The sequence below is a fragment of the Lacerta agilis genome, chromosome 8 (genome assembly GCF_009819535.1).
Source record: "Lacerta agilis isolate rLacAgi1 chromosome 8, rLacAgi1.pri, whole genome shotgun sequence".
Lineage (NCBI taxonomy): Eukaryota > Metazoa > Chordata > Lepidosauria > Squamata > Lacertidae > Lacerta > Lacerta agilis.
Genome location: NC_046319.1, coordinates 17,520,070 through 17,625,059, shown reverse-complemented (window position 1 = coordinate 17,625,059; position 104,990 = coordinate 17,520,070). Strand labels below are relative to the sequence as shown.

At 41.5% G+C, this 104,990-nt stretch overlaps 1 protein-coding gene across 7 annotated transcripts; it reads left to right on the top strand.

Moving 5' to 3' along the window:
* Positions 1-26,098: 26,098 nt before the first annotated feature.
* Positions 26,099-101,392, top strand: GNB1 (G protein subunit beta 1). Of its 7 annotated transcripts, none has more exons than XM_033156372.1 (12): positions 26,099-26,336; positions 68,441-68,492; positions 75,761-75,868; positions 81,005-81,043; positions 84,086-84,192; positions 86,087-86,150; positions 90,621-90,783; positions 93,365-93,431; positions 94,575-94,776; positions 95,357-95,573; positions 98,563-98,674; positions 99,527-101,392. In XM_033156372.1, exons 3-11 carry the CDS (start codon positions 75,812-75,814, stop codon positions 98,667-98,669), a joined length of 1,023 nt encoding a protein of 340 aa, XP_033012263.1. In that variant the 5' UTR covers positions 26,099-26,336; positions 68,441-68,492; positions 75,761-75,811; the 3' UTR covers positions 98,670-98,674; positions 99,527-101,392. The 7 variants fall into 7 exon arrangements, with proteins under 7 accessions (XP_033012263.1, XP_033012259.1, XP_033012258.1 ...); XM_033156368.1 differs by having other exon boundaries at positions 99,407-101,392; XM_033156367.1 differs by having other exon boundaries at positions 99,402-101,392.
* Positions 101,393-104,990: the final 3,598 nt, after the last annotated feature.

Here is a 104,990-nt window from a genome sequence, read left to right as displayed (position 1 = left end):
TCCAAGTTGCACACGCCATATAAGGGGAGCGGTCAGAGGACAAGCATATTTTGAACACTAATAGCTATGGAAAGCCACTAAGTTTACTCCTGCTGCTGGGCCTGGGAGGGGAAATACTGCTGAGGAGGCCGACTTTGGGGGGTGGGGAGATGTTACCAGCTTAATGGGGTCACATTTGCTCAGAGGAACCTGGAGCCTCGGATCGGCTGATATTTTAAATGAAACTTCACTCTCCACAGCCCTAAATGCTGCTGGCTATGGAGTGAGACAAGTCACTTCTAGACAATCTGTTTATTGAGCATTTGTCACGATTCGTTAGAACAAAGTTTGAGATGAGGTTAGATGATGTTGGCTATTAACTGAGCATTCATTCTAATCTACAGCATGCCAGGCATCCTTTTCAATTGTGCATTCATGACTATTTGTGCTCATGGTGGTGTTGGGGTGATTATATGTGATCTGACTTTCCGTAGTGTTTGCAAAAATTCCAGGGTGCTTGTTTTCCAATTGGTGCACATACCAACATTTCCTGCTGAAGCCCTGTAATTTTAAATACCATAAATGTTCCGTTTGTTGGGTTGTTTCGTCCTGCTTTTGTTGCGCTGAGTTGCGCTCCAGACAGCGATGGTGCTGTAACATTGGGGTAGCATCACAGAATAATGCTGAATGGTGTGTGGATGGTCCAGCATAATTCCACCATTAATGCACTATTATTGTGTCAACTGCACCTTGCAGAATACACCTGTTTAAAAGCACCAATTTGGAGTGGGCCCTCTGATTTATGGGGAGGTTAAATTACATTGTGGGAAGCAAATGTTGCTCCCCCTTTTCCAAGCATTTCCCCATTGCTGTTATTATCCCAAAGAATTCAATTTGCAGAGTGGCAGGTTGTGAGATTGTTGTGCAAGAGCTCCAAAATCATCTTTGATTGTGCTCCCTGGTGCTGTTATGTCATTAAATCTGACCTCTGAAGCAGCGACAGTCTAGAAGCTCACATATAATATTTTCACTATGATATGCATTTTCAAGCACACTTTATCCTGCTTTTCAGGGGCATAAATTATATGTCAGGTCCAGACTGTGTGGACTACGTAGAAATAAGCAAGATATCAGTGTGCATTGAATGTAGAATATAATGTTGCTTGTATGCAGCTGTCTTTTTCAGAATGTGCTGGAAGCAGGTATTCCAGTGATCTAGGACCAAGGAATGATCTACTGTTTTATTTTTTAAAGGAATTGGAGAAAAACGGGGATGAGCCCAATCTGAGCCAGCCTCCTACTTTCCTGGCCTTGCACGCACATAGTCCATTTCTTCTGAGACACTGCAGTCACAACCCGGCCAGAGAACATGGAGTAACGGTGTGAAAGCTTTCCAACTGTACCCTTTGATTCATCAGTAACCTGCCTTGCAGTGATGCAAAAAGGTTGCTCCCCCCCCCCCTCTTTCTGCTGGAGCTGCACCTACCCATTAGCCAGAGAGGGATTGGGGGGGGGAGAGAGATATATATTTGATTCAGCATGCATTTAAAGGCAAATCTACTCAATTCACATTTTCTGGAACAATCTGAAAATCGAAATGCAGCCATCCTTCAAAGTCCAGGCTTCTCTGAATTTTGCAGTGCTGTTCTCCAACCACATAATATGTGTGAAAATGCTTACAGCAGGGTAAAGTGTGTAGAAAAATGCATCCATTGGTGAAAATAAGATACAAAACAACAACTACACTGCATTAAGGGTGATTGTGTTGCAAAATTGCGTATACATTAAAGGAAATGGCATACAATGGGGACCTTTTCATGAAAATCTGACGAATTTTCATGTGGGCTTTTGTTGTCGTTTAATTGCAAACTGACGTGGAAATGTGGAGAAGTGAACTTGAGAGCGGAAAAATGAGAAACTGAAATGGAAGGATTTGCCCATCCCTAACTGCAAAAAAATGCTGCAGCGTGGCTTGGTCCTGTTTTGATCTTCTGCTCAGTTCCACCTCCTTTCAGGAGATTCCATTTTGAGGCCCCTTCCTGATTTTCTGTTTCCTCCTCCCTCCCCCTCCAAATTACCAACAAATGCTCAGCATCCTGTGGTTCCTGAGCATGCTCAGTCCTCATTGGGCTGCCCCCACCCCCGCTCATTTCATGTCCTCCCCCAATATATTTCCCCAGCTTCTGCAAAAGTTGGGGTTTCCAAAGCCAAGCGCTTTATTTACCATCTTTGAACTATGTATGCAATCATACGTGGGGCTACCTTTCAAGGTGACCCGGAAACTGCAATTAATCCAGAATGCGGCAGCTAAACTGGTGACTGGGAGTGGCCGCCGGGACCACATAACACCGGTCCTGAGAGATCTGCATTGGCTCCCAGTACGTTTCCGAGCACAATTCAAAGTGTTGGTGTTGACCTTTAAAGCCCTAAACGGCCTCGGTTCTGTATACCTGAAGGAGCGTCTCCACCCCCATCATTCAGCCCGGACACTGAGATCCAGCACCGAGGGCCTTCTGGTGGTTCCCTCACCGCAAGAAGCAAAGCTACAGGGAACCAGACAGAGGGCCTTCTCGGTAGTGGCGCCCGCCCTGCGGAACGCCCTCCCATCAGGGGTCAGAGAGGTAAACAACTACCTGTCATTTAGAAAATACCTGAAGGCAGCCCTGTTTAGGGAAGTTTTTAATTTGTGACTTTGTATTGTATTTTGGTATTTGTTGGAGGCCTTGCCTTCCGCTAACATCCTCCATTGTATTGCCCTTTCCACCTCCTAGTCATGATGGCTATGTTTCTCTCCCTCCATTGTTCGTTGCAGTATGCCTCTGAATGCCAGATGCTGGGAAACACAGGTGGGGGAACAGTTGATGTTGCACTCAGGTCCTCCTTGTGGGTTTTCCTATGGAAATCTAGTTGGCTGATGAGAGTAGGATGCTGGACTAGATTAGATGGGCTTTTGGCCTGATCCATCAACCAGACTTTTCTTCTGTTTTTTCCCCATCACTCTTTCCAGCAGGCAGGCTGTGCATGCACTTGGAACACTAAAATGAAAAAAATGAGAAATTTTTGAAAGAATTTGATTTTTTTTAAAAAGCACTGAAGTAGTCATCATGGAGAAAATTAGAACTTGGTTAGACTTCTTACATTCCACTTCCAACTTTCTCCCCCCTTTTTTGTTATTTTTTTATTCCTTATCCCCACCAAGACCGTGTGTGTGTCCCCCTTACTAATGTAAACTGAAGTAATGCAAGGAAATCAGATCCTGTCATGTGTTGCACATGACACACATGCATGCACATTTCAGCATACATGTAAGTTTTGGTTTAGTACTGCTTTTATTTTGAATAATATATTGGGGGGCTTTCATAGGTGCCATCCCACACTGAAGATTGTGGGTGCCCGCAATGAAGGGCTTCAACTTTGCCCATTGACTTTGGGGGCCCCCAGCCCTCACAAATATATTATTGTGGGTGCCAAAGCACCCGTGACCCCCTGGAGTTGGCTCCAGTGGGGGCTTATAATACTTTCAGTGCCCAGGGATTGGAAAGGTCTTAATCAACATTGAATATTAGACAGAAACCCTCTCTATGGCCTTCTCAGCTGAATCTCTTTCTCTTCAAACCAGCCTTTTAAGCAGAGATCTTTCCCAGCCCGCGTCTTTTTAGATATTTAGATCTTTTTAAATTGTTCTTGTCATTGCTGTGTTTGCCACCCTGGGCTCCTTTGGGGCGGAAGGGCAGGATATAAATAAATAATGGTGGGTGGTGTTTTTAAATTGCAATCAATTGTCCCACCCACTTCTGCTCCTTGCTTCGCCGACTGCTGGCATGTGGCCCTTGGCAGGTTGTTAAGAAGGGCCAGTGGCCCATGGGATGAAACAGGCTCCCTCCCCACCCTGTTCTAGCTGAGGATGCCAGGGATTGAAACTGGAAGATTCTGTATGCAAAGCACAGGCTCTGCCAATGAGCTGCTGCTGCTCCCAAGTTGTGCATTAGCATTTCCGTTTGTGCATTTAGAAGCATATGCAAGAGAGACCTCTTGGTCCCTCCCCATTAAAATGGATCTCTAAGAGACCCGCAGGAGAAGGTTGAAAGCTGAGTGCTACTCTCAATTCATTATTTTTGGAAAGATAATGCCCTATATCTCCCCAAGAGGGAAAATAGGATCAGTGATTTGGCTGAGACAGTGTCACATAAGAATGCAACAAGAGCTTAGTTGCTGAAACAAGCCTAAAACCTCCTTGTAGGTCAACTTCATCTGAAGGGCCACAGGTTCCCTGGTTCACTGCCTAGGGAGATGTGCCACATTGTGCCAGCCTGCAGTTGTGTTGTGCTGTACTCCACACAGGACAGGCTAGTATAAGTGAGGATGGGTCCTACTTTTAGCCTCAGCAGATTGCGACAGATGCTCAGAAAGCATGCAAGATATATTTCCTTTCCACTTACCCAACACTGCTCATATATTTCCCCCCAGAAATGTGAGGGCCGGGTAGAGGCAAGTGCAAACAGTTTGTAAGAACACAAAAAGAGGCTGTCTGTTGCATCAGGCCGAATGCCCATTGTGTCTCCCACTGGGTGATCAGATGTCCCAATGATAAGTCCACAAGCAGGACCTAAGCACAAAAGCAGCTCTCCCTGTCTGTGACCATAGCTGTCAAGTTTCGGATTTGAAAATAAGGGATCAGCAGTCTCACCCATCAGCAGTCTCACTGACAGTCACATGTCAGTGGTGGGCGGAGCCAGAAGCAAAAGTGGGCGGAGCAGCCGGGAAAAGCAAGCGGGCTCGGGGCGGAGCAAAGAGGAGGGCAGCCACGTGCTCCGCACGATGGAGCCCCATCGTCTTCTTGTCTGATCCCATCAAAACAGGACAGGAAGCAACAGCTGCTCAAAGGCAGCCAGGCTCTGCCCGCCAACTAACCCTATTGGCCGGCTGAGAGGCCCGGCGGCAACGGATAGGGGCTGATGCAGGGGGAGGAATACACCCCCCTGTAAGAGCAGGAAACGTCTCCCACTTGCTTTGAGGGCTGAGGCTTTTCTCTCCAAGTAGGCGAGGTCTTCCCACCCAGTCCCTCGCCAGCAGGGGAGGAGCTGCTTCCATTAAAAATGGGAAATTTAAGGGAAATTAAAAATAAGGGAGAGCAGTGGGAAACTGCTTGAAATAAGGGAGAATCCCGGGGAAAACGGGATACTTGACAGCACTGTCTGTGACTGCCAGTGACCTAGTATTCAGAGGCATATTGCCTCCGACAGTGGAGGGAGAAAACCGAGCCATTGTGGCTAGTAGCCAATGGTAGCCTTCTCCTATATGAATTTGCCTGACCCTCATTTAAAGTCATTGAAGAGGCAGCACCAGTCCTGAGAAATGGTACTATCCTTGGAAAATTCAAATGACCCTTGAGGCGCATACATTTCCTGCCCTTTCCTTTCCCAATTTTTTTTTTGGGGGGGGGGATGTTTGTGCTTGGCAACATACATGAACATTCCTTTAAATTTTCTTAAACCAAGGAGAAATACCATTATTGCTTTTCAGTATGATGTCAGAAATAGAAACTGCTAAGCACTGGAGTTTGTGTGTGTGTGTGTGTGTGTGTGTGTGTGTGTAAGAGAGTGCGCGTCCTTGCCCACTCTTGGTCTGGTTTGTTGCATTACATTTGCTCTTGTGAGCTGGTGTTATTTGGCTCCTGCAGTTTATTTTAATTGCTTTGGAGACCCAGCCTCCAGCTCAGCTCTCTAGCTGCCTGCTGCTAGCAAACGCTCCTCCAAACCCCAAGCATCCCCCAGCTGTACTTTCGCCTGCCAAGAGAGGTGTCTGAATAAAATTGTGTTGTGTGCGGAGAAATGGGTGATGCGTGTACACACAGAGACGCATGCCCCCTACTCGCCGGCTGGCTAAAAATAGCTCTCTCTCGCTCTCTCTTGTACATAGATTTTCTGCTGCTCTAGGTTCCACTCCTCTCTCCAGGTTCGGCTTAGTTGGAGATGTGTGCGCTCATTAGGGCTTTTAAGAAGGATCGAGATGCAAGCGCTTTCCAAATGCCCTGGAGAAGCACCGTCCCCTCCCCAAATGTGCTGCTGCATCTCCAGGTGTGTTTTGTGTCTTATAACAAGAAAAAAATCTGAATCACATAGGAGGTTGCCTGACAAAGTCAGACAATTGCTCCATCTAGCATTGTTTTGTCTACATGGACTGGTAACGACTTTCCAGAGATTTTCAGAAGGGGGACATTCCCAGCCCTGCTAGGGATTGAACCCGGAACCTTCTGCATGCCAACCATATGCTCTACCACAGTGCTACAGGACTTCGCCTTAACACATGAAGATGTCTTGTACTGAGCTGGTCCATTGGTCCAGTATTGTCTGCACTGAGTGGCAGGGTTTTTCAGACAGAGGGCATTCCCAGCCCTGCCTGGAGGTTCCAGGAATTGTACCTGGGACTTCCTGCATGCAAGGCAGATGCTCTACCACTGAGCTATAGCCCTTCCCAGAACCAATTCCCTAGCACAGGGTGGTGGGCTCCCCAATCACTGGAGTTCTTCACGCACAGCCTAGGAATTCATCTGTTGGGGATTTCCTGCATCAAGCCAGGGGTTGCTTTACCCACCACGTTTGTCTTCTCTATGTGACCTTTTGTTTCCCTTTCTACCTTGAAGGGTGGGATATGCATAACCATCCAACTGTGCAAACAAATCCTTTACGTGCTACTCTTGCTGTGTCGTTAATCTTCCACAAGATGGCACCCAGAGGTACCAAGTTTACTACCCTGGATTTAATGAAGGATGTAAATTCCAACTACAACAGAGAATGGTTCCATCTTCAGATGATGCACATTCCCTTCTCCAACTTGAGGAAATAAATGTGATAGGATGACTAGGACTTCCATACTCCAGATAGCTAGTATTCTTATAATTAGATCACTTAACCAGGTGAGTCTCTCAGCACCTCAAAATTTATTGTTCATTGGATAGACCTCTCTGAGAGGAGATGAAATTCCCTTCCCCCAGATTCTGAACTGGGAGCAGCAGCTCAGAGCTTTTTTGAGAGAAAGAAGGCTAAATCGGCTCACAAATCACTCTTTTCTCGAGATTTCCTTGCAGTTTGTGCAACCCAAGGCCATTCAATGGTGCCACAGTGCCTGGCTGTTTAAATTATTTACACTCTCATCAGAGAGGTGGGCTCTCATGGTGAGAGTCACCAGGCCGTTCTTGGAGATATAAAGGCTTGATGAGTTCTGCATTTTAAAGCCTTGTACTGTTTCAAACGCCAGTATATACTAATACTGGGTTGTATCAAAGGTTAATTCTACTAAGATTGAAAGTGGTGGACATGTTTAACTTAGGTTTATTAATTTCAATGGATATACTTTGACTAGAACTTAGTTGGGGTTCAACCCATTGTTATTTATTGCTGTTGTGCCCATGGGCATCTGGTTGGCCATTGTGAGTAGAGAATGCTGGACTAGATGCAGCAGCCAATATATTCTTATGCGTAATAGAGAGAGAGTGTTGTTGCCTTCATGCCCTGCCTGTACTCTTCCTGCAGCCATCTGATTGGCCACTGTGAGGACAGGAGACTGGACTTGGTGGGACTTTGATCTGATCCTGCGGACACCTATGGCTGGGAATGTATCTTGTCCAAAATTCTGGGGACTCACTGTCAGCCAGTGTAGACAATACTGAGAAGGATGGAGCAATAGCCTGAGTCAGCACAGGTCTGCTTGCCATGTTCCTAAAGTGCCCTGTGGCGTAATGGAGCCACTCCTGGAGTTTTTAAAATCTTGCACAAAGCTTCCTTTTTCCCTTTGCTGGCTTGAAAGGGATCTTTATGCTGCTATGTCTCTGCTAGCTTTTAGGGGGACTTCTCTTATGCTTGTTTTATATTTGCTTATAACTGGTTTTATTGTTTTAAATTTATTGTATTAAAAAAAATATTAGTGAGCCACCCAGGTGTATATAAATGCAAGAAATAAATAAATGCAAGAAATAAATAACCCTCTGTAACGCGTAAACAACACCTTTGGGAATCCTTCCTATCCCATCTTTGGGTCTGATGCAGTGGGGGGGACGACCACATTTGCGCAGAGTGCAGCAGAATAATATAAGACTGCCATGTGCAGCCGCCTCCAGGGAATGTGGCATTGAGGGAGGGGGAATAATAAATCATACTGTTTATTTTTAGAAATGCTTCTGGTAAGCTTTCGGGCATTGCTGCCTATGCAGGATCTCCTATGCACTCACACATCCCTCCATTGCACCACTTAGTTCATCATTGCGTCATCTTGCAACAGTGATTCTTTGGCATGCACGAGTATTGTGTGATACTGGCTGGGTGTGCTTGCTTGCTCAGGTCCCTGTGGTGGGAGAACTGGCTAGAAGAAGCCGACAAGAGGAGGCAGTGGCACATGGGGGGGGGTGTCTGTCAGTGTACACGGCAGGAGCAAAAAGACGCAATTCTCCTCTTAATTTAAAAAAAAAAACTAAAATAAAATCAGAATCGGGTGGATAGATCCTGCATGAGATGTGCTACATGGGCAAGCCCTGTGTCTTATGATCACCTTCTATTGCATTTAACTTTGCTGTAAAGATTTATTCAGCGTTGTGTCTTTTATCATGTTCCTCTGCTAGTGCATGTCTGAGAAACTAAAGTGAGGGATGGTGGTCCTGTTAGGTGATTTTTTAGACTAACAGTCTTCCAGGGGGGCTTTTGGGATGGCAATATGTCATACTTCTGAATTTAATGATCTAACGGAAACTTCCTCTTTTACATGGTAATGTATATTCCTTCATCAAAAAATGTACCAAGCCAGCCCACTCATTCTGTTGAGTAGACCCCTGGATAACTGCTCCAAAGACCGGTCTTGACCGTGCAGCTGGTAAGGAAGGTGGAATTAACAGGGAGGGCAGGGTGTAACATCTCTACCCTCTTGTTATTCCCTTAGAAAACCAAGCTGCTTCCCATTAGCTGGTGTTATAAGCACGTTTGCAGCTTCCGATGGGGGAAATTACAGCAGGTGGGGAAGAGTTTAAGGTTGCATCCCCAAGAGATCAAATTGTGTTTACACATAAAGAAAGCCCTGAACAACTTGGGACGAAGATACCATGAGGACTACCTGATTCCTTATATCCCAGGTTGATCAATGAGAGCACCTGGATGGGCACCATTCGCTGCAGAAACCTGACTAGCCCCAACCAGTTGGTGTTGCCAGATCCATGCTTTAACTTTCAGGGATCTCTTGAAGACTTTGTTATGCCAACAAGTCTCTGAAGTTGTTTAAAATTTTCTTGAGTATCCAGCCATTTTAATTATTGTCCAGATTTTTTTTAATTAAAAAAGGTTTAAAAATGTTTTTATAGTGTTGTCCACTGCCCTGGTGTTTTATGAGAGGGTGGCATATAAATAGTGTTAATAAAAATAAATGGTGGCATCTGTGGGGAGTCTCAATCCAATAGGGCCAGGAGTGAATAACACAGTCTAGGGCAGGCAAGACTCAGAATAGACCCATTGATATTGGCAGGCATAACTAACTTAGGTCAATGGGTCTACTCTGAGAAGAACTTAGTTGGAGACAACCCTGAAATTCCACATGCAAGAAGCTACAGGCTTACGGGATCTCCTTTCCTTTCCTCTAGCATCTCAAGGTCCACTAACCCATATGTCTTCAATCAGTAGGTCACGAGGCTACACCAGGTGGGTCTCAGCAAGTTAGCATATGCAACTTTTATGCAAACCCTGTGCCCTTTCTGGTCCTTTTCCTCATCTGGTGATGCATTTCCTCCTGTGTGGTGATGCATAAGTGGACACTCAAGCACATTTCCTTGCCAAAGACATCCTTTCCAGCTGCTTCTCCTTCTAGAGCCCAAGTCTCCCCACTTAATTCCATTAAGCTTTTCCCTCTTTTTAATGATAAGCTCCTAGGAAAAAAACCCCACCAATACAACCCTTAGGTAAAGGGACCCCTGACCATTAGGTCCAGTTGCGGACGACTCTGGGGTTGTGGCGCTCATCTTGCTTTACTGGCCAAGGGAGCCGGCGTACAGCTTCCGGGTCATGTGGCCAGCATGACTAAGCCGCTTCTGGCAAACCAGAGCAGTGCACGGAAACGCTGTTTACCTTCCCGCTGGAAAGGTACCTATTTATCTACTTGCACTTTGACGTGCTTTTGAACTGCTAGGTTGGCAGGAGCAGGGACTGAGCAATGGGAGCTCACCCCGTTGCGGGGATTTGAACCGCCGACCTTCTGATGAACAAGCCCTAGGCTCTGTGGTTTAACCCACAGCGCCACTCGCATCTCTTAATACAACCCTTAATCCCTTACAATCTCCTTCCACGTGGCCAGGTGCTTGTTTATATTTGTGGAATTTATACCCCACCCTTTACCACAGAGATGGGAGACCTTTGGCTCTTCAGATGTTACTGAACTACAACTCCCATCAGCCCCAGCAATCATAACCAATGGCCTGGGATGGTGGGAGCTATACTTCAGCAGCACCTGGAGGGCCAAAGGTTCCCTGTGCCTGCTTTACCAGTTGATCCTAGGGTGGGAGTACATCTATCAGAGATGGGGAACCTGTGGTCTTCAAGATGTTGTTGGCATCTAATGGCCATCAGCCCCAGCCACCATGGCCAATGGTCAGCCATAAGTGGGAGTTGTAGCCCAGCAACATTTGGAGCACCCAATTCCCCCACTCTTAACATGCATCAGAAAAACAACACATATAAGTAACCCAAAATGTATATGTGACTCTCGGTCAGTGCTTTTCCCCCAGCAACATTTGGAGCACCCAATTCCCCCACTCTTAACATGCATCAGGAAAACAACATATATAAGTAACCCAAAATGTATATGTGACTCTTGGTGAGTGCTTTTCCCCCTAGAAAAATAGGTGCCGGTACTCACCATGAAGTTGTTGCAGTAAGTGCCACACTTTTTAACAACAACAAAATTAGAGGTGCCGTTACTGCGTACCATTGAGTACCCTCTGGGGGACGCACTGCTCTCAATCCTCTCAGTAAATTAGGGACCCAGCAAAGGGACCATTACTGTACCCTGCAACCATACCTGCCTATGCCCCTGTTGAACTCTTCAGAGGATCAGGGACAACCTATGTTCACTCAATGACTCCTGCACTAAGCCATAAGAACCTACTGGATCAGGCCAAAGGCCCATTTGGTCCAGCAATCTCATCTCACAGTGGACAACCAATGGGAAATTCACAAGCAGGACCTGAGTGCAACAGCAACTATACCCACTTGTGATCCACAGCAAACTGGTATTTGGAGACATCCTGCCTCCAACAATAGAGGTAGAACGTAGCTATTGGGCTGTCTCCAGTGTTAGTCCTACTCAGAGTAAACCCATTGAAAGTGATAGGCAGAACTCACTTAGTACCATTAGTTTCAATGGGTTTAGTCTAAGACTTAGTTGCATGCAGCCCACCATAGCTTAGTAGCCACAGCAATGCTTCCAAATACCAGTTGCTGGAGACCACAGGAGGGGAGCGTGCTTGGTGCTGCTCAGATCCTCCTTGAGTTTCCTACAGCCATCTGGTTGTCCATTGTGAGAAAACAATGTTGGATTAGATGGGCCATTGGCTTGATCCAGCAGGGGTCTTCTTACGTTCTTGGCCATAGGTGGTCTCAATCGAAGGTTGCCTCCAACTACCGGTAAGTTTCACCCAGAGTAGACCCATGGAAGTTAATGGACCTAAGTTAGCAATGTCCATTAATTTCAACGGCTCTACTTTCTGTAGGGCTAACACTGTATACAACCCATAGTTTTTTTATGCTGGTATTCGGCACCCGAAACCACATCAATGCATTTATCACTGCTGGCTATAACAGAATGACTAACATCTAATGAGCACATTTATGGACATCTGTTCTCCAAATTCATAAAATGAAGAAAACTGGCCAGCTATTTTTAAAATACAAAGGTGGAAGGGGTTGCAAGTATGCGAATTAATGTAACTAAGAAACCACAGTGAGATCCACAGGGTAGCAGAGGCAGGGACCTACTAACAGATGCTTGATCTCCATTTCTTTTTCTTTCCTAAATTGGGTTGATAGCAATGAATGTAAAGCATTAGTAAGGAGATGAAAGCTTTTATAGGATTACTTAACACATAGAAGTTAAAAACGAATAAACAAGAAATAAAGGGGGGGGGGGAGAGAAGCGTGTTTTCCGCCCTTGCCATTTATGCATCCATGCCACCCACTCACGCAAAGAGACATAATAAATCACACACCTGCGTGCGCAAGGCCCCACTGAGCATGCTCCTGCTGCTAGGGCCTACTAAATAATAAATAGGATGACACAAGCAATAACAAATGTCAGGGAGCTCTGCCATGCCTCAGCACAGATCTGCCAGCTACTGCTTCTTGGCGGTTGGGAGATGCACAACAGGACAGGCCCCACTTCTGTGGGATCACCAGAAATATGTCCCACAGAATACTTGGACAGGCAGAAAGGCAAATTCCTGGATTTTCAGCTGTCTACAGATAACATAACATCAGGAGAGCCTCCTGGGTCAAGCCAAAGGCCCATCTAGTCCAGCATCCTATAAGGAAATGGCCAACTGGGTTACCTACAGGAAACTCACAAGTAGGACCTGAGTGCAACAACTCTCTCCAACTACAATTCCCAGCAACCGGCATTCAGAGTCCAACAACACCTGGAGGTCCAAACCTTCCCCACTGTTGCAGGATAACAAATTTTGGCTGGCCCACAGCCCTCCAGCTAGGAGCCGTTTGGCCCCAACAAATGGCTACTAACACTGGTGGCTATCTTCTACCTTCACTGTTGGAGGCAGTAATGCTTCTGAATACTCGTTGCTGGAAACTGCAGGAAGGGAGAGTGCTGTTGCACTCAAGCCATGCCTGAGTGGCCACCTGATTCACTGATTTTGATGTTGCATTTTTATCCTGTAACCCACCTTGGGACCTTGTGGTGAATGGCACACAAGAAATCCTATAAGAGGCAATATGTCTCTGGATGTCAGTTGCTGGGAATCACAAGTGGGAAGAGTGCTGTTGCACTCAGGTTCTGCTTTTGGGCTTCCTCTAATAGGCATCTGGTTGGCCACTGTGAGAACAGAATGCCAGACGACATGGGCCTTTGACTTGGTCCAGCAGGGCTCTCCTTATGTTCTTCTTAGGTTCGCACTACTGAGAATGCCTCCTGTCTGAAATCCTACAGAGTCACCGCGAGTCAGTGTGGACAACACTTGGTGGACCACTGGTTTGGCTCAGTATAGGGCAGCTTTCTGTGTTCAGCATCTAGTAAGCTCCTCTGTTTAGGAATGACAACATTTCAATTCTTTCTTGTGCTTTCCCCACAATTAGTAGTAAATGAACAGTAAGCAATAGCAATACCAGTAGAATAATAATTGAATTCTGGTGCTGGTACTACTAAAAGGGTATGTAGCTATGTTGCATTGAAAACCACAGAGGCATGCAAATGGCAGAGGCCAACAATCCACTGAGTTGTGTTTGCTGATGTGATATTAATGGAATGCAAATCCTGCCTGGCACCAGCACTGCAAAAAACTACTGAAGAAACAATAGTCTCTATGTTCTCCTTGATTTGCATGATGCACAGCCAGTCATGCTTCTAAATGGCTTGGTCTAATGCTACTGGGAGAACATGTTAGTTCAGTCATTGCACTTTTTAACAGCTGAATCATGGAATAGCCCACCTGATTCACACTAGTGCAAGTAGATAAATAGGTACTGCTGTGGCAGGAAGATAAACAGTGTTTCAGTGTGCTCTTGTTTCCGTCACGGTGTTCCGTTGCACCAGAAGTGGTTTAGTTGTGCTGGCCACATGACCAGGAAAGCTGTCTGCGGACAAACACAGGCTCCCTCAGCCTGAAAGCAAGATGAGTGCCGCAACCCTATAGTCGCCTTTGACTGGACTTAACCATCCAAGTTTCCTTTACCTTTTACCTTTTTATGATATGCATTAAAGCTCTTCATTTGCAAGTTTTGCCCACTCATCTAATAAGGGTGGCCACCGCTACACTGATGCAGTAAGCTATCCAGAAAGGTTTTGTTATGAGGTGGCATATAAATAAAGTAAATTAGCTGCACAAGATATAGTCTCCTTCACCACCACATTTGTTTAAGGAAAAAAGTGTAGGGTGGGTGGGTGCTTTTAAGAAGATGCCTTTACACAAGGACCAGACACTATATACGCTTACTTGCAAACGATATTGTTTCAGGGTTGCAATGCGCAATGTGCAGTAGGGAATTAACAAATCTGTCCATTTCAGTTTCTCAGTGTCCCAGTATTAAATTCAGTTCTTCGGGTCTCTGCAGCAAAAACAAAAAATCCTCATGAAAATTCATCAACATCCTGGTGTGAAATTCTCCGCAAATATACACATTTGGGTACGAAGCTGTGACACTTTTGCAAGCAACGTTCCCTAATACAATGCACAGAAGTTGTAAATCAAATTTATTCACCTTTAGATCTCCAATTGTATTTATATTTTCACTTGTATTGTGTTTTGATTCATCTCCCTCGCCCATGCTGTGCACACTGCCTTTCTTGGAAGCATTACAATAAGATGATAAAAAACGAAGGATCAGAGCTGGCCTGATCCTCTGTGAACAAAGTGAAAATATTGGTTGAGCAATAAATAGCAAGGAGAATGTGTAATTAACATAGGGAGATGGGTTGATAAAACATGCTCATTGCTCTTTCTCAGAAAATGGTGTGCCTTCCTAAGGAGAACCCTGTGAGGTAGGTTAGGCTGGAAGATAGTGGCTTAACTAAGGTCATCCAGTGTGCTTCATAGCTGAATAGGGACATGGGTGGTGCTGTGGTCTAAACCACCGAGCCTCTTGGGCTTGCTGATCGAAAGGTCGGCGGTTCCAATCCCTGCGACGGAGTGAGCTCCCGTTGCTCTGTATCAGCTCCTGCCAACCTAGCAGTTCGAAAACACGCCAGTGCAAGTAGATAAATAGGTTACAGTACTGTTATGGCAGGAAGGTAAACGGCATTTCCGTGCACTCTGGTTTCCATCACAGTGTTCTGTTGTGCCAGAAGCGGTTTAGTCATGCTGGCCACATGACCCAGAAAACTGTCTGTGGACAAACACTGGCTCCTTCGGCCTGAAAGCAAGATGAGCGCCACAACCCCATAGTCGCCATTGACTGGACTTAACAGTCCAGGGGTCCTTTTACCTTTACCTCATAGCTGAGTGGAGATTTGAAGAATCCTGTCTAAAGTCCACCACTAGCCACCACATAATTCTGTACATGCATTTTAGTGTATGTGCAAGTTTTTTTTTTTACTAGGTCCAAAGCAAATAAATTAAGGTATGTTTTTAAAGCCAAAAACATTCATCCATAGGCATCTGTGTATAATAGTCATCATTATCTTAGAAGGGGTATTCTGTGTGTGTATGAGAAAAAGGATAGTGCTTGCCATCTGCTTTATTACTTTATGTTGCACAGCTAGTTTCGATCTTAGTATAACGACAACTGAATTAATGCGATAAAGGGTAAGATCACATTATGAGACTCAAGAAATGGAGAATTTGAAAAACAGGAGGTTTTAAAGACAGCAGATTTTTAAAGCTGGGCTGTGTGTGCAAAAAAGAGATTTGCCTCATGGTATAAGACAGGGGTGGCCAACTCCCAAGAGACTGCGATCTACTCACAGAGCTAAAAACAGGCAGTGATCTACCCCCTTTTTGGGGTTCAGGTAAAAGTTGTTGAGCTTTTTTAGGGTTGGGGAAAAGCTGTTTTTTGGGAATGTAGGGCAAAAATGTTTAGCTTTTTTTAGGGCAGCCAAACTTGTTGAGCTTCTTTGGGGGGAGCCAGTGATCTACCACAGTCGTCCAGTGATCTACCAGTAGATCACGATCTACCTGTTGGACTTGCCTGGTATAAGACATTAAAATAGACGAGATGCAGTTCATAAGAACATAGGAAGCTGCCTAACCTTGTGTCAGACCATTGGTCCATCTAGCTCAGCATTGTCTACACTGACAGGCAGTCAGTGGGGTTTCAAATGGGTCTTTTCCAGTCCTACCTGGAGATGCAAGGGGATGAACCTGAGACCTTCTGCATTCCAAGTAACCAGTGAGCCATGGCCTGTTGGATCAGACCAAAGGGCTATCTACTCCAGTGTCCTGTTTTCACTGTGGCCAACCAGATGCCCTAATGGGAAGCCTGAAAGCAGGACCTGAGTGTAGCAGTGCTCTTCCCATTTGTGACTCCCAAAAAATGGAGTTCAGGGGCCTAATGCATTGGACAGTAGAGAGAGAGAAAACAGGCATCCTGGTTAGAAGCCACTGATGGCTACATCCATATTTATTTGTCCAAACCCCTTTTAAAGCAATCCAAGTTGGTGGTCATTGCTACATCTTGCGGTAGTGAATTCCATAGGTTAATCATGTGTGGTGTGAAGAAATACTTTCTTTACTCTTTCAACATTTCTGTTTCATTTGGTTAATCAGGTTTTTAGTACTATGAGGGTTTTTTTTTGGGGGGGGGGATATCTCTATTCACTTTTTCCATGCATAATTTTATACCCATGATGTCCCTACCCACCTTCTAAAAGCCATCTCAGCTAAGTGGGCCCCATGCATAATTTAATGGCAAAACTCTGCACCACTGCTATTTAAAGGTTACTCCTCTCCAAAGTGGAGAGTAGCTACCCTAATACTTGAACTATTTGTTTAACTTCTTTAAAAAAAAAAAGATACAACACTTTTACGTATGGTGTCTCAATCTAAATGTTCCTCTCCCCTAATAAGTGATCGTTTTAATGACTCCCACAGGAGTCTTGCTCATGCTTTTTGGCTAATGATCTTGCTTCACCATGCAACTGTTTGGTTGCCTGATCCCTGGAGTGGCAGCTTAGAAGAAGTTTTTGCTCCATGTATGCTCTGTTGCATGGAAACATCCATTTTACAAGTTCATTTGTGAAGTAACAGGTGCTGACTCGAGAGGCTGAACAGGGTTCCCTTGTTGACGAGAAGCTGGGCCTGTGCTGTAATTGGATCCTGGAGGACGAGGAGAGTGTGCAGAACATCTCATGCTGTTTGGGAGCATGGCCAGGGTGTGTATGTGTGTGTGGGGGGGGGGGAAGACACGTTCCCTCGAACAAAAACAAAGCTGAAACAAAGGTGTTATAGGCTGCTGCTGAAATAGCCTCAAAATATACAATATACTTTTAAAGGATATTTCTGAGGAGAGTTGGGAAAGGTTCATAAAAGGGCAACAAAAATCATCAAGGTGGTGAAGCAACTCCCCTATGGGGAAAGGATGCAGCATTTGTGATTTTTTTTTAGTTTAAAAACAAGCAAGAAAGAAGTGACATAATAGAAGTTTATAATGTTATGCATGGCATGGGGTAGGTAGATAGAAAAAAGTTTTCCTTTCTTTCTCCTAACACTAGAACTTTGGAGATCCAGTGAAGCTGAAGGTTGGAAGCTTCAGGACAGATAAAACAAATGACTTCTTCACACAACACATAGTCAAATTATGGGAGTCATTCCCACAGGAGACAGTGATGGCCACCAAGTTGGATTGCTTTAAAAGATGATTAGACAAATTCATGGAGGATAAGGGTATCAATGGCTAATAACCCTGATTACCAGGTTTTACTGCTACGGTCAGAGGCAAGTAATGCTTCTTAATACCAGTTGCTGGAAACCACAGGAGGGGACAGTGCTCTTTTGCTTGAATCCTGCTTGAGGGTTTCCCATAGGCCTCTGGTTCGCCACTATGGGAACAGGATGTTGGACTCGATGCCCATTGGCCTGATCCAGCAGACTCTTCATAGGCACTTATGCATACTCAGTTCAGTAACAGCACAGCAGCAGTATCATGCAAAGGCTTTTAAAAGCCCAGCCAGCCCCCATGTGAGGGTACCAATCTGGATCAGGCCCCCTGTGCTAGCAAGTTGCGAAGAAAAATAATTGTCCGCAAGGGAAAGATACATGACCTTAATTTAGCCCACAGCAGTGGTGACTGGTGCCCATTGCGACTGGTGAGACAGAAGGCAGGGAGCCCAACAGCAGGTGGAGCCAGAGCCACTGACAGGTGAAGCCAACCATTTCTGCTTTTTCCCTTCCTCTTCCTCCATGCTGGAGGGCATCACTGAGAATGAGGAAGATGACAGCTGGTTTCACCCCCTCTGCTGGTTGGAAGAAAGTAGGTAGGTAGGAAGGAGGGAGGGAACAGGTCAGGCTGAGGTTGGTGGGGCAGTGACCCATTTGCTCCAATGGACTAGTCTCCATTGGCCCACAACCTGAAGGTAAAAAATGTCTCCATCCCCCACAAAAGATGCAGCTGACTTGACAAGTGTCTTGTGTCTCAATATCAGAGATGGGGGAACCTGTGGACTTCCAGAAGTTGTTATAAAAATTAGCGATGGGGTCTGAAAAAAGGGCGTGGACATTTTGTGTGTGTGTGTGTGTGAACCAGTGACAAGAAACCCTCTAAAACAGCCCAATGAAGACTGCATTCAGTGGATGATGAGCATCAGTTGCAGACCAGGGTGAGAAGCAGAATAGAATGGAGTATCTTGGGGAAGGGTGTGGTTGCTTGGTTGGGATCCTGAACAAAAGCATGTCACACTGTAATTTTTTTGGCAGCTCCCACTTGTGCATTCTAATGGGATACCTGAAATTATGTGTTTTGAACACGGTACTTTAAAATTCCCTTGTGTTTATTAGATGGGTAACTAGAGGATCCTAGCAGGACAGGAACCATACATTTAAACCAAATGCCCCCCCCTATAATTATGGGAACTGTAGTTTGTTACAGGTGTTGTGAAAGGTAAACTACAATTCACAGGGTTCTTTGAAGGAGGGAGACATGAAGTGTTAGAATTGTGCTTTAAATGTATGGTGTGGATATGACTAAAATTATGGGGAGTGCATTAGAATTCAGGTGCTTTTAAGCTTCTTCAAAATATTCCATTACCCTCAGAAGCTCTTTCTCTGCACATCAGCTCTGAAGAACTTCTCATGATCAAGATTGTTGCTAATCTCTTAAATTATCTATTTTCAGAAGGTGTTTAAAATAACCTCTTTGTTGCATAAGAAACAGTCAAACTGAAAGGGGGGGAATGTAGACTTTAAGAATGTAACTAGGGAGACTGAATTAGTTACTCCCACCTTTTATCTTCCTCCTGTGCTAACTGAATATTGTTTAATGGATGAGAATTAGGCTTTTAATTTTTTTTGTTTGGTTTAAAAAACAAACAAACCCTAAAGTGCTAAGGATGTGCGCGCTGCAATCTGCCTTCTGAGCCCTTCCTAAAGCACGATGCATTTTGCCCAAAAGCAGGAGTTTATGGATTGTTTAAAAAGCTTAGTGCATGCCAGTGCTGAAAAGAGCTGGTTCCTTGCCCTGGAGCATGTAATACTTTCTTTCATAACCTTTTCCACTTAAGATGCTTCCATACTAGATGCTTACTGTGGGAATTGCAATTTGCTCACTCAGATTTCATGGGGAATCGACATTATGATGTCATCATCAAATGGCTGTTTTACTTAGGTGTCTACCCTGTTCCCCATCCCATGTTGCTTCCTGTCTTTTTCAGAAAATTTAGGGGGGGCAGGGAAACAGAACAGTAATGCAATCTCCAGTGGTATGGATCACCTTAGTACTACCCTTACATCTTTTTAGAAGAAACATGATTTCAACCGGCTCTGTGATATGGGCAGGGCTGGCCCCAATAGTGTATCCCCAGAAGTGTATCTGAAGAAGTGTGCATGCACACGAAAGCTCATACCAAGAACAAACTTAGTTGGTCTCTAAGGTGCTACTGGAAGGAATCTTTTATTTTTTTATTTTGTTTGGACTATGGCAGACCAACATAGCTACCTACCTGTAAAGCAGGAAGGAACATCAAAATCAGGACCTGCTACCCCAGTGGATCCTGCTGCCTGAGACAGTTGCCTCACCTTGCCTCATGGGTGGGCCAGCCCTGGATGTGGCCACATTTTGATGCTGTTCACATTTAAAGGTGAACCTACCTAATGTGCCCCATCATGAAGCAATACAAGAACTGAAACATGGCTGTCTTTTGATACATGCACTTTTCCAGATTTTGCAGTGAGCACAAAAATGCATGCAAGGAGGTACAATGTGCATATAAATGTATGTATTAATCAAAATAACCTACTAAATGCACTATATATGGGGAAACTGTTTTGTAAAAATTGATATATTAGGCAAAATTGCATACAAAAAATGCATGGTAGGGGAAATGCTGATGATGAACCTTCACAAATACTTTCTTTTCTTAAATTGCATACTGATGTGGAAATGTGGAGAACTGAACTACTTGAAAAATGAGAAACTGAAACATTTGCCCAGTGGCAGATTTTGGGCTTGCAAATTTCAGCGGCACCTTGTGCGACGCTAAAATCCCCCCCCCCCCCCCGCCTCTCGTCTTCCATTTGAAGTCATTATTGCAGCACCCCTTTGGCTTAGTGTCCATTGCAGGTGAACCGGTTGTGCTCCCTTAAATCCACCTGATTCACCCATCCCTAACTTGAATCTGGAGTGGCAAACAAAAGGGCTCCTTCCATTTAAGGAAATGACTAAGAGCCATCAATGCTGATGCAGGCAGCCATTTCCAACCCCTGTATAAAATCCTTTTACATACTGTACTACATACAATTAACCAGGAAACAACATGGGGCTACTTCCTGGAGTATTAAAAAAAAATATGCTTTTCTGCCTGGCAGAAAACTTTAATGTGTTACATAAGAATGAAAGCAGCCCTCTGATCACCTTCTAAGTGCAGTATCTACATTTGCTCCTGGAAATTCCCCCACCCCATATGGATTTTTTAGGATTTCCCCTAAAAATCTGCAGGGAATCAGGATGGGACAGACTTCTTTTGTACGTATGCAGGCATGGATGAAAATCAAATGAGGGTGTTCATCAATTCCTAGCACTGGTGCCTCATCTTTGGGTTAGACCTTGAAGTCTTTGATATATGAGGTCTAGCATTTATTTTCTCCTACCATACAGTTCACTTTTGATATCAGTCCTTCCAATTTACTCAGTGAGTCCCAAAATATCTGAAAGACAACTTCCTTTCCTACAGATACTCTCAGGTGGCAGAGGGGGCCTCCCACCTTGTAGTCTATTACAGTGGTACCTCGGGTTACATACACTTCAGGTTACATACGCTTCAGGTTACATACTCCACTAACCCAGAAATAACGCTTAAGGTTAAGAACTTTGCTTCAGGATAAGAACAGAAATCGTGCTCTGGCGGCACGGTGGCAGTGGGAGGTCCCATTAGCTAAAGTGGTGCTTCAGGTTAAGAACAGTTTCAGGTTAAGAACAGACGTCCGGAATGAATTAAGTACGTAACCAGAGGTACCACTGTACCTTTAAAATGCCCTATTGAAAAACACAGCTTCAGCTTAAAAATATAATCATTTCCCCCTGTATTCAGACTTACAGCGTGCTCCATCCTGGAAGATCTGAGGAACAGAACATAGGAATCTGCCTTATACTGAGTCAGACCATTGATCCATCTAGCTCAGTCCTGTCTACACTGACTGGCAACAGCTCTCTGGGGTTTCAGGCAGGGCTCTCTTCAGGGTAACAGTGCAGTAAAATCAAATACAGAGTCTAGTTCACCAAGAGGTGAGGTTGGGATTAAATTTATTTTAAAGAGGTTACCAATTGACATTAAAAACCCAAACTATACCAGCTTAATTTCATCCTGAAAAATAGCTTACAGGACTTCTGCAAGCTACTCAGAATTAGTCATATATGGCTGCTTGCTTCCTTGCTGCATTTCAGCTTCCCCAAATGGCGGGGTGTGTTTTTTCACACAAAATCATCTGTCAATAATTTATGTCATCGTTATGGTTGCTTCTGAGACACAAAAAGATCCAGACTTGTCCAGATGTAGCACCACCAAAAGAGAGGGGATGGGGAGAGATAAGCAATCCATTCTTTTTGAATTTAGGGGAACTATTAATAATTCAACATTGCTATTCATAACTTTTTATTATAAGGTGACTCATTTAAAAAGAAACAGCAACCAGATAAATAATTGCTCTGTTCTGTTCTCAAGATTTCATTATCAACATGTGACTGAAGAAAGCTATGTTATGACCCATGGCAGTGGGGCTAGATTCTATTGCTGATCACTCACTGAATTTATTTTAGTTTTGAATTTGGCACTTAGCCAATGCTGAAAATTATGAACCTCCCCACCCCACAGTAAATGTAGAGAAGATTTATGTGAGTACAAGAACACAGCCTCACCTTTTTATCTTGCATTTTGTTTTGATCTCTTGGCTGTATATATTCTTATTGAGCTCAAACCATTCTTAGCCATGCTTAGAGTGGACTAGAGGGCAGCGGTGTCAACAATGTTTTCTGAGTCTACTGCAATGTTTGTGGATTATTTCTCTACAACCTACTTGCAAAATAAGATAGACTTGCATAAGATTTGCATATGTTTTGTTCCTGTACCAATCAGGGATGCACAGATAATAAAAGTCTGATGGACAGAATGAACAAGTGAAGCTTTTCCCATAACTGTATTTTCATATTAGAAGAGGCTTGTGTAATAAACAAAAAATCTGGCCCTTTTTCCCTTATGGGTACAGAAGAGCCCTTGTAGAGTCCTCCATCGGTAGGAGAATATAACAGAGGCCAACCGGAGAAGATTGAGAAGCAAAGTCTTTATTGAACTGTTGCAACAGGGTCCTTCCTCTCACGCAGGAGAACAAAGAAGGAACCCAGCCACCCTTATATAGACATTTGAAATTTCCCCTGCTGGAGTTCAAGACCACCCCCAGAAACAGCATACAGTGGGACCTCGACTTACGAGCTCCTCGATGTAGGTTGTTTTCAACTTCCGAATGACTTCCAGAAGAAAAAAATGGCTGCCGCTTCCGAATTTTTCGACCTACGAAGGGAAAGCGGTGGTGCGATACCTTGACTTATGAGTTTTTTTAATGCGGTTTTCTCGACCTACGATTCCCCCCCCCCCCCGGAGATAGCGCCTTTCGAGTTACGAAAATTTCGACCTACGAGGGCGCCTTTGGAACGCATTAACGTAGTAAGTCGAGGTACCACTGTACATAGGTCACAGAAGAGGGGTGTTTCCCAGAACCACCTTCCCCAATACATCATGCCTACATCACAAAAAGGTGGTCTCCAACAAATTTCAACAGAAATCTGAGAAGTTTGTTTTTCTCCTGCCTGCCAATTTATATGATAATGTCTTATCTGATTGCCTTTCCTGGGTAGCCAGGCCATTCCTTTGGGATGGTGATTACTTAATTTCTGAGACAATGGGAAAGTTCCCTCACCCCCTTCCTCCTTGCAGAGAAACATTTGGTCAGTTTTGAGTCAAAATGGTGCCAGGACTGTCTGCCTCAGACATGTGGCCTTGTTTGCTTGGTACACTTATGAACATTTATTATATAGATATACCGGTATATAAGACCTTGATATTCTTACAACACTTTCATGATATTCTACCTGTGACAGTTGTTAAAGGCACAAGAACCCCATTTTCCCACAGTGCCAATCCTAAACTAAAGCCAAGGCAACTATTCCAACATACCCCAAAGTAAATCCCATTAAGCACAAAGAGACATACTTTTAAGTAGATATGCATAGCATTGTACTGTAAGTGAACTGTATACAGTGGATTCTTAATGAGTGTTATGGCTTTAGGTTCTGCACAACAAGAGGCATGCCTAAGACTCTTTGCAAAGTTTGTATTTGCTATTGGGAATTCTTTAACGTCCACCTGAACTTATTGTGTAGTAATCCTGGTTGCTAGGTGAAAAGGAAGGGCACTCTATAGAGATTTTAGAAAATGACAAATAGACTAGAAAACGATGTGCAAAAAATATATAGCAGCTCTTCATGACCCTGGTGTCCAAACGATTCACTCATCAATTCCACCTCTCATTTACTCATTGACTAAAAACACGGAAAGGTGGAAGCAGTCAGACTGGGTTATCTCACTAAAATCACTCCAAAGGTTAGCTGCATATTTTGCTTCATAACTTTCTTTTTAAGAGGACTAGAGACTTGGGATTTTGTTTTAAACTAAAGTTCAAAGTCTGGGGGCTCTGTTGGCTGTGGGGCCAGGTACAGCACTCTCAGAACCCCTGCTAATGGGTATAAGCATAACTAAATTTTGATTCAACCCAGCATATATTTAAAACTTTTTTTAAAAAAATCAGTTTAAAAATGAAATAATCTAGCCTGCTTTCATTGTTGACAATCTCTTTGTTTCTCTTAAAAGTCTTAGGGATGGATAGGTATAAAATGCGACTGGCCAAATCTATGTTAAAGACTGCACTCTTTAACCTTTTGCTACCGTAATTTCTCTATTTACCGTATTACTGTATTTCCCCCCTTTTATGCAATCTTTGCACGTCTTCCTTTCCACACATAGCCTGTCCTTTCGTTCACTCTCCCCAACATTATTTCATTTTTAATCTTTTTTTAACTATGTTTCAAATCATCATGAAGTGACTTAAATTTATCATCATCATCATCATCATTTTTTTTCTAAACACAAACCTCTACAGTCTGGATTCCTGTGAGAAAAGGGAGAGAGAACCAGTCATGTTTCAGGATCATCATGAAGTGACTTTTTAAAATTAAAAATACTTTTGTCATTAATAACAACAATGTTAAAAAGGGGGAAATTATTTCTCATACAAACCCCTAAAAAAACAAAACACCTCACATAGCTTGGTTTTTGGATTGAGGGCGGGCCAAAAGGAGAAAGAACCAGTTACATTAAGTAACTTTTAACTTTTACTACAATAACTTTCTCTCACACAAACGACTGCTCTCCCTCAAAAATAAACATAGCCTGGTTTTGTCCGTGAGAAAGATTGTAAGTACTGTACTGGGAACCCAAAAGGTAGGGTTGCCCTATTTTGAAGAAAAGAAAAAAAGAGGTCGCTATGACAGCCAATCAAAGCTAAAAAAGGCAAATTTCCTCAAATTTTACCCCACCCCAAAAGAGGACGTGTCCTGGAGAACAACATGGCAACCCTACAAAGACCACCCATGTTGCCTTCCTTCACCACCACGAAGGGGCTCCTTTTAACTTTCCCTCCCCCTTCCTTTCTAATCATGACGTTTTTATTTATTGGATACGACTTTGTTGTTGTTGTTGTTCAGTCGTTCAGTCGTGTCCGACTCTTCGTGACCCCATGGACCAGAGTACGCCAGGCACGCCTATCCTTCACTGCCTCTCGCAGTTTGGCCAATTGGATACGACTAGTATAACAAAATCGCCTCACACGCAGCCTGTGAGAAAGGCCGGCGGTTGGCATGACCCAAAAGGGAAAAAGGACCCCAAAGTGACTTATTTTAACTTTGATTATATTATCTTTGATTTTTTGTTTATTAAAAAAAAAATCACCTCAAACTGCCTGGTTTTCAGTTCCAGGAAGGAGGCGGCACGAGGCGGGGGGGGGAGGGGGTCGAGGAGCAAAAAAAAAAAAAAAAAAGAGAGAGAGAGAGAGAGAACACGAACCCAGGCAGGCCAAACGGCCGTGCTCGGGGTTTCCCAGCCGGGCCGCAAGGGCGGGGAAGCGAGCGAGCGGGAGGCAGAGAGAGAGAGAGAGAGAGAAGCAAGCAAGCGGGGAGTTGCCGCCTACCCTCGCCTGCCGCGCCCAACCCAGCCAGCCGAGACTCCGCTGCTTTCCCTATGGCCGCGAGCGGGAGCCGAGCGAGCGGCGGAGCCCACACCCACCCACAATAGCTTAAAAAAAAAAAAAACCCGAGGACCTCGAAGAGAAAGAAAAACCGAGAGGAGGAGGAAACGACCTCCCACACGTAACAAAACCTGCCCGCCCGAGCGACTCCCCCAGGGGACCCCTTGCCCGCCCGCCTCCTCTTGATTCGACGTTCCTGTTGGTGGTGCAGCCGCCGCCCTCCCTCTTTTTTCTCTCTCTCCCCCTCCTCCTCCGTGGTGCGTCTCTTCGTGAGGAAACGGAGCGGCTGCCAAGCGCAACGCGGGACGGACGGCGGCGGTGACGAGGCGGCGACAACAGCAGCAGGGGCTTCTTCTTCCTCCTCCTCCTCCCCCTCCCGGTTTATTTCTCTCTCTGTGTTCCCCCTCCATACCTCCCCCCCTCCCCCGGTTTCCTCCTCTTCCTCTTCCTCCTCCTCTCTGCTTCCTCCCTCGACGCTGCCTCCTGCCCCGCTGGCTGGACTGACGGACTGAATTGACTGGGAGGAGGAGGAAGGAGGAGAACCGGCGCCTCTCGGCGGGGGTCTTGCGAGGGGGTCGCCCGCCCAGCGGGGAGGGAGAAGGAAAGGAGGGCGTATTGGCTGGCGGCGGCGGCGGCGGCCGTGGATGAGCAACGACCGTCGAGGAAGGTGAGAGAAAGAGAGAGGAAAGCGTAGTATGTAGTATTTTTTTTTTTGGGGGGGGGGTGTTTCGAAATCTCCCTCGCAGGGATCCTAATCACGTCCCCCACCCCACCCTTTGCAGCTTGGCTTGCCGTCCTTATTACTGACCCAGCTCGTGTCCTCACCCTGAAAAAACAGGCCTTGTTCACCCCGTTCCTAAAAAAACCCAACAAAACCCCCGAGCCCCATGACAGCCCCTGTTCACATCCCCACCCTGAAAAAACAGGCCTTACTAACCCGATCCTGGGCGGGGGGACGGGACATGTCGTGTTCATACTCTTCCCACTCACCCCACAAAAAACTAGGCCTCATTCGGTTAATCCTGTAAAATCGGGAGACCTTGTTCATTTCCCCACGCCGAAAATCAGGCCTTATTCATCCCATCTAAAAAAAAACAAAAAACCAACCACCTCCAAATCACTGATCTTGTGCATGCAGCCCCATCAAATCACTCCCCGGAGACCCTATTCAACCCCCGCCCCATTACGATCTCTCCAGGCCCTCGTTAAGTCACCTTAAACCCTTGTCTTTTAATCAGTATTTTCTAAACGCTCAACATCAGCCAATCCTATTTCTCTCCCCACGGCCCTGTTTTTTAAGTGCTCCTAACCCTCCTTTCTTCCTCTGCCACCCCCGCAGAAGCCTCCATTACGCCCCTTCATATGCTCCTCCCTTTTTAAATCATTTTCTCCCCCCACCTTAAAATACTCTCTCTCTCACTTTTCCCATCTAGATACCTAGCCCCCCCCCCATATCATCACATTTTCTTTAAAAAAAATTGTTGGCAAAAAAGAAAGAAAAACATTTAAGTGTGTTTCAGTTATTGTGGACTGAGGAACCCTTTAATAAAATCCCCAACCCTGGATCCCTCCTGTTTTAGCCAAATCATGCTTCTCTTCCCTCTCTAGCCTTCTAAAAAGAGCAATGCAAAAGCTAAGAGGGAGGGAGGCTGCCCCTCCTTGAAATTTGAGTACTGTACTGATCAATTTTCCCCATACAATATTTTCTCTTTCCTTTCACCTCATACACTTTCATCTCCTTCCTACTTCATGACTTAAATCTTGCTCCTTTCTGCCCCACTTCTTTCTCTTTCACCCCTGTTTTTACCTCTCCCCGCAGAATTTCCCCCTCCCAGCTGCTTTTGACTGCCCTTCCCTATTACAGCTACTTCTGCTTTCCCCTCCCTTTTTAATACTCTCCATTGCTGTTTCAGATCCTTTCCCTATCTACTCCCCTCCATTTTGCGCTCTCTTTTCTCTCTCTCCCCTTCTCTATCCTGTCCTCTTCCCCCCATCCTACAATGCCATCCTTCCTGACTGGTGAGGTGCCCTGCCCTTTTTTGTTAGGGCTGCTGACACAGGAAATCAAGAAATAACCATTTCGGTTTTTTTGCTTTCATTGTCTCCATCACTGTCCCACCCATCTCAGAACATCAGGGAGGGGGAGTGTTTTTCTGTAGCTGCTGGCCAGAGATAGGAAAAGGGTGTGTGTGTGTATATGGGGTGTTGTTGTTGAAGAACTGATTCTTTTCTGCATGCGTTGAGGCTAGAAGTGGGGGGAGGGGAAGGAGGCAAGCAAGTCCACAGAGGATGCTTGGGAGAAAATATCAAGAGAGTGCTGTTTGTGTGTGGCTGGTACTGTAATGGTGGAAAATTGATTGGGTGGAGGAGAGGAAAACAGGGTGAGATTGCTTTAGGCAACCCCTGGCCAAGGAGAAGGCTAAGAAAATGGAATCTTGGTGGTTTTCTTCTTCCTACGGTAGGAAATGGTTTGAAGGTGGGGAGAGAATAAGAAATGCTTCTACTTTCACTGTCATAGCAGTGAGATTTATCTGCTTTTTTCGTTGCTTTTCTGCTTTAATAGGTGTTGTATAATTTTGCCATTAATGTCTGCTCAGGGTAGACGTTGGCTGCTGGAGAACCAGGGAGCGTGCAAACATGATTTGTGTGTGTGTGTTTTTTTAAAAAAAAAGCAATTTAAGGAAAATTGCTTTTGTAGTAAAAGTTTTTTTAAAAAAAAAACTAGTTGAATTTCTAAAACCACATAAGTGAAATGCTTGTGGAGACTATTGTGTGTCTTTAAATAATGAATTAATCCAGGGGATAAAGGATTTTATTTCATTTTTTAAATAATGTGTCAAGAAGAATATTAGAATGATATAGAGGTTATCAATTTGTCACTGTGATGAAGAACTAAAAATTTAATGAATGTCATTTTTTGTCATGATTGCCTTAGCAAAACCACTTATTTGAACACATTTTATGCAATATATATATATATAAGCCACTTTAAACAAGGCTAATGCTCTTTCCTTAAAAAAACGAAAGCTTGGAAATGGGGAAAGCTGCTTCTCACACCACCTATCCATGTGGATCTGGATGTGGTGAAAGAATAATACCAAAAATTGAAAGGAGGCTGCTGTCGCCATTTATGTACACAGTCTGAGGAGAGGTTTGTTGCACATTTTGAGGCTTTCCTTCTAAGCACAGGCTTGTAAATAAAGACAAACCGCTTTTGCTGGTTTTGTGAAATGCATGTTAGAAAACAAGAGATGAGGATGAGATCTTAATTAAACTTATATATTAAGCATTCTCTCTTTTGTAATTTTGGGAAGAGGGGATTGAATAGGTCAATTGTTTTAGTGGTTGCAGATTATGGAGGGTGTGCTTGTTCTCCCCCCCCCATTTTTTTCGGGGAATGAATGGATCTTTTTGTGTTGGGCCCGGTAACTGCAACAAGATGGCGTTTGCAGGAAGGCAACTCTTCGTTTTCAACTAAACACAGCTTCACCAAACCAAATCATGTTTAAATTCCTCTTCTGACTTTGATAAGCTTTTTTTTTTTAATTAACAGATTTGTTTTTTTGGGGCAAGGGATTGGCAGATGTTCTAGGTTTTTAATCTTTTGATGCTTTTCAGTCTCCAAATAAAGCCGGGTGGGTGGAGTAAATAGTTTTATTGAAAATTTTACATTGTGGCATAAATACATGGGATAAAGTGATGGGATCATTTTAACTTCTCAGAGCCTCCTCATAAGAGTTTTAAACTCTTTCCCCCCTAGAATGTTGCCACCAATTTTCTTCTACAGCAGAGCTTACATAAATCTTATACAAGCATTATTTGTAGAACTGTGTAATCTGTCAGTGTGATCACATGTGACCTCTTTGTGATGGAAAGGAAATGCAGTTACGGTATGCTCCTTTGCCAAAAATATGATAGCTTCTGCAACAGTATTTGACCTGAAATTCTTCAGTGAAATATATATACAGTATATAAATAAAAAGTGGCGTGAAGCAGAAGCTTGCTTGATTAGTTTCCCTAATCTTTTATATTTTTATACAAGTTTATACATATTTTTAAGTGCTTACTGGAGTAACGTGTACAGTTGAATGAGATTTTAAAAGTTGGTAACATTCTTCATTAAGAAACCAATAGCTAATTTTAATTCACATTCCAACTGGGTTAAAGTACTGCAGACTTCAAACTGACCCAAAGCAGATTAATTTGGAAGTGAGCAGAACATATTTCACAGTATGTATGTTTGGAATTATACCTGCATTTGCAGAAACATTTGGAATTACTCTATTTGGATGTCAGATGGCATCAAATTATTGTTAATTGCTTTAAAATAATCCTATCAAATTTTATTAGTTTAATTTTTATCTTACATCTGAAAGCTCTCCAGGGCAGAGTAAATGACATTTATGTATTTAGTACACATATCTTGCAGTTAGTAAAATGCATAGTATATCTTGAGTTTAAAAGTAACCTCCAACACTTTATTACGGGTTGTAATTTTTGGCTCATATCAGTGTTCTTTGCATTTGGCATCAGGTTTATTTTTCTGGGGGTTGGGTCTGTATTGTGTTTCTGCTTTGGTACAGTACATTGTAGTTGAGGCCCACATAAAGAATAGATATTTGGATAAATGTGCAAGATATTGATTGACAGTTACTTGTCATTATTGTGTTTTCATGTGCACACCACTGGAATTTTGATCATGTTTTATATTTTCCTTTCTTTGCCCTTTGCTCTATTAGCAGGTGTTAAAATTACCTAAGGGCCTAGGTTCACTAGGGTTTGTCCCTATTTATTCCTTGCAGCTGCTAAGTCAGTGTGGCAGTAGGCATTGTGTCATGATACTTTATGTGTCTGGCATTGAGAAATTCATTGTTAATCCACTTACTTGGAAAAGTTTGAACTTGGAAGTTAACCATATCATTGTATGGGGACACTGGTTGATGTTACAATACCTAGGCATTATGTGTGGTGGGGGGATGGATGGATGGATGAGGAAGTCTGAAATATGTTCTATTAAACTAAATTAAAAGCATAAATTAGAGGCTGCTTGCCCTCTTTTTCAGATGAAAACTAGCAACAAACAAGGCTTTAGTATAAGCATATCAATTTCTGTTGTATCTTTAACAGCTAAGCATAGTAACCAGTCATAATAGTGGTTATGTAGCCAGCAAATAAATGCTGTACTTTTTGAGTATATTGATTAACAGGAACACACATTATTGTTTTGGCTTTTAGGTCATCCTTTCTGCAGATCAGCCCTGCACATAGCTTGCATTTTGTGTGCAATAAGCTTCTTGAAGTGCCAGGAAGTAAAGTTAGGTCACTAAAAGAGCCACTAACTGTTCTAGGAGGCATTTCTGTGATTTCTCAACCACAGTTTGTAGTCAGAGCACTTTTTCTTCAGGTGAAGATTGTGTCTAGTCTATGATCTAGAAATAAATTTTAAAATGTGCATTACATATTATGAAGTTGATTCTACAACCTCACATAATGTTGATATAATCCAACTGGTTTCATTAATAATGTCAGTACATGAAATCTGTAACTGCTTGTGTTTTTTGTCACATTTCTCCGTATTAATTAAAGAGTATGACTGAATAAAACATATTTTGCTATTATCTGAGGACTTTCAGTGGAATAATCATACTTCTGCTAAAAATGAATGTAGCTTTTGCTTCCTGTATTTTGCTTCCTGCAATTGGCTCAAGTTTCAGTCCCTGGATTGGATTAAATTCTTACTGTCCATGGATTTTGGCTTTGCATTAGTGGATTGGTAATTGATATTCTCAATTTTAATATCCAGATGTAGCCATATGGCATTCCGTATTGTTTGAGACTGCCATTAACACGAGCTTGACAGAAGAAAGAAGGGAATGAATAATTTTGTGTAGATGGCAGATTTGGCACTGAAGAAAAATCCTTGGTGCTGTCATCTTCTTTCCCCCTTGCCCTCAGCAGGCATAATAGGAAAAGGAGAGTTTCTAGGATAATTGGTCATTTTGAAAGTATCAGTCATTGTGAAATGGCTAAAGATTGGTTGCTTTTAAACCAAATAGTCAATTATATTTGGAGCCTAGAATGGCAGTCATTGCAAATGCAAGTGACGGGGCACTTCCCAGAAGGCTTATAGGCAAAGGCAGAACTAAGATGACGACAAAGGGCAGGTTTCTGACACTGAAGAATAAGTGCAAGCTCTGATGGTTTATGAAAGGTTTTGTTCGGAAAATGTGCATTGTAAGGTAGAATTTAAAGGCATTGATGATAAAGAGCGGGAAGCTATTCCAGTCATAAGGAGTAGTATGATAAATGCCATGAATGACAAAAGGGAGCTTATACCAGATGAGAATATGTAAGGAGAATGTCAGGGATAAAAGAGGTAGAGAATCTTGATAGTGTGTTTGGTTGAGTGGTACTGATTCAATAAGAAGATGGTCTCTTCTCAGCAGTGTTTGTTTGTTTGTTTAATAAATTAATTAAATTCATATATTGTTTGATTGTAAAAACCAAAAGCAGTTTCCAAACTTTGGATACATCGTTTATTAAATGTTGGAGCAGAATCCTACAGAGTTGATGAGAAATAATAAATACTTGAGATATTTCAGAGGAGTTGTGTGTTTAGATGCCTGCATTTTAAAATTTGGATACTCTGGAAAATGTTTGTATCCATTACTTCCATGTTTTGCTTTGTTTTTGTTTTTTAAAATATAGCAGTGGGAGTCATTCATATTGCGACTGAGGGACTGAGGAATAGGAGTTCATCCCACCCACAATTTTTCTGGTTGACACTCCCCCTTGCTCCACTTGCATTTGCTGTGTGGTACATGCTTTGCTGTCTTGGGCAAAAAGCAGTTTTGGGGGAGGGAAGGGTTAAAGCCCCTCTTCCAGCACCATGATCCAATACAAATTCCTCTCTGCATGCACAGCTGCATTCGCCATTTTTTTAAAAAATGGGAAGGTCTTAGTGTTATTTAGTTGCATCCTTAGTCTGTTTCCACACCAGAGTGTTCTTTGCCATCTTTAAGGCTGACTTAATTTTATTATATCAGGAAGATACTTTTTCAAATGCACAGGTAGTGAAGGGGGCACACACACATATTTGCATATACACGCACACTTTATATTTATCACTTGCACAACTATAGCATTTAGAAATTAAGGAAATACTTTTATCTTTCTGAGAACCTTTTTTGTTTATCTGTATTTTGTTTCTATAAGTACTGTTTACCATATGGATTTTACCATAGTTTAACTTTGAAAATATGTGATATATTTATCTTCTTTACCTCACTCTCACCTTCCTGCCACATAGCAATAAAAATTGCCAATTGGCACCATCTTTTTAAATTATGAGGATTTGGAAAAATGGTGTGTATGTAGAGCTGATATATTAGTGGGAAAGGGTGTGGGAGGAAATGTGTAACTTCATAAATTCACTACAATTTTTCTGCTTCAATCCTATTGCTTCCTGTTGTATATACTTGCTAGTAAGAAAAATAGGCTAACCTGAGGCAAGTGGAAGAGATAACCTTTACCAAAGATCACACCCATGAATTGATATAATTCATATGTAAAACTTCGTCTGATACTCATCTCTTACATTTTTAAAAGTGAATTATGCTGATATGTTCTCTTGCAAGTGAGACACATTAAAAGGCTGTTTCATATCTTTTCATCTAAGAACAGGAAGGGATTCTCTATCTTAACAACTCTAAAGCTGTGGTTCACCTAAGTGTGAGTTTTCAGGAGTCTTGAAGGCATGATTTACTTCACTGTAGTTTGGTAGGACCTTGAAAGAGTAGTACGGTATAGGCATTCTCTACGGCATTAAGCTCTAAATGCAAGCTCTTGGTCTTTTAAGAATGGTGATTGATGGTGTTATAAACAAAGTGACCTGTGGAAAAATCCTCATTTTTCTGATGAGGACATGCCTTAGCCACACTCTCTTATTATACACAAGCAGGCTGTCACACTTTAATTCAGTAGTTCAGTTTTTTAGGAGTCATTCTTGTTTGAGGGCAAAGGTATCTCTCAGGTGCAGCTTAAAGTTGGGCAAGAGCTGTTAAGCTGCCTGTCAAGAAGACAGAGAGTGATACAGTACCTTCCAAAATCTACCATAATTTTGTGTTCAGAGTGGTGTTTCTGAATATGTGAGTAGCTTCAACACTTCTGGGTGTTGAAATTGAGGAGTCTCTTGTGGCAAACTTTGATACTCCCTACTTTAAACAATAAAAAGTATACTGAGCTTTATGTATACCCTAATGAAATAACAGTGTAGTGTATAGGTTTGGTGCTTAGGTTGTTGTATTAAATTTAGGAGCACATTAGCGAGAGGTGAGATGTATAAAACTTGCTAGGTGACTTAAAATCTGTGTTTTGCCATGACTGCTAATTTGAGTAGAATTGCCAAAATTTATGAAAATCTGCTACATAAGCTTTCCATGATTCTTTCACTACCGTATCTTTTTGAAGTATCAATTATACTTGCATAAGAGAAAGGTCATTTAGAATGCTGACACATAAGGGAATGGTAAGGGATGTGAACTTTTGTGTAGTAATGACATTTTTCCCCCTGAGAGAAGAATTTTAACTTTGTCTTCTAATTACAAGTTAGCTGCTTCAAAGGCTCATTTAAATGGCCAGAAGTAATTTTCAACGCATTCCTGGAATTACTTGTGTTTTTGCCCCTTTGGATGCCTGTGGGAGTGCTAAAATTAACTGATCTTTCTTTTACAACCAAGTACACCTTTCTTATTGTTTGCCATTACAGTAGGCCCACAACATACACAAAATTAACTTGTGTGCATTCAGCTTTCTGTGTGTGGGGATTATTAGTATTTTTTTTTAAAAAAAAACTTGGAATGGGGGTGGTGTTCCATGAAAAATGACTTTGGCAATTTCACCTGCCAATGAAACCCATGTGTTTTGGCTTTAGGTGTGATTTCCTGAATGCAGCCCCTATGTAATTTCTGACCTTACTTTATTGAAAAGTCTGGGTGGGGGGGGGGAGACTGGGGAGGTGATAAATGTAATGTTGTGTTTTAGAAACCTAGGAAGCTGATACATACAGAGTCAAAACATTAATCCATCTAGCTCAGTATTGTCTACTTTGACTGGCAGTAGTCAAAACGTCTTTCAGACAGGAGTCTTTCCCAGCGCTATTGGAAAATGCACGGGGATGATTGTGATACTTTTTGTATGTGTTCTACTGCATTGAGCCATGCCCTTTGTCTTAATGTTTGCAGATCCAAATGTTTGCTGCATAGTGTTTTAAAAGCAGACTAAGAAGAACTTCATATATATGAGAGATACCAATAGTGTGAGCTGTTTTTAATTTAAGACTTTTAACATAAACCTCAACCTGCAATGGCTCCATTCCAAGCACACCTCTTCGCAAGTTTCATTATTTTAATGATTTGATGTAAAATTCTCACCTTATTTTTCTGAGCTATTTGCATATGAATAGAATATTGCAATGGCATATTTTGCTGCATTTAAGAAAAGCATCTCACTGAGCATAAAAAGCACATGTTTAAAGTTCATGAAAAAGTATACTCTGTTAGGATGGTTAGTGCTCTATAAATACATCTCTAGAAGTGTTTGCATACTTTTGAACTGGACTCAGTGATGTTTTGATTTGCTAAGTTGATCTGCAAAATTTTACCAGGTGATAGCTTGTTCTGTGAGAGGTTGAAAAGCTCTTTCCCTGTATTCAGCTCTCAAGGTTTTGTAAGTACAGTGGTACATCGGGTTAAGAACTTAATTCGTTCTGGAGGTCCGTTCTTAACCTGAAGCACCACTTTAGCTAATGGGACCTCCTGTTGCCGCTGTGCTGCCAGAGCAAAATTTCTGTTCTTATCCTGAAGCAAAGTTCTTAACCTGAAGCGTTATTTCTGGGTTAGCGGAGTATGTAACCTGAAGCATATGTAAGCTGAAGTGTATGTAACCTGAGGTACCACTGCAATGTAATTTGTAAGAGTGTGAGCTGAAAAGATACCTGTTCATTGATGAGGTGATACTTGACTTCACTAAGTGGTTTCAGTTAAGCAACCATCTGCCTTAGCCCTTCACATCTGTATATTGTTGTTGTTGGCATCCGTCGGTCTTGAGAGACAGTAGAGTGTGCCTCCAGGGGCGAAGTCTAACTGCAGTGTTAGGTGTACTGAAGTGACCTCCCAAGGGCACAAACCTGGGCAGTATGTAGTATGGAGGTCCTGGGCTGCCCAGATGACAAGACACCACCTCCCCCACTCTGTCTCACTGATGTGGTCCAAAGAAAAGCAGGGCAATATGTTTGGCACTAGCTTGGCTGCAGGAGTTGCCAGAAGGAGGTGTATAACAGGGGTAGGCAACCTAAGGCCCATGGGCCGGATGCGGTTCAATTGCCTTCTCAATCCGGCCCACGGACGGTCTGGGAATCAGCATATTTTTACATGAGTAGAATGTGTGCTTTTATTTAAAATGCATCTCTGGGCTATTTGTGGGGCATAGGAATTCGTTCCCCCCCCAAAAAAAAATATAGTCCGGCCCACCACATGGTCTGAGGGACAGTGGACTGGCCCACAGCTGGAAAAGGTTGCTGACCCCTGGTGTATAAGGTGCCATCCAACCGCCTTAGAGATTCCACTCTGGAGAGTAGCTGATGGGTCTCAAACCCTCAGTGAATTACGACTTCCCCTGCATGTGAAGACAGGCTGCAGTGGATTGAGTGGATGAGACCAGCACTGGGTCCAACAGTAATGAAGGCTGTTTCTGCAGGTCCTGTAGAAGGAAGTAAGGGGCAGATGGGGCTCATCAGCCTGGGAATGTAGCCCATCTAGGAGGAGGAAAACTCTGATGCTAAATCTCTGCTGCCTTGCAGTACATTTTTGGGAGAAGAAAAGGCTAAGAAGTAAACCCTACCATTGGTTGTCAAACTTAATCCATTCCAGGAGTCCATTCGACTCCTGGAACGGTTCAAAAACCAAGGCACAGCTTCTGATTGGCTGCAGGAGCTTCCTGCACTCCTCGGAGGCTGCGTTGGACGTTGAGCTTCCAAAAAACGTTCGCAAACTGGAACACTCACTTCTGGGTTTGCGGCATCCAGGAGCCAAAAAGTCCAAGTACCAAGACGTTTGACAACCAAGGTATGACTGTATAATACTGGATTGTTATTAAATATTGATACATTAAAATAATTTTAAGTGTGGGCTCCTTGTTGCAGTTGGGGCTTAGAGGCGAGTTCTGAATCTGGCCAATTGAAGACTATTGTTTTAATGATGGCATGATGAAGAGATACGAATTGATAACTGCTGACCAGAGGTGCTTGATCAAAGATCAGCCATTTGTTTAATGTTTATAGGTAATCATGCAGTCCTAGGTTTTATGTGCAGGTTACTAAGTTCTAGGTTTATTATGGCTGGCACATAGCCTGACCAATCAGTATGTTTAAATCTTATCGTTTCTAACTGGTCCCATTTGCTTTTGAAAACTTGGTAGATTGTGTTAACTCCCACCTTTTAACAACAGACTTAGCTGTTACTTTCACAAATCACTTGAACTAAAGACAGCAGTTCTGCATGAGGTGGCAATTGGTGTACTTATTTAAAGACTTGTAATTTGGTTGCCACTGCCTTGTTTTTAAGTTGTATATTAACCAATATTTTAAGTTTGTTGCTGTCACAACTATTATCTTTTTGGAAAGGAGTGTAGTAGCGCTCTAAATTTAATACATGCTATTGCTTCAAAGATTTCAGTTTGATCATAAGTTTCATCTTCCCCTGATTCACACAAATTCTGGCAACAAATAAGCAAGTACAGTATACAAATACAGACAGTCTTCAAAATTCGCCAGGCACATTTTGCACCTTGCTATTGGCCACTTGCAACCACTTGAAGATATATGAAGAAGATGATGATGATGATAATAATAATTTATACCCCACCCATCTGGCTGGGCTTCCCCAGCCACTCTGGGCGGCTAGGATGTGCTAGGATGGCATCTGACGGCTCCACCATCTGGAGGTGTATGTCTGGAGATCCTTGGATCTTGACTGTTTTCACACACTAGCAACACATCCTGTAGAATTCTATCCATTGTATTTAATCTGCACAATCAGAATGAATTTCAGGAACCAAAAAGTTGTATTGAAAAATATGACTTTCATGCCGCCTGGCCCCAAAATGACAACTAGGCATTCCATTTTGGCGACTGGAGCCATTCGGTATCTAGCTTATATATCCGTGTTTCTAACACTGCATACATACTGATGCTTGGTTGAGATCCTACAAGAAAGAAATAGCTGGCAGGGGTGGGAGCTCAAAGGAGCCCAACAGGCTTAAAACTATGCAGGAATCCAGCAGCTGCAAAACTTCAGTATCAAGGATAGCACCACTGACTCATGAAGATGGGTGGAGTTTGACAAATGCATGGTTCTGTAACCTTGCTTTTGGCAGAAACAATAGGTTTGGTCTACGATGTAGTCTCCTGCGGCAAACAAAGTGGAATAGGAATTTTACTTGCTTAGGTAATTGTGACAAAATGAACCATGAGCCATAATTGGTGATTGTCAAACACTAGCTAGAGTGTTTAGTAGGATACAGTTTTATGTTTAATGCAAATATATTGAAATTAGAAACTCTGTTCACCTTAGGACACACAAGTAATTTTACATTAATAACCAATTTGCTCTCTTTCAGTTTTGTGCCTGTCTGAATTGCACTTAACCCAATGTTGTAATCTTGTTTTGAACATTTGCTTCTGAAAGATGCTTGGAATCCACTCAGGATTTGTGTAGCCCGAGTGAGTATGAGACTGTAATGAGAAGTCAGTCAGTCTCTTGAGCATGGAACCCTTTGAGTTCTGAAAGGCAATAATATCTAGGACTAGGATTTCACTCAGCAGGGGAAAATGCAGTACTAGGCAGTGCATTGCATATCTAGATGCTTTGCAACTTTTATCAACCTTCCTGTAGTCAGCAATTCCTTCATATTATACAAGAGAGGTGGGGGGGGGGCAGCCGGAGAATAATGATTATCTTGCGGTGGGTGTTGATCTGTCTCCCCTAACTGCAGACATGCAGCCTACGACAGATTACTATCAAGGGAATGCAACCCTTAACAGTAAAAAGATTCCCTCATCCCTGATAATAAACACTTCTGAAATGATGATTGCATATAATGGTTCTGTCTACTAGAGAGATCTTTGTGCTAGAAGATGAACCTTTAGTAACAGGGTTTCTTGGAATCGTAGTGAAGATGCAGGTCTAAGAGCATAGTGCAATGTCTGTAATAGGAGCATTTAGCATTGTGCTCTGGATCATAATTTGAAGGCTGCTTTCTATTCCAAGAATTCTTGGATGTCAGTTAGGGAAGAATTACATATTATATAGTACATTACAGTGATAGAATGCCAGTCAAAATATAGTTGTCCCAAATGCAGCAGTCAGAAATACAGTGGTACCTCAGGTTAAGAACTTAATTCATTCTGGAGGTCTGTTCTTAACCTGAAACTGTTCTTAACCTGAGGTACCACTTTAGCTAATGGGGCCTCCTGCCACTGCCACACGATTTCTGTTCTCATCCTGAAGCAAAGTTCTTAACCTGAGGTACTATTTCTGGGTTAGCGGAGTCTGTAACCTGAAGCGTCTGTAACCCGAGGTACCACTGTAAGAGAAGTTACTAGCTTTTCATAGAAGCATCATAAGATTTCTTGCTTGGGGTGACTTGACTAGGCAGAGGTTTATAAACTGTGATTGTCAACCTGGCACCCATAAATCTCCACGTAGTTACAATTGGACCTATACCGGTAGCAAAACACACCTGACCCCTGGGGAATTTTGAACACTGGTTGGTCACAACCAGGAATGGGAATAGTGGTACAAGGATGATAATTGCTGAGCTGACCTAGAAGATCCACTGCCCCTCCAGCTCCCAGGAATCGGAGAGGTAGGAGGTCTTCAAAACTCAGCACTGGGAAGAAGCTTACCGTATTTTTCGCTCCATAAGACCCACTTTCCTCCTAAAAAAGTAAGGGGAAATGTCTGTGCGTCTTATGGAACGAATGCATGCTCCCTGGAGCCGAATTGCCTAGGGGCCAAAAGCAGATCGTGCTCTTTTTTTTTTTTACAAAGAGAGAAGGGGGTGTTCAGCAAGTGATTGGGAGAGAGATAAGGCTCCCTTTCCAGCCCCACCCCCTTGCCCAGGCCTCCATTGTTGAATGCAGAGGGAGGCTGTTTGTTTCCCCAGCGACATGTGACTGGCTGATTAGATTATCTGTCTGGAAACTGTAGAAATGGCTGTAGGACTAGAAGCTTCAGAACTGTGAGTTGGACCCCATAAAAACGGGGCTTTTCCTCTTTGCAAAAAAAGCTGCACCACTTTCAGCTGATCCTCAAAAAAGCAGGACTTTTCCCTTTGCAAAAAAGCTGCACCATTTTCAGCTGATCCTCAAAAAAGCAGGGCTTTTCCCTTTGCAAAAAAGCTGCACCACTTTCAGCCTGTCCTCAAAAAAACAGGGCTTTCCCCCTTTCGTCCTCTAAAAACTAGGTGCGTCTTATGTTCGCGTGTGTCTTAAGGAGCGAAAAATACGGTAGTTTAAATCAGGAAATGGTTGTTTCCATCTCTGTTACTAGGGGGTGAGGGAAGAGCCAGGTTTTGGGTTGTGTTCAATGTTAGCCCTGCTCAAAGTCGACCTGTTGGAATTTTGGTGCATTAATGTATTTCAACTTGTTAATCAAAGAAGAAATGTCATTAGCTTGGTTACTTGGAAGAGATAAGGGGCAGAGAAAAGATACATACTGTACAAGCATCTTAAAAACTGCTGTTACTTTGGCCTGTATTTAAGTGTAAGGTAGGATTCTAAGTTCTGTGTGAGGGTTCCTTGAGTTTTAAGTAGCTCTGAACCTTTAGAGCAGGTGTGGTGAGCCTGTGACCCTTTATGCTGTTGGACTCTTTAATTTCCTTTTTTTTTTTTGAGCCACTTCATAGGAATTGTAGTCCAACAGCACCTGGAGGGCCACAGGTTCCCCTACCCTGCCTTAGCAAAGAACCGCAGTGGTTATCCTTTTATAAGGAGAAAGCTATATAGAACACCCCCTCACTTGCTCATGTTAAGTATGTTAGCCTGCGATTTTGTGGTGTAGTCTGTGACTGTTGTTGTTGTTGTTTAGTCGTGTCCGGCTCTTCATGACTAGAACAGCATTAATCTGTTGGACCGGGATGATATTGTTAGCTCTACTATGTAAGGAAGCAAGCAGGGTTTTGCACACTGACCAGTGCTTGGTTCTAATGCCATCACTGGAGAAAAATGGATTTTATTGTTATAGCTATTTTTAAAAATGTTGCTTTTCCAAGCAAAGCCCATAAAAGACACATACAGCAATAAAAAGTACAAGTATTTTAAAAATCTATTATTAGGGAAACCAAGAATAAGACAGATTCACAAGAATTAAAACACTCAGAACTGCAGTAGTGTAACAGTGCACGATCACTCATCTGATAACTGGGACAAAATGTTACCTGGGGAAGGCCAATCAACTAAAATGTCTGAGACCCTCAGAAAAGCCTGACATGTACCTACACGCTATATCTCTACTGGGAAGGGAGATCTAAGGATGTCATCCACCTCAGAGAAGTTGGATGTGGATACACCAAGAATACCTCTGATGCAGATCTCACTGCATGAAAAGGATGGTACAGATGTAGGCAGTCATCTAGTAGTTCAGTCCCAAATCATTTAGGGCAGGCATACCCAACCAGTAGATCGCGATCTACTGGTAGATCCCCTGCTGATCCTGGTAGATTGCGGGACCCTTATCGACTGTGGGATTAAATAAAGTTTACCAAAAGTTAACGTATAAAAGCTGAAGAACTCTGGGTAATCCTTCCCCCAAAAAGCTCAACAACTCAACTCCTCCTCCCTCCAATGGGTAGGTCACTGCCAGTAGATCATAGTCTCTTGGGAGTTGGACATGCCTGATTTAGGGCTTTAAGGTTAACACCACCAGCCCTCCCTGACATTAGGATATGGAAAAGAAAGGTAACACTGCATGCCATAAGCATACAGGTGTCATTGTAGTCTAAATTTTTGAAGCATGGAGCATAATATAGAACCTTGTGGTACCCAATAAACTAGCGACTAGTAGTATTTGTCCAGTGTCAGAGGGTCTAAATTAGGCTTATTAAGATATCAGGAACCACTCCTTTCCTCAACAAGGCAATAACATCCTGAAATTCAGACATCCAACCTCTTTATGGTCGTTCTAACCAGACAAGATGGGCAAGGATCGAATTAACAGGCGGTAGGCCTCATTGCTCCAAACAGCTCATTCTCAGGTAAGATGAGTTGAAAGGTATCCATCACACTACCAAATCACTTAGTACACTTTTGAATCAGGTAAGAAAATATGGAAAAAGAACTCCAGGTGTTAGAAATGTTTATTGTAGATTAAATGTGTTATGGAAAATTCCTTGTAAATATACACTGATTATTTGGCCGTATCCTCAGAAAGGTTGCACTGTAAACAGGGCTCACTGAGGAAATAGATTTCCTCTTTTTGTTTTGAATACACAGCTAATATTTTTTCCTTCATTATTCTGGTTTTTTGTTTTGTTTTGCCCTTTCTTTTCAGGTTTTATAATTACTACCTATTTATTTAGGTTGAGGAACTTTTATGCCAGCAAAGGGGTGAAAGTTCTATTGTGGCAAAATATTTTTTCTTTAGAATTCTGCTTTATTAGTAACAGTTCTCTGCATAGAGTCTGTTCAAGTGGACATTAAAAGTTGCAGTTTGGCTGCTTCTTGTGACAGAACTTACTGCAATATATATACCTTTCATATGAGAATTGTTAAAAACAATACATTTACTTTATTTGTTGCACACTGCTAATCATAAAATTTCTGCTTTGGTATAGTTTTATTTAGGTTGTATTTTGAGTCTGACCAATCAGATTTTGTGGGTTTCCAATAATTTTTTGGGGGGTGTCAGTGGTTCTTGTTCATTTAGGAGCCCTTTATATTCTGCTTGTTATTTTATTAATATATTATGTAATTACATTTAAATCTTTTCATAGTAAAACTTTACCAAAAATGCATCATTTTATAGGTTTCATATACGTTTATGAGAACGCACTATATTTTCTTATATTTCATATTATTAGCCCTTATCCTATGTATGCTGTACATTGGACTTGAAGAAGGAATTTTCTGAACTGCATTGCACCTATAATAAGCTACATTTCTTGCAATTGGAGGCCCCCGCCCCTTATCTTGCCTTTCAGCGGTGCAATCCTAGTTTTGTGGTGGCTTTACTGCACTACTAAATCATTCAGTCATTCCTAATCAAAATACTGATTCACTTAGAAACCTTTCCAGTATATATGAATGAACACAAAAACACTTTAACTTTTTCAGAGTGCAATAAGCCAATGATTTTTAAACAGCATTTCCTAGGTGCTTAGAACCATCTTAAGAGAGAGTGTGTGTATGTGTGTATAAAATACACAAAGGCTTTCTGCATCACAGGAAAGTGAGCAGTTGGAAACGCCTGCTCTAAACAGGAAGTGACTTACACAGTTTGCCAGATGTGAGACGACAAGCTATGTTACTTTTCCAGTTTGTGTTTTGGTTGAAAGGAGGGGAGGGGAACCCCTCTTAACTTTTTGAATATTGCATTTTTGACATGGGTCAGCTGTATTTGTCACATCATTTTTGCCCCATAAAGATACCTCTCTTGTTCATTTGAGAACATTGCCAGTTGATGTAGGCAGTGTAGAGCTATATGGAACAATGGTCTAACCCTTTATAAGACATATTCACTTAAATAGCTAGGAATTTGTGTGAATTATGCCATCCCAGTTGCTCAGGATGGGTAATGAAAGCAGCACCCCAACAGAATGAATCAGAAAAAAAATTCTTTACCTTTCCCCATTCAAACAGTCTTCGCCATCTCAATATCCCCCAACCATTGTATCAGTACAGACTTATCTCTGGCATGAAAAGGATGTGGAAATTCCCAAAGAAATCAAAGGAATTGCTTCCATGACATGACACCCTTTTCAACTGCAGGCAGCATCCATTCTGACGACGACGGAAAAATAATCCTCAACTATAAGAACAAAGCCAATTGTACAGAGTTTACAGAGGCATATGTGAAAGAAATGCAATGTTTTGTATTTATTGTTAGTCCTACTCAAAGTAGACCATTGAAGTTAATAGACATAACTAGCTAAGGCACATAAATTTTGATGGGTCTACTATTTGGTATAATTTTGTTGGATACGAAAGAATACCCCCCCCCCCCCCGCAATTTGAATTGCTAATGTTAATGGCTGGCTGAGTTATTACAATATATGTTTGACAGGAAGAACTTTCTGACTATCCTGATTTAAACCCCAGAGACCAGCCCAAACATAATAGCATTGGCCTGTTGATAAATTGAACTAATTAGTTAGTTGGCATTTTCCATTTACAGCGGTACCTTGATTCTCAAACGCCTTGGTTCCCAAACACCAAAAACCCAGAAGTAAGTGTTCCGGTTTTCAAACATTTTTCAGAAGCCGAACGTCCGATGCGGCTGTTGGCTATTGTTTCTGGGACACCTGCACCAATCAGAAGCCGCGCCTTGGTTTTCGAACATTTCGGAAGTCAAACAGACTTCCAGAACAGATTAAGTTCAAGAACCGAGGTACAACTGTATTTTGTGCTTTTGGTTTTGCTATTTATTTTGCGTTTTTGAGGCGTTTTTGGTTAATTTGTTTTTGTGACTGTGTGGAACCCAGTTCAGCTGATTGATTGATTGATTGATTGAGTGACTGGAAATGGATAAAAGTCCCCCCCTCCAAACAATGACTATCATCAGAGCAAGTAAGAAAAGAAATTAATTTTAATTTTCATCATCTACAATACTGTCTTATTTATTTTATAGTACAGTACATTGATTATTGCTTTCATTTTATTGATCAATGGTCTTGTTAGAGAGTAAAATTCATGTTAAATTACTGTTTTAGGGGTTGTTTGTAAAAGTCTGGAAGGGATTAATCCGTTTTGCATTAATTTCTATGGGAAAGCGCACCTTGGTTTTGGAACGCTTTGGTTTTGGAATGGCCTTCCAGAATGGATTAAGTTTGAGAACCAAGGTACCACTGTATTTCAAGGGAAATGCATTTTTCCACTTCGTTCTCAAGCCTACTTCCTCTCATACACAATTAAAGTGGCAGTGGCTGTGTTCACACATTTAGTGCTCTGTGGCTAAGCCTCCATGAGCTTGAGTGAAGTGTCAGGCTGACTGATACCTTCTCCTGATTGGCTGAGACTGAGAAGAGTTCTGCCTAGTTTATTTGCATTTGAAGGTGTTAACTGGTCATTCTTGTTTTTAACAAAAGCAGTTGCTGAAACTGCAGATCATGGCTTATAAAGCTATGCTGGATTTTGCTTTTTAAAAAATTTGTAATCACAAATGGTGTTGGAAAACTGAATAATTTTTTTGTTCTTCTACCCAAATTCCTTGCACAGTCACTTAGAACACTTAACATAAAATGTTCAGAGTTATCAATCATTTTCTTAATGGGTGTAGCAGGAGTTACAAGGAGAATCATCACATTATCCAAGTGAGATGATGTTGCATGAAGAGACCTCTGTTAGTTTCCAGTTACAGATGTTTGTCATATTCAGATTGATTAGGCGTTGTTCCAAATTGTATACTGTGGGCTGTGTATGTTGCACTGTGCTAAGAAAAGTTAGTTTGGCTTTTTATTGTCCCTTGGACAAATTAATTTTGTGAGTTAACTTCCCCAGTGGCTAAAGACAAGTTTCCTACTGGTGACCTAAGCTTAACTTAGCATTGATTTTTCATTGTCATAAAATGGTTAGCATGACTACAGCATTCATAAATGTTATTAATTTCATTAAGGTAATAAAAAATAGATAACAAAAATAGGATTGACAACATTTTGTCCAGTACAGTGGTACCTCTGGTTGCGAACGGGATCCGTTCCGGAGGCCCATTTGCAGCATGAGCAGAGTGCAACCTGAAGCGCCGTGTCTGCATGTGCGTGGCGCGATTTGGCGCTTCTGCGCCGAAACCGGAAGTAACCCGTTCCGGTACTTCCGGGTTTGGTGTGTTCGTATCCCGTGATGAACGCAGCCCACAGCAAATGCAACCAGAGGTATGACTAATTTTAACCACTATCCCCACCATAAATGAATATACAGTATATCTCTTTCCGTTTGCATCTTCTCCAGGAGTATAATATTTCTGGAGTAAGTAAAAGAAAGAAAGCTGGCTAACCATGGCTGTTGTAAACTAAGACCCTCAATTCATGCACAGTGCTAATTTGAGATTCTTTGAAAGTGAAACTAAACTTGGCAGAAGTTCTGTGTGAACTCAGCTCCACTTTGATTAGAATCAAGGAGGCTCCTCTATGTAATGCTAAACTGTGGTTTAGTTAACATGTTAACTGGGACAGTATATTAGCCTAATCTCTTAAAATGTCAGGTTAATTATGATGTATCTATAATGCAGGCTGCCCTTGCAGGATTTAAAGCAAGTTAAAGTATGCCACCTCTTAACATGCTGTAACAGCCTCTATTAAGTTAACTAGAGGCTCCTCACATGTCAAAATTTTCAGGCACAGCAGCTGTATTAAAGATCTCTCCTCTACAAACACATAACTGTTGCCTCAAATTGTGTCCTTTGTGCCTTTGTTTTTTTGTGTTTGCATGTTCTGCATAGGGGTGGTGGATAAATTAGTTCAGTCTGAATTTTAAAGTGAACTGACCTCATTCATCAACCCTGGGTTTATATGTATTGGAAATAATTTATAAACTGGATTGTTAACTTCCCTGAATGTTTTGCAATGCTCCTTTGATTTTTAAATATGTACTGCGGGGGCATTCAAAAATACATTTTTGTGCAGGAAATTATAGCCTCAAAACTGAGCTCAAAATACCTTAAAATGACAATCTCAGTTTAAAAGTCAGCTTTAAACTCTTTGTGCCCAGCCCTCACTTCCAAACTTACCCCCCCCCCCCAATATCTACTGTGGTTGTATATAGAACATAGAATGTCTCAAGACAGTCTTCTAAGCGTGGCAGTACACAATTTTCTGCACTCTGGTAATCCCAGGGAAGAGGGGGTAATTATAATCCAGGTGTTATTTATGTTATGATGCCAGTGGCCCATCTAGTCTAGCATCCTGTTCTCCCAGTGGCTGAGCAGATGCTTATGGGAAGTCCAAAAGCAGGACCTGAGCACAGCAGTGCTTTACCCACCTGTGATTCTCAGCAATTGATATTCAGAGACAAACTGCCTCATGCTGTGGAGAGTAAAACCTGTCATGACTAGCAACCATTGATGGCCTTATCTTCCATGAATTTGTCTAATCCTCTGTTAAAGCTATCCAAGCTGGAGGCCTTCACTGCCTGTATTTAAAGAGCATTCATGACTGCCTACCTTTTTTCCTGTTCAAACTGTTTCTTTTTTCAAAATTACAAAACATACCCATTATCCCCTGTCACTCCCTTCCCCCAACATTATATCATATTATAGCCAGCAACATATAATTGATGAAACTATAATTAGGCTACTTATGAAGATCTGGACTATTTTACACTTATTAGTGGGCTGCAGTTCATTGTTGTAATGAAAATGCTCCTTCTTGAAGGCATTGAGTGCACATCATTTTGTCCTTGTGGGTGGAGAGCACATGTTTTCCAGTAGCAGCAATTTCCTATATCCAATCTTGATCCATTGTGAGCACAACCGTTTGTAGGTTAGCATTTATAAACCTTAAAACAGCCCCAAATCTTATGTTGGATGTTTGGTACTATTCACTCTGGAACAGAGCTATAACGGAGAAAATTACGCACAGTTTGAGATTTTGACAAGACTAAAACCTCCAGACACTTTTAATGTGATTTGGCATTGTTTTATAACATATATAGCAGAACCCTCATTTTCAAGACAACCCTTGTCACAAACCTGGCAAATATGGAACTATACGCTTGATAATCTGATAACGAAAGTCTTTACTTGGACTTTATTGTTTTAATCCATGTGCAACTGTACTCATATGTGCCTATTTCATAGGTTTTTTGTCTTTTAATTTTCACCTGTTATAATTGTTCTCTGTGTTTTATATACATTATAAAATGAAATAAAAAATACAAAAACTATGTTTATGAACCTTAACTGACATAGTCATTAATAGAAATGCTTTTAAGTGTGCCTTAAGGAAACAGCAAAGTGAAATGACTGTGTGGATGTTTAATCCTGAAACATACAGAGTAGAGAGCAAGAGCTTGATAATTAGTGTCATATGTATGTGACATTGGGCTGGGTCACACATCACTTTAATCCACAGTTAAGCTTACCTATGGGTGCATGGAGTACAACGGTAACTGCTTTGCTCCTCTTGGTCCTGCCATGAGCTAAGCTATGGTTTGGCTTAGTGTTCGAAATGCACCAGGTGCATTTGGCTACTGACGTGGGTCCAGTTGCGACCATATGGAGATCTCTGGATGCCAGGTTGGTGACTGACATCTCCATCTGGCTGGCCCCTCCAGCTTTCTTAAACAGGTAAAGCAGAAGAGCCTATTTATTGCATTTATACCCCACCTTTTTCATCAAGGAGTACATAGTAGAACCCCCTCCTTACATCAACCTTATGAGGTAGTTTAAGAGGCTGTGACTGGCCCAAGTTTACCCAGTGAGCTTCATGACTGAGTGGGGATTTGAACCCTGGTCTCTCCCAGGTCCTGAGTCTGACACTAACCACTATAGCACACTGGCTTCCTAGAGTACTTTTGCTGTGGGGCAGCTATATAAATAAAGTAGCTAAATAAATATGGGGAAAGCAAAATGTCACTTAGAGAAGAATCTGAAATATTTTCCTTGAAGCTTCAATTTGTTTTATGCTGGATTGTTTTATTTGTTGTTTTAATGTATTGTAACCTTTAAGTTTTTTCTTTAAATTATAAAGTGATATAGAAATGAAATAAACAACAGCAACAAACTCCATTGGGGGGGGACAGCACCTAGACATTCTGTTGTGTCGATTGTTACCCAGATTTAAGGAGTCATTTGTCAATTAGCTTATATTTCTGAATTTCTAACACTGGTTTGGCTTAGTGTTACATCCGAACCAGGACTCGTGGTTTGGCTTCCTAAAACCGCAAGCAGTAAGAAAAGAACAAACCTTGGTTCCAGATTGTGGTTTGTTTTGGATAGAGAAAAACCAAACATGGCGTCGTAGTTCCTAGTGCACATGTACCAGCATGTTTAAGCCATAGTGAAGCTAACTGTGGTTTAAAGTGATGTGTAAACCAGGCCATTTAGTTGTCCTGCAGAGCTGCTAAAAATAGATAATTGTATGTTTTGTGCCTGCACATGCAGTGCTAGGACTCTATTCTGGTACAGAATTCATATTCCTGAGAATCTGCTTCGATTAGAAAAACACAGACTTTTCTCTCCTTTCAGCCATTATTGGCTGCCCAGTGAGGTTTCAAAATGTGTGGAGTCGGGAAACTTGAATACCAAAGGGAGAAGTCTAAAGTTGGAATAGCTCCATTTCCTTTGTCATCATCCTAGTTCCTTCTTCTCCATTCCATTTTCATTGTACGTGTTTCACCCTTGCCCTGTAATAAGCTGCTTCTGGCCAATATAATTGAAATTCTGCGATTTTTATTTTATTTTTAATATACTGTTTCCTGCATGAATCTTTTAGGGTAGGATGGAGATTGGTAAATTATTTAGTTGAATGTCATGTATATGTTTATATAATTTGGGATTCACAGATTTGGTTTCTTTAGTATGAAATGCATTTATCTGGGCAAGAGGAAACAGCATACTTAGCCTTAACCATAAATATCTCAATGTAGCAAGGGTTTTTTGAGGTTATAGTGAGGTTCCCCCTGTTGAGTCTTTCCAAATGTAGAATCCGGAGCAGAAACACACTCTGAGAGTGGGAAGGAAGCCTTTTTCACTAGCTTTGCAGTCAGGATACTATAGAAACGAAATCTACTTGCACCGTCTTGCTTTTCTGCTCTATCCTCCCATGCATGTTTTTCCAGACACAGAAAATGTGGCATGAGTGCTTCAGTCAGGAAGCACTTGGTGCTCCTTCTACTCCCTCCCTCCAACTTCAGAGCTTAGAAGGTAAAGTTGGAGGGAGATACCCAACCATACTCCCTTTGGGCTAATTGTCACCAGAGCACTTTGCCATCTTTCTCCCTCTGGCTGTGTCTCTGACACAGATGAGATGAGGCAGCGGCCAGACACCTCCATGCTCCACAGTTTCCTAGCTCTGAAATACTTCAGCGTGTACAGGCAGCTTCCAGCCTCCGCAGCTTCTAGCTGCCAGAAGCACAGAGAGGATGGCTAGAGCTATGCACAAGGTTGCATCTTCTTTACAGCCTTGCATCTGTAGTTTAAACCAGGCATGTCCAAATCCGCTTCGGGAGCCTAATCTGGCCAGCCGGTCAATTTAAACCGGCCCCTGGGGCAGCATATGTCCTGGGGCAAAATCCTAAAAAAAGCTCAACAACTGTGGTTGGCCCTCATGCATGTTTACTTCATCAAGTCTGGCCCTCTTTGAAAAAAGTTTGGGCACCCCTGGCTTTAAAGGCAGGCAGGAAGAGTGAAACCCATTGTGCAGCTTTCTGTGGTGGTTGTTTTCTATACAAGGCTGTATTCTGAGGCAGACTTGGAGTGTGCTTTTCTTTCTCCCTTCCAGGAAATAGAGAGAGACTATCTTAACACATATTTTTATTGTCTGATCTTGAGATGTATGTGACCAGGGAAATGGCTATTTGCAAGTCAACTTTACTTGTGAGTGTACAAGTTAAGAAATTTCCTCCTCAAGTCAGGGTTATTTATATACACTATATCTTAACTTTCTTTCAAAGAACTCGAGGTGGCTCCTGCTCCCCCCCCCCCTTGCAACTACCTGGTGAGGTAGAGTCATTGAGTTGGAAGGGATCCCCACAGGTCATCAAGTCCAACCCCCTGCAATGCAGGAATCTCAGCTATAGCATCCATGACAGGTGGCTATCCAACCTCTGCTTAAAAACCTCCAATGAAGGAGAGTCCACAACCTCTTGAGAGAGTCTGTTCCACTGATGAACAGCTCTTACCATCAGAAAGTTCTTCCTGGTGTTTAGTAAGTTGGGCTACTTCATGGTGACTAGCCCAAGGTTACCCTGTGAGCTTCATGACTGAGTGGAAATTTGAATCTTGATCTTCCAGGTCCTAGTCCAGCACTTGAACCACTACACCACAGTGGCTGTAGCATGTGTGTGCTGAGGTTGAAATGGTAGGTTGCAAGTACATTACATATAACAACATTTATACATACAAAGGATTGTATGTTCTGTATACACATCAAGGCAACCTGCAATGGAAGGCATTGTGTAGAACTAGTTCATAGACTTGCTACAAAAAACGTTTGAAAAGGTTTTTCACTAGACTAGCATACCCAGTTTCCTACACCTAACAAAGACTTTGCATTTAATTCCAGAACACTGTTACAAAATGGCTGAAGTGAATGTTTTTTGCAAATGAAAACAGTTCTTTGCTTTGTTCCAAAAATGGTGTGTATTTCAGCACAAAATAGTACATGTTTACTTTACATTTACATTGAGTTATGAGTGCCACTGCTTTCTCAAACACAGCTGGAGTCAGGTAGTTGATCTAACCAATTTACAACAGATTTTTTTCTGCTTGTCTAATTTCTTTTAAATGCATAATCTTTTTTTTGTTTTTAATGGAGAGAAGTGCACTGCTACTGGAATTTGCTTTCTAAGCTTTGCTGAACCATCAGCTCGGTGATTCAGCTGATTGACACAAGGAGACTTTAAACATATGTTCGCTTCATACCAGATAGCGCTGTATTTGGCCTTCTGAAAGTCCAAGTGTTGTCAACAGTTTTGTGTATAGTTGGATACCATAACCAGTTATCTTTGAGAGGAGTTGGTCATTTCTTAAAATCAAAATACAAGGTGAGACTTCTTTCCTGAGAAATCTTCTCCACATTTCCACATTCACGCAAAGGCAAGATGTGTTGGGTACTCCCATTCAGCTTCTCCCTTATCCTACCAGGAGCAACAAACCACAAGTCTTGACTTAGCGTAGTATCTAAAGAAGCCACAATGCAAAGCTTAAGATTTGTTCTTGACTTCCCAATCATGGTTTGTTTGAAGAAAAAACAAACCACAAGTACTGGTTCAGACATTCTACTAAGTCAGGACTTGTGGTTTGTTGCTGCTTGTTAGACAAAGGGAGGAGTGTAACATAGGTGCTCAGGCTGTGTGCCCAACAAGCAACTTGTGCTTTAAGCAAACTAAACAAACTTGGCTTAAGAGTTTTCTGCAAATTTGGCAAACATCTGTCTACACGATCTGGTTCTTCATTCCATGGTTACCTATGTGCTGTATATTTTATGCTGTGAACTTCCTTATGATCTTCTGATAAAGGGTGGTATATAAATTTAATAAATAATTTATGTGTCCTATCCCTCAACACCTTTTTGAGATTGCTAACTTTGCTTTTCCCCAAGGCTTTGATAGAGTGTGATGATGTTGTTTTGATCTTAGTGTGCTGCCAAAGCTTTCTGCTGCTGTTATGCTGGGAGTGGGTGGGTTGTTTTGTGGTTTGTGTTTATGGATTGCATGTGCTTTTGTGTGAATTTGTTGACATGATAATGAATTTTTACGTATTTTTAATGGTTTGTAGCAAACTAAGCTCTACTTAGACTCATTAAAAAAATGACCCTTAGTCATGTGCATCAATTTCAGTGTTTCATGTCTGGGTATAGCATTAAATAACAACCCTGTGTTTTAAAATATGTAGGAAGTGATTTGGAGACCTCACAAAGTCTCTGAGATTACGATTAATGTTGCCAAATTCTGCGTTTCTGCTATTAGATGCAGGAAATATGAGCTATCCATTGACAATGCGCAGGCAAAGGCAAACGTTTAATTTTATCTAAGATCTTAATTTCGAAATGCTGTTTTTTCGTGTGTTTGTCTTGTGTGTGCTTCGTTGGACGATTTGGTCTGTGACCGTTTAATAAAATTTGATTTGATTTGACCTCACATAACAAGCAACTAATAAGTCATCACTACTGCTGCTACTATTAAATTAAATCTTGTCCTTACAACAGCTGTGAATTCCATCCTTATAACAAACCTGGAAAATAAGCCTTTATTTTAGTCTTTCTAAGTGACCAACTGACTAGCACCACTAAGCCTCTTGTCTCTTGTCAGCCTTGCCTCTCCTCTCTTCACCAGGAGGAAATTTAGATTGCAAGTTCTTTGGGGCAAGGGCCTGTGGTGTTTTGCTTGTAGCATTTTGTGAATTTCACAGGGTCAAGTGCCTGAGGCAAAAGGGCAAGATTGGAATTTTTACCTTTTCCTAAGAATATATTGTTTCTTTTCAAGAGCTCTGCAAGGGCAGGCATTGAATGTGGTCTGCCAGTAGACTGATGGTTGCTTTCCAGAGGACCCATCTAGTGCCTGCTGATCACTGGGATATGTGTTGTCAAATTCTGGGTCAGATGCAGCTCCATGTAGGCACTTAATACATTCTTAAGGAAGAATGTGTACTTGGGATTGTTAAATGCAGGTCAGTTCTGCTTTAACTGTTGAGATCCTCCTGAATGTGTTCTTTTGTTTCGAAATTTTAACATGGACATTAAAAAAAAAAAAACGCAGGCTATGCAAGACAGAAGTCGGCCTGTCCTTGCACTAAGTTATTTTTTCTAGCATATTTTCTTGTTTCTTGATATTACGTGTCTAAGATGTTGAAAACTGTTGTTTGCTTTCTAAAAGCTGTAATTGTAATCCCTTTTTGAAAATTTGTTTAGAAATGCAAAGAAAATCTGAACTGCATCATGTGCTGGTTTCTGTGAGTTAACAAACAGAACTTGGATGTGGTCTGAATTTGTGTGCAGCTTTAGGGTGTGGCTTCCTTTTTTGTTCGGATTCCTTTCCAGCTTTCATTAGTAATCACGAGCATTTCTCTTTATTTCATGCAGGCTTCCTTCCTCTGGCTCTTAAAAAAAGCTGATTACCCTGCAACAGTGTTTTGGGGGGAGGGAATTTTTTGTAATGGGTTAGTGAAGGCTTGAAGTTTGTATTAATCAAATGCTTAGTCATCTCATTGTGTTCAAAATAATACTATTTTATCCCTCTTCTCTGCTTTCTCTTCTCTCTCCCACCCAATTCTCTGCTTACCAATCTAGGTGTAATGTTGCTATGCGGTATACCAGCCAGTAAAATTATTTGTATATCATAAACAAGCTAAATATGAGACAGGTGCAACAGTTGACAGACCACAGTTTTATAGATATTCAACCATAATATTTTATAGAAATTGTAGAGTAATTACAGCAATAGTTAAATCTCTTTCTTCAGAAAAATACTGAAAGTTGATGTGCTGTAGTTCCTAACATTATCAACTAGGAGGTCCCAAATTCATATTTCACCCCAGCTGTAAACTGATTACAGTGGTACCTTGGTTTACAACCATAATCTGTTTCGGAGGTCCGGTTGTAAACCAAAACAGGTTGTAACCCAAGGTGCACTTTCGCCAATAGGGCCTCTCAAAAAAAAATTTGGGCTGTAATCCCAAAAAAAAAGGGTTGTAATCCAAAACGGTTGCAAACCAAGGTACCACTGTATGTGGCTTCAACCAAGTTGCTGTCTCTCATCCCCTCTCCACCAACATATTAGATGATAATATTGGCCTCCCTTATAGGATTACTAAGCTAATATGTGTAGCCTTTTAAACACTGTAAATGTACTATAAAAATGGCTTCATTCAGAGAGAGAAATATTACTTCAAACTAGCCACCATTCGAATTCTAACTTCTGTACACTTGACTTAACAGTGCTAACTCACAGCCTTGACAAAAGAGCTCAGGCAAATGCCATCATGGTTTGCTGCCCTTCCCCAGTACACATCACCCCACTGAAGTGTCTGTCTATTCTTGTCTAATTACTCTCCCTAAAAGGCATCTTACCTTCTTTCTTGCTGACCTTCCATTAACATTAAAAACTGAACATTATAGCATTTTACATGTTAAATACTGTGTGTCTTATGAAGACAGTTACCTAGGAGGACTTATTAAGACGGATTTTACTGCTACCTGGTGAATAGGAATTAATACAGTGGTACCTCTGGTTGCAAACGGGATCCGTGTGTGCATGTGCTCGGCGTGATTTGGCGCTTCTGCACTTAAGCATAGCGCCGAACCTGAAAGTAACCCGTTCCAGTACTTCTGGATTTGGCGTGTTCGTAACCCTTGCTGAATGCAACACGCAGCGAACGCAACCAGAGGTTTGACTGTAGTAATAATAATAAATTTTATTTTATTTTATTTATACCCCACCAATCTGGCTGGGTTTCCCCAGCCACTCTGGGCAGCTTCCAGCAAAATATAAAAACATAATAAAATGTCAAACATTAAAAACTTCCTGATACAGTACAAGGCTGCCTTCATATATCTTCTAAAAGGAATCCACCTTGATTTCCTTATCTAGATGGGAAAGCAGAATATAAATTTGGCATTAAAAACTTGACCTCTGTAAAAGAGAGAGAAGTTAAAAGCAGAATACCTAGTTAGAACTGAAAGCTTGTACATCACCTGCATAAAATGTTTTGACTTGTTTTTAACTTATTTTTCTCTCTGTCAGTGGTAAACAGGACTCAGGCATTCTTATTTAATTGGTAATTTTGCTCGCTGGAGGGTTGTATGTTGTTGACAAGGGAAGCTCCTGAGACGAGTCATTAAAAGAGAACTTTGTACTCAAGAAAATATTTTTAATGTACATTTAACACTTGTCCTTTATCCTTATGTATTGTATTCATTTAACTCTACCTTATGCAAGAATATTTGGGAAAGTGGTAAAATTGAGTCTGAAATTTTGGGCAAAGCCAGCATGTAAGTCACTTAAAACCAGTTGTGTTTTGTGCAGCTGGTGCTTTACCCAGCCTGTGCAGCTGGGGAGTTCCCTAAGGGACAAGCCTTGGTGCAGCATGATATCAACAGAGGCAGGGCTTGTTGCAGTCCCCAGCTGCTTTCCTTCAGCATTTATGCAACAGGTTGCAGTGTGTCGGTAGCAACTATCACCTTATGTGGGTGAAGCATCAACACTGATTGCATGGCTAAATGTAATGTCATTTGAATACTGAGTTGAGTATTTGAGAACTTTTGCTTCTAAATCATATTCTTACACTTCACCTGAGTGAGTTGACCTAACTTTGAGGTTTGCATAATATTCATTTGATTTGCCGGCAACTTACTATGAGTGAGAAAGCAAGGTAGACTATTTAAGTTCCTACCCACAACTTACAACAAAGTTACCTAACATTTTCTTAAGACTCAAAATTCACATGTTTTCAGGCAGTGTTACTAACAATAATTACTCCTTTCTAACTGTTTGCCAAATTGAAGTGAAAATATTTATACAGCCCATTCCTTGCATAGTTTAATGCCTTTGCTGTGCAACCTTGTTTGCACATCTCTTCTCCCCCGTACCCCAAATATATCAAGAGATTAGTTGAGCCACAACTACCGTTAACAGTAAGAGTTAGAGTCTATGATAAATTGCCTAACTAGGTGGCTGTGTCAATATTATCTGGGAATGTGACATCTTAACCTTTCATGGGTAAGAGCTGTACTTTCTGAGCAGGTGTAATGAGTTTTTCTACCAGTGATGGGCTGGGAGAAAGAACATTTTTCCAAGTAACAACACCATCACCAGTTAGTTCAGTTTGTTAGAGTGTGGTGCAGATAATGCTAAGGTTGCATCACCTGTTTGATCCCTATATGCGCCACCTCATATTCCTGCATTGCAGGGGGTTGGACCACATGGGCCTCAGAGGATTTTCCCTTCCAACTCTACAATTTCGTTATTCTATGTACTAACATTGGCACCATGAGACATTCGAACAGCCTGCTAATTACATTCAGTTTTTAGTGCAATGAACTTTATGGCTAGCTTTAATATATTTGTTCAGTGGTCCTCCGTTCAACATGCTTTCTGTTCAGCAGTTGTAAAATTGCACTGTGCACACCCCTGGGGTTCCCATTAACTGTCCTCTTTCAAAATGGCTGCTGTTCCTCATTGGTCTCAGTAAAATAATGAAACTACAGTGGTACCTTGTGTTACACACGCAATCCGTTCCGGATCGCGCTACGTAATGCACGGGCGTGCTTAACACGAACGCCCCCCCCAAAAAACAAAAAACCTGGAAGTTCACGTGTTTTTGCGCTTCTGCGCATGCGCGAAGTGCGCAGAACGTTTTGCACACCCGCGTGTTGCCCGCGCTCCGGGGGAGGACTTCCGGGTTGCGGAGGTCCGTAAGTCGAACGTATGTAACATGGAGTGTATGACTGTATCTTAATGTGGGAATTTCTCAGGATGCCAATAAGATGTTCCACATGTTTAGACTGGTGGCAGTTTAGCTCATGTTCACAGTATGCTTATGTGACACATCACAGGTGCATGTTAAAATGTAGCATGCATTGACACACATATCTGCTTAAGTGGCTTTTGCAGGTACTGTTTTGATATGTCATATCTCTTTTTGATATTCTGAAAAGTGCAGAAAAGCACAGGCCTGCCTGTGTCTTTTACACTGTGACGTGGGTGCAGGGAGTTAGCAGGACTGGATATATTTTATCTAGCTGTCTTTTCCCAGCATCAAGTAGAGAGTGGCAGGTACTGTGTGGAATGCTTGACACAGGGACAAGTACTTCATCCAGCATTGGTTTAGGTAACTGAGTTGCACTCATGCTGTGTACAAAATCTTGAAATTAAAGCATTAGCGATCTGCTTGTTGGACTTGTCTTTCTTGATCTGTAGTTTCTATTTTTAACATAATAGATAATATAATAGAAGGCAAATATTTTATGTAGAGAGTGGTGCTTTGCCCGACTAACCTTTGCCCTATCTGCTTTCTGTCTGCAGCAATAGCTCTAGGTACAGAAGGCACTGTGCAGTTTTCTGTGCTTTCTTAATGGGTGCAGAGCTGCTATGTATTCTTCTCTTCTTCAAAACTACGCTTAACCTTTCAAACACACCTCTTTCTGTGAAGGCATGTGCAGCAAGCTGCCTTTAATGTACATTCTCTCACTTGCCAAAAGGGGGTTCACTTAACCCGTGAGAGGCTGAAAAGGAAGCCTGCTTCATTTATCCAATATAGGGAGTGCTGTGCAAGCTCAAATGTTCATCTAGATCAGTAGTTTGGACTATTTCTCCTTGTTTTTTAAGCTGCTCTTACTTGCCTTGGGTTGCTGGCTTCGCCATTACAACTTTGATCCATCCTTCCCTAAGACGTTAGCCAGTGATAGCCAGAGGGAACCCCATCTTCCCGGTGACAATAGACAATCACTGCCAAGACTATATTTGTTAACAGTATTTTTAAAAACTGCAACTCATTGCAGTAGTCTAGTTCACAGAACGCACAAAGCGAACAAGGGCTTACTGGCAGCCACTTTGCTCCCTGGTCCTTTTGCTGCACTGAACTAAGTCAGAGTTTGGCTTAGCATGCTGTCTAAAACGAGACTCATAGTTAAGCTCTTTTCTCACTATCCATGTGTCATAGCCAAGAATCAACTTGGGCTATAAGTCAGTTAGTGAAATGAGAGCTTAACCACAGCATGCTAGGCCAAACCTGGCTTAGCTCAGTGTGGTGCAGAAGTGAAAAAGATGATGGGGGGGGGAGCAAAATTATGTTAAGTTTCTCTCTGGGAGCTTGCATGTTTGCACAATCATAGTTTAGCTTAACTGTGGTGTTCAAATCTGGTGTCTGGTGGATGACTGGTGTTTTGTGAATTTTATTACCTCTAGTTTAGATAAGATAAATGAATAAAATCTTTTTCAACTGGATTTTGCTTGCAAGTGAAATCTGAATCAAAATTGGGCATTTGGAGTTCTCGCCTACATGTTAATACCCATGGTGCCCTTCTAACTTGCAGCTGCTTCATCAAATCGCTCGTGTTGGAACACTTGGCACAAACTAGTAATTTGGAGAACTGGAATGTACTCAGCAGGGCCTTTGAACATGATCAGAAAAAGCAAAGGAATTAAAAAGTACTTCTTTGTGCAAAGACAACCATTCTGTAGGTTGAAAAATATCCCCATAGTTCTATAATAACTTCAGAAAATGCCTTCATTTTTATTAGTATTCAGTTGCAAAGTGAGGGTAAAAGCTATTGAAACCAGACATATTTTTCCAGAGGAGAATATGGAGAATACTCCATAAGTGAAGAGATGTTGAACCTCACAACTATTAATGAACTTACTTTGAAGTGTCAATGAACATGTATTGAACATGAAATGTATTGTTGTGTTGTCACATTCCTACTAAGGAAGATTTAATAATCCTAGGTGTAACCATTTACTGTGAGACGTTCTCCCTCTGGTCAGAGACCAGCCTCTCTTTGGAATGTTCTCCCTCACTTGACTGCTGTTAGCAGTTGGAATATTTATTTATTTGAAACATTTGGATGTCGTCGTCCCCCCCCCCCCCCATACGACACCCAGAAGACATTTTCTATTAGCTGTCTAATGAGTTTAGTTAGTAATAATAAATAAATAAATAAATACAGCCTCCTAAAGTGATTTACAGGTTTTAACAAACATTTATAACGAAATAAGACTGTAGTAAATTAAACATCAGAAAAGCCTGGGTGAATTTTAAAAAAGGTTTTGCTTTAGGTCTGGAAGAGCCAGCTTTTGTTAAGCTACCGGTACTTTGTGTGGCACATTCTTAGTTCCGGCAGGTGACCAGGCAAGTTGTTGTTTACAAGCATGTCTTAACACTATTATATATGTGGAATTAGGACATATTTTGCTCTTTAAATTCCATATGCTGTGGCCTTCTGGGCTGAGAGATGACATAGAAACATGGTTGTTGTTGTTTTAAAACCTTTGTTGGCATCACTGTGTTTAGAAATTCTTTTAACGTAATAGCATCCTGTCAAGCATATTTGAGACTCACAAATTAAACTATAGAAGGGCAGACACAGTAGAGGTCTTCAAAGTTACATGGCTGTAATGCAGCAGTTATAGTGAACACAGTTCAGGATTTTCTCTTATCAGTGTGCACTCAAGGATCTTGGCCTTTCATTGTCAGTGGTGAGGACCACAAATTCTGCATTTGCTTGCTATCCTGCCATGGTTTGTGGCCATTGTTGATCCTCCTTATAAGTATTCACAGCAGGGTTGGTGTTTTGCGTCTCACTTTGTACTATGGTTTGAAGATTGACAAAAGCAGCAAGAGATCATCCCCAAGTTATCTTAAGTTTTGTGAAAGACTTGGCAACAAAGAAAAACTGATGCTCCCAGCTCAAGTGACTCTGAGTTCATTGAAATGCAGAGACTCTGGAAAGGTGTCTGTCTCTTTATGCTGAGCATTGGAAGAGTGGTCACATATAGGGTTGTGTCCAATGCCAGTACTACTCAGAGTTAAGCCGTTGAAATCATTAATTATGACTTAACTAACATAGGCTTGTTGCTTTCAGTTGCTTTACCCTGTGTAGAATTTAGTTGGATACAACTCATGGTCAGCGTTGGTGGCCATATTTTTGGTCCAGTTGTGTGTGCAACTTACTGCAGGGATGTTGAGCCTCTGTCCCTTCAGATGTTAATAGACTCCCATCTGCCTCGGACAGTGTGGTCAATAGTCAGATGATGGGAACTGTAGGCCAGCAATATCTGGAGGGGCACAGGTACCCCACCTCACCTTACTATGTCACACTCCATATACCCTGGAAGGAAAACCTAGAGCAGGCACGTCCAACTTCCAAGAGACTGCATGTTGAGCTTTTTTTGGGGGGGGGGATTAGGGTCTCACAGTCGACCTGTTGGACATCCCTGACCTAGAGTTTTGCCTTTATTTTTTTTGCTGCTGCTACGTACTTGTTCATGTTCTTATTATTAAGGTACATGCATTACTGTAATCCATCCTCCACCCTCTTAGCAGCTTTTAATGTTGTTCTCTGCCAGAGCTTCCAAAGAAGACTTTGTGTTCATCCCTGTCACTGATGGATCCTATAAATAACATTATGGAGACTTCAACTTCAACTGTGGTTTCTGTTTTCCCCTTTCTATTTTGCTAGACCTAATCTGGGGAAATTAATATGTTTCAGTACAAAGTTCGTGTCAGTGCTTCAACAATCTCAGGACTTGTTCAGATGGTCATTTAATGTGGGCTAATGAACACTTAGGATAGCCTCTTTCATTTAGGTGTAGAAGCAAGTAACTGTGATTTCTGTACAGACTTCCACAAGTTTACTAACAAAGTGTGAGCTCTTAGTAAACAGCACACATGGTATCCTGCACAGATGAGAGAAGACCCTGCCTGTCTCCTAAGCATTCTGCATACCAGGCTACATGGAGAGGGGATTGGTGGCAACCACAAATAATGGCTGGCTAGAAATCCAAACCAACATTTGTGTGACTCATGCGGGAAAGTCACCCAGCATCACATATCATATCACTGATGAGCTGTGTTTGGCCTGGTAGGAACTGAGGTGGTTGTACTTTGAGGACAGGTTACACAGTTTGGGGCTTTTTAGATGAGAAAAAAGTTGAGTAAGGAACTTGACAGAGGGGGACATGACAGAGGCTTATAAAGCTATGCATGATGTGGAAAAAGTAGATAGAGAGTGGTTCTTCCTCATAATACTGGAACCTAGGTCATCCAATGAAGCTAGATGTTGGGTGATTCAAGACAGGCAAAAGAAGAGGCTTCACACAGCACATAGTTAAACCTATGGCATGTGCTACCACAAATTGTGTGATAGATGCCAAATAAGGTGTTTTTAAAAAGAATGAGATTAATTCCTGGAGGATGTATTTGATGGCTATATGCTGCCTCTAGGATTAGAGGCAAAGCAGTACCGTATATACCCGAGTATAAGCCGACCCAAATATAAACCGAGGCACCTAATTTTCCTACAAAAACCTGGGAAAGCTTATTGACTCAAGTATAAGCCGATTCACCTTTGCCGCTGTGGAGGAGGAGGAGGAACAAGCAGCCTGAAAGCAGCCCTTTGGGCTGCTCCTTCCTCTTCCTCCTTTGCCAAGTTTGCATTTATGCGAGCAGTTCAGGAATGGAACAAGCTGCCTGGGGAGAGTAAAGAACCGCTGTTCTTGTACACTTCTTAAGGAATGGTTGACTGGGGAGAGCGGGTGGCGGCACGAGTGGAGAGAAAGGGCTTCTTTCTCACCGCCCCCACCGCCCGCCTCACTCGAGTATAAGCCGAGGGCAGCTTTTTCAGCACAAAAAATGTGCTGAAAAACTAGGCTTATACTCAAGTATATATGGTATGTCTTTGAACAATGGGAATATGATGAGGAGAGGGCTAACATGCCCATGTCCTGCTTGCTGTCTTCCCATAGGAATTTGGTTGACCACTGTAGGAAACAGGGTGCTAGACTAGATAGACTTTGGTCTCATCCAGCAGGATTTCTCCCATGTTCTTATCGCTTCACTTGCCCTGTTCTTTCTATTAGGCCATTGGTTTCCTATTCTGTCTGTGTTAATAGACTGAAACTCTTTTAACTGTGTTATGTGTTATAGTTTTGTTCTATAAAGTACCTAGAACACTTGGCACTAAGTAAATACAAGGTGGTAGTCATAGCAAAAATAGTAACCAGGAACTGGTTGAGGCAGAATGGAGAAGAAACAGGTGGGGGGGAGTGTCAGGAATAAAGTATTAGGGGTGACCACAAACAGAGGAACCCAACAGATTAGGTTCCTACACTATTCCAGACAGAGGCACTGGCAGATGGGATATTTATAGATACAGATATACTGTGTATATATGCCCTTCATTTCTTTTAACTTGCTTTGGAATCATGGAAAAGGAGAAAATAACTCTTAGGTTGCCACCCCAACTTCCATATTTAGAGAAAACATATTCTTCTAAGAGCAATGTTAAAATTACAGGCTTAGCTCTGGAGAACCAGAACAGCTTCTTGGGATTTCAAGTGCTGCAGGCACTTTTAAATTAGAACTTTGCCTATTCTATTTTATACATTGAGAGAGCTTTCTTCAGGGAAAGCAAGTCACTTTATTATTTAAAAGTAGGGATTTCCCCAATTTCCATACAGAAATTTGCATTCTGAAGCACAACCTTTTGCCAAGCAAATAATTAATTTATTCCTCCAAAATGTATCCTATTTCTTCACTGCTTCTTTTCCCATCTTTGGCAATGTCATTTTTACAAGTGAGATCCTTGAGGGTGGGAGGTGTCTCATCGCCAGTCTAATGGCACATAGCAAACAGCGTGGCATGGTCAGGTAATACTGCAAAATTTGTTTCATCTATCAGCCAATCAAATGCTACCTTGTGTACAAACTCCTGTTGCGGTGAAATTGCACTGTATGAATGCCATACTATGTATTTAAAAGCAAGGATGAAAACAAGTGAAATTTTGAGAAGGAATGCGAAAAAAGAAAGACAAACATGTTTTATATGAAGAAGAAATAAAACACCACAAGGAGGGAGTTCCTGTTTCAGATCTTGCCTCTGCCATAGACTCGCTTCATGGCCTTTAGGGTTCATGCACTCTTTCTTTCTCTACCTTAAGAATGATATGGGTATAATAATACTGGCTTCTATTACTTTATGAGCTTTCACCACTTGAAAGTGTTGTGTAAATGCTAATAATCCCCATTTTTCAAGTTGGGTTTGGTTGAGCAAAGTAAACCAAATAACTGAAGATGGATTTGTCTTGACGTTCTACATATATTTGCTTGTCCTACAGATGTTGCTGCTGTGTCTAATAAATTTTTATTGTTGCACTTATATCCCACTTTAAAGGAGCTCAGGGTGGCATACCTATGAGGTAGGCTAGGCTGAGAGACGGAGTCTGGCTCAAGGTGACCCCAGTGAGTTTCATGGGTGAGCAGGGATTTGAGCCTTGTTCTCCCGTGTCCTGGTACAACACTCTAATCACTACACCACACTGGCTCTTCAGAAGGTTGGAAACTAGCTCATTGCTTCTGCCCTGTCACTAATAGACCTCTCCCAATTGTCTTGTAAGAACAGTTGTGAGAACTGACCTTTATTTGTATTTTTAACAACAGCAACAATATTTTTTTTCTAACAACAGAGCCAAAAGTGGATAAGAGGAATTTAAAACAAGCAGCATCAAGAAACTAGTACAATAACATTGGGTTGGAGATTACTAAAAAAATGAGGAAAACAAAGTACAGCGGTACCCCGTGTTACGCACGCGATCCATTCCAGATTGTGCTACATAACACGGGCGTGCTTAACACGAACACCCCCCCAAAAACCTGGAAGTTCATGCATTCTTGCACTTCTGCGCATGCGTGAAGTGCGCAGAATGGTTCTGCGCACCCGCGCGTTGCGTGCGCTCCAGGGAGGACTTCCAGGTCGCAGGGGTCCGTAAGTCGAATGTACGCAACATGGAGCGTACGCAACTTGAGGTATGACTGTAAATGGGAATGTGGAAGCATTGCAATACCCACAGTTTGATCTGGTAAACCAGGCTACACTGTTATCTGGATAACAGCCAGCTGTACAGATGGCTGCTGGTGTAAGTACCGTCTCCAAATCCTTCAATCTTCTGGCTCCAGAAAAAGATATGACAAAGCTGAAACCATGAATTTGTAGAGAAGATCAAAGACGAATCTTAATTCTGTAACAAGGTATTGCTCTTTATTCCAGTTGTCTTCCTTGTTACCCAGAAAGTAGGAGGAACATGTTTAACTGACCCACATTATTAACTTTGCTTGTGTTTAAGCAGCCAGTAAAAGAGGAGCTTTTGTCTCTCTCTGAAAAAAGAAAGAAAAAGCCAATCCATAATTATATTTTCAGGGGAACCATGTTCATATTTCCATTGTGTTCTCTAACACCTGATACACATATTTTTTTATTTAAAAAAGTGGCTGAAATAAAATAATTTCAAGTATTATAACTCCTTTGTATTGAAAAGTACCTAATGAGGCAGTCATCTCCTATATAGCATTGCCTGATAAATCAATCAATAGTATAAGCTCTGTTAGTTTCTCCCTTCTCCATTTTATGATGCATGTGCCTATGTGTATCTGAGGGAGAAAGCACAATAACTGTCATGTGCATAATGAGTTAAGAATCTAATCTTCTAGTTGTCCTGACCTAAGTTGTTGCCTATTCCGATGTTCTAATGGTGTTTTGCCCCACAATTTGAACAATAGTTGAATACTAAGTCCCTAGGATTTGGTTACCATTCAATAACTGGTTAGGTAAAGGTAAAGGGACCCCTGACCATTAGGTCCAGTCGTGTCCAACTCTGGGGTTGCGGCGCTCATCTCGCGTTAATGGCTGAGGGAGCTGGCGTACAGCTTCCGGGTCATGTGGCCAGCATGACAAAGCCGCTTCTGGCGAACCAGAGCAGCACACGGAAACGCCGTTTACCTTCCCGCTGCAGCGGTACCTATTTATCTACTTGCACTTTGACGTGCTTTCGAACTGCTAGGTGGGCAGGAGCTGGGACCGAGCAACAGGAGCTCACCCCATCGCTGGTTAGATATTGCCAATTAAATAAATACAAATTACTATCTTACTACATCTGGAGACGTTTTACCTGCTTCTTCACGGTGTGCGAAAGGCCAGCAACATGACCATTATGTGTTATATATTTGATGTTAGCCGCTCTGAGCCCGGTTTTGGCCAGGGAGGGTGGGGTATAAATAAAAATCATTATTTATTTATTTATTTATTTATTTATTTAATTAATTAACATAGACAATTGTGGCTGGCTTTCTGTCATTCTATGATGGTTGTTGTTTCACCCTTTGTTGCTGACCTGCTCTGCTGTGGAGTGAAACCCATCCCTCTATGCAGTTCTGTAGTGTTGTATTGCTTCCTGGTTCTTTGTTTAGGGAAGTACTTGCAGTCTTAAAAGCTTTTTCATACTGATTATGGTACTTCAAAGAGTAGATCCTTAGATACAATGGCTGGTTTTTTAAAAGAAGATGGTGTTCCTTTTACTTCTGTGAAGTCATCTATTGTGACATGCTGTTGTTTAGATTACCCATGTGTGTTTTGCACTCAGCACAGTCAATTTTTTTAAAATTGGTGCATGCTCATGCATGTAGGCATGCGGTTCCAAAAGGAAATGAGGTCCATCACTAGCAGGCTAATGTAGCCCCACATCATCTTCTCCATATTCTGTACGGATAAATATTGATGATATTATGTTCAATAATTGAAAATTTATGTTGGTATGTTTTTGGAAGGTGTGAATGTGTATGCATCACAAACTTTAATGTATTACGCCTGGATACTGTTCCAGCTGAAAGCCTCTGCAGTGTAATTGAAGTGAAATTAACCTGTATTTGTAGGAAACTAAAATCGTTTGTAAGCCATCTTTCGAGAGCTATGCCCTCAAAGATAGTGTATAAATACTATGAATGAATGAATGAATGTGTGTATATATATATATGTATATATATATGTGTGTGTGTGTGTGTGTGTGTATGTATATATATATCTATCAAGATCAGTGCACACCTTACCCAGCCCTCTTGCCACACAACATAGTGAGAACTATTACGGCCTTCAGACTGCAGCTCCTTGCCAAAAAAAAACCATCCCTCAAACATAAGGAATTTTAGTGAAAATTAAATACCTCATGGAGATTACATATTTACACTTTTCTAAAGGAGTAAATACTTGAAATGTAATATCTGAAAATCATGAAGAAATATGGGAAAGGCAAGCTGTTAATTGAAAACCATGAAAGAATCTAGCTTCCCCACTAAATTCAACTGCCATGATTTGCTAATACTGTATGGATGTTCAGTTTACCAAGTAGTCCATGTTGGGAAGTCTCCCATTTTAACACACAGCAGAAAGCATAGTAGAAAAAGAATGGCACCTGTTGACCAAGCAGAACCATAGCAGAAAGCCTTACTACTAGAGCCTGCTTTTTGTCTTATACACATCTGGTAGGTCACTGTGACCATAGGGTGCTGGACGATATTGGCCACAGGGCTGATCCAGCAGGCTCTTATTAAGTTCTTGGATGTTATAATTATTGTTGCTTCTTAAATTCCTGTCCTGCACTTCTTCCCAAAGGTGTCTAGGTGCAACTAACAACTAAGCAGTCAAACCGTACAATTAAAATAAAAAAAGTAAAATAAACATTCAAAAACAATCACATACCCTCACAGCTAAAAATTTCAAGGTTGCCAGGAACGGTTCTTTCAGCTATCAAATGCCCAATTAAACGGGAATGTTTTAAACTTCTTCCTGAATATTAATAATGACAGTCACACCTCACCAGGGAAAACAATTCACAAATGGGGAAATGCCACGGAGAAGATCCTGTTGCATGGCAGCACCAAACTGGGCAGTTGGTAATCTCTGTTGGGGCAACTGACTCTTGTATTATTTGACAGTAACTAGCTGGCCTGGCCACGCCTTGCTGTGGCTCTTCCCCTCCCTCCCCATTCTCGCCTGGTTTCCCACAGATTATCCCAATGAACTTAAGCCTGCCTCCTCTCAGTCTTTCCCTCTTGTTTTCACCTGGTTTTCCAAAGCTTATCCTGATGAACTTCTGCATGCCTCCTCTCGGTCCCCCCCCCCGTTTTCGTCTTCCTCCCACTCACGTGGCGTGATTTGTTCCCCTCCCCCGCACTCTCCGTGGTCACTCCAAAACTGTGTTGATCTCCTACCTCCCTTCTCTCCGGTTCTCCCCCCCCCCCCAGTTTCACCGGGCTCTCCACAGGTTGTTCTGTTGAACTCCTGTGCTGTGATTTGTTCCGTCACCTCTGCACTCTCATGTCTGTTGCTCACTGTTTTAAAATGGGAATTGGCCGAGCCTGAGGCAAGGAGTTGTTATGGCGGTGGTAGGTAAAGGTTGATTCGGCCCCTCCCCCACCAACAGCCTATTGGCTGAGGCGACCTCAAGTTCTGCTCCCCCTCCCACCTGCTGTCTGTTGTTGTAAAGCGTGTGTTCCTTTGACTCCACTGGAGGGTGCTGTTTTTTGCACAAATTTACGGATTTACCTGGGAAAGGTGTGATATTTTTGCAATCCAGGTACCTAAGAACCTTCCCATATGGCCAAGGAATGTTGTGTTCAAATTTGAAGGCAACCAGTCAAGCGGTTACGGAGCAAGGCCTTTGCATCCGCGCACCCATCTTGAAGATAGATAGATAGATAGATAGATAGTGTGTCCTTGCTTGCACTCCGTGCTTTGCAATATAACCATAACCACCTTTCAGAACCTTTGGCCTGTAATTGCAGCATTTGTGGGGCCTGTTTACTTTAATTTCAAATGAAATTTTTAATTGTTTGAGCCTATTTCTCTGGCTTCCAGGAAAAAAGCCAAGAAAAACTGTTGAGTCGCATAAATATGGGTCAGATAGCATTAATATTCACATAATATTGTTAGCTGCAAATAAACAGTTTTGCATAATTCTTCTATAGTAATTAACTTTTGTGATTATTATACACAAATTTATCTCTGTTCTCTTAATTCTTCAAATACTTGGTTGCTGTTTTACAAAATTTGACCTGTCAGATTATTTATCAGATTGCTAATCCTTACCCCCTTTACATCCTAAATCTTTGGAGCTTCATAAGACTAAGAGACAGTTGTTGTTAAATCTGGGGGAAGACATATTTTGAGAGATGCGATTATTAAAGTGTAGCAGGTCAATGGGAAAAAGCCTACCAGGTAGCCATGAGCTTGTATTTATTTAGTCTCTGCAGATTATCAGTTTGAAATTTAAAATACTGATTCAGGTTTATTTTTCTTGCAGTAGTTGCATATTTGGCTGTAGAAGTTGACTTTCCATTATACTGAGATCAAAAGTAAGTTGGAAATGTTTTAGTGTTGAATAACACAGCACTCTGAACATGCTCTTATGATATCTGTCTCTGGATTTAGTTAGAGTATATTGACATCTAAAAAGGATCCCTTTGTTGTATTCTTTGTGAAGGCTACTTCACCCTGAAAGCCAGGAATTTGTTTATTGTGAAGTGTTGTGGCTGTAGTCCAATCTGGCTTCAAATCTCACCTTGACCAGAGAACTTAATTTAGTTTTATTAGATTTATACACCGCACTTCTCATAAGATCTCAGGGCCGTTCACAGAATAAAATACAGGATAAAAACAAGTAAATAATTAAAAACAAAACAGTAGCTTTTGGCTTGGCTGGTTAGTATATTTGGGTGTTTCTGGTGCTGTTAAATCTGCACTGTCCTAAGTTTTGTTTTAAACTATTAACTGTTAACTAAACCTTGGAAAATCAGCTAATAAATGCCTTTCATGATACTTCTTTGGTTATATTCAGCACGAAAGGCAACATATTCCCTATTTAATCTATATTGCTCTTTTTTTAAAAAGCAGTTTTTATTAGTTTTCATACCTATATCATACATTATTCAACTTAACCAAACAATCTTTTGTAAATTCCCCTCTCCCCCTTGGCTTCCTTCCATTTCCGTTTCTGGTTTGTTGTCCACTTGTTGCATTCTGCTGCTTATATATCGTATATTATCACATTGTTCTCTTTCTTGTTTTCTCTAATTACATTATATATGTTTATTTAAGGGGACGCGGGTGGCGCTGTGGTCAAAACCACAGAGCCTAGGGCTTGCTGATCAGAAGGTTGGCGGTTTGAATCTCCGCGATGGGGTGAGCTCCTGTTGTTTGGTCCCAGCTCCTGCCAACCTAGCAGTTCAAAAGCACATCAAAGTGCAAGTAGATAAATAGTTACTGCTCTGGCAGGAAGGTAAACGGTGTTTTTCTGTGTTCCTCTGGTTCGCCAGAAGCAGCTTTGTCATGCTGGCCACATGACCCGGAAGCTGTCTGCGGACAAACGCTGGCTCCCTTGGTCTATAGAGCGAGATGTGTGCGCAACCCCAGAGTCGTCCGTGACTGGACCTAACAGTCAGGGGTACCTTTACCTTTACCTTATGTTTATTTAAACCCCGCCGAAGAATCCATACTTTTACATTGTTTCTGTAAATATGTTACAAAAGGTTCCCATTCTTTTCCAAAGTCACTATTATCTTTTTCACGTAGTTTATCTTTCAATTTTGCTAATTCTGCATATTCCATCAACTTTACATGCCATTGTTCTTTGGATGGTATTTCTCCCATCTTCCAGTTTTGTGCTATTAAAATTCTTGCTGCTGTTGTTGCATACATAAGTAGTGTCCTTAATTATTTCTTCACATCTTGTCTAAAAATACTCAACAGAAAATTTGGGATTTGTTCAAATGTGACAGTGTGGTGGAAGAATAGAATGAGCAAGTGACTATGCTTTTCATTGCCAATACCCACGTTCCCAGGGCCCAACTATCGCCTTACAGAGGGGACATGTGCACATTACTTTCTTTTCTGTTTGAGAATGAGCCAACATCCAGTGAAAAGTAAACAAGAGACACATGTACATTCTGCCTTCTTGTCCCATGCTGTAACTTGCAGACAATCCTTAAAATCGGTTAGTTTGTGCTACACACAGGAAATTTTATATTATACTAGTATATATTATTTCAATTTATATCACACCATGTGTGTGTATCACACTCAATGTGATATTAACAGTAAGATGAAAAAAGAAGAGTTGATTAAACCAGTCAAAAACACTAAACATTGACCACCTTAAAAATAAGTAAACATGACCTGTATATTTTCTTAAAAACCAAGGCCCATTTAAAAGTAATTTCCTAATTGATAGCAAGATAGATTTACTCTTTAGGTCTGCTGTCAGAAATTCTGCCTGAGGCTCAGAAGGCAAATAATACAGATAATTGAAAATTAATGTCATAACTGTGCATAATAAGAATCATTTATATGTTGGTGATCATACATATCTGTTTAAATGTGGCAAGTTTCAGCCTACAATTGGTGCTGTTGTGCTTAAGCAACATTCTTCTTCCATTGGCCATGTGTCTTGGACCTCCCTAAATTCATCTAAGGTTTTCCTTCCGCAAACAATACTGTAAAAATGGGAATGTGAAGGCCACCTAATCAGGAATACTTTAGAAAAGGGTTAGGCAAATTCATGGAGCATGAAACTGTCTATGGCTAGTAGCCACGATGGCTGTGTTCTACCTCCACTGTCAAAGGCAGTACAGTGGTACCTCGGGTTAAGTACTTAATTCGTTCTGGAGGTCCGTTCTTAACCTGAAGCGTACTTGACCTGAAGCACCACTTTAGCTAATGGGACCTCCTGCTGCCACTGCGCCACCAGAGCACGATTTCTGTTCTTAAGCGGAGTTCTTAACCTGAAGCGTACTTAACCTGAAGCGTACTTAACCCGAGGTACCACTGTATGTCTATGAATACCAGTTTCTGAGAAGCACAGGTGGGAAGAAAGCTACTGCACTCAGTCCTGCTTTCAGGCTTCCCATAGGCATCTATGTGGCCGCTTTTAAGAATATGATCTTGGACTAGATGGACCATTGGCCTGATCCAGCAGGCTGTCCTTATGTAAATTTCAAGTGAGTCCCCTCACTTAGCTGAATGTTTGTTGTTAAACAAGAGTGCTGGTGCTGCTTATCCCTAATACCTTGGAAGTCGAACAGCTTAGTTCCCGAATGCTTAGGCCCCCAAACGTCACAAACCTGAAGTGACTGTTTCAGTTTGGGAACTATTTTTGGAAGCTGAACGTCCGACGGGGCTTCTGCTTCCTTCAGCCAATCGGAAGCCGCACTTTGGTTTTCAAATGTTTTGGAAGTCGAATGGATTTCTGGAACGGATTCCGTTCGACTTCCAAGGTACGGCTGTATTTGAATAAAAGTTACTTTCTTATAAAATTTTAACATCTCTATGAGATTCTCCTATCTACCCGATGTCCATTCAAGCTTGCACCTTTGCTTTAATCTTGCCATCCATGTTTGTTTGTTTGTTTGTTTGTTTTTATCTCATCCTCCCAACTCACAACTTTAAAATGTTATACTTTTACTTGTACTTTAAGTTGTACTTCCACATTCTGAAAGGGTGCAGGCTGTGTATCAGTTTTGATAAGAGGATTTAAATTGGACAGCAGATTAGACATGTTTCTAGTAATCAATGACGTTGCATGGAAGAGTATTTTCTAAGTATGTTATCCTTGATACCCAATCATCTTTTTAATGTGACTGGTGGTGTATTATAGTTATAAGTAGCATATAACCCCCACCTCAATAAATATACCGGTAACTAATGGAACAGTGGTTTCAGACACTCCTTTGCATATATAGTGCTAGCAAAAATCCCCATCATTTTAAAGATAAAATATGTGTGGAGAAAGGCATTTATGTTGCAGGCATTCTAGCATTTAGACAGAAGATAAAATTTTAAAATAACACGACCCTTAACATTAATAATGATAACGATACACTCCTTTGTACAACAGTGCCGGATTCAGCACTAGTCTCTCATAGGAATGAATGGCAGTCTGTCACTCTTACAGGAGAAAGAAAACATTTTGCACTCAGAGGCACCATTGGAGTTGGAGCAAAACTTGCAACTCACCTTTGGTTATATTGCAGCCATTAGGAATCAAGTTGCCTCTTCCTGCTTTTTGATCCTTTTGCTTGGCCTTGATGTGAGTGATAGAATGTTGGGAGAGTGTTGACTGAAGGATTGTTTGAAATTAATTTATAGGCGGGTGGGACCTGCAACCACATAATTGCATTTTATAATTCCTGTTCAGGGTTGCGGTCAGCTATTCCTTCACCCTGCTCTTCTCTTCCTTCTGATTTACTTTTCAGGCTGATGCTCATTGTGTGGCTATTGACTGTGCTAAGTCCTCATCAGGCTGTTCTTTAAACATTTAGGCCCTTTAGGTTTTGTGCTGTCTTGAAAATATGAGGAAGATGAGAATACTGGCCCATTTCAACTTGCAAGCACTTTGACTCATGTCATCCCAACCTCATTTAGGCAGAAAGTGATTATTAGTTGATTATGTAGTTTTCTTTAAGCACCCTTGGGATAAAATGAATCTGGTTTTGTGCACCAGCAATAAAGAACTTGTGCAGAAAGTGAATCTTGTAAGATCCCCCCCCCCATCCTTTCCAACAAGCTTTGATAGAATTGGGGAGACCAATGAGTTTGGCAGGGCAAGACTGGAGGATACACTTGCATTGGGGTACTTGCTGCCTGGGCCAGAAAGGACAACAGGGATGCTATGACAGCTGTCTCCTGCCATGTGAGACACTGTGAGCCAGTTCCAATAGGACTTCAGCACTGCTCTTAGTACAGGGCACGAGGAATGTGGTGCTTATAGCAGCTGCTTCTCTTGGACTTAAAGAACCAGAAGAGCTAGCAGCAGCAAATAAGGAGGAACTGATAATTGTGTTTGCCACAGTAGTATATTACATTAGGTTGGGACCACATGCTCAGTGTGGTTGCCTCACAAATCAGTAGCTCATGACTCCTAAATAGTGGAACTTCAGCACTCCCAGCCACCCCCAAAGTGGCAGGATTTCTGAGACAGACTCTCCTCTAAAGAGATGAGGATAGTGATAGGTGTTAAAATGTAGGTTTCACCTTAACTGGATTTGAATGAGTAGTTAAGCTCAGACAAGAGATTATGAAGGCTTAACAATGACACTGCTACCAGAAGACAGGCAGTTCAGGCCTGTGTTCATGTGGAAATTGTACCAGTAGCTTCTGAAATTCACAGGACTGGGGAGGTTTACAGGCTCTGTGTCTTGTAAGTATGTTTTGGCCAGTTTTTAGAATGTATTGTTAATACTTGGGAAATTAGAATAGTAACTAGATGGTGGTAGTTCTTTAGACCTAAGCAGAATTTCATATAAAGTGAAATATAAATATTCTCTTAATTCCATGGCTAGGGTTTGTTGGGTTTCATAGATGAATTGCCTCACCAGCAGCCAGCCTCAGAAGTGATGCTTTCAAAGTTTGCAATCTCTGATCTTACAACTTCAAAGTTGTGATATCAGTACAACATTTGACTGTAGAATATGTTTTAAGTACTGCTAAAACCAGTCACTTTGCTTGTTCAGGGTTGTTTTTTATGTAGCTTTCTGTTCAAGTGAGGCTATTGGAAAAGTCAGATATATTTGCCCCAACTCTTTCCCCCACATACAGCACAGGGAAAAGGGATGTCACCTAAGTATAGAAGGTGGCGATTTTAAACAGCAGGAGAGGGTCCATGAAGGACTAACTTTGAAGATTGTGTTCCTGGCTGTGGAGTGGTGGTGGGGAAATCAGTGGGTTGACTAGCTGGGAAGAAGAATGTAAGGCTATGGTAGGCAGATGATGAGGGAGAAATAACATGAGATATACTTCGTTGGGGAAGAAGTAGCAGGAGCAGAGGTTGTGGGCACACTGACTCAATCCTGTGTGCATTGAATTCCAAGGTTGTCTTGGGATTTGATTAAAAAAAAAAAGTCTTGAGGAGCTGCAGTGTAAAGGGGATTTTGGCCCATAACATCACTAGTGTGTTTGTAGCTACCTCAAAATAATTATTGTTCCTCACACACACATACCCCAATCATTTAATATTTATTTAATGTATAGATTGCCCTTCATCTAAAGATCTCAGGATGGTTAACAACATAAAAATACAGGATAAAAGCTCAAAATAAATAGTTACCATGTTGTGTGTGATGCGTTTGAATCACAGGTTTGCTGCTATATCATACCCACTTCTGGCACAGTTTATATTTTTGTGAGAGACTACAGTACACTCCACTTAAGTGCCCCTTGTCAGAAGCAGATTTTAGTTAATTTGATAATAAATCAAAATTTCACAGTTTTCACTTTTTTGCAATCCCTTAATGGAGGGTAGAACATATCCTAATTTCCAGATACCCTGATTCCCAGTCCCTGTACTTTAATGGAAGCGAACTTATATAATTAACTATTCCTACCACACACAAGGGTACAACACAAACTCTTTGCTATGTTATGTAAACCACTTAGGAATTTCGCAGATTAAACTGTATATAAATATTATTGATGGTGATTATAGGGCAAAACCGTGCAAACCCTGTTTTTTCTATACTTTCTTTAGATGCTGAACTGAGATATCTTACTTAATCAAGATTTTTAAAACTGCTATTTTAATAACAAATGCCATTTCCGATGAAATATTTGAATATTAGAATTGGCTCTGTGAACTTAAATTTCTTCTATTTATTTGTGAAACAGCAAGACGGCAGTAACCTAAAGTGATTAGAACTTTTAGCAGTAAGTTAAGAGAGAGAGTAAGCAGTAAGTTTACTGTAAGTTTAGCAGTAAGTTGAGAGAGGCAAATGTGTGCATTCCACAAGGGTGCAGAAGGCTTGCAGAATATGTTGGATGCAGAAATTGGCTTCCAGTGGATTCTAGATTTCACCTTAAAAAAAAAAGCAGTTACCTTCTTTGTAGTTGCAAATATGTTTATAAACAACCTTCCCCAAACTGGCGACTTCCTAGCTGTTTTGGACTACCAATTTCCATTGGCCCTAGCCATCATGGCCAGTGGCTCAGATGACAAAAATTGTAGTCTAGAACATCTGCAGGGGGATAAGGTTGGGGAACACTAGTTGGTATCTGCTTGTCTTGGGAGACAATGGAAGAGTGTTGAAGGCTGATCTAGAAAATGTATGAAGCAAGTCTTTTGAAATTTCAAACCAGAGGAATTGATGAACATTTTAAGTAGAAAGTGGTAGAGCTTCCATGTCACACATCATTCCTTGTCCCTCCCCATGAATATAAAAAACCAGAATAATTTATGCAAATTATGAGAAACATGCAGATTGGCACGATTTACATAGTCTGTAGGGCTGAGCTTTACTTAGTATAGAATTTGGATTACCTTGGATCCACATGTGTTGCTAAGTTTAATGCGGAGTGCATACTCCACCCTAGCTATGACCTAAAGTTACATAAACAGTCTTTAAGTAACGTAGATGAAGGCTGCAATTATTTGGGCCTTCTTCTGAATAAACATGCATAGGACTGCACTTTGTAAGGATACTTATGTTTAGCTAATTATTTAATGCAATGTTGGTTTTTGCTTTTATTTATGTTTATTTTATGTATATTAGCTTAATTGTAAATAACATAGTTACTTATAATGTTTTTCTTTTTTAAAAAGGTTCAATTGACTTCACATTGTTTTTACTTCTCCCAGATTTTTGAGCATCTGAGAGGTGTTATAGAAGCACACCTTTAGTACAGGAAGATGAGTGAACTTGACCAGTTACGCCAGGAGGCGGAGCAACTGAAAAACCAAATCAGAGTAAGTATTATAGACTAAACATCTTGCCTTTCTCACCTGTTCTGGAAGTTTGGGTGTGTTCGTTCTCTCTCAAATTAATCTGTGTGGTAGGAGGGGGATTTTAAAACAACCTATTTGTTTTATTTAAAAGAGCTGCCATTTTAAAATAAAGAGCTTTTCTTTTATATAAAAAGATTTCTAGGCCACATCTCTGCTGAAGCTTCCCAGGTGATTAACAAAACAAATAAATGTATAGTAAAGCAATTTAAGCAACATTAAGAACAAATATAACCACAAAACACACAAAGATGGCACTTAAAAACTGCTCTTTATGGTGGTACATTTTCAGTGTCTTGAGATTTACAGCCTAATACCATTCATTTCAGAGGTTAGTATAATCTGGCTTCTTTCTATGTAAAAGAAGAGGGACTACACAGAAACTCTCCAGACAACAGCCACCTTCTAAAAATAGAAGCAACTAGCCAGTTCTTCAGCTCCAGGTTTCTACTAATTTATTCAAAAGATTCATCCTTTACACCGTCCATTTTCTTCATCTTCAGTTTCCCTTTATGGTTATAGGTAAGAATCATGCAGGGGCAGTAGGAGCTGCAGCTGGCAGAAGTTCCCTGCCAGGGTTGAAACTCCCCTTAGCAAAGCTGTGCCATCTTGGCTTCCTTCTTTCTCCGATACAGAAGCTGGACTACACACTTCTTTCCCTAAGCAACTGAACATTTCAGGCCATCACATTAACTCAGCAAATCAGTGTCAAAATAACTTAGCCACCACATATAAAAATAATGGTGGTGTGCACAGTTGCTTGAACCATTCTTTTTCAAAATGCACAGAAATCTGATTTGGGGAATATAACATGTTTATTCCAGAAAATAAACCTTTGCTTGTTCCTACTTGGCATTTCTTTCTGAGGAAAGCAGCTATGGGGCTGAGCTGTATGCTACAAAACCCCAGGCTCATTTCTCATCTCTGCCATCAGCTTAGGCAAGCTGCTGTCAACACAGTTTCTAGTCATTTATTGTGATCTACTGACTGATCTTAGTATGGTGGTTACTGAGGTAACACGTGGAAGCACATATGTGCTATATAATTGCTATCTCTTGCTTCTCTGTGGACAAATAACTGCATCATGCTGGAAAAGTTCTTAAGTAGTAGAAGGCAGAGATTGAATTTCATTTTCCTTTTTCCTGCCAACCCTTTATTTTACTTATTCCAAGGTGCTAATTTTCATATGCTGCACTCTGAAGATATTAACTCTTCAATTCTGTCATTCAATAAGGCCTTAATTAAGAACTTTTTACTGTTGCCTTTTCTAAAGACAGTTTTGATGATCTCATTCAGTATCCCTTATGCACCTTTTGAGATTCTACTGTTTTTATTTCTTTCTTTACATGGCTTTGTGAGGGCTTGGCCTTGAAAAGTGACTATTAAATAACTTTTTTTAAAAAACTTATTTATTAGTCATTTTTCAGGGCCAAACCCTTACAAAGCCCTCCAGAAGTTTGAAAAAAGCATTACTTTCAGTCAAGGCACATCAAGCTTCTTTCCATGAAAAAAAAATTTCTTCCCTTCTGGTTGAAAGCTTACACAAATAATAAAAGCAGATCATTCTGTTGACCCGGCATAAAAATTTTAGGTCACATATACCTGAGCTTATGTTGGATGCATAGTATTTGCAGTTTTGCTTTAAACTGAGGCAATCTCATTTTAGGTTGAGAGTGTGTGTGTATGTATATATCAATAACCAGTAGAGCTACATTAAATACACTATTAAACACAGAATTTAAACAATGTATGCATAATTTTGTACAGGTATATTGTGAAACAAGACTTTTGACAGCCACAATAGTGTAAATAACATACAACTTCTGACCAAACACACTTTGTGTAAACAAAAGTAGTTAGGGGTCTTACAAAACTGACTGTGGTGAACAAGAAATCAAGAGAAGCATAATTAGCCCCACTTTGACCCCTCCACTGGAATCCCTCCCAAAAGGGAGATGGCACCATAGACTTCCCAGACCAGCTCTTCATGTGCATTTGTCTATGTATGCATTAAAGGTGTGTGCATTACACACTGAATGCTGAGTTCATTGTGTTTACTTTACTACTCTACTTTCTCCTGAAGGTTCAGTTATGTGTAGTTCAGTTCTCGGTCGAGTGATTAAGAGCAGAACACTGCTTACCTGTTTAGGAAATCCTATTATGAGTTGTGCTGTGTCTGTGTGCCTTGGAGGTTAACTCGAGCAGATTACCAAAGCACTGAAATAGCTTCCTACCAGTAACATATACGGGCAGGGATCTATTATGCTGCACATAGATGTACACCTAGTTCCATGATTTGCAATGCGAAGTAGTTGGATAATTGAGGCAGACTAAGTTTAAATGTACTTCTTGCCTAATTTGGAACAGTTTTCAATAGAAGTAATAGTAGAGGAGCAGGAGAAGTTCTGTTTTGTTCTGGGCAGTGTGATGTATGGATGGGTGTCTTAGAAGTATCCAAGATTTTGAAAATGGACTTCCCATATATGAATGCAGCACCCCATTGCATAACATTGGCAACAAATTGCTCATCATTAGAATCCTTTGAGTACATTTATTTACAGTTTTTTTTATGTTGATTGCAAGCTGCATTTTTAAGCAGGTGCTTTAAAAAAAAAAAAAAGCTCCCCAAACCCTTAATGAAGATGCTCATTAGGACTGTTTTCTTAACAAACTATGAGCTAGACCTTGAGTATTTTCTCAGAAACAGCCTGCATAATCATTGGGCAGGGTTCACCTAATGTAGCCTGTCAGTGGAACCTCTGCCTTTCCCTCCCCTGCCCCATTGGCTGGAGGGTGGGTGGGAGAAACTCTGAAACCGTGGAGAAGGGTAGGGGAAATTGTTCCATCTGGCAAGCTGAAAAAGCTTTTGCAAATGGAACATTTGTAATAGCGTGATATGGAATTCCACCCATTGTATCATCCCTCCCCCACATCCTTCCTAAACTAAATAAAATAGCTTAATGTTAAAAAAAATCAGTATAAAAGACTGTTGTGGGACAACTCACAAATTATCTAGCCACTGTATACATAACTAGTTAAAGAAATTAATATCCATGTCTTTCTGCCTTCATTAATTCTAAAAAAATTTAAACAAAAATGAAAGCTTTTGGCTTCAGCAAGGAGACTTTCTTTATCTTGCTTTCCTGTGTGGCTCTCTTGTTTAAAATAAGAACAAATACACTGCACAGCAAGAGGTGTACTGAGAAGCTACAGTACAGCAGACATTTCTGAGGCTCTTCCCCACTCTTTTTTATTACTGTTGAGAAGAGCTATGTAACCTAACTGTTGACACACATTGTAGTGAACTCCTATGCAAACCCCACTGAACTTAGGAATTTGTGAAAGGGCATACTTGCTGGTGCACTGGAAACTTGCTGTTCAATATCTCTGTGCAGTCTTGCTAGTCAATTACACTTCCTAACTGGTAGTCTCTCCCTCTACTCCCAGCTGTTTATGTCACATGTGTCCCTACACAACCCACTTTGAATTTGAGCACTTGATAATTTCCTGTGTCTCACACAACATGAGAGTGGCATTAAAACCTGGAGGCTTTCTATATTTTACTCCTCTCCACCAGGCTGCAGCAGAGGGAGAGATGGGGTTGGGGGACATTTCACTGCCATGGCTGTGAGATCAGTAGAACTAAAGCCACTTTTATTCCTTTCCCTCAACCGTTTCCATTCTAAGTAACTTGAAATTAGTGCCTGGCTTCACTTATTTATTTTTCTCTTCTGTGTTGTCTATTAGATTGTAAGCCTGCAGGCAGGGACTGTCTTGTATTAAATATTTGTGCTGTGCTTTGTAAATTTCAAGTGCTTTTAAAATAATTATAATGAAAAAACATGTGTTAAACAAGTTTTCCTACTTGGCATTTACATGGCTGCAGTAAGAGTGGGAAAGAAAAGTAAGATTCAAAGCAGCTGATTTTGAGGGGCCTTGGGGGAAAACACCCTATCTTGACCCCCTGCTCCTCCTGTCTGTAATAAAAAAATGAAGTTTCTCCTACTTCACATGATTTTTGTAAGGATATATGTGGTGAGAATTCTCAGATGTATTTCACAATAGTACTTCTAGTTCATTTATTTGAAAATAGTTTTATGGTGACTGGCTGCAGTATCGCTGTAAGGTAGGGTTGGAGGATCTACAGCCAGTTAAGCTATGCATGATTTTTAGGGGGAGATGTGGCTCTATCAGAATGGCTCCCTACACTGCTACCCCTGGAAAATCCCTGTTCTGGTGTGCCCCATTAGGCTTAGGAAAACAGGTCCCATTCCTGAAATGCTGCCTTTTTTCTAAGCCATTTGCTGGAGAAAGGGAGATAAGGGAAGGAATAAAAGAGAGATAAGAGGAAGGGAGGTTTAAATGACTGTGTGTGAGTAGGGATTGAATGGGTTACTGGAGGGGGGTGGGATGGACAAGCTCATCACCAGCATGCAACCCCCAGAGATTTACCCACAAGGGTAATTAATTCTCAGGCTGAAACAGGTTCCGAACTCCTGTCGTAAACCATCTCAACTTCCTTACTGATGTATGGATGGATACATCACTTGCTGCCTGATCCTTTAGTCAGTTAAGAGTTACTAGTAGTTTTAAATCTCTGTTAGTAGCTTTAAAGTCAGTGATAGAGTTCTCCAGTGGCTTTAATTGGCTACTTATAGCAGCTAGATGCTATTTTGAAGGCTGATTATTATATATGTACTATTTGTAAAAATGTGAGCAGTACAGCTTTATGTACTCAGCTGGTTTGGGTCTGTGCCTAGAGAAAGGGGTTTCACAAATTTTTTTTTTTATCCTACTTAGCTTTATGAGATCTTAGTGCTTATTTTGTCACCCTAATTTTACTTCCACAGTCAAAGCAACTTCGTAAAGTTTGATAGAAAGTGAGAGAGATGTACACCCAAATTTACTATAATTCATTTTCTAAATTACTTGTGGATTATAAGATCCTCCTTTGAGACGCATGTACTGGGTCACCCCAGTTTCTTCATTTTTCAGCACCTTGTGAAATCTATTCATATAAGTAGATAGTAGCTTAAGATCAAGTCATATCAATGAGCATATTCCATTTTTCTGACACTCTCAATTTCTCCCTTTTTTCAGGATGCTAGGAAAGCATGTGCTGATGCTACGTTGGCCCAGGTAGGTGGTTGCTCAGTGAACATGTAATCAAAAGTATCTTGGTGTTATCATTTTTTTTTTTTTTTTACAAAACAAACAACCGAAAAATTGCTTATATGAAGAACAAAGCTGAGGGATTTCAACTTGGTTGAAATGTTGCTGTATGATCACCATTTCGGTTTTCTTGGCAGCAGATGCTATGCTTACCGCAGGAGTAAAGCTTCCTTAAATCATCCTAATTTATCGCTGTCACCTGTCTGATTTATATGTAATGCTCTCAATCCTATAACTGCATCACATTCTCAGTCTCATTCCCTTTGTGCTTTCTCCTGGAGGACTTAAAACATGGCTGAGGCTTAAATTAGTGCAAGCTTTAACTCTGATTATTGCTAACCTGGGTATGCACAGGGTTGAAGCTTGTTTCAAAACTGATTTGACTGTAAACACTGGTTAGCAATCATATGGAAGATTCATGCCGGGGAGGGTGGTTGGAGTCCTGCAGCCTCATCTTTTTAATCTGTAGTGCTTAAGGAGTTGCATCCAGTTCACAGATGCTGTCCCAAATTGCCTGTTGCATGTGACGATGGACCAACAACTATTGCCTTGAAGTGCTTTTTCTATTCAGCATCAGAGGGTGTGTAAAGCAGAAAACATCCAGAAAGGTAGTTGTGTTGGTCCATTGCAACAAAAGCAACGAAGAGCCTTGCAGCACCTTAATAAGAAGGTTCACCTTCTTACTTATGCTGGGCTTTGTCCTTTAGATGTAGCCTTCAGTATGTCTAATGTTATAAGCATTGCTTGGCCATCTGTTGCCTTTCCCAGCATTAAGTTTGTTAGTCTTCAGATTTTTGAACAAGAGGTCAAAAAATCAAAGTACATTAAACCTCTTGCAGCCAGTGGGGCAAGCTACCCACACATAAAAAGGAGCCAACAACAACTAATGTTCCCAATTTGAATTCGGCTTCCTATTGCTTGTCCTGCTGAAACTTGTTGGCCAGAATCTGAAGTTAAGTGACATGATTATTAGGAGTATTCAAACTAACCTTAAGGTCCCAAGGTGGGTTACAACAGTTAAAACATAACTATTATTAAACCACATTTGCGCAATGTTAAAAACAACTTTTAAAATACAGAAATTAGATGGGACCTAAAAACAATGGTGTGTGAGTAGAGGAAGGAGATGCCTGTTATTTGCTTCCACTGCTAATGTTGACTCAAAGTGATGTGAACTGCAAGACATTCTTTTTAGCACAATTTATGGGGAATCATTCATGTTTGACCGAGTTGCCAAAAATGCTGAATGAACAGTTACAGTGTTTTACATATGCTGTAATGTAGACTTTGGGGACAGGGAGGGAGCTTCTAAGAACCTGACATACAGCAGAGGAAGGCAATTATGAAGGAATTCTAAATCCGGAAAGCGGTCTGTACCCTACTAAGCTGCCTTGACAGATTTCAAGAGGAAACAGGAATTCTTTGCCTGTGTCCTTTGGCTAAATAATTGTGTTACATGGAGACAGAACAAATATGCAGACTTTTTTTTTTAAAGTGGGCTGTGCTACAAACTTTTCTGGCTTCACTGCAGTATGCTACACAGAAGCCTTAAATTTAATTAGTCACAGTACAGGGAAATGTGTTGAAGGCATTTACCTCCATTTTACTAGTGTTTTCCTAGAAGATACGATTATTTTAGACAACAAAGAATACTCTAAAAGATTATTTTAGAAAAAACCTGTAGCAGGGTTTTTAAAACCCTTATGGCAGTCTTTCCCAACATGGTGCTCTCCAGATGTTTTGGACTGCAGCTATCATCACCCACAGGCACCATGGGCAATTGTCAGGAATGATTGTGAGCTCAAGGGCACCAGATTGGGGAAGGCTGCCTTATGGCATGAAGTGAGAGGTCACTTCCATCAAGATGCATGAAACGATAGCCTCCATTGCTCGGTAGGAGTGTGAATGTATGGCTAATATACAAAACCAATATAATATGGTTCCAGAAAAAGGGATGATAAAAGAACACCCACAATTTCTGTCGTTTCTGGGGATGTTTAAATATCTGCCCTTGACAAAAGCTGAGGGAAAAACATTCAGTCTAGCTAACATAAAGGCCCTGCGTTGGACTGGAATTATTAATTTTGAAATACAGTGGTACCTTGAGTTACAAATGCATCAGGTTACAAACTCCGCTAACCTGGAAGAGTTACCTCAAGTTGAGAACTTTGCCCCAGGGTAATAATGGAAATCGTGTGCCGGCAGCGCAGCAGCAGCAAGAGGCCCCATTAGCGAAAGCACACCTCTAGTTAAGAACAGTTTCAGGTTAAGAATGGACCTCCAGAATGAATTAAGTTTGTAACTAGAGGTACCCCTGTATAAGTGACCTTGTTATCTGTTGTATTTAAACCATAGAAGTTGGGGGAGCAAATTTTATTTACAGCTGATGTAATGTTTTGTTTTTCAATGTCCCTTAATCTGGTTTGAATATTACAATAAATATATTGCTCACTTGAATTATACAAGAGTTCCAAGTCAGTACCAATAGATCTGATTTTGCTATGTAAGTGTTTGAACCATCTGGATTTATAACAGTCCTTAAGTAAGTCAGAAAGCAGACAGTGAAAAATGAAGCAGTGGAAATGCCATGTGAGTACTTTTCTGCTTAAAAAAAAAATAACCCTGTAAATTGTCCTTCAGTTCTGTGATAATTCTGAGGTGGGGAATCTGTGCCTTTCCCTATGTTGCTGGCTTCCAGTTTACATCAGCCCTGTCCGGTATAGCCAATAGTCAGGTGATGGGATGTTGTCCAGCAACATCCAGAGGTTCCCAGGTTGCCCACCTCTGATAAATTATGCTTATACTAGAAGTTTGAAATGAGAAGCTTGTTTGGGAAGAAGCAGTGGTAAGCACCTTTCAAAGTATCTAGTAAGGTGTTTTGGTCAAGTTCTTTGGTGCAACAGGGAAAGAAATTCAAGAAGAGAAAGTAGTTTCAGTTAATGCTTCTTCAGTCAGGAAATGCTTTTGCAGCTGACAGTTATAAGTATGTACAATTAACCTCCCATTTAGATCACAGCCAACATTGATCCCGTGGGTCGTATTCAGATGCGCACTAGAAGAACACTGCGGGGACACTTGGCTAAAATTTATGCAATGCACTGGGGCACTGATTCCAGGTGAGTTCCTGTGCTGCAGAAGCACCATCTTGAGTTGATCACAACCTCTCAGCCTAATGATTGTGAGGATAAAATGGAGTGGGGGGGAAGGATGATGTATGCTACTTTGAGCCCCTTGGAGGAAAGGCGGGATAAAAATGTATAAATAAATGACTGGTCCTTGCTTGAAGGAATTTAAGAAGCAGACTGTAGACAGGAGGAGGGAGAGGAAATAAACTAGTGGTGGGAGGGTGAAATGAAGAAGGCAAAGATAACAAGGGATAACTAAGTCCAGAAATTGCCGTTGCAACAGTAACACGTGTGTGTGTCTGTCTGTCTGACTGACTGCCAGTTTCTACTTTCCAACAGCCCTGGCAGACCTAAAATTGGCATTTTTTTGGATTCCCACTTGAAGATGTCACTTTTACCCCCAAAATGTGTTTCCTTTTACCCAAGACATAGATGTACATTTTACACAACTGCAGAAGGGATAGGTTTACATTTTACATAGGCAAGGTTCTGAAGGGCCATATGTTTGCCTAGCAGGAGAGATTTCCCGCTAGCACCACCACTTAGTCTTGTGTTTAAAAGTGCATGCAGTTACTTCATAGGGAATTTCATAATTCTATTGCCCTACTCTAGTACCAAAGGAATTGAGCAACACTGAAAACTAGTAACATTTGTTCATCTATGCCGGCAGCAAAACTGAAATCCATTTTCATATGCTGGTTTCTCCTTGCGTGGAAAAAATACATTTAGAAAATGCCTTATGGCTGCTCTAAAATTATTTTAAAATAATATTTCTGAAGCTCTCACACTTCTAAATATTCAGAGATCCAAAGCTGGCAGTCAGCAGGGTGAATATGCATTTGTCCTGGACTGCCAGAGCACAATCAATGTTCTTATACTTTTAAAAAAATTAAATATTTGTATATAGTAGATTTGTCTGCTCATAGTTAATAGTGATTAAATCAGCAGAAGCTGATGGGGAGGAGAGGGCTTTAATCTAATGAAAGCAATCTTATTAATTCACTTGAGCTTGTTTGTTCAAGTTAAATAATCTGCACTACTCTTAAGCACCTTACAGAACCCTAGATCTATCCTTAAGAATAGAAAAGACCTGGGAAGATGGTACATTAGAGGAAGTATGTCAGTGTTGGTGTTGACCTTTAAAGCCCTAAACGGCCTCGGTCCTGTATACCTGAAGGAGCGTCTCCACCCCCATCATTCAGCCCGGACACTGAGATCCAGCGCCGAGGGCCTTCTGGCGGTTCGCTCACTGCGAGAAGCAAAACTACAGGGAACCAAGCAGAGGGCCTTCTCGGTAGTGGCGCCCGCCCTGTGGAACGCCCTCCCGTCAGAAGTCAAGGGAATAAACAACTACCTGACATTCAGAAAATACCTAAAGGCAGCCCTGTTTAGGGAAGTTTTTAATTTGTGACTCTGTATTGTATTTTGGTATTTGTTGGAGGCCGCCCAGAGTGGCTGGGGAGACCCGGCCAGATGGGCGGGGTATAAATAATAAATTATATTATATATATATACTTCCAGTTGAATTCTGCCTGTTGCTTCCATTAATACAGTTTTGTAGGATACGTGTTATATTGGCAACATTCACAATGAGAGCCAGTTCAGTCTATTGATCAGTGGGTAACCTTGGTTGAAATATTTACTCCCTCATGGGCTCCCTGGATGACTTTGGGCAGATCCCACTGCCTCAATTTCTCAATATGTAAAAAGGACTTTCAATGGCAGCTTTAGATGATAATGGGAGTATAGCATTTTGCATATCAAAATATACTGTTGAATTGATTAAGACTAATGTATTCCAATGTAATTTGTCTTCCTGCACTTCTGATGTATGCTTTGTTTACATTTAACTTTTCATCTCTTTTCCCCTAAACTGCCCTTCCAGGCTTCTCGTTAGTGCATCACAGGATGGCAAGCTTATCATTTGGGACAGCTACACCACAAACAAGGTGAGAGCAATTAATAAGGTTCAGTGACTTAATTCCAACTTGAGTAAGGGAGGAAAAGCAAACTAAAGGAAGAACACTAATAAAACGAATCCTTCAGATTGTGTATTTTTGTTCAGCTTTTGTTTTATTCTCTGAAAGAAGCATCCTATGGTGGGGCAGATATAGAATAATCATAGACTAAAGTAATAGCTCAGGGTCCCGTCCACCCCCTCCCCCCACTTTGGGAGATGAGAAGAAAGAAGCTAAGTAGCAGGTTTGTTTTCTTAGAGACATAAGCTGTGTGGGGCAAAGAATAGCTTGTGTGGTTCTGGCCTTTATAGTGAAAACTGATGGGGATGCCCAAGATAAACCTTGGCATCCTGGGTGCAGTTGCATGTGACATGGATCTTGATTATAGCAGGCTTAACACCTTTAACAGTGGTTAAACACTAAGTGATTTTGCATTTAGTTGTGTGAGTACTGAAAGGAGAAAGCAAGCGCTGTAGTGATTTATGAGCTGAAAAGTATAACTAGGCAAGAACAGAAAGTTGGACTTAACCATGAAGTGATGTTTTCATCAGCAGGGAATGGAGCTGGCAAATGGAAGAAGGCAAGGCCAAACCAGGGTGGGGTGGGGTGGGAATGTTATGACCTTCCTGGAGATGAAAAGCATTCCAGTTCCAGGAATTGACTTGAGCATAGAAATTGCTTGTGAATTTTTTTAAAAAGAAAGAAAATCATTAACAAAAAATAGTTGTCAAGAATTTAATAGTAGTTACGAAGAAAAAAATAGAGGGACGGGAAGGAGAAATCCAACAGTGTACCTAGGAGTTAATGTGGGAAGTTAAATAGGTGAAATGCACAATGGATGGATCTGTCTACTCCACACCCAGCTTCCCATTCTTGGGAAGTGGAGGAATAGATAGCAAAGAGGCTGTCCAATATGTCATTTCAAGAACATGAACCCCAAAACAAAGAGAAATGAATAACACTTTATAGCACCTGTTGTAGGGCCCATATGTGGAGGGGATAATTCAGCATGACCAAACTTGATGACCTTTGAATGTCATTTGAGGATGGAGATTGACCTGTTGACCACTTTGTGACTTTGGCTCAAGGCAGATGTGGTAGCCTTTCTGCGCATGAAAAAAGGCTGTTACACCCATGTGTATCCACACCTGTGCATAATAAGTTAGCCAATGTGTTCCCTAGCCCCTATACTGATTATGCTTCTAGGGATTTCTTCCTTGCTCACCAATATTGGCAAATTGAGAGCCTGGGGTCCTGAGTAAGTGTAATGTAGACTGCTGGATTCATCTTTGGATTTTTTCTGGCATAGGGTGTGGCTGCAAACTTTGGACAGTGCTGACTTTGGGTGATCTCTGGGAATTCTTTTCAAGGAACAGTCCCAAGTCCACTTAACAATGGATTTAACTATATTGGACTGGGGATTCACTGTCCCTACATTTAACTTGACCTCATTGGCTGCTAAAGTGTAGGTTATTAAAATCTTGGCATCTAAGTTTGCATTTGTCATCAGGGGGAAAAAAACCTTAGTCAAATTCTATAAATGCAGAAACATGCATTTTGATGAGGTGTGCATACCAGGAGTTCATTGGGTCAGAGGCTTGAAAACCTGAGCAATGGGCATCCAATGCCACCTTAATGCCTAAGGATTAGGGGCTCATGAGATTTTAAGTAGAAAAAGCTTTACCTTTAGTTGTATCTACAACTTTTGGAACCAAAATGCCAGAAATTAGTGTAGCAACAGGGCATTAACTTGGGAGAACCTTCAAAATTCCTAATGGTTTGCGTGAGGCAGTTCTTACCGGTATTTAAGCTCTCGCTATGTAGAAGAGCTAACCAGCTCCTTGCTGTTGCCCTTGCAAATGATAGAACAACCATTTTGTCACTAGTAACCTCCCATGGGTAAAAATGGTGGGGGAAACAGAAGAGGGCTTAGAGCAGTGTTTTTCAACCTTTTTTGGGCAAAGGCACACTTGTTTCATGAAAAAAATCACGAGGCACACCACCATTAGAAAATGTTAAAAAAATTAACTCTGTGCCTATATTGACTATATATAAAGTAATTTTTCAATTTTTCCCACGGCACACCAGGCAACATCTCGCGGCACACTAGTGTGCCGCGGAACAGTGGTTGAAAAACACTGGCTTAGAGAACCCTGTTGCTTCCCCCCCCCCCCCATCTGTAGTTGCCCTGCTCTCTTGGCACCTGCCTGTGGGCAATAGTTAGCAGCAGATACCATGTTATGAATTTCTGGGGCACTGCAGAATGTCATGGAGTGTTTCTAAGTAATGCACCTCACATTAATTGGTCTATAATAACTTACTACAGTCACTTACAGCAGATCAGAACCCTTATGTTTACAGTGAAAAGATAGGGGAGAAAAATTACCCTGTGGCTATGATTGTAATGAGGTAACTAATCTGCATTACAGTTTTACTTTTCACCACATTCCTGTTTCAGTGGGCAGGGAGGGGGGGAGAAATTAACACTTGCTCCCCAATATTCTATATTTGCTCATGCCGTCCACATGCTTCAGGACAGTATTATGAAAGTCAAGTGACTGTGCAGTTCCCCAGTATTCGTCCTCCCGTGTGATCAAGCATAATTGCATACCTCCAAGAAGATCAAACGTTCCGAGATGGAAAACTTACCAGAGTCCTGCTGTCAAATTACAGGCTATCGTCCTATTTATCTCTCGCCCCCTTGCTCTCCCAGTCCCGCCAAAAAAGGATAAGGAGACTTTTGTCAGTAAATCAAACCCAGGAAATTGGAAGACAGTTCTGCAATAACCAGAATGTAGTTTTAGATTAGTATTTTTATAAGTCTTTGGCTAGATTACACATAGGAAGTCATGTCTAAATATATCTCTAGCAACACTGCTGTAGCTAAGCAGTCTTGCACTTGTGCTGGATGCGATGGTGGTCCTAACAAAGTAGATGCCCGTAAAAAACTTGTCCTCTTCCAGTGATGTGGTTATGAGCAACCACTTGATTGGCTGTCAGGGAGGGGATATATTCTTTGGTGATTAAATAGCTGTATTTTTAGTAATGAAGCATCACACCTATTGCAGTGATGTGCTCAACTAACATGTGCTGGGTTTTGATTTTTTTCTTCTTTTAATCCCTAAAAGAGAAAATGGAAAAAAAAAAACTTCAAGGGCTTTATTTCATAGTAAATCTCAGGGGCACACAAATAAATGCAGCACCCCTGGCTCATGGAGCTTATAAGCATGAAAGATGGGGAAGTTTTGATGAGAAAAGGTAGAATTAAGCCGAGTTGAAAAAGCTTAGAATTGAAATGCGGAAATGAAAGCAAAAGAAATTTCAAATGCAGACTATGATAATATGTAGTTGGGGTTGGGGGGAAAAAGCACAGAAGCCCGGGCTTCTGAAAATGTGATATTGATGGCTGGGAATGGGAAATTTTTCAATAATAGATGCAGGATCCAAAAATATGGCCTTGGCTGGACAATTTGAAACCATCCTCAAATCCTCTTTGCAACCACCATGTGAACATAGAGCTTGGGACTCTGTTTCTTGTAAACTTAATCTACTGCATGTAGCTATTTCTTACAACCAGGTTTCTGTCTAGTACTGTATACAGGAACACAAGAAGAGCCTGCTGGATCACACCAAAGACCCATGTAGTCCAACACCCTGTTCCCCACATTGGCCAACCCGATGCCTATGGGAAGCCCACAAGCAGGACATGATGGAAATAATCCTTTCCTGCTGTTGTTTCCTAGCAATCTTTAGAGTTTCACTGCCTCTTGTATTGTTTTAAAAATGTTTTTTTAGGGATGTTCTGCAAATGTTGGAAGGCAGTATACAAATTGACAATTAATATTTACAGGTGAAACTCGAAAAATTAGAATATTGTGGAAAAGTCCATTTATGTAAGCAATTGTTTTCATTAGCTACTGGAGTTTCATATATGAGATAGACTCATGACATGCAAAGCGAGATATGTCAAGCCTTTGTTTGTTATAATTGTGATGATTATGGCGTACAGCTGATGAAAACCCCAAAGTTGAAATTGTTAATTTGGGGTTCTCATAAGCTGTAAGCCATAATCATCACAATTATAACAAATAAAGGCTTGACATATCTCGCTTTGCATATATCTCATATATTAGTTTCACCTTTTAAGTTGAATTACTGAAAGAAATGAACCTTTCCACAATATTCTAATTTTTCGAGTTTCACCTGTATTCTGGAGCATGTAACCTTTTGCACAGTTCTACTTTTGTTTCAGTGGGGTTTCTGCAGGAGAATTTTCTGGTGGGTTATCTCTCTCCCCCCCCCCCCAAGTCAGATCTTTTTTCTCCCCCACTACACTGCATTTAACTGTTAGCAAAGGAAAAGAAATCTACAGCCTGGGTTGGCCACCTTTCTTTACCTCTTGATAATGGGCAAGGAACCTAACAAAATGGCAGCTTTACCCCCCTCTTTTTTCCATTCTAGGTCCATGCTATTCCCCTGCGTTCATCCTGGGTAATGACCTGCGCATATGCTCCATCTGGAAACTATGTGGCCTGCGGTGGTCTTGATAACATTTGTTCCATTTACAACCTGAAAACACGTGAAGGCAATGTACGTGTAAGCCGTGAACTGGCTGGCCATACAGGTGAGTGTGTTTTTGCTTCAGTTAGCTCTACAACATGCCTTCAACGTGTCTTTTTAAACAGTGTCCCACTCTCTCTGTGGCATCTCTTGAAAGACTGGCTTACATCTTGCTTGTGCGTGACAGATGGCTTTCACCAACCTAGTGATATTTATTTCTGCCACCTTCCCCCTCCCTGCATTTTCACCTTAGAAAACAAAAGCTAGGGGAGAAATTTAGCAATATATCCATAGTTTTACAGGCAGTAACATTAATAAAAAGCATTAATGGTTTCCATTGTCTTCTGTAAATCTTGTTGTCTAGACATTCCTCTCCAAACTGGTCTTTTTAAAAAAGCAAACATTGCCAAATCCAACACTATATAAACTAAAAGTGATATTTATGTAGTAAACATTATGATAGGTGTTTAAGCATTTTGTTTCCTTATTTTCCAGTACCATGGTCAGGTTCCTTTATTTAATAGATTAAAATCCTGATGTATTCTCTTCTAAAGACTGAGCATCTGTTTCACTTTGGTCAAAGTTGCAAATGTATTATTGGAACTTTTGTCAGGCTTTGGTTGGTCTCTCTGTGTGTGCTGCTTTATGCCCATTTTTCCACTATGAACTAAATGGTTTGTGTGCCAGCTAACTGGCATTACTACCTCCAAGGAATCCTGAGTGCTGTAATTTGTTGAGAGGTCAGAGAATTCTGTGTTGAAGATGCCTACTCCACCCTCAAACTACAGTTCCCAGGATTCCCTGGAAAGGGGAATAATTGTGTAGCTGCTTCATGGTGTAGATATTCATCTGGACAGCAGAGGGATATAGCAAAAGAGCTAGTCTCTTAGATATGCTGAGTCCTCTGGTGTTGATGTATGCCTGTGTGGACTTCGGAACTGAGGGCAAGTTTCCTGCCTTTACTTAGATGCTGGTGCTCCTTAGCATACTTTTATGCTAATGGGCACCATATGTAACATTCAGTGAAGCCCTCACAAAGTTTCAGTTTGGTCCTGAAATCAGTATTAATACATCAGATTTGCTGCAGAAGAGAACTGGCTCAGGAAGAATTCCATCTTGCAAGGTTACAGATTCCTGCCCCCTCTCCCAGAGCTATGTCACAATTTTACGCTGTCTTTTGTTTCTGTAAAAGAACAAAATCTCAAGGTGCGGCCAAGCGCAGAGGCCTCTTCCTCCAGAGGTTGCCAGCTTGGCTCCGGAAAAACCTTTAACTGTTCTTAAGAGGAAACCTCAGGCGGGCTCTGTGTCTTGCTGGCTTTCCACCGCTGCAAGGCTTTACTGATACAGGCTAAAGGGAGCTCTCTGAAAACTGCTCACAGAGGGGAACTAAGGTTACTCGGCAATGAACAGTTATTTATAATCCAGCAAAGCCAAAGTGTTCAGAACTCTCAATTTAATGTAATGAATAACAAATGCCGCATTCAAACTGGTGTTTGTGGTGCATTTCTTGCATCGTCTTTTAGCTGCTTCATAGGAACGCTGTGCTATTATAGGTACCTATGAGCAGTTGAAACTGATTCTTGGCAGTTTTGATAACGCAGGCAAATCATGTTCACCAGAAAAGCTCTTCGTAGGAGGCAAAAGAGAAAAAGAGAGAATAGCTGTTGTGATGGGATTTTTGTTTCGTTTGATCAACCTTTTCTTTGAGCATAAGGAGAGGACACCTGATAGGCCTGTACTTCTGGTGAACTCCTGTTTGACACAGCGCTAGCTACTTTCTAAAGCATCCGGAGCCTTTGCATTCTGGAATTACCGTCTCTGCTGAATTGGTCTGTCCATATAACTAGTTTATTACAAACACAGTTCAAGGAGCTTGGGGTGAGGGCAAAGTGGCCAGTCATGTTAGTAACAGCTATGGGACCAGGCCTCAGAAGTTGATGTGTTTAATCTGTGAATCTAAGAAGCAATACTGCGATGTAGAGCAGGAAAAAGTTCAGAAAAGAGAAACCAAAATGATCAAGGGTATGGAGCAACTCCCCTGTGAGAAAAGGTTATAACATAGTAGGGGCTTTTTAGCTTAGAAGAAAAAGAAAGTAAGGCAGGGCATGATAGAGGTGTGTAAAATTATGCATGGCAGAGCATGTAATTTAAGCTATGAAATTCACTCCCCTTGGAGGCAATGGTGGCTGCTAACTTGAATCATTTTGACAGAAGATTAGGGAAGTTCATGGAAGATAAGGCTATCATTGAATGCGATCCAGGATGGTTATGTTCTATCTCAAGAGTTTTGAGTCAGTATGCTCCTGAATACCAGTTGCTGGAAATCATAAGTGGTGAGAATGCTGTTGTGCTCAGCTCCCTGCTTGTGGGCATCTGGTTGGCCGCTGTCAGAGGTGTTGAATTAGTTGGGCCTTTGGCCTGATCCAGCAGGGCTTTTCTTATGTTCTTATAATACTTTACTGTGTGAAAGCTTTTCCCGAAATACGTTTAAGATGCTTGGGGTCCCTTGGCCCTTGCCTACGTCTTCGTCTTGCTCTTGAAGAAAAAAAGGTGGAAGATATCAAAAACAGTGGGTGTGAGATGCAAAAAGAAATTGTCCATATTTAATCACATTTCTTTCCTTTTTAATCCTCTTCCTGCTACAGGTTACTTGTCATGTTGCCGTTTTGTGGATGATAATCAAATTGTTACCAGCTCTGGAGATACCACCTGGTAAGGTGCACACCAATAATGTAACTGTAGAGATTGGCTTATATGCTAAACAAACTTAGGAAGCGCCTTTTCTCTAGTGTCTGCTCCCTTTCAACTAGCGAGGAGATTTAATAAGCATTGATCTTTAGGACTTGCCGGTCAGAGAACAGGACAGCTTAAGCATACCTTTCCTTCCCATGAATGCTATTCCTGTTTGCATGTGCGAATGTGGCATACACATTTAATGTTAGGATAAATAGATTCAGAAAACTGAAGTTAAAAAAACCACTCAAGTCTTCTGCCACCTTAAGAGTTTTGTAGCCTAGAGTCAATATTTTTACTGCTGTACCGTTGCAATCTTCACTGAGGTGGGTGCTCCAGCTGTCAATAAAACATATTTGTTTTGTTTGTGTGGGGTTGGGTTCCAGGACATTGAGTGTGACTGCGGAGCATGTATAAGCTCTCCCCTGCCCCCATTTCCTGCCACTTCTGGGTTCGCAGCGATGTGAGAGTGCACAGTTGCACACGCCTTGAATGTGCGCAAAATGGTCGCTACCTTATGTAGTTTCTTAGGGCTCTTAATTCCTTTGAGAAAGAGAGCTCTAACTGCAAAGAAAACGAGTCTCCCATCTGGAAAAAGTCTACTTGCCTGTGTGTTCAGAATGTTTTCATTGGATCTTCAAAACATGCTGGTATCTAAGGTGGCAGATTCACTTTTTTATTTTTTATTGTAAACTCCCCACAGATCTTCATGTTACCCCTCTGTCTGTTATATGTTCATCTGAGAGTGTACTTCCTAGTATAGTTCTGCACCCTGAAGGGCCTCTTTTTCCCCCCAGAGGATTTTTTTTTTAATATGGAAGAGCACTCCTATCATGTGTGTCCTAATCTGTAGTGGTATGCCCATATGAAGGCCTACCACCTCAGTGCAAGCAAGGCCAAAGTGAACCACTATTTTAGACAAACCACAATGTCTTGGCCTTATTTTCCCTAGTGTTATTTCCTAATATTGCTTTTCTTTTCCTAGATTTCTGTTACCGAGTTAATAATATGTAAACAAACAAACTATTGGAACACTCTGTAGCACTATATAAATGCTTGTCTGTTTTCCTATGATGGTCACCCTTTTCATTTTGGATTCTCCTTAAACCTTTTCTCCGCCAGCGCCCTTTGGGACATAGAAACAGGCCAGCAAACAACCACATTTACTGGTCATACCGGAGATGTCATGAGCCTGTCCCTCGCTCCTGATTCCAAATGTTTTGTTTCTGGTGCCTGTGATGCCTCTGCAAAGCTGTGGGATGTCCGAGAAGGGATGTGCCGGCAAACCTTCACTGGCCATGAATCAGACATCAATGCCATCTGTGTACGTAAGAACTTTATGGGGCGGAGATGGGATTTTGACAGTGTGTCTGTCTTCATGCATAGCAGGTGGCTGGCAGTTGCTATGGACATCTTAGTAAACTGTATTTTTTATTAATTTGTAAAATACTATTCCACAATTGATCATAAAAACAATTACTTTATTCCATGAGTGGTATCCAGCTAATTTCCACTTGCCCAGCAGAACATCACCCCCTTGCTTGCGCTCCCTGTGCATGCCCTGTGTCCTCCCCACATTTGGAGAGGAGTGTGGGGAAGTTCTATTGCACAAGTGGAAATCCTTGCATTGACAGAATGCATTACTGTACTATCCAGCTATGCTGGATACAACCCCATATTTCCATATGAAAAATGAACACATCCTTCTTCTTATTACATTAAATTGCTCCTATAAATAGCTCAACCCAAATATTTACATATATCTTCCCATTATTCTGGTATTGGAAAATCATGAGATCTTCTTGATGGAACTTGAAACAGCTTCCCAGCTGTTGTTGAAGCCTCTTCCAGACTAGATCATCTTTCCTGTGTGTTAAATCCTTGTTTCTCTTTTTTTCCTCAAGTTCTTCCCAAATGGCAATGCATTTGCCACGGGCTCTGATGATGCCACATGCCGGCTCTTTGATCTCCGTGCTGACCAAGAGCTGATGGTTTATTCCCACGACAACATAATTTGTGGCATCACCTCTGTAGCTTTCTCCAAGAGCGGCCGACTCCTCCTAGCTGGCTATGATGACTTCAACTGCAATGTGTGGGACACACTCAAAGCTGACAGAGCAGGTAATGCTTCTAGTGTCCCTTGGACTAAAAATAGGGACTGGGGAAAGAAATGTGTGTGATTATGGAACAAGCAGGGTGCTTGAACAAAAGAGGGTGAAGTAAGCAACAAGATGGAGAAGAATAGAGAACTAAGGCAGTGCTCAGTTGTTGAGTGGACACTTGCCTATTATTATTATTATTATTATTATTATTATTATTATTATTATTATTATTATTACTATTATACTAACATTCACCCTGGGCAGGTCACACCATTATGACACAATATTTAAAACTGTTTAAAACAAGTTAACAATCACAAAAATAACATGGGTCCTAAAAATACCTCAAGGGTGAAAAGCCAGGTTCAAAAGGTGTGTCTTCAACATTCACCAGAAACTGTATAATGAAGGTGTTGGACACACCTCTGTAGAGAGGAAGTTACACAACTCGGGGGCTGCCACAGAGAATGTCCTCTGCTGGGCTTGGACCACCACCACCCAAGCCTCTGAGGGCAGAGGAACGATCAAGAGGGCTCCTTTTGCTGCTCTTAGCCCCTAAGAGGGTCTGTGGGGAAGGAGGGAGTCTTTCAGGTATTGGGGCCTAAGTCATTCAGAGTTTTAAACACTGGTGTGAGCACCTTGAATTGGACCTAGAAACAAACTGGCAATCAGTGCAGCTATTTTAAAATAGGTTATATGCAATCTAAACGGAACCCCAGCAGAAATCTTGGCTGCTATTGAAGGTTCCAAGTTGTCTTCAAGGGCAGCTCCACATAGAATTTACTGCAATTTTAGTCAGATTAGGGGGCCCCCTATAGCATCCAGAAACAAAAGTTAAGACAGCCACTCCCCTCTGGTAATTTGAGTGCTAACCTGGGGCACCCTGGGCCTAGCAAAGGCATGGCAGTGGTAAAAAATAACCTGAAGTCAAGCTACACAATCAGCAAAATAATATGGTTCAAATCTTCCTGAACCACATCACATCGAGATGGTAGCTGTGGGAATCCATATAAAACCATATCGTACCTACTCAGCCTGTCTATTCTGGGCAGGTAATGATCCAAATAAGATACAGAAATAGCCTAGATTCTACAAACAGACACCTGAAGTCCATATTCACTGCTGATCTCTAATTGATTTGATGTATTTCTAAAAGCTTTATGTTCCTTTCAAATGCAACACTTGGGATTGAATATATATATTCCCATGCAAGGGCTTCAGTTGCATAATCAATCATTTTCAAACATTTTGGTAAATTGTGTGGTAGGAGAAGGTAAGGAAAGAAGAAATCAGAAAGTGAGCGTGGGGGAATAAGCACACACTTTGGACCTCAGAGAGCAAAAGGATGAGTGTGTGAGCTCGCGTGCATGTTCCATATTGCGGCTAACAAAATGGAAGTGGTCCACCAGTGCTCCAAAGAACTAGCACCTGTGCGATATTAATGTTTTGACATTACCTCATGATGATTCATATGAAGAATTGGCAGTTCTGCTGCATAGAAATACTTAACTGATGTTTAGTATTCCTCTGGGCATTCACACTGAGTTTGTTTGTTTGTTTGTTTGTTTGTTTGTTTGTTTGTTTGTTTGTTTGTAAGCAAGGTACCAGTAACTTTCAGTTAATGATTTGTAGCTGCTGATTTTTATGAACTTAAAATCCTGCGCTCAGCAAAATACTCCCTCTCTTAATAGAATTTATTTTATGTTCCTGCCCTTAAACATTGTTTCTAGAGCTTCCACTGTTCATGTACCTTAACTTGACACTCTTTCTTTCTTTCTTTCTTTCTTTCTTTCTTTCTTTCTTTCTTTTTTGGTATTTACTAATTATAACGGTGGGGGAATCTGTCGTGTAGCCCCAGAAACCACACCCTCCCACAACAGAGGAGCCAGTACTTGTTTGCTTGATATTACTGTTCCAAGAAGAGAAGAAATGTGGAAGAACATGGCGATTTCTTTAAAAGAAAGCTGCCTCTTTACTATGCTACATCGTAACAGAGCAGCCCTTCCAGCAGCTGGTCCTTGCTAGCACTTTAGTTTCTTGAGTGAGCTTAAGCTAATACATACTTTGTCCTCAGTCATAAACACCCTTCTCATTTTGACAATTATCTGCACCAGAATATCTCCCTGTCATTTGGACCTGGTTTCTGTGTGGCAGCATGTACAGTGGAACCTCTATTTGCGACCATAATCAGTTCCGGAAGTCTGTCCAGAGGTCGAAATGGGTCACTGGGAGAGGCGCCGTTGTGCGCAGGGGCGGGCGGCAATTGCCCGCTTCTACGCATGTGCAAACGGCGGCAAACCCGCCGGTTACTTTCAGGTTTGCCACAGTCGCGACTTGGAATGACCGTAAGAAGAGGTGGTGGTAAGTAGAGGTTCGACTGTATTCTCCAACATGCCATTGGTCTCCAGGCTTGGGCTATCTCTCATAATGTGTAGGATTCTGGTGCTTGAGGCTTAGATGCTGCTGACTCAGACTTCCTTGAGGTTTCTGTAGCTGCCCTTTTATGCCTTACGCAGATGGCTTCACTCTTTGGTTTTTTAGTGTGACAACCGGCTTGGAACCATGATGGGCTGCCATTTGTTTGTACTCGCTTGCTTTAATTGAAAGCTCCAGAACAACTCTGATTGAGTTCCTGTGTACAAGAGTTTCTCTGCGAATGTCATAGTATGGGCAGCACTTGATGTGCAAAGAGATATGTTTTTCCAAAGCTTTCTCCATTCACTCAGTTTAGCAGAGAGGTTTGTACATCTGGGGCATTGCCATGTGCATAAAGAACCTCCAGACTGTGGAGCAGCTGAGTAAACCTGTTGAAAAGGGAGCGCTTGTACATCACTGTCATTGAAAGTTGCTTTCTCCCAATTACCAAAGAACAACTTAAATCCTGGGAGCCAAGTAACAGGCTCCACTTACACTTATTTATTTATTATTATTTTTTGCATATTTCTCTTGACATTGGAACATGCAGAATCTGAAACTCTTTTGCTTTTGTTTCTCCGGTCAATTTCTAGGTGTCCTAGCTGGCCATGATAACCGCGTCAGTTGCTTAGGTGTAACTGATGATGGCATGGCGGTGGCAACAGGATCGTGGGATAGCTTCCTCAAGATCTGGAACTAAAGTCTGTAGGTACCTTAAAAATAAAAATAAAAACATGCTCTCTCCCCACCCCTTTCTCTCACACACGGAGGCTGTCTCCTCTTTCTAGGCTTCTATGATTGGGATGTGTTGTTCATGAAGTGTAAAGTGCTCATTGGCTTACAAAGCTTGATGGCTTCAGGATGCCACTTGTTGGGTAACCACAGTGGGAGAGTGCTATTACTCTCCTCTCCTGCTTCTGAGCTACCCAATGACATCTGGTTGGCCTTTGTGCGAAACAGAATGCTGGACTATCAGTCTTTGGTCTGATCCAGCGGGGCTCTTACATGTAGACATTCCAGAGTGTTCACATTGAAATATCTTTCCCCCCAACTCTTCTCATACCCAGGCAGGTGTGGGCTAGCTGTGTGTAGAAGCAGCCTAGTGTCCATAAAATGATTTAATCCAGAGTACCTAATACAGATTAAATGTCCTTGTTAATGTAAATTGGGGCCTCTCTTAACATGCTGAGTTGATGCTTGAGAGAATTCCAAGTTGTGTGTAAATAAATGTGTTGTATTGTTACATAGCTGTGAAACTAGCTTGTGATAGGAAATGAATAGGGTAATAGATTTAATACCTGTGGGGGGGGGAATGTATAAATGCAAGGTCCAGCTTAGTTTTAAAATAATTTGGAAGAGAGGGAAAAGGATTAGTATTAGAAGTTACTGATGATGATAATTAACAAAACCTTTTGTATGTGTTCTGTGTCAGAATAGCAGTGGACTCCACGCTGACTGGAAGACTTTTCCAACGGTTGAAAATTTAAAATAATGTATCCAATCCAACCATACTAACTTGGACACCCCCCTTTGCCTCCCCCTTCCCATCTTACCCAGCCACCAAAGGGCAAGATCTTTCACGTCTCCTACTGCTGAAATGAAGAGCACAATTATCTCTAAAAGAAGAATTTCTGTGGTTATATACAAAGTAGAAAAAGAAGTAAAATTGTGCATTCCTTTTGGGACCACCTTTCGTCTAGAAAACTAAAGGAAAAAAACACACTTTGTTTAAGCATGTCCAGACAAAAAAAGAGAAAAAAAATCATTGTGAAGCAGACAACTTTTAACTTTCACTGTAGTTTAAAGATTGCAAACCATTGATTTGGTTTTACTGACTTTATGAGTTGGGGTGGGAGGGCCTTGTTTTATCTCACTTTCAAACTTTGAAGTCGTGTTTGTAGCAGGGTTGATATCTACTTTTTGTCCATATTTCCATTTCCTTTTTTTTTTCTTTCGTGCAATTTGATTTTATGGTCAATTGTTGAGCCAAGCCAAGACAAGGGAGTCCAAACCCAGATACCTCTGGGATTGTTAATGCTGTAAATTTAGTCCCTGAAGTCTTTTTATTATTATTATTATTTCTGTCTTAGTGTCACAAATTGTTGCACAAATACTGCATATATAGGATAATGTTAAGATAACCAAGCACACGCTGTACATGGTATTGAATGTTTTTTTTAAAAATCACCTTTTATGGGTAACAAAATGCAAACTCTAGTTTTTTCCACCCCACCTCACATGTTATTACTCTCTTATTTTGGCATAGTATGGATTTCTTATGCCCACTTGGAGGGTGCTTTATAGCCTAACACTACCCCATAATATTAATAAATAAACAAGATTCTGTGGATTTGGGCTTTTTCTGGGGGGTGGGAGGTGTTGAAAAGAGAAACCTGTTCAGCGCTTGGCTATTCCATCAATTCTTTGTGTATGAAACAATGTACAAATTAATGTTTTTGGAAATAATGATCTTAAAAAAACTTTCTAAGTTAAACAAGAACAATGGAAAGAGAGAAAATTTGTTTTGGTTTGCCATATTGGGTTGGATTACTCTTTAGAATCGCATGCTGTAGAAATGCTCAAGTGCATATGAGACTAATGTGTCCTTATGTGTTTTCTTTCAAGAAATAACCTGTTTTTTGTTTTGTTTTTTATTTGGAAAAAAGCTGTAACCATTGCTGATCTCCTCATTTACTGTTGCTACTCTGTGCATTAAAACAAAAGGATGAAAAGTACTGAGCTATGCACATTCTGGAGTAGTGTGATAGATAAATCACTATTCTTAATTTGAAAGGAAAAGGAAAAAACCCAACCACTTATTTTAAACAATCACTGTAGATTTGATTCTAGGGTGGGGAAGGGAGGGGAATAACATGCTTTTAAATTCCTAACAGCCTGTTGACTTTAGTCAAAGGAGCCCTTTTTATCAGGTTAGATTTTCCTTTCCCCTAACAAGCAACCATTTCTGACTTTGTGTTTTGAAAATGAAAGAAAAATACAAAAAAACTAAACAGCGTTTTGCGCAGCAAATTACTCTGTCTAACGTTGTTCCTCTCTTTTTTACTTTACTGGAATTCTCCCCCCACCCACCCCTTTGCTACAGCAATGGCTTTTATCCATTTTGGGGTGTGTCTCTTCCTCTCCCCACCCTCCCTCTGGCAACACTGTACAAAATGTGCTGTAATTGTGCGTTTTTAGGCCTGGATTTGGCATTTTAAAAAAATGAAGAAAATACCCCTCTTCTTCCCCTGCGCCCTCCCCCCTTTATGGAACTATTCTCAGTAGAGCTTTCTCCACACCCTTGTATCCTTCACCTTTTGTATTTAATTTTAAAGTCAGTGTACTTCAAGAAAGCTGGATGCAAGATAGATACTATATTAAAATGTACTGTTATTTAAGATGTAATAAAGCAGTTTGACATGAGTTGTCTTGGGCCGCTTGTTTTTCTCTCCCAAGTTGGAACTGAGATCATAATGGTTCCAAAATGGCAGCCAACCTTATTGTACATTGCCCTCAACTCTTACAAGCAGGAGTCAAAACTGCAACTTCAAATTAACTAAGAAATGCCCACATCCGGAGTTGGGCTGGATTATTCCTCAGGTCATATGAACTGTTGACCTGAAGTGGAGTGTGAGGAGGTGGTAGCTTGGTCTTCTAGAACATGGTTTATTGCCTAGAGTATTGTCATCCCTCTGCTTCAGAAGGGAAGGGGCTGTTTGCTTAGAGTATGTCGTTTGGATCCCCTCCAACCTCAGTTTTATCAATTTATACGCAATATCTATGCCTGTTACCTGCCTTATGCCCTTGTCGTTAACTTAGTATTAATGATAGTCACTTTCTCAACCAACTCCAAAAAAACCCCCACAACTTAATACAGCAGTAAGACCTTCAATAAATCCAGCATAAAGACAAAATAGAAAAATGTAAACTCCCCCCAGAGATGCACTCCATTGTCTCCTGAGGCAGATGGATGCAGACGAAAAAGAGGCCTGAAACGTCCCACCAACTGAAGGAGCCACCTCTGAAAAGGCCTGTTCTCGTGTTGCCACCCTCTGGACCTCTCCTGGAAGGGGCACACGGAGATGACAAACGCAGGGCCCACATCGGTTCATATGGGAAGAGGCATCCCTTAAGGTATTGGTGACTTGAACTGCTTCAGGCTTTATTGGTCAAACAGGCACTTTGTAATTGGGTTTGGAAATTAGCTGGTAGCCAGTGCAGTCAGGCTAGGGTGGGGGTTATGTGCTCACACCATCTTGCTCCTGTGAGCAACCTAGCTGCACCACCACCTGTAAACCACTAAGTAGGAATGGAACCATCACTAGCCAGTCTTTTGTAGGTATAGTCTGGATGCTTGTTTTTTTTTTTTTTTACAGGACTTTTACCCTGCTAATTAACTGAAATGACTCCCAGAGTGCCCCAGTAGTAGTAGTAGTAGTAGTTTTTTGTTTTTTAAAAAGGTGGGGAACCTCAGGTACAGGCCACACCCCTCACCAGCCTTACTTTGCATCCTCTAATGTTTATGCCTAGCTGGAGTGTGCCTCCGATCTCTGACAATGCCTCTTGCTTGCCTGGATAGAAGAGAGAAGGGTGTGTACAGAAACTGGTCTACTGTACAAAGGTAACACTTGAAATGATTGATCCATGCACCACTGGCATCTGGACCCTCTAAAAGATTTCCCAAGCAAGAGTGCAGCCCTCTTAGACTTGGCGTTTAACCACAGAGACTAGGGCTTGCCAATCAGAAGGTTGGCGGTTCGAATCCCCGCGACAGGGTGAGCTTCCGTTGTTCGGTCCCAGCTCCTGCAAACCTAGCAGTTTGAAAGCACGTCAAGTGCAAGTAGATAAACAGGTACCGCTGTGGCAGGAAGGTAAACGGCGTTTCCGTGCACTGCTCTGGTTCGCCAGAAGTGGCATAGTCATGCTGGCCACATGACCTGGAAGCTGTATGCCGGCTCCCTCGGCCAATAAAGTGAGGTGAGCACCGCAACCCCAGAGTTGTCCGCGAATGGACCTAATGGTCAGGGGTACCTTTACCTTTTAATGTAGACCCATCAATATTAGCAGCTAAGTTAGTCATGGCCATTCATTTCAGTGAGTCTACTTTGAATAGGACTGAAGGTAGGCTCCGACCCTTAAATTCAGGTTGGCTAGAAATGTGCACACATTTCACCTTGCGTGTTGAAGAAAGCAGAAATCCCTTTTATAAAAAATTAATTGTGTTAAGAAGGGGTGTTGAGCCTTAAAAACACTGAATGTGGTGGAGCTCTTGGTGGTGGTAACGGTCCCCAGTGGTTTCAAAACAAAAGCGCCGCTTCTTCCCTTAATTATTCATCAGTCATTTGCTTTAGATTAGTGCTGCCTGACACGGTTGACCCTCGAAGGCGATTACCTGGGGAGCTGGAAGTGGAGAGCAAAGAATCTGTTTAATGCAACAAATCTGTAAATGGCACCATCTGCTCTGGCTGCCCCTTGGAAAATGATGGGTTTTCAACCCTCCCACGGGTCCACAGCCTCCACTTTCCCCTCTACAAACTGCATTTCAATGTCAGAAGATGTTAAAAACGGCTCTTTAGTGATAGCAATTTGAATCTGCCTGATGTGGGGAGGGGACATGGTTTGGTGTTGGCGCACCTGCTTTTCCCACAGAAGGCTTTAAATCTAACTCTTGGCAACCAAAGACAAAAATGGCGCATCTCTGCTTGGGAATCTTAAAAGATATGATCAGGGTAGAAAACGATGGGCTAATGGTCCTCTGCTCCTCTAAGAGAAGGGAGCATAGCTCAATGGTAGAGTGCCACCCCTCCATGCCGATGTTCCAAGGTTCAATCCTTGGCATCCATAATTGAACGGGAGATGAGAAAGACGTTCTGCCCAAGGCAGTCAAGGCTGATCCATTTAGGCAAATGGGACACTGCCAACCCCAGCCAGTTCCTGCCTGCCTCCCTTTCTTAAAACCACTCCAGGCGGTGGATTCCACTACTGCCTTAGTCTCTTGAGTTCCCCTTGCAGAACTCAGCAGGGAGAGGATAGGGACTAAACTAAAATGGGTTGGCTTTGTCATTGCGTCTGGCTCCCACCGCCTATTTCTGGGGCTCCTTGCCTTCCACTCTCACCAGTACAAACAGGCAATAGGCAGCACTGCCTCAAGTTGACAGTTCTACTGGGCTAGAAAAAAATATTTGTAACCCAGCCCCTGTAACCTATGAAGAAGAGCATACATCAAATAATCTTAACAAGGAAGCTGTCAAAAGGCAAATGTGCTACTACGTACCGGGCTTTCGATTCCAGCGATCTATCAAGAATTTAAAATGTTACAAATTTAGTTGCTATTTTATACTTGGTTGGTAGCCCCCAACCTGCAGTGAAATCAATCCTGGAAACCAATTGAAGCACTGTAGTGAACTTGGAGACAAGTTCAACTAAGAAAACACATAACTCCATATTAAAGAGAGATGACTCAGACCAGCAAAATGCCAGCCACACGCAGCACCTCCCCACTCCCTCTTCTTGCCCTCTTGAATGTTTTGCTGCTGAGTTTTGGGTTTTGATTTCCCATGAGAGACAACAAGCAACCTCCTGGCCCCTCCTGAAAAGACCTCTCAAGAAGCTGCAGAGATTGGATTGAGCATCCTGCTCCTTGAAGTATCTTCCGGAGACCTACTTTATTAATACCAAACTGGGCAAAGCAAAGGGCGTCCGAAAGGTATGGTCAATGCAGGTTGTGTGATGAACGTTCAGGGTTGCATCAAACTAACTTGGGGCTGCAGCTCAGTGGTAGGAAAACCCCAGGTTTCAAACTGGGAACGTTCCCTGTCTAAAACCCTGTAATATTGCCACCCGTCATTGTAGACAATGCTGTGCTAGATACCCCAATGACTCAGTACATTGGCAGCTTCCTCTGTTCCTAACTTCTACTTACAGTAGTAGACCCACTGAAATCAATGGACATAAGTTAGCTATGCCCATTAATTTCAATGTGCCTGTTTTGAGTACAACTAACATTAGAAACAACCATTGC

Excerpts from the sequence above, each read along its gene's own strand:
- GNB1 (XM_033156369.1), top strand. The coding sequence starts at position 75,812 with ATGAGTGAACTTGACCAGTTACGCCAGGAGGCGGAGCAACTGAAAAAC. Across the intron at positions 75,869-81,004 it reads AACTGAAAAACCAAATCAGA|GATGCTAGGAAAGCATGTGC; the intron begins GTAAGTATTATA and ends CCCTTTTTTCAG. Across the intron at positions 90,784-93,364 it reads TGAACTGGCTGGCCATACAG|GTTACTTGTCATGTTGCCGT; the intron begins GTGAGTGTGTTT and ends TTCCTGCTACAG.